General features: G+C 41.9%; 2 protein-coding genes across 5 annotated transcripts; both read left to right on the forward strand.

The window, feature by feature from the left end:
• Window positions 1-52,045: 52,045 nt before the first annotated feature.
• Egfl6 (EGF like domain multiple 6) lies at window positions 52,046-109,749 on the forward strand. Of its 2 annotated transcripts, none has more exons than XM_076918261.1 (12): window positions 52,046-52,349; window positions 67,133-67,245; window positions 73,296-73,388; window positions 79,147-79,266; window positions 83,064-83,183; window positions 87,125-87,259; window positions 89,994-90,116; window positions 97,289-97,609; window positions 100,697-100,777; window positions 103,761-103,865; window positions 106,674-106,939; window positions 108,890-109,749. In XM_076918261.1, exons 1-12 carry the CDS (start codon window positions 52,282-52,284, stop codon window positions 108,998-109,000), a joined length of 1,656 nt encoding a protein of 551 aa, XP_076774376.1. In that variant the 5' UTR covers window positions 52,046-52,281; the 3' UTR covers window positions 109,001-109,749. The 2 variants fall into 2 exon arrangements, with proteins under 2 accessions (XP_076774376.1, XP_034341392.2); XM_034485501.2 differs by having other exon boundaries at window positions 103,764-103,865.
• Window positions 109,750-114,615: 4,866 nt separating this feature from the next.
• On the forward strand, window positions 114,616-131,384 carry Tceanc (transcription elongation factor A N-terminal and central domain containing). Of its 3 annotated transcripts, none has more exons than XM_076918330.1 (5): window positions 114,616-114,786; window positions 124,213-124,313; window positions 124,694-124,735; window positions 125,848-125,983; window positions 127,953-131,384. In XM_076918330.1, the coding sequence occupies exon 5, from the start codon at window positions 127,961-127,963 to the stop codon at window positions 129,038-129,040; it is 1,080 nt and encodes a 359-aa protein (XP_076774445.1). In that variant the 5' UTR covers window positions 114,616-114,786; window positions 124,213-124,313; window positions 124,694-124,735; window positions 125,848-125,983; window positions 127,953-127,960; the 3' UTR covers window positions 129,041-131,384. The 3 variants fall into 3 exon arrangements, with proteins under 3 accessions (XP_076774445.1, XP_034341036.1, XP_076774446.1); XM_034485145.2 differs by lacking the exon at window positions 114,616-114,786 and adding an exon at window positions 122,510-122,737; XM_076918331.1 differs by lacking the exon at window positions 114,616-114,786 and adding an exon at window positions 122,526-122,737 and having other exon boundaries at window positions 124,694-124,740.
• The last annotated feature ends 12,795 nt before the right edge of the window (window positions 131,385-144,179 follow it).

Genomic DNA, 144,179 nt, shown 5'->3' on the forward strand with positions numbered 1-144,179 from the left:
GCTTTATTGAGCAACACTAAGGACAACTGATTGTACCAGGTTTGCAGGGGCTTCTCTTTACTCTTGGTTTTTACTCAGTAAGAAATTACAGATAACCAAGGCATTTCAGTAAATTTTCAGAAGATACACACTCCAGTAGCCCCCATGTCAATCCAGAAGCAGAACTTTGCCAGTCATTCTGGAAGCTTCTGTCTCAGTCACAGCCCTCAAAGCAGTCATGATATTGACTTCTCTAGACATTGGATTCATGCTCATTTGTAAAAACTTGGTAAGTATTTGAAATGTCTTAAATCCATATGGTTTTGTCCATCTTTTTCTTCTCGTATAGTTGATCTGTTGAAAATCAAAACTATATTTCCTGTTCACGTTCAATTCAATCCTGACCTTTGTCCTTTTTCTCTCTCCCAGTGACATCTGGATCCAGAGACCTCAAGTTCAATAGCTTTGGGTGTTTATAGGAGGATTTTTGTTCCTTTCTCAAGAGGCATATTAAGCTTCATCGTCCCTTGAGCTATTTATTCTTTGTGATAAAAGAATGCACGTAGCCTGCTTTCAGGTGAAATATGAACTTTAACATCATATCCTCAACCCCTGAGGAGAGCAGCTGTGATTAGGTAATCCTGTCCACAGGAAAGCCAGAAAACAGAGTTGAGGAAGCCCTCTTGGAGCACAAATATTGGGGAATGTGAACCTGAGACTGATCTAAAGGTCTCCTTTTCTGAACGTTCTGTGAATAGTTTCCCTTCTCTGATATATGTAGAATGGGAAATGCCTATACTCAAAAAAATAAATAAAAACCCTTTAAATAGAGTGTGGTGACATCTGGTACAGATCAGTTCTTTGTGATATGATGGAAAAACACATGGCCTATTATAATGTAAAAATTACACACTGGAACTATTCTGAATAGACAATAGGCTTTTGTGCTGACATCCCATCATCTACACAGTCTTCAATAGCCACTTTGTCACTGATTCAATGAAATAAGCAGGAAACATACAATTCCTGTGATTGAAATGATATTGCACCATTAATAATGGAGATTCCCTCCAAAACCAATATTTCATAACATCTATTTTATGAGATAAAGAGGTCAACTAGAAAAAGAGCATTAATGTTTTCTCCAAGTGAACAACTACTATGACTTTTTGTCCATATCTTACATCACATCCCTACAGTAGTTACTTTTCTTGTTGCTGGGACCAAATGTCTTGACAAGCATCCTAAAGTAAAAGGCATGGTGGTATGTGCCTTTAAGCCCCAAACTCAAGACCAGACTGGTTTACATAGCAAGTTCAAAAACCAACCAGAGCTGCACAGTAAGACCCTCCAAAACAAAAAGCATCTTAAGGGAGGAAGGGTTTATTTTTCGCTCACAGTTTGAGGTGATACAGACCATCATGGCACTGGAGGCATGGCAACAGGAACAGGAAGCAGCTGGTCACATGGTCAGAGGAAGCAGAAATGCTTGATAGTATTCCTCTCTTTTCTTGAGTTGAAGACAAGTTTGTGAAATGGAGCCATCCATATTCAGGGTGGTCTTCCCTCCTCAGTCAAACCTTTCTGGAAACACCTTCATAGACATCCTAGGGGTATGTGTCCAGGCTGATTTAAAGTCCGGTCAAGTTGACAATGAAAATGAACCATCACCCTCCCTGTCTCAGCCAAATCCCATCCAAAAAAACAGGAACCCATGCCAGTTATTTTAAGAGTGAATTTAGTATGAGAATTTGTTAAGTTTGTATTAGCAAACTGAACACAACAGTTAAGGTGAACGAACCCCAAGCTATGTCAGAGATCATAACTGTAGGAAGCAGCCCCTCCACTTAGGGTTTGATGGGAACCTGAGGAAGAAGTTGTGGTTATCTGAATCTAGAACACTAAAGAAGAATCCCCATGGGGCTGATACCCAGACCACTGAGGGAGAAAAATCATCAGAAGGGTACGTATGGTTGAATGGATGGATGAAGATGTGCTGACAATGTATAGTAGAGAAAAGCAGTCCCCCAGAGTTGTTTCTGGGTAGACACTAACAGAAATCTCAATTAATAGAAAGAAACCCATCCTTGTCTTTTCCCCAATCTCTTCACAATTCTGTAGTGCCTTTTTTTTTTTCAAAGATTACTAGAAAGCAACTGGCAAGGCAGGAATAGGAATGCAGAAGGGTGGCTTAGGGCTGAAAGACAATAGTTTAACAATCAGCATCCTTTGTTCTTCTGAACAGACAACTGCGATTCCCCTTATTCCCAATGAAAGTATCAACTCAACCTTTGGGAAGCTTATTTATGAATCCAAATGGGAAGGTCTGACAGATTTATTGGGAAAACTAACTCTGTGATGTGATATCAGGATATGACAGGTGCTATGCAGAAAAATGAAGCAGAAGGAGTAGCAAGTAATGTGGAAAGCATTTTAGTGACAGGCCATCTGAGCAGGTACACAGTGAAAATGGTGGTTCGTGGAGACAGTTCTCCATAGGTCTCTTGTATGCCTGTCATCTTTATCTTTTAGGCACAGCAGATATTGTCAGCTTTTGGTCCAGATTGTCTTTCCAGAAACTTCTGTTTATTGCTTTGAAGTTAGAGATGTGTTTCTTTGAGGGCAGTTTCCTAATAAAATAATGTCTCCCTTGGAGCAAAGGTTGAGCCATGTATTTTTTACTTTTCTGGTTGCTATGACAAAAGAAACTTAAGGAAGTTCATTTTGCCTCACAGTTTGAGACTGCAGTCCATTGTGGTGTGGGGTAATCGTGGTAGCAGGAGCTTGAGGCAGCTAGTTGCATTGCACCCATGATCAGGAAACACACAGAGAGATGAGTACTAGCGTTACACTCCCCTTCTTTGTATTCACCATTATCCCACTTCTACTAACCCAATCAAAAATGACCTCATATACCCAAAGGTTTGTCTCCTAGGTGATTCTAGACCCTGTCAAGTTGATAATCAGTGCTAACTATCACAGGCAGATTTGCTGGCAGTGGTAGGAAATCCTAAGCTCTGGTTTCCTCACATTTGAAACAGTATGGCAGAGTATGATTTGGCCCACATATATAGCATCTACTTAGACCTACTTCTAGGTCATCCTATGCGATGTGGAAACAAAAAAAAAATTGATAACAACTGTCTTAGTCTGCGTTCTATTGCTGTCTTAGTCTGCGTTCTATTGCTGTGAAGAGACACCATGACCATGGCAACTCTTATAAAGAAATGTAGTTAATTGGGTCTGGCTTATTGTTTGAGAGATTTAGTCCATTGTCATCATGGCAAGAAGGATGGTGGCACATGGGCAGATATCCCACATACTAAAGAAATAGCTGAGAGTTCTATGTTCAGATCCACAGGCAGCAGCAAGAAATACTGGGCCTGGCTTGAACATTTGAAATCCCAAAGCCCACTCCAAGTGACACACTTCCTCCAACAAGGCCACACCTAGTCCAACAAGGCCATACCACCCAATCCTTCTCAAGTAGTGACACTCTCTGATGGCTAACTATTCAAATATATGAGCCTATTGTGGCTATTCTTAATTAAAACACCACACCAACCAGCATTTCCCTTAGAAAAACTAACAAGCCTGTTGTGGGTATGTAAATGAGAGCCCCCCCAACCATTCACAGTTTTAAAAGTTGAGTTGATCCCACTGAAAGATACCTCTGATTATCAAGGGCACACAAAGATGAAGATTTTTTTAGCAAGTACTGGAGACTTCTTGCTTAAGGTGGGAAACAAATATGTTTTGAATCCTAGGACAAGTAAGTAAGTAAAAGAAAAAGTCTTGCATCTATTCTTAAATAAGCATTCCAGGTCACCAAATAAAGTTCTAAATAGTTCTGAAATATCTACTGAATTAAATTAAAGTCTGTTAAGATTTCAAAGTGCTGCTGGGCAATAGTGGTGCACGCCTTTAATCCCAGCACTTGGGAGGCAGAAGCAGGCAGATTTCTGAGTTCTAGGCCAGCCTGATCTACAGAGTGAGTTCCAGGACAGCCAGGGCTACACAGAGAAACCCTGTCTCAAAAACAAACAAACAAACAAAAAAGATTTCAAAGTGCTGTCTTTTCCACACTTTTGCTCAGACATGGGTTTCTGATACATTTTCTGTGCTGATGGGTAAGACATTCTAAGTTTTCATCCCTGGTTTCTATGTGTTGTAAAATTATGCACAAAGATAAAAAGACAGATTGTCACTCAAACCCCTGGACAAATCTTGGCAGAGTACAGATGAACAAAGTAGCTCCTGCTGATTGTGTTTAATCTCCAAGTGACAGTGACACATGATTTTTAAACAACAGTCAGGGAGTAATGTAGTGAGATTTTGACATCAAGATTTCTCACGTATCTTTCCAAATTCATAATTAACTCAGTTGCACAAAACTGACAAACCTCCAAAAGGGACTCAAGTTAAAGAAACTGCATATTTGGCCTCTTTACAGTTTTTTTTCTCAGCAAGCAACAACTTTTCTTTCTGGGGATACTTGCCATTTTACAACAGGCTTTGGCTCATAATCCATCCTCATGTGGAGAAGGGCTAAATGTGTGTAGACAATAGTCTCATCAACTGAGAATTCAAGACTCAAAGAGTATCAAACTGGTTCACAGTGTGCAGAAAAAAATGTTCTATTTTGGATGTCTTGGTCCATTTTGTGCTGTGATAAAGGAATACCAGAAACTGGGTTATTTATAAAGAATAGAAGTTTGTTTCTCACAGTTACAGATGCTGGGAAGTCCAAGAACAAATTGCCAGAATCTGGTAGGGCCTTTCTTTAGTGTGTCATCACATGGAAGAAAAGCAAGAACGAGGATTAATGTTGTGCCTTCCCATAGCAGAAACGAAGAAAGCATCCCTGCTTCTCTGAGACCCTTCTATAGTATCACTAATCCATTTATAAAACTGGGGCTTTCATAATCTAAGTATCTCCCACTGGGCTTCATCTCCCACTGGTGCTCTTGCATGGAGCATTAAGTTTCCAACATTCAACTTTAAATAGATACATCCAGCAGCCCCTATCATCTTCCTTCTAGAAGGCCATGCTGTAAACTATATTAGCTGGTACAGAAGTCTTCCACACACTCCTCTTCCTCAAAGCTCAAACCAGCCAGTATTCACTGGGACTAATTTACTAATTAAAGGCAAAAGATATGTAGCTAAAAGGCTGAGGTGAGCAGCCACAATGGTAGTAAACATGAAAGTATCCATCCATCATGTTCCTGATGAGGAGGTGGGGTCTGGCTAAGCTTTACTGGAGTAAAATTTAACAACATAAAATTCTCCAATTCAAGTTAGTAGGAAGAGATGTATTTAGAGAAATGATAAAACATATCCAAGTGTGGGTGTAAGCTTTTCAAGAGAGAGTTAATTGTCTTTACCATAGCCAATATATGATTTTGGTGGGTTCTAAGGTTACATGTTCAAGTGGTTGCTAAGGGGCAGGGAATGTAGCTGTTTGTACAGGGCTTGCTGTGCAAGCCCAGGAGTTCTAGTCCTAGACCCTATAGAAAGGGAGAAAAGCTGGGCCTAGTGGCCCATGCTCATAATTCCTAGTCCCAGTACTGGAAAGATGGAGGCAAGTAGATGGTTCCTTTAGCCTTACTGGCCAGCAAGCCCAGCCTAATCCACAAGACTCAGGAGAGTGACAGGCCCTGCCTTCCAAAAGAAAATGTTGAGTACCCAAGCAAGCATATCTAAAATTAACTCTGATCTGTACACATATTCTCTCTCTCTCTCTCTCTCTCTCTCTCTCTCTCTCTCTCTCTCTCTCTCTCTTCTCTTCTCTTCTCTTCTCTTCTCTTTCTCTTCTCCTTCCCTCCCTTTCTTCTTTTCTTCTTCTTCTCCTTCTCCTTCTCCTCCTTCTCCTTCTCCTTCTCCTTCTCCTCCTCCTTCTCCTCCTCTTCCTCCTCTCTCTCTCTCTCTCTCTCTCTCTCTCTCTCTCTCTCTCAAATACACACACACACTCTCTTACTCTCACATGCTTGCCAAGGAATATTAAAACAGTAATGAGATGACTAGGTAGTTCCTCGTGTGTATTGGATAAAATTACAGCTGTTTATTAGATTCACAGAAAACTGCAGGTTTATAGCTGGGAAAGGGGTAAGGGAGGCCACACTCTAAGGTCCTATAGGCTTTGACTTTAAGCAGATTCATTGCTACTTTCTCAGTCTTATTCAGAAGACCGCTGTATAAAAGGAATACTGTTTTTGTGTGAACAAACTTCCCAGCAGATAGTAACCATGCTGGAATTCTCGACTCTCACATGCAATAGGCTTCACCCATACTTCAGAGTGAGGAGCTCGTTTCTGTTTCCTGTTCTGCTCACTGCCCATTGATTTTCCCTGTCTTTCGAGCCTCCCTCCACTGAGCTAAGGTCAAGCCCATGCCCAGGCTTCTTGGAGGGAATGAGCTTGCCCCAACTGTGATAGAGACAGAAGACTCAGTGGGTCCTCACAGATGCTGCCCTTCTAATGTGTTCACCACTGATGCTGCTTCATACCATACTCTGTAACTGATATGGGACTAGTCTCATGAAAACATTGTTGTTCCTATCATTGAAAATCACTTCTTTTTTCATACAGTGTATTCTGATTGTACTTTCCCCTCCCTCTATTCCTCCCAGGTCCTCCCTACCTCCCCCCTCCCAATCTACTTGCTTTCTGTCTCTCATTAGAAAAGAACAGGCTTCCTAGACATCAACTCACAGTCAGGAGTCCCATAAAAATACCAAGCCAATAGCTGTGAAGAGACACCATGACCAAGGCAACTCTTATAAGGACATTTAATTGGGCTGGCTTACAGGTTCAAAGGTTCTGTCCGTTATCATCAAAACAGAAAGCATGGCAGTATCCAGGTAGACATGGTGCGAAAGAAGAAGCTGAGAGTTCCATCTCTTGTTCCAAAGGCAAACAGAAGACTGACTTCCAGGCAGCTATAATGAGGAAGGATCTTAAAGCCCATGCTCACAGTGACACACTTCCTCCAACAAGGCCGCACCTATCCAACAAGGCCAAACCTACTCCAACAAGGCCATACTTTTCTAAATAATGCCACTCCCTGGGCCAAGAAATATATAAATATATAATATTTATATATAAATACATAGTATAAATATATATTTAATATATGTGGTGGTTTGAAAATAAATATACATACACACAAAGCAGGGGACCTGGTGCAGACCAGTGAAGGCACAGGGCACTTCAGTCTCTGTGAATTTAAATCACCTTTCCTGGGTCAATTCAGAGGGTCTTGCCCTCCTGGTGCTGTCCTCCATCCCCTCTGGCTCTTTCTGCCTCCTCTTCCATGGGATTCCCTGAGCTTTGAGGAGAGGGATTTGATAGAAACCTCCTATTTAGACACTCTCTCCATGTAATGCCTGGCTGTGGGTCTTTTCATTTGTTCCCATCTGCTGTCAGAGGAAGCCTCTCTGATGATGACTGGATAAAGCATTGATCTATGAGTATAGCAGAATATCGTCTGGAGTCACTTTATTGATACTTCTTTTTAAAAACCAGTAGTATTTGGTTTTACTTTAGGTTTCTGGGTTATCCAGTTTCTGGTTCTTGGTTACTCAAGCAGTGTTGGGTATGGGTTCCATCTCGTGGAGTGGGCCTTAAGTCAAATCAGACATTGATTGACATCATATACATGTTATAGAATTCCCAGCTGGAAGGTTCTAAAACAATAACAACCTTTGGCCAGAAAAGTTCTATACCATGTGCCAACAAAAAAAGAGCTCAGATCAGCTGCCAACACTGTTCCTTGGCTTTATAGACATGGGGATGGAGGGGATATCCTGGAGAATGTGAGGAGAATAAGGGAGTAGAATCTGCTCACTATCATTCCATACTCAATGTATTCACACACAGGGAGTCAGTACTTCTTAAGAGCACTTATTAGAGTACTAAATACAAAGTACTACACGATTTTTTTTGTTGTTTATTTGTTGCCTGTTTGTTTGGTTTGGTTTTTCGGACAGGTTCTTACTCTATAGCCTCAGCTGTCCTAGAACACACTGTACACCAGGCTACCTGAGAACCTAAGGCAATCCTCCTGCCTCTGCCTCCTAAGTCCTGACATTCTAGGGCATGTACCACCATTCCTGGTGCTTCTTTCTCTCTCTCTCTCTCTCTCTCTCTCTCTCTCTCTCTCTCTCTCTCTCTCTCCCTCTGTCTCTCTGTCCCTCTGTCTCTCTCTGTGTGTCTCTGTCTCTCTGTCTCTCCTGGGGAGTGCTGTAAGGCTCTGTACAAATCTGTGGCTGTGGCTCTATGTGTCCGTGTGAGTACAAGTGCAAGTGGACGTCAGAGGTCAACCTCAGGTGCCACCCCTCAGTTCTATCCACTCTGCTCTTTGCTTGTTTGCTTTTGGCTTTTTGTTGTCACTATTGTTTTTGAGACAATAGTCTCTGACTTCAGACCTAAGGCTCCATGACTCAGCTAGGCTGGCTGGCCAGTGAGGCAGAGGAATCTACATGCCTCTGCCTCCCCAGTGCTTGGATTCAAAAGATGGGTCACCACAAGTGGCTTTCTTATATGGGTTCTAGGAGTCAAACTGGGGTCCTGGTGCTTGCATGGCAAGCACTTTGCTGGCTGAGCAGCCTTCTCAGTACCAGTATTCCATCTTAAAAGCGACATGTTCAATCTATAATGCTGGGCCAACCTTTTAATAGCAGCTGTCTTTGCATCAAGGCAATTGAGACACATGGGTTTTTCTGGTTCTCTATTTTAAGCATCCTCTGTATGGTTCGGAGTCATTACAATAAGCATATTTCATATACATAGAGTCAGGCTATACCACCTGACTGATCATTGATGTAACCAAGCTCCTCCACTTCTGTACCGTTAGGCAAATCCCAAAGCACAAAGCTTCCTTGCTCACTTGATAAGCATCTCCTCCCCTTTCAAGCCCAGTTTTCAGGCCAACTCCTTCAGGAAGCCTCTCTGGGAGAAGCCCAAGGCTAAATATGGACACTATAACCCTAATATCCCATGCACTCTCTGATGAGTTTTGCCACAATCTATTGTGGTATTTAAGTTTTCCCTATAATTTCTTCAATATGACTTCCAGTGAGCAACTGTGAGGTCTAGCTCCAAAGCCAGGAAAGAAAGGTCTTGGGAGGCCAAGAAGTTGAAGATGCATGGAACCACACAGGCACATATGACATATGTTATTCAATGTAGGGAAAGACCACTAAGCAAGCAGGCATTGGCAGGCACCCAGACATATGCCAATACACACAGGCTGCACAGAGGCACACACAGACTGGCCCATAGGATGCATGGAGATAGACACACAGACCCTATAGAGACACACACACACACACACACAGAGGCTAGCAAAGGTGAGGGCTCAAGGAAAGGTGAAGGTCCCTGACCTCAGGATCATATTTCTACAGAATCACAAAAAAGTGGGACTCCGCCAAGAATAGTTATATTGTAGATTACACTTTTGCTTACTTTGGGGTTCCTCAGATAGCTGATGTCAGTCATTTTGAGCTAACTCACAGCCCTATGTCCACAGTTGGCTATTATTTTAACTGACTCATACTGGAGAGTCATATCAACACCATGCTGTCTAGGCCTTCTGTTCACAACCATAACTTAAAGTAGATTATTATTCCCCCCCACCCCATCTGTGACTTCCAGCTTGGAATGCATTGTATAGTAAGTAACCTCTCAACTCATGCATTCGGTGAATCTTTTTTTTTAACTTAATGTTTTATTATTTGGAAATTTCACATAACAAACACCGATCCCATTCACTTCCCAGTCCTCCCAGGTCTTCCCCCTCTCACCCCAACCTTTATGACTACCCCTAAAACAAGAAAAAAAATTACCAAGTTTAATTTACATCACCCAAATATTCACTGGAGCATGGTCAAACTCCCAGTGGCCAGCCCGTTAAAGAAAACCGGGTCCTTCACCATACACTACACCTGCCAGAAGCCATCATCTGTGAAGAGCTACACTTCAACATGCTTATCACAATTTTTAAGAGTTCTCTCCAATGGCCTCTCGTCTAGACTGTTTCCTTTTGGAGGGGGCTCAGAGAGAGAGGCTGTCACAGAAGCCTTCTATGTCTCTCATTCTCAACTATGAGTCTGTGGTTATCCATACCACTGCAAAAAAAAAAAAAAAAAAAAAAAAAAAAAAAGCTGCCTTGCCCTTTTTTATAGTCAGCAGGAGCACAGAACAAGGATTTCCATATGGTTTCTGGTTACAGCATGGACCACACTGTCGCTATTTGTAGTTTCACCATTCTCTGCATACCCAGCTCTGTTCCACCATCGTTCCGCATGAGTCCACTTTTTTAAACATCTTCCCATGGACCTGCCCTTCTCTAGTTTTTCCAGAATCACTGAGGGCTCTGCAGACTTCTCTGCCATTGCCTTGTCTCCTCTCGGAGCCTCCATGGGTCTCTCGGGCTTCTTAAAGCTACTTCGAAGTGGCAGAAGCTGCAATCACATCCAAATTTCAGATTTTCATCCTTGATGGTGATGGTCTCTGGATCTGGTTCTACAGCACCAGCTCCTCCACCTGCCCCCCGAAGCTCACAGACGGAGTAATGGACCAACTCAAGATGTAGGATCTGGGCCTGGACGGCAACTAAGTTGGTCTTTCCACCTAGCTCAAAAAAAAAGTTGTTGAGGCCAGGTTGGGCTCAAACTCACTATACAGCCATGGATGATCTTAAATTCCTGATCTTCCTGTATCACCTCCAAGTGCAAGGATTATAGCCATGTGTCACCAAGCTCAATTTATGGGGTACTGGAGATGAAAACAGGGCATATAACATACAATGCTAGACAAACACACTACCAACTGAGCTACATCCTCATCCTTTAATGAATCCCTTTTACTGCATAGATAACATACATGTCCTTTCTCAAACATGATAGGCCTGGATTTCAGCTGGTACCATCTGATTTTGTGTTGTGCGGGCCACAATGTAATCCAAATCGGGGCTGCAAAATGTGGTCAGAATGGTTTACCACAGCTTCTATTCTAGGCCAAGTTCCTAATTAGGCTTAAGAGCACCCAAGTTACTACTTGCAAGGCACTACAATGAATTACTGAGCAAACCGAAGCTGAAGTTCCTGTTTCTGTATTTGATTTTCAATGGCCTCACATCCCTGGTTAGATCTGACAGGAGCTGCCTTCAAGCTCACACTGAGGCCTAGACCTCCATTTCCTGCTGACCTAGATTCTCCAGCTGCTGGGTCATTGAAATTCACCTGGTGATTTGGAGAGCCTGGCTCTCTCAGTCTCGTTAATGCAGACAGCTTCCCATCCCCACCCCCAATCCTCTCACCATCACCACCTCTGCTGGAGAGCTCAAGCGCAACAATCCCTCCCTGGAGGGAAAGGCTAGGATGAAAAAAATACACTGCTCTGCCGAGGAAGGACAGAGAGCAAAGTGGCAAGACCTGCAGGCCAGAGCAGAGGTACACTTCCGTTTTGAGATCCTACAAATCCCCAGGGACCAAAACCTAGCTGTGTGGAAAATAAGTAAGAATGAAGGCCCCAAAGCCTACCTAGCTTCTCTGACCCAAACCATAGTCTGTTAGTTAACCTCATAAAATCTCAAGGCAGCAGCTACTATGCTCACGTGACAATGAAGTAAAATGACTTAGTTACACATGGCCAGTGGCTACCATACTGGACAGCACAGAGAACATTTTTTGTCCTTGCAGAAAGTTCTGCTGGACAAAACTAATCCACTAGTCTGGGAACAAGGGAGATTCTGTGCTCTTTGTCCTTCCTTCACTCAGTATGTCCTGAGAACCTTCTTTCTGATTTGTTTCTTTCTGTTTTGTTTCTCAGACGCCGCTGCTGGCCTGGCGGGAGTGGGGTGGGGGAAGGGTTGCCCATGAAGGCCGGGGCTCTGCATAGAATGAAAGGAGATTCACACTAGCTAAATTCGGCGAATTCACCATCTTCAAGTTGTGGTCTTTCCAGCAGAATGCCTTTTCTGCCTTGGCCTCCACTCCCTAGGGCTGAGCAGCCGCTAACCAGCTTCACATGGCCCGTGGCCATCTGGACATATTCCACACAAATGAAAGCAAGATTTCTGGAGTGAAAGAAAAGCATGCACCTCTGACATTTTTTTTTTTAAACAATCTTTCCATATGGGAGGCCTGGGACACTCCTCTGCGTCTCACATGCTGTGGTTTCTGACATTTTGAAAGCAGCTTTGAATATTTCTAGATATTTTATAGGCTGAAGAAATTGTGGCCTCATTTTATAGCATACCGTAAAGAATCTCACCATAGTGCAGAAAAACAATAAGTCCAGATTAAAGGCATATATTCTTAGAATGGCTATTGCCTAATTCTTTTTTTGAAAGTATAATATAAAACTTTTAAAATAAAATACATACAGCACCTTCACCATAGTCAGGATCAAGGAAGGATATAAAAGAATGCTTCTTAAAATACAGCTCATGTGCATATGAGTGTGCATGTGTGTGTGTGTGCAGGCATGTATATACAAAGACTGAATTTCTTTGTTTTCCGAATCCCCATTTATGTCAAGAAGATGACAGAAATAATAATAAGCCCATCCCCAAGAGCTCTGGATCTCAAAAGGGATCATCAGTTTGGATATAGCTTAAATTTAAGAAGCACCAAGATGCTCCAGTGGATAACCTGATATCCAGAAGTATACAGACAGCAAAAACTGGTTTCTATGGGCTAGTGTGTGTGTGCGCGTGCTTTAGTTTTCCCAGTAATCCTTTTTCAGAGACCCTAAATATAAACTATGAAGAAATGCCATTGACTCAAATAAACACATACTACACCCTACAAACTATCAGCCATATTCTTTTTATTTTATTTTTTTAATTTAACTGGCTTACGTAGTTAATGTGTATGGGTATTTCATTTGCATGTATGTCTGTCCACCACACGTGGGCCTGATGCCTATGGAGGCTCAAAGAAGGCATTGGATCCTCTGAGACTGGAGTTACAACTGGCTGTGAGCCACCATGTGGGTACTGGGAATGAAACCAGGATCCTCTGAAAGAGTAGGCAGTGCTTTTTACATGAACCATCTCTCAAGCCCTATATTCTTTTAAAATTAACAATACTTCATGAGTTCTTTTAGAAAATACCAAAGTCTACCATTTTATCTGTTTATAGCAGATTATCTTTCAGTAATGAATTTAAGACAAATACAAATTATATTTTTAAACTTATCAGTTGCTATAAATATGTCATTACAAATAAAGCTATCAGGTGCTTCTTATATATTTTATGAAAATAGATTAATCCTTGTAAAAGATTTGTTTGTTTATTTGTTTTTGGTTTTGTCTTGTGGTTTTGGTTTTTTTTTTTTTTTTTTTTTTTTTTTTTTTTGAGACAGTGTCACTTTGTGTGGCCATGACTATCCTAAAAATTTGCTCTATAGACCAGACTGGCCTCAAATTAACAGAGTGAATTCACCTGCCTCTGCCTCCAGAGTGCTGAGATAAAAAGCATGTGCATCACCACTGCCAGGCTCAAAGGTTCTTTTTAATATATTGGTTGGAAGAATATTTCAACATACAAAATTACATTAAGAATAAGTTTGTTCTCTTCTCTTTCTCTCTCTGTCTCTCTCTGTCTCTCTGTCTCTCTGTCTCTCTGTCTCTCTCTCTCTCTCTCTCTCTCTCTCTCTCTCTCTCTCTGCCATGGTGGACTGTACCCCTTCAAATTGTGAGTCAAAACAAACTCTCTCTTAAAAAGAAAAGAAAGAAGGAAGAAATGAAGAAAAAAGAAAGAGAAAGGGAAAGAAAGAAAGAAAGAAAGAAAGAAAGAAAGAAAGAAAGAAAGGAAGGAAGAAAGAAAGAAAGGAAGGAGAGAGAGATGGCTCAGTGGTTAAGAGCACCGACTGCTCTTCCAGAGGACCTGAGTTCAATTCCCAGCAACCACATGGTGGCTCACAACCATCTGTAATGGGGTCTGATACCCTTTTCTGGTGTGTCTGAAGAGAGCTATAGTGTACTCATATACATAATTAATTAATATTTTAAAAAGAAAGAAAGAAAGAAAGAAAGAAAGAAAGAAAGAAAGAAAGAAAGAAAGAGGACTAAGGGAGAAAACTGGACAAAAAAATAGAAGCAACCACTAGTGAACTGCTTTGTATATATACTGTAGCCACAAATTTGATTTTAGGCTTTCAAGCGACCCACCCAAAGACAGAAACACAGGTAATTTGATGAGTCGGCATCCATAAGAAATACACCAACTCTTAGGAGCTCCTGTTCTCTCCCAGTCCTAGCAAAGAGCACAGTGCGAAAGTGGGAGAGAGCCTCACCAATGGTTAGAATAACAGAGAAGTTTGCTGTTTAATCTTCTAATAAGGTCAATGGAAATGCCCAGTTCTGAAGGTTTCAAGCCACGATTCACAGCAAGGGGCTTAAGGATCGATTTATCTTTGTGCAGTTAGACAGATTTTTGATGGATTGTTTAGTCTGAGGATAAATTGCCAAGCAATTTGTTCGGATGCAGGGAGGAATATGTGGGAGCCTATTTCAACCAACTGGAGAGATGTTTCAAATGAAAGAAGCACATTCCTTCTCCACTGCCACCCCTCCCCCTGAGATTGGACTTTTGTCCTCATATATGTAACAGAAACCTGGAGTTGAAAAGATAGCTCAGGGTTAAGAGTATTTACTGCTTTTGCAGATGACCTGAATTTGGTCTTCAACACCCACATTGGGCAGTTTACAACAGCCAGCAACTCTAGCTCTGGAAATTAGTGCCTCTGGTCTTTACAGACAACTGAAGTCACATATGCATACCAGCACAGACAGACAGACACACTCACACAGAGAAAGAGAGAGAGAGAGAGAGAGAGAGAGAGAGAGAGAGAGAGAGAGAGAGAGTTAGAGTGTTAGAGTTTGTTATCTGGAAAGATGGCTAAACAGTTAAGAGCACTATAGAAGAACCGAGTTCAGTTTCCAGCATGTCAGGTAGCTCACGGGTCCTTTAACTCCAACTCCAGAGGATCGGTGCCCTCTTCTGGCCTCTACAGGTACCTGTATACACACACACACACAACACATCAATAGAAATAAAAATAAATCTTAACAGTAAACCTGTAGTAGAGCCTCAACATAAGTTAGGGTCAAACCTCATGAAGAATAGATGCTTTGGTGAGAAGGTAATAAGGTGCAGGCATAAAGAAACATCTAGGCAGTTTTCTCCAAGGTCACCTTGATCTTACTGTTGACTAAATATGCAATGAGTCTTGCCTAGGGCCATGGCATATACACACTTAACTCCCTCACTCGAGTCTGAAGCAGAAGTCCTTTACAAAATACTGTAGCCTAGAGCTATGGATGGCCCGAGTACTGTTTGGGCAAGCTTTCCTAAATACTCCTCTCAAAAGAATTGTTCAGAAAGAATAAATTCCAATTATGCTCCCCAGCCAGTGAGTCCAGCTGGAGCCCCACTCTGTCTTTCCACTTAACCTCATGCTATAACAGATAGTTCACTTCAACATGACAGATATGACTGCTGATCAAAGTAGGGACAACAACAAAAACCCATTCATAATGTGTAGCCTCCTCTCCTCTGCCTCCCCATGTGTCTTGGAACACAGCTAAAATATGGGCTTGGTCAGAATCCAGGTCCTATCTGTTTCTTTAAGCACTAAGCACTCTGAGACACCCTGTGAATGGAAAACTTGTGTCTATACATCTAAGCCTGGCTTGAAATGCCATTTGGTGGAAATATGATACATCGCTGTTATGGCTTTGATGCCTAGAAATCCTGGCAAATAAGAGAGTCTCTCGGTGCTTACTGGGTTGATTTGGACAAAATTTGTATGGAATAATAATATGATAATAGGAATAAGATGATATTGTATTATTATAATATATAATATATATAAATATATATTATACAATAGAGCTCTTATCCAACCATGCAAATGGAGAAACAGTTATTTGATGGTTAAAGCCTATTCTAACTTCTCATTGGTTGAGAGTCTGGGGGCAGTAAGGCAGAGTTGGGGGTAGGGAGGGAGAAAGAGATACACTGAGAGACATCCAGATAAATATATGAAAGAAAGGACACAGGACACTGGAAACCCTCCAACTGTGAGCTATCTCTGCCAAAACAGAGCATCGCAAAAACAATGCAGAGCCCATAAAGGATTCAGGGAAAAAAAGTCTCCGAACCCCGGGCTCAACCTCTGTCCATGCCTGAGCCTGGCTGCAGCTCATGCTCAAGCCTCTCCTTCAATAAACGGTCTTTTCCTGTCACCAACCACTTGTCTCTGTATTGTCATTGTTTGGAGACACAGGAGCCTGGGAATATCAGCTGAGCTGAACTTATTCCTATAACTTATATCAGGCAGAAGCCCCGGGACCTAGGAGGAGAAAGTATTTGAGCCCAATTGGACAATGGGTGCAAAAAAAAAATGTTGACTTCCTTTTCAAGACAAGCAATGAAGATTCACTGTGACTGGCACTGTCCAAGTCTGTCAAAGTCCTGAGGAAAGGCAGCTCTTTATAAAAGCCAGTACTGTCTCACAGAAGGGTGTGCCATTTCTGACCTCCATGTTGCAAACGCACAAGTTGAAGTACATTTCCACCGTGGCACTCTAGAGGGAAGGGAGGAAACTTTCTACTCGATACCCACTTGCATTTCTTATGGTTTTTTTCTTACCTAAACATAACTTTAAACACTAAAGAGCCCCGAGTCTATTTGAAATGACTAAGCAGAGAATCCCAAATTCCTGAAAGCTTTTCTCTAGTTGTAGTTTTAAATTCTTCCACCCGTGGCTTTGCAGGTAGAAAGAAGATAAAGACTATGTGTGTTGAAACTTCGGTGGACATTCTGAGGGCTAAGAAGCTGGTGGCTCCTGAGTGTCTCTGTTACAGACAGGAGGGAAGCTGTGTGGGGACAAGCGTGACAATCCATAAGCAAGCAACAATTCCATCTCCCAGGGGTTCATTGCACAGGTGGATATTGCCATCCATTCCCTTGAATGCACTTGACTTTCCTAATCCACTTCTCATACAAATGAGAACAAAGCATGAAATAGTAGACAGACTCTAGGCCAAACGTATGCAAATGCAGCAGTCTCATTCAGAAGAACGAGGCCAGATTTTGTGGGAGCAGCACAGCTCTGCCCCAGTTCTCAAGCCTTGAACAGGCTCCAAAGACACTGAACAGAGCTGAGGGATTTCCCGTCCCCACTGGGTCTGCTATCTTCCTCATACACATGTGCAACCTGGGACAGGAACCCAGTCGCAGCACTCCATCATTAGCTTGCTACAGCATCATCTTTGGTTGGTTGGTTGGTTGGTTGTTGGGGTTTTGGTTTTGTTTTGACCCTGGCCTTTTGCCAGACTTAAGTCATATTTATACACCCAAATTTCAAAGGTGAATATGAAAAAGTCTTGGCTAGGAGTTCCAGGCTTTTGTATCTCAGAACAAGAAATTGCATCACAGACAGGAAAAAGGAGAGTGGCCAGGTGGTAGTGGCATTCTCCTTTAATCCCAGCACTCAGGAGGCAGAGATGGGTAGGTCTCTGAGTTCGAGGTCAGCCTGGTCTACAGATCAAGTTCCAAGACAGCCAAGGCCAAACAGAAATCCTGTATCAAAAATAAAATAAAAATAAAAAGGAAAGAATAGAAAAAGAAAAGAAATGAAAGAGAGGAGTTACAGAGTCTGGAGTTCTGTGGGCAAGCATGGGGGTTGTTTGAATTCACTGAGAGGTTGGCTCAAGAAGTGAAGCAAGCTGCTCACCTCCCCTTTCAGACATAAAAGCACATTTGTCTCCAAGTTTATCCAAGGTCTAGGGCTGGGTGGCCTCCCTAACTCTGTGATAGGGAGGGAATGATACAGAATGATACAGAAACAGTAGACCCATTAAGGGAAAAACTAGCTCCTTTTGCTCAAGAAAATGAAATCTCTGGCCTGGGTAGAAAACTAACATCCCAAGCTCCGGAGATAGAAACAAGTTAATTCAGAGAGGCCAATAAATCACCTGATTACGGAAACCCTCCTCAGGAAGGCAGGCTCCTTAAGCCATGAGGAAGAGATAAGTGCGATAATTATGGCTTTAATGAGACAATGAACTTTTACTTCCCAGAATTTCCACCCCCATCACAGTCCCTATGATCCATCTTAATGTACTGCTGGTTCAGTAACTATTTCCTCTCTCTCTCTCTCTCTCTCTCTCTCTCTCTCTCTCTCTCTCTCTCTCTCTTTCTTACTCTCCCCCAGGCTAGCCAGAGCCTAAGTCTGCTTTTTCTCACTCTTTCTCTAAAGCTTCCCTCCCCTCCCTGCCTTTTGGCTGCCCGTCCACCCCGAGGCTAACCTCCATGCAGGCCTAACCCAAAATACACGGCACTTTCCCTTCTCCTCTTTGTTCTCTTCCACCAAGCAACTGCTGAGATTTACAGCTTTCCTGCCCTGGGGTTTTCTTTTAAACTCTAATATAATTGTTCTCTTTGAATAAACTTTGGGTTTGCTTCCCTTGCAAACTTTTCCTGCCTCTTAGTTCTTTAAGTAGCAGAGAAAGTAAACCTGCTCTGAACCCCTAAATGGTTTCAGGAAGAGAACAGCGAAATAGCCCAAGAGTAAAACAGTGCCTTTGAGAACAGCTAAAAGGCTACTGTGTCCAACAGGCATTCCTGTTGCTTATCCCACAGTACAAACGTGCCTGTAGTGGAAAATAAAACTTTGAAGTTCACCCATGGAGCAAAAGCTATACCAGGAACATCTGTGGACTGCCTCAAATTCTCCAGCTGATTTCTGCTCCATGCAGTGAGCGACCCATTTGATAGTGTTATCTCCATCTATTGGCCTGGACTCTCTCAGCTATCTCCTCTATCCGTTTCTGCTGGATATTGTGAATACCTAATTTAATGATGTGTTACACTCTGTCTCTCCATCTCTCTGTCTCTCTTCTTCTCTCCTTCCTTCCCTCTCTCCCTTCCTTTTTCTCTCCCCTGCAAAACTATGACTGTCATAATCATTCTCTGGGCCATAAAATACATCCACCTTATTTTATTTTATTTTATTTTATTTTATTTTATTTTATTTTATTTTATTTTATTTTATTTTATTTTTGAGACAGGGCCTCTCACTGAACCTGACGTTAACCTATGCCATGAGACAGGCTGGGCAGCAGGCTCTAGGAATCATCCTTCCTCCTCCTTAGTGCTGGTATTACAAGCATGCTCAGCTTTTCATATGGGTGCTGGGGATCCAAAATCCAGTCCTCATGCTTGAGAAGCACCTATCTGACCAATTAAGTCATCTCCTCAGTCTTGAGATGGACTGATTTGTACATCCATTCTGAATTTGATCTCAAATGAAATGGGTGATTCCTAAACAGAAAAGCATAAGAAAAATGTCTGTCCTGGCCTATGACCATCATCTGGATGTATCTTAGACACCTCTAACTATAGAAAACATTAGTAACCCAGGGGCCTGATGGCTGCCTCTGCAATCTATATGTGCACCCAAGTCACCTTTCCTGCTGCTGATTTGTTGGGGACCGCACTAGTCCCACGTTGGGGTGGCCAAAATAAATGTTGCAGCCCAGGTAAAATGTTGAGGCCCAGGCCGACCCACGTTTGGGCGGCCACTGTATCCCGGCCCAAGCTGCTGCTCCGGTGTGCAGGTCGGGGTTCAGCAAGAGCGAGGGTGAGGGCAGAGTCTACCTAATGTCTGATGTGTATGAATCTCTCTCTCTCGTCTCCCTAATGTCTTCTCTCTGCTGTGTCTCCCTAATGTCTGAATCCTACTGTCTGCCTCTGCATTTTATATGTCTTACTTCTAAGCCACGCCTCTAAGTTACACCTTTAATCATGCCCTTAGGTCTTGTCACTAACTCTGATCTCTATACTTCTAAATCATACTCTTAAGTTACACACCTTTAATCTCACACACCTTTAATCTCAAGGTATCTAAACCAAGATTATTGGAGTGTTCTCAGCTGTTGTAGGCTATTGTAATTCAAGTCTCATGTCAGGGTATATGGCTCAAGATGGCTGCAAAGCTGATAGCTGCTTTCTGCTAAAAGTCGGCCCCCAACACTGATTGAATTGGGAGGTGATTTAAGAGACACATTGCTAAGAGGAGTGACTTTTCTTCTGATGGTGGACTCTGACACCAAAATACTCAGGCCACTCTGACAACCCTTCTTAGTGGTATTCTAGGATGCTTCAAGCAACCTTTCTCCCTTCTGTCCTTCACACTCTTCCACTCCAGCATTGGCTAGCATTGTCTATATTTTCTCCAAAGGGCATTCTCCTTAATAGAATGCTTGTTCTTTTTGTGATGTTGTAGCAGACCAAGCTTAATCCACACTCCTCTCTAGATCTTGCTTCTGTTTGCTAGCCCAGATATGAATTTTCTCCCATGCTGTTTTGAATTTTGCCAAGGACCAGCCTCATCTTGGAGAAGGGTTCTGAGAGATGGGGTGTTTGAGAGCAGAGAAGCAAATGATTCAAAGTCAAATCATGGGTTACTAGCTGGCAGCCTATGCTCTGCTTGTTGTTCTGCTTTCTCTGGAGATCTCCAGATATCTCTCTCTCTCTCTCTCTCTCTCTCTCTCTCTCTCTCTCTCTCTCTCTCTCTCCTCTTCCTCCTCCTCCTCCTCCTCCTCCTCCTCCTCCTCCTCCTCCAAACAGCTCTCCAAGTAGTTCTCTCTTGCTATTCTAAAAAATTCTCTGGATAGCTCATCTAGTGTAGATCATAAGCCCACTCTTTTATTTTACATATCAACCTAGTTATTTACTGCAGGTTCCCTTTTGATTAGTCTATAAATCAGCACCTCAGGCCCTTGATTCTTAGGGGACAGCAAACACACATTTTTTTAACATTGCAAAAGAATCCAGGAATTTGTTTACCTTTGTTAAGCACAGATGATAAGCTAGCTGGGTGGAACCCCACCCTGAAATTACTATTTCTACCATGCCTGGCCCTGGACCTAAATTCCCTCAGTCTCGGGCTGACTTTGAACTCAGGAATCTGCGTGCCTTTGTAAGCATAAACAAAGAACACGTAGCTGGGTGGATCTCCTACAATCATCAATCCTTAAATCTCTTCATCTCCTTCCTTAGCGTCTTCCTGACCAGCTGGCTCACAGTGCAGCTGCCTTTGTTCCTTTAGATTCATGAAGCCCCGCCCCCCCATGTAATTCATATTGCATCCTTATTTTTACACAGTTTAGAAATTATTTATTTTTGAACTCATGTGGTTAGAAATCTTTCCCATAGCCTTAAGGGCTGTCCTGAGACATTAGCCACACCTTCGCCTCCCAGACTCATGCTGTGTCTGATTATCATGAAGTCGTTAGCGTTAATGAGGAGGAGGATGTTCCTCGAAGGAGGAATGAGGAAATATGCACATTATTATACAAACAAGCCTTATGCCCAGAGCAGCCATCGACACTCATGGAGGCCCATGCCCTGATGGCCCTGTTCCAGGGGCTGGTACCATATCATTCCACCCCTACCAAGGCTATGCTGGACCCAGCAACATTTTGTGCTGGCCTTATTGGGACAGTAAGTTTCTTCCAGCCAGATTCTCTGTTCTGATTACTAAGAAACCTTAGTCTTTTTCCTCAGTTATTTTTCTGTTTGTGGTATACCCTGCCTGTGATGATTGTTGTGCTGGCTAGTTTTATGTCAATTTGGTACAAACTAGAGTCATTAGATAGGAGGGACCAGCAATTGAGAAAATGCCTCCATAAGATAGATCTGTAGGCACACCTATAGGATGTTTTCTTAATTGGTGATCCATGGGGGGAGATATCAGCCAAACGTGGGTGGTGCCATCCCTGGGTTGGTGGTCCTGGGTTCTATCAGAAAGCAAGTTGAGCAAGCCATGAGGAGCAAGGCAGGAAGCAGCACCCCTTCATGGCCCCTGCATCAGTTCCTACCTCCAGGTTCCAGTTCTGAATTTCTGTCCTGACTTCCTTCAGTGAGAAACAGTTATAAGGAGTGTAAGCCAAATAAACCTTTTCTTCCTCAGTTTGCTTTCAGTCATGGTGTTTCATCTGTTTCATCACAGCAACAGTAATCCTAATTAGGATTTTGTTGTTGTTGTTGTTGTTGTTGTTGTTTTGATTTAGATTCTGTCAGGTATGGTGGTGGCACATACCATAATCCCAGAACTCCAGAGGCTGAGGTACAAAGAGTGTTGTGAATTTGAGGCCACTCTGGGTTATATAGAAAGTACCAGTCAGCCAGGGCTACATATTGGAAAGATGGGGGCAAGTATGAGCATGATCAAAAAATATATTGTAAGAAATTCTCAGTGGAACTAATAAAAGATATTTTTTTTAAGATGTAGGTTATAAATTCCCTAATTATTATAGCAGGTTTAATAAATTCTAGAAAATTCCATCTTTCAGTCTTTGGTACACTCTAGAGAATGCTGATGACTCTCTATTCCCTGTTAAGCACGTCTTTTTGAATTTCTTACAACTGCATAACTAGGGTCCATTCTAGGACTTGCCTTTCTGGGATGGACTGGAGTTGTCAGAGACAGCTGTACTTGCAGGCTTTGGAAGGATTAAAGCATTTTAGAAATGAGTCATAAAAGGTTTTCCCTTTGGTACAGGAGTCCCATACTCACTGATTATCGAAATGTCTCCCACTGAAGCATACCTACTGTCCATCTCACCACTGACCTTCTTTAAATGGTTTATTTTATGCATATATGCACACTTGTGTATACATGTTTCTGTGTGTGCAGGTTTACATGTTTGTGTGTCCAAACGCATGTGGAGGCCATAGTGTTAGCATTCTCTCTAAACTCCACCCCTACAGTTATATGGCAATAGCCAGGTAGGTCTAGCCCACTGTAAAAGGGGCTGCTTGCCCCCTCCTCCCTCTCTTGCACTCTTGCTCTCTCTTGATTACCTGCTCTCTTGCCTCTTGCTTCTCCCTTCCCCTCTCCCCTTCCCCATTCCCTTCCCACCCCCATGTGCTCATGGCCAGCCTCTACTTCTCCATTCTCTGCCTCTTTCTGCCTCTACCACTCTCTTAACTCCCCTCTCCATGCCCTGAATAAACTCTATTCTATACTATACTGTCTTGTGGCTGGTATTTCAGCAGGAAGGGATGCCTCGGCATGAGCCCACTGAGACATCCCCTTCTCCCATACTGCACCACACACCCATAGAACATATTTTCTTTCTCTTTATCTTTGCATAAATATATCACATAAAAACAATCTTGGGTGTCATCCTCAAAAGGCTTTCTACCTACTTTGAGACACCATTTCTCATTGGTTGGAAACTCATGAACTAGGCTAGATTGGCTCGCCAGCAAGCCCCAGAGCTCGTCTTGTCTCCACTTCTCCAGCACTGGGATCGCAAGCATGAAAACACTATTCTCAGCACTTCTTCAGGGGTTCTGAAAATCAAATGCAGCTCCTCATACTTTCGTTGCAAGAATTTTAATAGACTAAGCTATTTTATCAGCGCCTCACTCCACACACTTTTCTTTATATTCACAAATGCAGGCCATATGTCACCTCAACTCGCTGAAAATTTATTTTGTAGGATAGACTTTTGTTCCATCACATATTGAATCAGGTTAGTGAGAAATGGTTTGAGTGCAAGTGCCACATTTACTTTTGGAAATGAATCATCTGGAGGTATGGGAGTGGTAACAAAATGTCTAAGAGGAGACAGTGGCTGCCTAAGGAATATTAATAAAAGAAGACTGGCTTTAAAATTTTTTAACTTGATATTGAAGTTTTTTTCAAGTTTTTAAGCAATAAATAATTGAATCAACTCAAGCAATCAATGAAAATATGATTGACAGAGGCTAGAGGGATGACTCAGAGGTTAAGAGCACTTGTTGCTCTTGCAGAGAACCCAGGTTCAGTTCCTAGCACCCACACATCATGCCTCAAAACCATCTAATGCCCACTTTTGACCTCCATGGATACCATACACACATCTGGTACACAGGCACACATGCAGGCAAAGCATTCATACTCATAAAATAAATAAATAAATGTAAAAAGAGAATTTTAAAGAAAATGTGATTATCCTTGGGATTATTTGGACATTTGGATTTAGCTAGTTGATGTAATTAGTGGCCTGCTGTGGTTGAAGCTGCTGGAGGATGCAACGCAGTGGTAGAGTCTTGCCTGGTATGTGTGGGGCCCGATTCTGACAAAAACATCTGGACAGTAAAATCCTAAATATCTCTGCCACTACCTTGACCAGTGCACTGTCCACTACTTCTTTCCAACCATGTAGACATAAAATAAAATCTAGTTCATACTTTCTTCTTCCACTTAGCTCCTACGAAAACTTTTTAAATGACCAGCTTTTGTCTCTAATGATTGACAACCCCCAGTTAAAGGTAGTCTCTTTGAAGAATTCACATCTTGTATAGGCACAAAAATACCTCGAAGAAATCAACCACGATCTGCAACACTACAATGTTTTTTCATTTAACAAAAAAAAAAAAAAAAAAAAAGTCAAATATCCCCAAATGCCTTTCAGACCTGATGGCTTTTTAAGGAGAGAAAGAGGAGAGGTAGACTATTTCTAAGGCAACAGATGGAAAGTATTACGGACCATGGGGTGAAGCAGTACTGAATTACATCCAGGAGATCACCCTGGTTATAATTATGAACACTTAGGACATGAAGAACTAAATTACTAATGTATAAATGCAGCAACATGAAGCCTTCAACTCTTGGCCAGAGGCATGCAGTTCCACTGCACAGTTCTAAAGCCAGTGATTTATATGCGTAATGTTTCCAAGATTGAACTAGCATTCCCATCTCACTTATTCCAGAAAATGATAAATGGTCCATTTCCTGATGAAGGAGAAGTCCTCTTGGCACTTCATGTAAAACAAAGCACAAAAGAGGGGAAATGTCACTCAGTAAGACATACAGGTTTCGTTTTTCCTCCTTTGTGTACTATCTAGCCAAAATGGCATAAAATTGATTGAGTGTCTCATGACTGATTGCCTAAGGTGGACCTCATTTCTAGGCCCCAGAGGAAAGGCTCAGAAACACACAGGGAGGAGCCACTAAGCTGCATCATCGAACTTTCTACACGTGGCAGGGGATGGTCTATGGTGGAGAGAATGGAGGTTGTCTGGAATAATAATTTTAGATCTTGGAGCAGCACAAGGTAGGGAGCTCCTATGCTATTACCAATAAATGGTGTGGAGGGACTGTCTGGACCTGACTGCTGCTGTCTGGACACAAGGATTAGGAAGAGGAGGCAAGAATTCCCTTGGTGTTCCAAACTGAATTTTTAGTAGATCTTAGGAAAAAAAAAGGAGAGGTGGGGGGGTGGGAGCAGGGGGGACTGGGATGAAAGGACAGAAGGAAAACTGCTGTTGAGATGCAATACATGAGAGAAGAATAAATAAAAAAGGAAAAGAATCCATTTTCATCTTTTTAAAATCAATCATGCCCGTGTATGCCTGATATTATCCATAATTCTGTTTCTCTTTCAATTTGCCATTCTTTTCTATAATTTTCTAGTCTCTCTGAAAATTATTAGATTATCTCATAATTCTCTTAATTTCTAGATCAGCTCTACATCATTTCCCACAATCCTTTTACTCTTCCACAACGCCTCTCTCTCCCACAATCCTTTGAAGTTCTCACAGCCCTCTATTGCCTGTCACAACCTCCTTTCTTTCCCACAATTCTCTATCATCTCTCCAACTCCTGTTCTTTTCCAAGACTCCATCTTGCTCCCACAATCTTCCTTTGTCTCCCAGAGTTCCATGCCCTTGCTCTAATTCTCTTTCAAATCAGATCTTCATAATTCCATGTGTCCTACAATGTATGTTCTCTATAATCCTTCTGTAAGTCTCTATAATCCTTCATTGTCTCCTGTAATTTCATGTTTTCCTCATATCTCTTATTTCCAAACAGACATTCCTCTACTAAATTCCTTTACTTTCCCATACTTCCATGTATCTTTCACAATTGTCTTTTTCTGTCACCATGATGCTACCAGAGCCTTCTACTTTGTCCTGTAATCCCATCCCTTCCCCATAGTTCTCATTCTCTACCACAATTCCCTAACTAGCCAACAATACTTTGTCCCCACCACCACATGGTTTTTCTATTATAGCATTTGATGGAAAGTTTTATAACCGTCTTTAAATATGCATTTCTGCAACTCACTATGCATTTTTCAAGGTAGGAAAATCTCATTATGTATGTTCTTTTTTTATATTTGCTTGTTTATTTATTTTTGATTTTTCAGTTTAGGGTCAGTATGTGTAGCCCTGGCTGTCCTGGAATTCACTGTAGACCAGGCTAGGTTCAAACTCACAGAGATGCACCTGCCTCTGCGTCCCACGTGGGATTAAAGATGTGCATCATAACCCCTGGCCTTTCTTTGTGGGTTATTTCTTTTTTTGAGATTGTGTTTTAATTGTAACAGTTCTCCCTTCTCTTCTCCCCTCCTACCCTTCTGTCTTCTATAGTGCTGCTATTCACAATACAGTTTACTTTCGATCGTCAGTTCACACACTGTTATCAGTGTGTGAAGAGATGAGGAGGCTGTGTCAGAAGGAAGGCATTTCTCCCTTCAATCAAAAAAATCTCCTTGTGAAAAGAGACTTGGACTAGCATATAAATCTTGTCACTAAATATGACACTGAACTAGGGTGACAAGATTTATATGCTAGTCCAAGTTTCTTTTTTTGTTGTTTGTAGGGTTTTTTTTTAAAAGACAGGGTTTCTCTGTGTAGCCCTGGCTGTCCTAGAACTCACTCTGTAGACCAGGCTGGCCTCGAACTCAGAAATCCGCCTGCCTCTGCCTCCCAAGTGCCGGGACTAAAGGCGTGCGCCAACACTGTCCGGCTAGTCCAAGTTTCTTATCTCAGTTTTGAGAAATACCTAGCAATTCCTAGACCAGAACTTGAGTCATGCAACCCTGGTATCATGCTCAAGTTCCTGCTAAAGGAGCAGTCACAGAAGCAGTCTGTGAGCAGGGACTGAAGGGAATGAGTCAACAAATATTAAATAAGAACATTAACTCAAGAATATTTGTGGATGCAGATACTATAGCAAGTGCTGGGAATACAAAAGTAAACAAGCTGGCCAGACCCTCCTCTTTTATAGAATTATATTCTGATAAGCCAGATCAACCAAGCAAAGTTACAATTGAATACACAGGGAGATTTTCATGTACTTAACAAATGAAGTCTGTTCTGTGAAATGCTTCATTGGACCATTATGTCATTGTGTGAACATTACAAAAGGGCACTTGGACAAATCTAGATGGTATAAATCCATCGCTTGGTGTGGTCTTTTGATACAGTACCGAGACAAATTAAACAAAAGATGCTGAGCCTACAGCTAGTGTAACACAGGATGCTGCTCTACAGAATACACATTCTTATATAAGTAGAAATAAAATGACGATTTAAAGGTATAGTGTAATAAGTTAGTAACATATTCATTTGTTAGCACATCAGGTACATAATTGTGTCCAGTATGCTTTTATATTCAGGATAGTGCAGAAACCTTATTTGCATTTGTAACCCTATAAACAAGCAAACAATGTGTTGTCCTTCACTGTTACCGTGGCTACAATATCATCAGGTGACACTAAAGGAACATTGCTGTGTTATATATTCTACCACTGACCAAAGCTTCATCATGTGGTACAAATCTGTAATTCCAAATTACGAGAAACATTATGAAGAAAATGAAAATAATATGGCAGGGTTTGAGAAATAATGGTGCTATTTGGTGGTTAGTGCAGAACACCGCATCCATATAACCTGGGAGCCCATCAGAAATGCAACCTCAGAAAGCCAAGCATGCCAGTGTATATTGTGATCCCAACACTTGAGAGGAGACAACAAGCAGATTCTTGGGTCTCATTGGCCAGTCAGCCTGGCCTGCTTTGCAAGCTTCAGGCCAGTGGGAAAACCTATCTCAAAAACAAACAAACAAACAAAAAAATGTAGATAGTGCCTGTGGTGGTTTGAATGAGAATGGCTCCAATAGGCTCCAATATTTAAACGTTTGGTACCTAGTTGGTGGGGACTGCTTAGGAAAGATTAGGAGGTGTGGCCTTGTTGGAGAAGGAATGTCATCAGGAGTGGGCTTTAAGGACTCAAAAGTCCACACCAAGCCCCCCTTCTCTCGCTCTCTCTCACTCTTGCTCTCTCTCATTCCTGCTCTCTCTAGCTTGCTCTCGCTCTCTTCCTCTCTCCTCTCTCTACTTCCTACTTCTGGATCAGATATAAGCTCTCATCTACTCCTCCAGCATCATGCCTGTCTGCTGCTGTCATGCTCCCCACCATAATAGCTATGGATGAACCCTCTGAAACTCTAGGCAAATCTCCCATTAAATGTTTTCTTTTAAATAAATTACCATGGCCAAAGTGTCTTTCACAATAGAACTGTAACCTGAAGAACTACCAGAAGCTGATCTCTAGACTCCACATGCATGTGCATATGAGTATGGACACATATGTGACCATGCACAAACAAATACATATATATGCACACACATAGGCAATCCCAGTGATCATATTAAGTAGAATTAAGTAGATTCAAATCAATATCAGATATTTTCTCTGACTTGTGATACCTAGATTTTTATGGAGATATAAAACCATACATGTGTATATCACATAAAGGTGTCAGTAGAATTGTCTTTTTTTTTTTTTTTTTTTTTTTTTTTTTTTTGGTTTTTCGAGACAGGGTTTCTCTGTATAGCCCTGGCTGTCCTGGAACTCACTCTGTAGACCAGGCTGGCCTGGAACTCAGAAATCCGCCTGCCTCTGCCTCCCAAGTGCTAGGATTAAAGGAGTGCACCACCACCGCCTGGCTAGAATTGTCTAAGGGAACAAAAGGAACTAACAGGAGATGTGAGAACAATAAAAGGGAGAATAGTAAGGTATGGGGAGAAATGTATTGAACATTTAATATATAGTTGTGTGAAAATGTCTTCCATAATCCACATACCAGGCATAATGAATATACACCAAGGAAAAAATTTACATGTGCAATCTGAGGCTCCACCCTAGGACCAGTATAGAATTCAAGTCTGAAAAGTAACACAATCCCCCCACGTGATGAGCATACACAGTACAGTTTGAAAGACTGAATACAACACCAGATATGGTGGCCAGGAAACAGATCTTTATGCAGGTGACAGTTCAGTTTGATCCCTTCCTGATACCATTTTCTGGCCATTTAAAGATTAGGGCAAAGGGTAGCACAAACAAGGCAACAGCAAAGGAAGCCTCCTGGGGACTACAGGGATGGCTCAGCAGGTAACAGCACTTACTATACAAACACGAAGACCTGAGTTCAAATTTCACATAAGAAGTCAAATATGACAATAGGCCCTCTTGTAACTCCAGTTTTGTGTGTGGTGAAAACAGAAGGCTCTCTGGAGCTTTCTGACTGCTGGTCCTGCTCCAAGTTCAGCTAGAGACCTCATCTTAAAGGAATTAAGCAGCCAGTAATAGATCTGGACACCCAGAATCCTCCTCTGACCTCTGCATGCACGTGTGCGCATATGCACTCAGACATTTGTGTTTGTATCCCCCTCACACACACACAGACCCACAGGTACGCGCGCACACACACATGCTCGCGCGCAGAAAACATTATGAGCTCAGAACAAGGGGGGGGGGGGGCAAGCAATAAAGGGTCCTGAATGTGGAGAGAAAGGGCATGTGACAGAAAATGGTATCAGGAAGGGATCAAACTATAGATCATCCTAAGGAGTTTGTGGTTTGTTTTTTGTTGTTTGCTTGCTTATTTGTGTCTCAGTGAAATGTGAAGCTTTAGACAGATTTACACAGAATTATTTTTTTCCTGGCAAGCAAGGGAACTCGCTTTACTGAACTTCATTCTCTCCCCCTCTCCATTATGATCAGAGAGACAACTTGGCTCCTCTCCATCCCCGCCCATGCACATCACAGCCTTCTCTAACAGCCTGGAGGAGTAGAGGCCCATTCCTAAGACATAGCCTAGGAATCCCTTGAAAGCCAGATGATGCACAAGCTCTGCCAGTTTGCCCTGTCTTCTCTCATAGGGCTTTGTACTTGTATCAGGAACTAGAGCTGCCTCTTCCTCTTCAAAATAAATGCCATTTTTCTTCAAAGTGATTTACTATTAGGTCACAGATAGCCAACGTTTATCATTTTGTTTCATATTTCCAAAACCATTCTGGCAACCTCAGACAATGTTAGGCTGGCGCAGTAAGCCTTGGTCTTTCTACTTCTAAATCTTAATCCTGAGTCTCTTCATCTAGACTTTTGTGTTAGAAATGTCAGGCTGGAGAGATGGCTCAGTGGTTACAGAGCACCGACTGCTCTTCCAGAGGCCCTGAGTTCAATTCCCAGCAACCACATGGTGGCTCACAACCATCTGTAATGGGATCTGATGCCCTCTTCTGGTGTGTCTGAAGATAGCTTCAGTGTACTCATATAAATAAATAAATCTTAAAGAAAGACAGACAAAACACATACAAGGAAACTCACACTGGAACATTTTGAACATCATAAAGGGATTCAATATATAAGTCATACTTTTAAGATATTATAATGATTTTTATGTGGTACAAAAGGGTGTCATACATATTAGGCAAACCCTCTGCCACAGAGCTTCATCCCAAGCCCTGAAGAATTTTTTTTTTATTGAAAATTTGATTTGATTATGTAAGTTGAACTCTGACTTCCATACACACACCTGCTTGCATATGTGCAGACATACACACATATACAAAATATGTAATGGGATCTGATGCCCTCTTCTGTTGTGTATCTGAACACAGTTACAGTGTACTCATATAAGTAAAAATAAGTCTTTTTTTAAAAAAAGTGTCTGTGGTTTTGCTTGCTTGCTTGCTTGCTTGCACAGTTGAACCCAGGAACTTGTGTATGCAAAGAGCTGCCCCTGAGCCCCAACTACTATGAATGCCCCTCTCACACAACAGCTGCCTCCTATGTGTTTGTCCCTGTTCCTCATCCCAAGCCCAGCTCCATGCCTCCACACGCACACAGACGGACGCTCTCCATTTCTCTAGTGTCGAGTCAAACCTGTTTAGTTGAACTCTTTCCATTTAAGCAGCCCACGTGCAGCTCTTTCAACCACTTGCTCTCTACCGGTGGGAGGCCACCAACTGAAACTTTAGAATTACCTTTGACAATTTTTGCTTGATCTTGACATCAGTATCAATTTTATTGTCAAATCTCATGGTTAGTTTCTTTATCCCCTTTGACTCTGCCTCCTCACTATCTCCTGCCAGGACTTGAAGGTGCACATTTTCCCAATGACCCCAGGCTCTTCAAACTTATGTAGCACAATGCCTCAACTCTAGTTCCAGGGAGGTGGAGCAGACCCCTGAAGTCTTCCCAGGATCCTTCTTGTCTCTTGGACTCCGTTCCTTAACTGTACAACACTAAACTCAAAATAATACCTTACAGCATATAAAATATGGGCTGCTGTCAAAAGCAATGCTTTATTCAAAACAGCAGCCCAGTCTCAGTCAGTGCCAAACTCCCCCAAAGCCCTCTTAAACTCCCTGGCGTCTAGAAATACAACTTTGCCACTATATTCCTCTACAGGAATATATTCTTTCAGGAAACTTAAACCCTGGTAGCTCCAGTGAACTCCTTCCAGCTCAGCTGCTTAAACAATTAATTTTTGAACATCAGCATTTGTAATAGTGGAGGCTGTTGGTCTGTGTTGGTACATGCCTGTACTTCTCAGCACTTGGAAGGCTGAGGAGGGTCAGGAGTTTGAGGCCAACCCACATAGGCTACATTAAGTTTAAGACCAACCTAAGCTACATAGCCAGCTTCTGTCGATGATGATGATGATGATGATGATGATGATGATGACGACAACGACAACGAGGATGACGACGATGACAGCGGCGACAGCGGCCTCGGTGGTAGAGTTGGTAGTGGTAGTAGTGGTGGCGGAAGAGGAAGAGGAAAAGGAGGAGGAGGAGGAGGAGGAGGAGGAGGAGGAGGAGGAGGAGGAGGAGGAGGAGGAGGAGGAGAAACTAAGAAAAGCAAATTGTAAGTTGTAAAACCTGCAACTGTATTTTGATGTTTTATTTGTAGTTAAAATGACTTCCTTGCTCTACATGTAAAATGTATGACTGACATTTTTTTTAAAAAAAAGTTCTGTATGTTTGCTACATAAGAAAAAGAAAACAAATTGTAAAATGACTCAGTGTTACAACATAACATTGGCCAGGCAGTGGGGGCGCACGCCTTTAATCCCAGCACTTGGGAGGCAGAAGCAGGCAAATTTCTGAGTTCGAGGCCAGCCTGGTCTACAGAGTGAGTTCCAGGACAGCCAGGGTTACACAGAGAAACCCTGTCTCGACAAAACAAAAACAAAAAAACCCATAACATTGTATATCACCCTGAATTCCTAAAACCTGAAATGTTTAATATTCATGTAAATAAAATAACAGTCAATGAAACTTCCATTTCACCTGTCTTCTGTCACTTTCCACAGATACATGTTAAATGGTTTTAATATTGCATGAATCTTTTTTCCAAAAACTACTCTGGCCATCCAATTAGGATTCAATTTCTATGGTATTTTCCCCAGTCATGTTCAAAGAAAACATGGACATTTGAGATAGCATCATTTATGTTTTTAGAACTATCTTCCTTCTGCTTTCAATTTAATTTTTTTATTTAAAATTCTACCAGACAGTAGCCAGTTTGGTCTTTCAATCTAAGCTTCAAGGGGAGATTGGATCTGTCTCAACTCTTCCTCCAAGAAAGAGCATGAAGATTGAGGATGAAATGGCCACTTAGGTAGCACATCAAGACTAGCCTGCTCAGATGTGAGAATGTGTATTACACAGTGCATGGATTCCAGAAGTGGGTGAGAAAACTGCTCTTCTCTGTAGCAGGGATCAGCAAAATATGGTTCATGGACCGACTCCTATATGGATTCTAGTTTTGTTCCATCTGGAAGTTAGGAACGGATTTTTTAAGATTTAAAAACTTATGTTTATGAACATTATATACATGAACATTTGTGATGGCTATACTTGCTTGTTGAAATCTGAAATTACATCTGAAATTACCTAAATCCCCAACAGCTGGGTGTACCTGTAAGGAATTTTTTTTCTTAATGAAATCATTTGAAGTGGGAAGGTATACTTTTATTCTGATCTTTCGTGGCAGGAAGATCCACCTTTATTCTGGGCCACACCTTCTGTGGGCAGCCTAGATAAAGACATGGAAGATGGAAGCCTGCTCTCTCTTAGTCTGCTTCCCTTCAGTCTCACTGTCAAGTTCACTCCTTCAGTGTCATTATAGCCTACTGTGTCAGGATTTCAGCATATACTGAAGAGCAGCTGAGACATCCAGCCTGATGAACAATACAACTTCTAGGTTGGTGGACCTTCTGATTGTTGAACTAGCTGTACCACAGCCTGTAAGTCATTCTAGTAAATCCCCTACAAATATTTACATGTTTATTCTATAAGTTATGTTCCTCTGGAGAACCTTGACTAATAGTTTGTCTGCATGGATGTTCATGCATCCCATGTGTGCCTGATACACAACCAGGATCCTCTGGGACCATAGTTACCGTTGATTATGAGCCACCATGTAGATGCTGGGAATTGTACCAGGGTCCTCTGTAAAAAAAAAAAAAAAAAAAAAAAAAAAAAAAAAAAAAAAAAAAAAAAAAAAAAAAAAAAAAAAAATCACCCAGTGCTCTTAACTGCTGAGCTATTGCTAAAGCTCTATGATAATTAATCTTGATTTTTTTTTCAACTGGGTTGAAATTAGAAATCCCATAGGGGATAAACCTCTGTGCCTGTCTGTGAGAATGTTTCCAGACAGTTTTAACTGAAATTCAAAGACCCACTTGAGTGTAAGTTGCATCATTCCATGGGCTGGGGGGCTGGACTAAACAAAAACCAAAGCAAGTTGAGTACAAGCTTCCTTTCTCTGCTTCCTGACTAGAGATAGAGTGTGACCAGCTGCTCAGTTCTAGTCTTAGGATCTCCCCACCATGATTCTACCTTCAAATTGGTAGCCAAAATATCCCTTCCTTCCTTAAGTTGCTTTTTTGATATTTTTTATCACAATAATGACAAAATAATTAGTATAGCTCTTGAGTCATGACTGGATTTATGTTTGACTTTTCTCTGCAGCTGTTTACAGATTGACATTTCAGACTTTTATGTGGTTTTGGATACAGGATCTTGGTTTTGATTTGGGAGGTGGTCCGTTATTTGGGGGCTTTTGTTGTATTTGTTTGTTTGTTTTTGAGGGTCTTGTGTAGCTCCTGATGCCCTGGAACTTGATATGAAGCTGAGGCTCTCTTTGTTTGAATTTTTGGCCCTTCTATCTCCACCTCCTTGGATTACAGGCATGTAGCACCACCTCAGATATTTTTCATGTTCTATTTTTTTGTTATATATGTATGTGCATAAGAAAGTGAATATGGTGATGTACACATCCGTGTGTACACTTTAGGCCGGAGAAGGAGGTCAGAAGTCCTGTTCTGCCACTGTGCTCTGTTTGGTCTCTCACTGAATCTGGAGCTAAACTATCAGCCATTAAGCACCAGAAATCTTTTTGTCTTTAACCATTCCTAGTGCTTCAGGTATATTCATGTGCTCAAGTGCTGCAATATAAAACCAGCCCTCTATAATTGTAAGTGTCTTATTAATGTGAAGAGACACCAGGACCATGGCAACTTTTATAAAAGAAAACATTTAACTGGGGCTGGCTTACAGTTTCAGAGGTTTAGTCCATTACCATCATGGTGGGGAGCACACTGGCATGCAGGCAGACACGGTGCTGGAGAAGTAACAGAATTCTGTATTCACATCTGCAGCTGTTCTTTTGGTACTTTGTAGGTTCTTCTTTCTTCTACCCTTATTCCACCCTTTCAACCTAACACTACATAGGAGAGAAAGGGATCCCTGAATCTAATTTCTTTATCTTTCTTCTTCAACCACGACTACTATCAAACTACAACTAACACTTCCAAATTACCAACAATGACCAACCCATCATGCTTCTTGGGGCCCTAGCATTTATATACTCTCTGAAGAGTCCCCAGAAATCCAAGTATCACACAATCAGAGAAACCACCTGCACCTGGCAAAATCACACCCCTGCTATAGCATGAGGCAAATCATAGTCAGCTGCTGTGAACAATCTGAAGCAGCCCTGTACCCCAAACCTGGCATTAAAATAAAAACATTTCCATACTTCTATGTTTTTTTTTAAGAAACAAAAATTCTCATTGCACTGATCAGCAGGCAGCAGAAAGGGACATCAGACCTGGATTTAGAATTAGAAACCTCAAAGCCCACCCCCAGTGATACACTTCCCCCCAAAAGGTCATACCTAGTCCACCAACGCCACACTTCCTATTTCCTGTCAATTAGTGCCACTTCCGAATGACCAACCATTCAAATATATAAGCCTATGGTCGCCATTCGTGGTGGCGCATGCCTTTAATCCCAGCACTTGGGAGGCAGAGGCAGGCAGATTTCTGAGTTCTAGGCCAGCCTGGTCTACAGAGTGAGTTCCAGGACAGCCAGGGCTACACAGAGAAACCCTGTCTCGAAAAACCAAAAAAAAAAAAAAAAAAAAAAAAAAAAAAAAAAAAATCAAACCACCAAAATCCCTATCCATGAATTCAAAGAACTGTGGATGAAAAATACTTTAAAAGATGTGTATGTCCTGCAGTTATTGTTATTAGTAGTATTATTATTTATATGACCATTAAATTATATTTGGTATTATAAAAAGCTAGAAATGGCGTAAAGAGGTAGTATATAAGTTTTATGCTAATATACACTATTTTCTATAAGAAACTTGAGCATCAGAGGATTTTGATATCCAACCCTACAGATGTCAAGGGACCAACATACTTCCTACTGCCTCATAACAGGGAACATAGGGTTCTATTTGTTCCATATTCGTTAGTATCCAGATTGAGATGCAGGTTCTAGTGTTATCAGCCTTTTTCCTCCATCATAAAACCCCCATGGATTGCTCCACAGTAGTCTCAGCATCTACTGATGCCCTCTGTCTAAGATCCATTTCATCTCCAGAAGTCACCAAAACATAGCCATGTAAATGCATGGATGAATTCTGCCCTTCTCTATCTATGAGCATGCTTGCAACCACCATTTGGCAGTGCTGCAATATACTCTGTACAGGAAATGCATGTATAGATTAAAAGAAACCTAAGACACATAGCGGCTAAAAGATATATGTGGATCTTATCGAGAGCCAACCACAAAACAGACATTTTTGAGACAACTGGGGAAGATTAAATATAGATTGATAGATGACATTAAAGGTGCTTATTAATTTTGTTGGCTCTGACACTTGAATTATTACTTTAAAGGCTTTATCTGCTAGAAGATGCGTGCTGGAATATTAAGTGGTAAAGTCTGTGAGTCTTAGATTTGCTTTAAAATACTGCAGCAAAGAATAATGATGATTCAGAGACTAATAGTAGAATGACCTAATAATTGATCTAGGATTCAGTATCTGTGCAAATGTTTTAAATTTTCAAAAATATCAATTAAAGGTGTACTATTGTTCCTGTCTTGCACTGCTAAGTTTTCAGGAACACAGTGGTCCTCTTCCAAAGCACTCCAGTTAAATGTCCTTTATATCATCCTTTCTATTTGCTGTGCCTTGGTACAACTGCAAACATATCAGAGACCTGGTGCTAGCCAGCTACTGCAGGCCTTCGTGAAAGAGAACTATTTTGAAGCTTCCCCTGACTCTGCCACAAAGACTATGTGGTTTGGATTATATCACAAGGAGCGATCTAAAGCAATCATTTTAGAACAGGTTCACACCTCCATAATACGCCCAGTCACTGGCCTTTTGTTTTGTTGTTTCACCTTTTGTTTTCATTTCGTTGTTGTCTTGGTCAGGGTTTCTATTGCTGTGATGAAACACCACGGCCAAAGAGCAAGGTAGGGAGGAGAGGGTTTAGTTCAGTTTACACTTTCACAGCACTGTCCATTGTTGAAGGAAGTCGGGACGAGAACTCAAATACGGCTAGAACATGGAGGCAGGAGCTGATGCACAGAGATGAAGGGGTGCTGCTTATTGCTCCTCATAGCTTGCTCAACCCAGGACCACTAGCCCAGCGATGGCACCACCCACAATGGGCTAGGCCCTCCCCCACTGATCACTAATAGAGAAAATGATCTTATAGGCATGCCTGTGGACCAATCTTCTGAAAGAATTTTTTCCATTGATGTTCCCTCCTCTCTAATGAATCAAGCTTGTGTCAAGTTGACATAAGACTAGTCAGCACAGCTGTTTTGTTTTGTTAAGATAAGGTCTCAAATATCCGGGGCTGGCCTGCAACTAGCTACGCAGCTGTATATAACCTTGAACTTCTGATCCAACCTAGTGTATGGATTACAGCTGTGTGCCAGAATGACTGGTTTATGTGGTGCTGGGGATCAAAGCAAAGGTTTTATGCACTTTTGGAAAACACTGTACTAAGTGAACCACAGGCCCACCCCAGCAGCCTTTTTCTTATTGACCCCTTCATCTCTTTGGTCACAATTGCTTTAACCTCCCCTTTGGGGAGGACACAAACAAACATCTATTTATCCCAGAAAGGGAATCAATGACAGACCCAAGAAACAATTATTGTGATTGGAGTTGCCAACAGAAGCATGGACAACTTACTAGAGACAACACCATCAAAGAAGTCTCTGTCCTCGAGCAACTAGTAACTGCTGATAAATGCTCAGAGAGAGGTGGGCTCTTGTGAGCACTAACTCCTGTGCCCTCCCTACCTTCCATGATTGATCAATAACCTATTGTTAACAGGCCGAATCTGTGAGGATCTTATGTGGCTTATCACAGAGCTGCTCGGAGTCCAAAGCGACAATGTTCATATAATGCCTGGAAGAGAGCATTACACAATAGCCATTTTCTTTTATTATTTTTTACATTCTCTTTTCCCTGTTCTTCCCAACTCAGTCTCTCTCACTTCTCCTTTCCCCCTCTGGTCTTCCTAGAAGGGCTCTCTCTGTGAAAATCATCCGTATGTTCTGAACATGATTTATTATTTTTTAATTTATTTTTTGTTATTATTATTGGTTTTCTTTTTGTTTGTTTGTTTGTTTTTCGAGACAGGGTTTCTCTGTGTAGCTCTGGCTGTCCTGGAACTCACTCTGTAGACCAGGCTGGCCTGGAACTCAGAAATCTGCCTGCCTCTGCCTCCCAAGTGCTGGGATTACAGGCGTGCGCCACCACCGCCCGGCTATTATTGGTTTTCTGAGACAGGGTTTCTCTGTGTATCCCCACTGGCTGACTCCTCTTTTTTTAGCAGGTCCATGGAATATATTTCTAACTGTCTGTTAAACCTGGCGACATCACTCCAATTTGACGGAGCCCTGGTTTCCAGATCAGAACCCTGCTCTGACATTTATTAGCAATGACATCCTAGGTCAGTCATTTCACACGTCTATAGGGTTATGCAATGATATCTTACTTCTTAGAGTGGCTAATGAGTTCAGTAAAAAACCCTTGGACCTTACGGTAAGCAAGCCACATTCCTCACAGTATGTGCTGTTTGTTGCTCTTGTTTGGTTGTTAAGTGATTATTGTTATCTATGTTGTTGCTAGGCAACCCATCTGACTTCAGCACTTCCAGCATGATTTGCTCAGCCAGTAGGAATGGAGACAGGGAAGATGTCTCTCTGAAACATTGTATAAAACATGAATATATATGGAGCCCATGAAACAATTTTCACAACTGCCTGGGGTGTCGTAGCTTGTAAGATGCAGGGCCCAGATAAGGATCTTTGGAAACTTAGCATATTGTTTGTATTCAATGTCAGTAGCCTTTTTGGTAACTAGGGGCAACCAACCAATGCAGTTTGCCTCATATTGAGAAGAAAAAATAAATAAATAAAGGAGACTTTGGGTGATAAATCGAAAAGCTCCAAAAACTTGGAGATTTTCACCATATACAATCAAAACTTACCATTCCCTACCAACCTCCAAAAATAAATAACTCCAGTCTCAGTTACCTACAGAGTTGTCTTGATTTTGGTCACATAGACATCAAACAGCAATAAAGACAATCATTTCTGGCCATATAATGCTAGTCATATCCAGCTTCTTTGAAGATAAATCGAACTACCCCTGTCATCGTCGTTTGGCTTTTAATAGTCTTCGCTTGTTAGCACTGGGTGGCCCTACTATTTTCATTTTCATACAAGAATTCATTATTTTTATTTAAACAAAAAAAATAGATGAAGGAAATATTTTGTTTTGGTCAAACTTTAAAACTCCATCACTAATAAGTAGAAATAAATTGTGGTAGTTAAAGTGGTTTGGCTGTAATCCCAGCACTCAGGAGATGAAGGAGGGAAGATCACTGTGAATTGGAGCTATTTCAGTTAGCTCAGAGGAGAAACTGAATACACACATAGATTGGTGAGGAACATGGAAATGAGTGTACAAGTTAGAGATCTATCTGGCCTCTCCCACAGTGGGAGACGGGTCACTTGAATGTCCACAGGACAGGATAGACACTGCTACTAGTCACCTATACCTTGCAAAGTGATAAAGTCATTCAAAGATAACAAGAGGCTAAGAACGGAAAAAAAAAATCCAAAATGGGTAGTATTTAAACAACACACTGCTTGTTATAAAAGTACAAATGTTTCCCTATGGAACCCATGTGTTCAACATTTGCTGAACTAACTTTTCCCACTGGCATTGCTATGTCTCAGATCTTGCATAGCTGTGGAATGAAGCCTCAGAGGAATTATAAAAACCAGGAGGCTCAGCAGAACATGTCATTTTTATAAGCTTTTGTTTTAATGTAAGAAAGCATTAACAGCATTCTTTCGATAAACACTTGTTTTATATGTATTACTGTGCAGAATATTGGGCTCTCCAAAATGCATACTTCGTTAGTAACTTAAGCAACAAATGAAGGATTAACTTCTAGTTGGGACCAACCTTCATTCTAAAACCAATATTAGCTTTGATAGCAAGAGGTGGTGTGGTGTTGTAGAAAGCACACTGTGTCATTTTGATTCTTCCACTCACATAAAAGCAGTTCCATCCCTACTGACAACTAATATGGTGGGGTCTTACCTTATACCGTGTGCCATATTAAGGGCCAGGCCAATATTGTCTCACTTCAAACAACCCTAGCATCTTCTTCCTATGTCGTGGTTGAAGGTGAGATACAGAAACTTAACTCACCATACAGCTAATAAGAGACTAGGCTTGAATCTCAGTAACACCTTTATTAAAATAACCCAAATTATTGCCTGTTATAGGGAGCAGGTTTCTCTCGTTTATTCCCTTCTCAAAAAGAATTGAGCTGGGAGACAGACATTTTAAGCAGAAATGTATTTAGTACAGGAAAACATGCACTCTAAAGGAAGAATGAAATTGGCTATTCTCAAATAGGAGTAGCAGAATGTTGGGTTCTATGCTGTGATTTTTTTAAGTTTTTAATGCATATTTATGAGCTTATGGCATATTAAGAGGGGTAAAATGACCCTTTCCCCCTTCCTAATCACAATGGACCAGATCTCTCTTTCAGGGTATTTCTTCCCACAATCCAAACCACAATATAAATGATACTGTAGTAAAGTCGGGTCTTTTGAGGATGCAGACCTTTCGTCGGTGTGCCCATGTGGGAGCTGGGAAATGTCCCAGGGGCCTGCTTTTCTGGCATAGAGGAAAGCTTCAAGGATGTTTACAGAGGGCATCCTGATTTATAGAAGACGAAGCCATAGGTAATCTGCTGTGATTTCCTTGGTTACCTTAGGCCTAACTTCTTTCGAAATTAGGGAAAAAAAAAAAAAAAAACAGCTAGCAGGATACAGCTGCAGTTTTCCTTGGTTCCTGCCTGGCTGGCTCCTTATCTACCTTATCTCATAGTCACAAGGTCTCTTCTAGCTATGCAAGACCTTGTCAAAAAAACAAAAGCCAAAACAAATGTGAAAAAAATACCAGATAAAGTGGTATCTTCTTTCTCTATGGCTTGTTTTCCAAAACGTATAATGCAGCATCTCTCAACTCTTTAACCTCTGTGATTAAGAACAGAAAACAGAACTCACTTGACCCTGACTGAGTTGGACCAAATGGGAATTATTGTCTAATACAAAGAATGGCAGACTTTGACTCAACCTCCTTTCAAGATGGTATCGAGAATCTATACCTGCTTACACTCAAGTGAAAATAGACTCTGTGGAGACACATGAAGAAAGGTATCATCAGATGATTCACCTCTACCAAATATTCATAGCAGGTTTAGATAAATCACTTGGCTTCTGGGTCTTAAAAGGTCACTCATATTTGTTCTCATAAATGTGTGCTCAGGATTCTCATCCCAGAAAAATAGATTGTGGGACATTTAGGGTGATTATGTGGACGGCACCTCTATTGTGTTGCTGAAATCTTCATGACACTAACTAGCAGGGTTGGGTCACATGTCTGGTTCAATTTAGGAAGAATAATGGGGAATAGAGGACTCTCACTGGCTCCTTAGTTTCATTACAAATAACACTCAATGACCCAGCTGTTATAAAATATCTTTCATGCCAGGTGTAGTGGCCCACACCTTTAATCCCAGAGGCAAAGTCAGGTGGGTCTCTGAGAGGTCTGAGCCATCTACATAGTGAGTTCTAGACCAGCTGGAGCTACATAATGAGGCCCTGACTCAAAAGAAGATATTTTTTTCCTCCCTTCAAGAATAAGATATCTTATGCTGAAGGTCTATGCCTATATTATTTTTCCACACTTGCCAATGTTGAAAGATCCCTTCTCATTCCAGACTTGGTAACATTAGACCTTTTGACAGCCGCTTTTGCATGAGCTCCCAAGTCACACTTGCAAGACACACATATGGTAATTAATACCTCTCCCTATGGAGCCAAAGGGACCAAATGAATATTTCATTATTAAAAAAATTCTTTGTACAATGTTGCTTTGAAAGATGCTTTAGAAAGCAGATGTGGTTGAAATAAATGATTTATGATGCCAGACGTGGGACAGCAACTTCACTACAATCCCCATTTGTTGTATATAAAGACAAAGTCAAATTAGAGAAAAGATCTGTCTGTAACACTAACTCTGACTTACTTTCTAATAGTTTTATAGCTAAATATATATGCTATAGAAGTTTGGAGATATTGCTCAGTTGTTAACAGTATGTAGTACTTTTCCTGAGGACCTGAATTTAGTTTCCAATACTCAATCAGGTGTCTCACAACTGTCTGTAACTCCAGCTCCAGAAGCATCTGACATCTCTGGCTTCTATGGACACCTGCACATACCCACACAGAGATGCACATAGATACATGGACACACACATACACATGGAGTTAAAATAATAACATAAATCTTTAAAAAAGATGCAACCTATATTAAATATATATTAGGTTACTTGCTTACTGTCTGCTTTCTGTTGTTCCTTGCTCTCTCCTCAAGTAGCCACTATAAGAATGGCATTATAAAAATGTATTAAATCAAAGAGCAAACAAAATCAAACTTTAAATTGAAGTCAAAGTCATATATTCCCATTAGGCCTGTGTGGCAGTTAGTTATAATACTGAAGCTGGCACGTTTTCTACCACTAAGTTGCATCCCAACCTTCCTTTTGCCTTTTCCTTTGGATGGAACGAAATTATGTTGCTCAGGCTGACCTCATTGGACTTAGTCTGTACCCCAGACATGACCTGAACTGTCAAGTCTCTTGCCTTTGTCTCCTGAACCTGTACCACAAAACCCAGATTTATGGTGTTTTTTTGGATTTCCAAGAATAAGCAGCCATCTAAAATGTTTTCGTGACGCTAATGGAACATATTGTAAAGGTGGGGATTTAGTTTTAATAAGCAGACCAAAGACTTTAACATCAGCAAAATGCTCTTAATTTTCTTTTCTGTTTGGAAAAGGTGGCATGATTATTATCACACTGTGTTCCTAACAGAAACTCCAAGTTACATAAATTCTTTCCAACACATTTGACAAAGGGAAGAAAATATTGGACTTTACATACATCATAAATCTGTCTTGTGGTGAATTTATGGTGCACTTTGTTGAAATAAGAACGGAATGTAAAAGATATGTGTTTTTCCACTCTCACATCATACAATCAACACCCCAGGTCTACAAGTTCAGTAAAATAAAAAACGTGCACCCAGACAGTGAGAGGTGAAAAAGCATGCATTCCATTTCCTTGATTACTCAGTGTGGGATAGATAAATGGATGTGCCTGAATGAAGTAACTGATGATCCTTCCGAGGAAGAGCAAGGACTTGCCTACGAGGAACTTCAGAGCTCACATAATCAGTAAGATTTATGCTAAATGGACTTTAAAAGGTATCCCCCTTCCAGATCCTGTTATAAGATGGAGTTCAGTGTTTGGATGGAAATGATTTTCCTAGTATACATAAGTGTCTTGGGTTTTTTGGGGGGTGGGGGGGTGTTCCCCCCGAGGCAAGGCAGTCTCTGGAGGGTAATCTTAGGAAATAGAGGTCCAGTATGAAGGCTGGGTAAGTTCTCACACTCTTACAGGTGAAGCCTGGAAGTCAGTCCCACTGGGGAACTCAGGCCACCAGGGCTGAACAAGCTTCTGAGCTCTCCCACAGGAGGGGACTGAACTGTGATGTTTAACACAAAATTTCTGTCCATTATGGGGTTTGGGATGCCATCAAAGATCAACAGTTTCAAGTGTTCAAGGTAAGCTCTTGGATGATCATAGGGAAATGAGATAGAAACATAACATCGTCGAGACTACAAGAGTCTCCAGTGTGAAACAGCCTTTCAATACTACAATGCATTTTATTTTGCTGATTAACATAAACTGGGATGTTCAGGCATAGATGACGTTGTGATTACAGTAATAGCAATATGCACATCAAAATATGGATGGAATGGTAGTGATAAAGGAACATGGATATAATTGCATAGCTACAGATAATTATCCATATAGTGGTGTAGATATATTTTGAGAGGTAGATTTATAGAGCTATAGGTAGTAATGGATCCTGTGGCAGATAAAGAAGTGACATGGGAATATGATTACACATCATAGATATAATGGTGTAGAAATATTGGCATTGATACAAACAGACATGATAGTTATGTAGAGATAACTATAAGTATAGTATATAAGTATAGTCACAGATGTAGATTTTTCTGTACGTATAGGTGTGGTTATAGCTAGATTCATCTACAGACATGGATGTGTAGGTAGAGATGCAGATATTGATATATCCCCAGCCACTCAGTCTCTAAGATTCACCCCTTGCTTACACATTGGCATTGCTCTTACTGATTCCTCATCAAGTTCCTTGCCCTGACTTGAGCTTATGTTCATTTATGCCTTGTACTTCTCCCATCACAACTTTATACCACGACTGAATGACTATTGTCTTTAAGTCCCTCAATTCCACATTCCTGAAGATAAACAGTGGGGCCAGTGTATCCATTTTGGTCTAATCCCTGCAGAGCAGCTACCGATGTGTGCCATTAAACCACTATTTTGGCTGAGACAGGGTTGGGGGTTAGAGGGTCTCACTCTGTAACCTTGGCTGTTTAGAAGTTGCCGTATAGACCAGGCTGGCTTCAAACTTGTGGCAATCCGGAAAACTGGGATTACAAGTGTGCACCGCTATGCCCGGCTGCAAACTACTATTGAAGACATTACTTCAGTGGGATTAGAGAGGCTACTGAACATGGAAGTTCATTCATTCATTCATTCACTAAATAAACATTCCTTCCTTGCTGAAATCAGCCTGATTTTAAATACAATTGAAGGGATCATGATTGATTGTTCTTCCATTTTTAGCTGAAGAGTCACAGAATTTTGGAAGGAGCTGTTTATTGATTCAGAATCCTTAGCAAATATGTATACAAATATGTATATCGTGAGAGAGAGAGAGAGAGAGAGAGAGAGAGAGAGAGAGAGAGAGAGAGAAGGAGAAGTGAACTGGCTTGTTCAAGTCAAGGAAGTTGGCAGAGGCCTTGACTAAATCCTGATTCCCCTAACTGTCTGTTGTGCTCAAGAGCGGCACAAGTTCTATGTGTCAGGACATGTTTGCCACAAGTTACCTGAGAGAAGGCAATTTTCAGGATTTCCTATTTTTCTCCTTTTTTAAATGAAGTCATGCTAGAAAATCGTTTATGAAAGAGAAGGATAAAATGAGGACAAACACTTAAATGTATGAAACACAAAGGATTGAGCCTTTTCCTTCCTCGTTTCCAAGGCACCTTGAAGTACTTCTGTTAACACTTATGCCATGAATTCTAATAATGTGTTTGCATTTCTCTAACCCAGGGCAAGGGATTATATCTTATTCATCTTTATATCCCACCCAAACAGTGTCCAGCACAGGATTAGAGAGGGGACAATTAATGTCAGCTAAAAGAATGAGTGCGCCTATGTGGTATGTATGGGAATTTTAGAAAGTAGAAATATATTTTATGAGATTTTTAATTTTGACAACTTTTGATAGTCTAAATGTTTTTAAAGGGTGAGGATGTTGATCCAATTTGCACAGCACACAGACCATTTCTCAAGCAAATGTTTCCAAACCAAGTTGAAGTAACTCTGGGTTAAGAGTCTTTACTAAGACTTGTCAGAACTAGGTTGCCTGACTCCAGCTGTCATCGATCATCATATAGGATTTCCACAGGAAAACACAGGCAGACAAGCCTTGCAGCAGGAGCCCAAGTTTCTACACTCAATTCTGAGCAGGAAAATAGCAAGGTATCTGCACAGCAAGGAATGGAGTAATTATACAGGACAAACTATGCCTGTAACCCACCAGCTCACATCCCCCAAGACAAAGGCCAAGCAAGCATTGCCCATGGAGGGCCTTCAGTTGAGAACTTACATATTCAGTCCAAAACCAAGACAGCTAACATCCAGGCAGTAATTCATTCATTCACAAACAAGAAAATCTTTCTATTTAATAGTAAAAAAAAGAAAAGGTTGGAGCCAGGCAGTGGTGGTCCATGACTTTGATCTCAGTACTCTGGAGGCAAAGGCAGGTGGATCTCTGAGTTCAAGGCCAGCCTCATCTACAGAGTGAGTTCTAGAACAACCAGGGCTACACAAAGAAACCATGTCTTGGGAAGGTGGTTCAGTGAAGAGCTTCCCCCACACTAACATTTAAGAAAAATATGCACAGTAGCATACAAAAATCCCATCTCTGGAGAGGCAGAGACAGGGGATCCCTGGAGCTTGCTGGAACACTCATCAAGCTGAGTCTTTCAACTCTATGTTCAGTGAGAAAGAGAACTTGTCAAAAAAATATGCTTTGTCCATCCTCGATATGAGGGCTTTTGCCTTTTCTTTTGGTTTCTTGTCTTGTCCTGTTTGGGTGTCTTCTCTTGGAGGCCTGCTCTTTGTTGAAGAGGAAATGGAGGGGGAGTGGCTCTGAGGGAGATGGCAGGAGAGAGCTAGGAGGAGTGGAGGAAGGGGAACTGTGGTTGGGGTTATATTGTGTGTAAAATTTAAAATAAAATAAATATATGTAAATAAATTAAAAGTGGAGAGTAATTGAAAAAAAACCTACCCAGTGTTGACATCTAGCATACACACACATAGACACACACAAATATGTAGACACAGATGTATAATAGCCACATGCACACAAGATTGCAAAATAATTTTAATGTTTTAAAAAACATTTTGACTTTTTATTGGACTCCATTCTTAGCTATCATTATCCGCTTGTATCCTAAGGGCCATGGGTTAGATAAACCCAAAGAGTCATGGGTCCCCTAAAAATACCATATTTTCTTTCACTAGAACATACGTCTCTGTACATAAAATATTATCCTACTCTTTCTTTTTACAGCACATGAGAACAAATATCTACTGTTTCTGACTGAGACAGGAGATTTTCTATGAGTTTGAGGCCAGCCTGGGCTACAAAAGGAATTCAAGGTAGTACTTGGCTACACATTGAGACTCCATCTCCCAAAAAGAGTGAAATTAGGTTGCAAGATTAATCTCCAGTGAGGTCGGAGTTCAAAACTCAAACCTCTTTCTGCTTTTTTATATTTACTTTATTTTATGCATATGAGTATTTTGCCTGTGTGTGCATAAACACATCACATATATGTCTCTTGCCCACAGAGGCCAGAAGAGAGTTCTGTACCCATGGAACTGGAGTTACTGATGGCTATAAGCCATCATGTTGGGCCTGGGACCTAAACCCAGGGGTTCTGCAAAAGCAGTCTGTGCTCTTTTAACAGCTGAGTTCCAAAACTCATCTTTATAACCTTACATTGCTAGGTCATCTTAAGTAAGGTATTGAGATGCCTTAAATTTTACACTTCTCACCTGTAAACTGGGGTGGTAATAGCTGCCTTCTGTAGATGTTGTCAACATCAAATCACTACTCTCAATAAAATAACTATCATGTAGCAATCACTGCATAGGCATCAGTCACCTCTTCCTCATGTACCAAGTAGAGCATTCTAAGAACTAGTGAAATTTGATAGGAAAATTGATTCAAGTGTCATTCTTTTTGTTTTCCGTCTTGCTTTAGATTTTCTTCTGCTCCAAAAGTAATAATCATTGCTTTAAAAAAAGAAGAAGAAGAAGAAGAAGAAGAAGAAGAAGAAGAAGAAGAAGAAGAAGAAGAAGAAGAAGAAGAAGACCAAACATTCTATAAACTACAGGCTAAATGGTTCAGTTCACTTCACTACGGAAATGGAGAAACAGGGATTATCCAGTGGACATTTCCACCAAGTGGTCCCCACTGCCTATCACACAGTCTAACATTTAATGAGAACCCCAAAATACACTTGAGTAAGCAAAGTAGAGAAGATAAGATGGGGGGAGAGAAGAGAAGAAAGGAAGGGAAGGCATGTGAAGTGATTGGTACCTGGTTTCCACCACAGACACGAGAAGGAAAACAATCCAATGCATGTGCAAGGTGTAAATGTTCCAAGACAGAGGTCAGCAGGCTCCCATTGGCATACACTTCTTCATTGACTCCTCCCACTCAACAAGAAGAGATGAAAAGATGGGGAGCATGCCTTTAATCCCAGCACTCAGGAGGCAAAGGGAGGTAGTTCTGAGTTCGAGGCCAGCCTAGCCTACAGAGGGAGTTCCAAAAAAGCCAAGGCTACACAAAGGAACCCTGTCTTGAAAAACCAAAGAGAGGGATATTTTAAGGTTTCTTCAAGGTGAAAGGTGATTTAGAAAGCATCATGAATAGTCCAGGAATCTCTGTAATTCAGACTTATCTCTGTAAGTCCAGCACTTGGAAGGCAAAGGCAAGTTCAAGGCCAGCCTGGTCTACATAAGTTAGTTCCAGGGAAGCACGGGCTATGAAGATGTCTCAGTGAGTAAAGCACTTGCTGCCCAAACAAGGGGACCTGGGTTCAAGTAACCAGAATTCACATAAATCTAGGTATAATAGTGCACAGCTATAATCTCAGGGGTCCTATAGTAAGATGAGAGGCAGAGACAAGATACTCTCTGCATGCTCCCGGACCAGCTGGCATGGCATACATATCAGTATCAGTAAACAACAAACAGACTGTCCTCTAACTTCTACACTCATGCTATAGCACACACATATCTATACACACAAATGTGAACACACACATCACAGACACACACAGAAAGATGGTGATTAAAAGAAAGAAAACCACATGATGTATGAGGGGAAAGACTATGCACTAGAGAGACAAGAGCATTAACGTTGTTTCACCTATAAAATGTGGTCACTGGATCATATCAGTGGGACTCAACATTTGCTGTTCACTAGACTCACTCAAGGATTTTCTGAGTAGTTCTGTACCCAAGCCATAGTCAAGGCATTAGAATCGTTGGAGGTGTGTCCCAGGCATCAGTGGTAGCAAAGCTTTCCATGTGATGCCATTGTGTTTTCTAACTACCAGTCTAGACAATCTGTCACTACCATAAATGTGATCATCTAGTAAATGTCTTTTAGAAGATTTTTATAAAAAGTGTTGGACCTTACCCCCACCTAACAACAGTACCTGTCTTTCAAGGAGATCCCTCAGTCAGTTGCACTAACAATGAAGTTTGAAAACACTGGGCTGGATTCTGTGTGTGTGTGTGTGTGTGTGTGTTCAGGAAACACAAAAATATTCCATCATACTTGTTCCTCAAAGGGGAGATATATGAGAACTAATTAAAAGATACATTCTTATGCAAGGTACATGTGATTTTATGGTACTCTGATCAAAGATCATTTTCTCTTTGTAGAATGGAATACAGCCTCCTAAAGATCAGTTGCCAACTTTCTCTTCAAAGTCAGCAGTGCCAATGAGGTTATTCAGAATACTTGCCTCCAGGTGACAATTTCTATCTGACAACTCACCTGCCAATACTTCATCCCCAAGTGCCTTCTCTGATCCTCATATGGCCTGATAGCTCCTTTGCCCAAGCTTTCCCAGGAAATAATAGTAATAGGTGGGTTGGCTGAGAAGTGTCTTGTGTCCCTGGAAACTATCTGCCCTGATGGCCAGCCACCTCTGCTTAACCTGAAGAAGACAACTTCAATTTGGAAAATAAAATAAAGGAAGGAAGGGAGGAAGGGAGGAAGGGAGGAAGGGAGGAATTAAAAGGAAGGAAGGAGCATTGTCAGAAACTAGAAACTAACAGTTAAATATTAATGCAAGATGCTCCTTTGACCTTTATACTGGACAGTGTAAAAGGACAAATGAGCCCTGCACCTTAGATTACTCATGTAATCAGACTTTCAGAAGAGCTATCTCTGAAGGAGTGGATGCTGAGTGGGGAATCAGTATCTGCATGTTTGGGAGCAAACACTCAAAATTTTCAGCTCGATTGCATTTCTAGGTTAGGTAACAGGTAATGTGGCATCTTGTTCATGCCCCTCCCCACCTTGTTTTTCCAGTCAGACCGTCAATAGCCAGTATCTGCAGTCCTCTGACTGAGTCGCCCCTGCCACACTGTCAGGCCATGGCTGAACAGGGATGGAGTGTAACCACTCCAACTCCCTCACTTTACGATAAGATCCTTGGAGACACATGTTCTCCCAGGAGGAATCTCCAGTGATGTGATGCACACCTCATAGTATTTTCTCCAGTGCCACCAGAACAAAGTATTTCCACTCAAATCCTTGTCCCAGTGTCTGACTGTGGCAAAACCCACACCAAGATAAAATACGTGTTGTATTTCCTTTAAGATATTTTAGGGGTAGAGTTCATAACCTGATACGTAGTTATATTTCCTCTCAGTTGAACCATTCGCTCCTGAACAGAGGAAAAAAACTGGAGAAACAAAATCAATCTTATAAATGTATAGCCTTCGCAAGCTCAGAAGTCGATAAGATTCACAAATACCCCCAGAGCTATAAAAAAAAGAAAAGAAAAGAAGAGAGTACTCAAAGCCTGGTGTGTTGATGTGCACCTTTAATCTCTGCACTCAAGCAGAGGCAGTTAAGATCTCTGAGTTTGAGGACAGTGTGGTCTACATAGTTCCAGGACAGCCAGGATTGCATAGTGAGAGGCTGTCTCAAAACAAAACAAACCAAAACAGGTAAACAATTGCTGGGAAGATGAGGCTCTCTTTGGTGAAGCCTCCTACAAGTTGAACCGGAAGCAGAGATGCAGCTTCTGCGAGTTGTCACCCACGCTAAAGTGGACTTTTCAATGATTGCCTTGGCTCCCCCATTCTTCCCTGAGTAAACTCAGTAAACTCAAAGGTTCACCTACTTAGACTTAGGTGGAAGGTGGAATTCTTTGTTCGTTCTGCACTCATCCTATGGAAGAACAGCAACTGCTCTTAACCAACCCCTGGGCCATCTCTCCAGCCCCTTAAAAATATTTTAAAGCCAAGAAAAGAATCTATTCTGACAAGTCTCTGTAGCTTGTCTGCACTGCTGACCTTAGTTCAGAGGCTTTAGAGCTCCATCAGCAGCTCTTCTTTGAGTTGGAAGTCTACTTTTGGGCCAGATAGGTAGCTGTGTTTGGCCGGTTCCTCATCCTCCTCAGGCCACCAAGCAAACTGGCATGGTCTTCTCATATCCCAAATAGAGGCACCGGTGGGCTGGAGTTAGAATGGGTTTGGAATTGGCACAGTGTGTCTCTGCTCAAACACCGTTAGCCAAAGCAAATCACTGGACCGAGTCCAAAGTCGAGGTGTGGGGTCATGGGCTCTGCCTGCTTGAAGTCAAAGGGTGTGAATGTGGGGATAAGAAGAACCAGTATCCCTTCTGGTACAAGTCAGGATAGATAACTCATCACTACCTGAGGGAATTCTCAGAAAACAGTACGTTTACTGGCTTAGCTTGCCTTCTATGGTTGTGATGAAAACCCCATGACCAAAAGCAACTGAGGGAGGAAACGGTGTTCATTTGGCTTACTCATCCTGACTCATCCAGAAAGAAAGTCAAGGGAAGAACTCAAGGCAGGAACCTGGAGGTAAAGGTAATCAGATACACTGTTTAATGGTGTTCAGGTACCTCTCTCATCCCTTCTAGGATCACCTGTATAGGGGTGGCACCACCCACAGTGGGCAGAACCTTCCCACTTATTAATCAAGAAAATATCCCCCAAGAAGTGTTTATTTGATGGAGGCATTTTCTCAATTAAGGTTCATTCTTCCAGATGACTTCTTTGTGTCAAGTTGCCAATGGCTACTACACTACAATATCACTTGGAGTCACGTTTGAACTGTTGTGAATGACTAGAAGATGACACTTGCCAAATGATGTGGTTTGTTCAGAACCTGGTGACCTTCCACCTCTAACATCCTATGATTTGCCTTGTGTGGAAAAATAACCTAGCCAAGTATGAACTCTTCATGGAAATGAGATTGCTGTGTGATTTTGAACTTGCATCTGTGGTCCTGCGTTGACTTCTCAATTCCCAGTCCCTGGAGTTCAAAGTTCACACCCCTTGTCCCAAGCCTGAAACGCATGGCAATTGGAGGTGCCCCTGAACAGCCTGTAGTGAATTGAAGCTGGGGCCGGGGGGGGGGGGGTGCGTGGAGGAGTTAAGGGTGAGAGAAGAGCGTGGAGAGCTCGTGGGTCGTCCTGGAGGCGGTCCCAGGCAGATGTGCTCAGCCGCCACGCCCTCGCTGGTAAAGCACTGGAGCGCTTTACCCAGCAGAGTAACTCGCCAGGGCGCCCCCAGCCACTCACAGCTCCAAGCGTTTCCCAGCTCTCCAGCCCCGCTGTCCCCTCTGCGCCGGCTGCAACAGAGCCTGCCAGCTGCGCACAAAAACAAGGTCCTAACCAGCGAAGCAGAGACAGAGGCGGTGGCCTCTCTGTGTCCCAGGTCCTGAGGGGCTCAGGACAAGAAAGGATCCCACCCCCCCGGCCAGTATGCAGCCGCCCTGGGGCCTGGCGCTCCCTCTGCTGCTCCCCTGGGTGGCAGGTGGAGTAGGGACCAGGTGAGTGTTTGCGTTGACCCTGGCTCCCTAGCCTGAACTCTCCTTTGAAGCCGATTTTCGTTGACCTGCATATGTAAGGGGTACCTAGGTGCTGGGGTTGAGGTGTCTGTGTTCCTTGAGATGCATTTAACCAGGATACCAGACCCGGTGCCCAACAACTTTCTTCCCTGCGTCCCTTGAGTAAGGTTTAGTCTCGGGTGGTCTGTGGATTCTGTTCCCCTCTTGGCTAAGTTTGTCTGGAGGATAAGGAGGAGAGGGGAGCTGGGCGCACAGACAGTGGGTGTGTTTGGGATTTGGTGTTCTGCAGCCACCTCCGGTGCAGACAGATGTGTGAGTTTAGTGTCTTCCACTGTCCCTGAAGGACGCCCACTGATCATTAGTTTTGCTAGGGAGGAGTGAAGAAAACCAGGAGGATGCAGAGCGCGCATGTTCGCATTTCTTGTTGAGCACTGAAGCAGCTCCTCGCTGGGCTCCTGTTCTAGCTGCCTTTGGATTCGGGGTGATGAACCAGAAAGTTCGTGTTGGTAAAAAGATAGCTGAACCCATCCTTGTTTTTTTGCCACTTCCTTCTATTCGTGAGCTTTTCTGAGCCCTGAAACATCTCCCTGTGAGAGCTACAAAGCAACACAGTAAAAGCACATAGGCATAGTGTGTCTTGTAGACCAAACACTTTCAGCCCATTAATCCACCAGAAGTCCCTAGTCCCTGTGTATTCAAGGTATTGTCATCGTTGCGATCCCTGTTTTGAAGGGGTGAAAAGATTAGGCTGAGTAACTTGCCCAAAGAGACAAAAACAGTTAAGTCAATGTGGCCCAGCATCCTCCACGGTGCAGCAGGGCAACTTTTTCTGGAAGACTCCCTAGAACACACACACACACACACACACACACACACACACACCTTCTCTACCATGATGCCTTGCTTCTTCCTTGCATGTCTGTATAGGGTCTCTGTGCTGCAGAATCAAGAACCTTTGGGATGAGTTAATCATTTGTTGGTGTGGCAGGCTCTCCTGTGTTCTGTGGGAAGTATAACAGCAACTCTGACTTCTATAGGATGCCAGTAACAACTTGGACCCTACCATCTATACAAGTTGGGACAGTTTATGAAAAAAAGAAAGAAAGAAAGAAAGAAAGAAAGAAAGAAAGAAAGAAAGAAAGAAAGCAAGCTCCAGGTATTTCTCAAAGTCACCTGAGAAGCAGGCTCCTTCTCAGCTGAGTGAGGTTTTTTAGTGCTGATTCTAGGGAGAGGAGGAAGGGGCAGAGGAGAAACCCTTGGTTTGGCTCCAGCTTCTTAGAGGTGACTTTGTTTAACTTATTTAAAAGTCTTTCATCAGGATCCAGCACATTATTAAGGGATTTTGAAGTTCAAACAGAACAACCCTCAAACCAGGTTCTTAGGATGTATGGTTGCAAGTTTCAATTTCCTTCCCATGATAAAAATGTAAGCAGACGCAATTTGCTCCAATCACAGTTTCCTTGAACACTGGAGAGAGTTTTGTCAGAAAGGCCACTTAAGAAAGACCAAGTGCTATGTGGAGATTAGATTAACAGTTCTTTAGCAGCAGGGAAACCGACCTCCAGAAGATCCACTTTCAAAGTGCCACCAAATTAAATTAAAAGCTGAAGAGACCCCCCCTTCAAACCTCCCCCCAAAATTAACCTGAAGAATCTGTGTGAAGATTCTGCAGTACGGAACTTTTCAAGATGTGAAGTGTGATTGCTTTACAGTGTCAGGGTCGGTGGCTGCTGTGCTGATGATCTGCTCCATATGTTTGCAAATGTCAAGTGGTAGGCATGTTGGGAACGTCGGCAGGTCCATGTTTAATTAGCTCCAGACTCCACCTTCAGCGGGCTCATTTGCAGAAAATCAAGGTACACATGGAGTGGGGGGTAAGTGTGCCTATGGGCTAGTCATTTCCTAATGTTTCATTGAAGTGTATATTAAAAAAAAAAAAAAACTATAGCTAGTACACAAATGGATTTTTTTTTCTTTAATAAAAAGCAAAGGAAAAAAAGGGGGCTAGGTGGTGGTGGTGCACACCTTTAAGCCCAGCACTTGGGAGGCAGAGACAGGTGGATCTCTGTGAGTTTGAGGGTAGCCTGGTCTGCAAAGCAATTTCCAGGGCAGCCAGGTCTTTTATACAGAGAAAACTTGTCTCAAACACACACACACACACACACACACACACACACACACACACACACACACACACAAACACACAAAAGAAAAGGAGGAGGAGGAAGAAGAAGAGGAGGAAGTGGAGGAGGAGAGAGAGCACAAAGAGGGAGGTAAGGATGTAGGTAGGTCAGTTGAGAAAGTGCCTGCTTAGCTGCTTAGCATGCATGAAGTTCTGGGTTCGATCCCCAGCATGGAATAAACCAGGCATGGTGGTGCATGACTATAATCCCAGTGCTGGGGGAGGGTTAGATGCAGGAGGATCAAGCATTAGTAGTCATTCTTAGTAGCCACATAATGAGTTTTTGAGAACCTATCTCAAAAAAAAATAAGAAAGTACCAATTCTTTTTCATTGGAACACTGTTATGATAGTGTGACCTGGAAAACTCTATGCCTCTCAAATGATGTTTAGTCTACAGGTGATGATAACCACTCATCTACTAAATAATTCATTGGCTGTGGATGAACCTCCTTAGATGCATCAGAATTCGGCTTGCCTTGCACATTTTTATGCCCTTTGGGTATTGGGTATTTAGATGCCCTGGACTCATTGTGTCCATGACATCAAATATGACGGTGACTGTGTACCTGAAATGTAGCCAGTCCAAGGTGAGAAGTGGTGCAAATGAAAACTATTTATTGGAATCTGGGGATTCAGTATAGAGGAAAAATAATAGAAACTAGCTCCCTAATGAATTTTAATTGACTGCATGCCGAGATGATAACCCAGAGCACTGGATAAAACCTGCTACTGAAATTAGTTTCACTCATTTATTTCTTATTTTAAAAACTACCAGAAAATCAGACACGCCCTATTTGGCTATCATATTTCCAATAAGCAACACTGGTCAAGAAGATTAGCTTAGAACTCTAGTTCCAACACTCCAGTCCTGACACACCGATCTTTATTCTTTGGGTATGTAAGAGAAATCTATTATTAACTTTGCTATTCTTGGAAGTAAATTTGAAGCAAATTTCTAGTTGGAATATACTTCTGTTACACATCTTTTCTCTATTTAGTTCAAGTAAAATGTAATGTGTGAGAGACGAAGGGACATCTGGGTTCACACCAAGGGGGCTGCTGCCTGCTAACCACAGGCTACATGAAGAGTTGAAACTACCCCACAAACTTCAGTATTTCAAACAACCTAGATGTATTGTCTTACACTTCTGGAAGTCAGAAGTCGACAGGGAATCTTATGGGGCTAAAATTGAGCTATTGGTAAGTGCTTTTGGAGCCTTTGGATTCTCCAAAGGAGAATCTGCCCCTTGTTCTTTGAGCTCCTAGAGGTTACCAGCCAGTCTTGGCTTGTGGAAAGAACTCCCATCTCTTCCCCCTGTATCACCTTGCCTTCTCTCTTCTTTGTCTTCCTCCCATTATGAAAAACTCTTGCAATTATATGAAGCCCACATGGATTAGCCAGGAAAAATCTCAAAATACTTTGACTAGACTTATAAAGTCCCCTGAATCGTGATCTAGAGACTTGTGTAGGACAAATGTTTCGTCCTCCTAATATTTCACCATCTTATCTCAAAAGCAGTCTCAGTTCAGAAAGACTGGGAGGTGCCCCTTGGATACTCTGGAAAGAAAAGTATAATAGAAAGGTATACAACAGGAAGGGGAGGGACAGTGACAAAAATAAGTGACCATTATGGCTTAGTCCCGTATAGGAACAATTGGACATGAGTCTCAAAACTGTACTTCCAAAGGCAAGTGAGCAATGGTTATACAGATGAGGGGCTTGGAGTAGAAGAGTCCTGTACTTTCTGCCTCCCCTGTCCACAGGAAAAACTGGTTCCTGACAACAGAAAGGGTTCTTTCGTGTCAAGAAATGAAGCTAGAGACCACCGAGACGGCTCAGTGGGTAAAGGCACTTGCTGGGCAAGCCTATGGACCTGAGTTCAATCCCCAGAACCCAACATAAATATGGAAGGCAAAAGACAGCAGAAGCAGAGCAGACAGGTGTTCTAAGGTGACATGGGTTTTATGGTAAACTGAATTTTAAAAAGATCAGTAATTGACTTGTTCAGAATCTCACAGTAAACACGTGGTAGCTTCCTAAATTCATGGTGTCTCCCATAAATATTTAAATCTTTCTGTCTACCATGTACAGAATTTTTTTTTCCAAAAAGATCAGTAGTATTGATTAGTTCTGTCAGATAACTTATCAAATCCCAGTGTACCGGTTTCAATAACTAAAATGTTTTAGGGCTAGTGACATGACTTGCGAGGGTAAAGTGCTTACTGCACAAACATTAGGACCCAAGTTCCATCCCCAGCATCCACATAGAAGCAGGGTACAGTGATGCATGTTTGTTCTCCCAGCTCTGGGAAAGCTGACACAGAAAGATCTGTGGGACTTGCTAGCCCGTCAGCCTTTCTGAATCAGTGAGTTCCAGGTTTAGAGAGAGATTGTCTTTTTAAAAATTGTTGTACAGTGGCATGTGATTGAAGAAGATATCCACCATCAACTTCTGGCTTCCACACATGTAAAACATGCATACACATATATGCCACACAGAGACTGTAACTGTTTTAAATGTCCAGATTTTAATTATGAAGACAAATTCTAGAAGGAGTTAAAATTAATTCAATCTAATTCAGTAACATTAACTGGACACTGGCATGGTCAAACAATCTCCAGAATGCAAGAGATACATATCTATCTACTGCTCCAACTAAAACACTTGGTAGAACCAGAAGAAAAGTTTTTCTTTGTCAGCTGAAGAAACCAAAGAAATCTAAAAAGTAAAAAAAAAAAAAAAAAAAAAAAAATTTAATTTTCTTAAAAAGACCATGGATTGGAAAAGAGATGAAATGTTACATGTGCATAAACAATAAATAGATGATTTCAGAGGAACAGATATGTACATATTATACCATGTATTTATATTATGTATATACAATATACAAGACTATATTTAGGAATGGATGTATATACATACATACTTGTAAGAACAATTAATGAAAAGAGAGGTCATAAATTTGAAAGAGAGCAAGTAGCAGTATATGGGAGGGAAGAAGAGGAAAGGAGAAATGATAAAATTTTCAAACAATAAAAAAATTAAAAAATAAATTTTAGGGTTTGGGGAAACACCTTAGTTCGTAGAGTGCTTGCCTAGCATGCACAAAACCCTGGGTTGGAGCCCCAGTACCATGTGAACTGGGTGTGGTATTGCAAGCCTATAATCCCAGCACTCAAATGATGAAGGCTGGATGATCAGAAGATCAAGGTCATTCTCAGTTGCATAGCAAGTTCAAGGCCAGCCTGGGATACAGGAGACCTGTTTTTGAGAGGGGAGAGAGGGAGAGTAAGGAGGAAGAAAAGGAGAGGGGAAGGAAGGGAAGGGAGGAAAGGAGAGGAGGGGAGGGAGGGGAGAGGAAAGCAGAGGAGAGGAGAGGATTCCATAGAATGTGAGAGAAAAATTGAAAGAGCCAAGGAAAACTGAAGACAGGGCATGGCATTTGAAGTGTCCTTATGAATCAGTGTGTGAGTCCATCAGCTATAAAATGTAGGAGAAAGCAAGTCAGCCAGTACTTAATTGATAGTTGCTTTGCATTGGGATAAGGGAATAAATAGATATGTATCTGTAAAAAAATAATAATAATAAGGTAGAAGTCAGCCCCAGGTACAGAGGGCAGACTGGTCATCAAGAACCCATAGTACCTGCCAAGAACCAAAGAAGGGAAGCTGGAGCCAGGTTTCAAAGAGACTGGGATACCAAGCTACGGAGCTTAGACTTCATTCCAAGAGTAACAGAGAGTAAAACAGGCCATCACAGGCTCTGTCATCTTTAAATCGAACCCGGTCATGACTAATTCATGTATGAGACCATGAGAATGCTGCTCAGGATTATCATTATGCTAATGAGCCATAGTTGAATCTGAGACATTTTCCCTTTCCTAATGTATGCAACTACAGTGTACTCATAATCCTTGTCGTCTTGGATCTGACAAGTACATGATCAGAACCCAATATGCCAAAAGCAGCCAACTTCTTTGCAAATATGATCAGCTTGCTCTTTAGTATTCATTTTTGCTTGGTTGCTGGCCATATTTCCTTGCTATCTGTTCCTGAACTACAGAATACCAATACTTCAAAACTTCTTAGGAAAGCAACATTTCTTGTCTCACGCAATTTCTGTAGATGGGGAAATCTAAGCAGTTTAGCTGCCTGGAGATTGGGGCTGTTGTGTTTTTTTTATGGACTTAATTTTATAGAGAGCAATTTTAGGCTCGCAGTAGAAAGGCAGGCTTGTCACACGTGTGTAGTCAAGCTTTAGCCAATGCCACTGTCATCTGCAAGTTTGTCACTGGCTAGAGAATCTGCCTCCAAGAGGCAAACTATCATGGTTGTCAGCAGGAAACCTATCTTTTCCATGTGAACATTTCTCCATTAAGGTGGCTTGACTATCCTCACAGTATGTCAGCTGACACCCCCCCCCCCCACAAGAGTTTCTGATACAATGGAAGGAACTAGAAAGAAACCATGGTGCCTTTGGAGCCCTCATCTAGGAAGTTACCATCTATCACTGCTTTAGCACACTGCTCATTAGAAGCCAGCCATGGCAGCCGGGAAAGGCAAGCTTCATCTTTTTTTGACACTGAAGAGTATCAAAGACTGCAGACACGGTTGGCAACCTCCTACCCATGCATTCTCATCAGCCTTCTTTGACAGTCTCTTTCTTATGAGAAGCAAAGTTCTGGATTTCCTGAGCTACACTCTCCCTAGGTGATTGTTCCATTTCTGGCATTTTCAATCTGCATGTACCTGACTTCAAAGTGACTTCAAAGCCAACAAGATAGCTCAAACGTACTTAGTGCCAAGACTGACCACCCTGGTCCGATCTCCAGGACCAGCATGGTGGGCTCTTGCTCTTAAACCTCTATGTATCTGGAGAATGGGATGGTTTGGATTAACCTGGACTTTTATTTTGTCTGTTAAGGATGGGTGGGAACTCACGACTAGGGAGATGACTGAGTGGGCAAATTGGTTGCCTTGCTGAAGGCATGAAGACCTGTGATTAATCTCAAGAAGCCACATTTTAAAAGCTAGACTTACTGGTGCTTCCTTGTAATCCCAGCACAGGGAAGGCAGAGAGACAGGTGGACTCCTGGGCTTCACCAGCCAGCGAGCTAGTAATTGGAAAACTCCAGGCCAATGGGATACCCTGTCTCAAACAAATAAAATAGACAGATCCTGACACCTAAGATTGCCCTCTAGCCTCCACATGCATACACAAACATGTGCACACACACACACACACACACACATGTTCACATGTGAATGTATGCACACAAACACAAAGATGGGTGATAACTCAAAATTAATTTAACTAATTAAATACAATAAATGACCTTGCCATACTACATGAATGATTTTTTTTAAACAAAAAAATTTAGTAACAAAAGACTCTTGTGTGGACTAGGTAAATGGCCTAGCAGTTAAAAACATGTACCACTGTTAGAGAACCCCAGTTTGGATCCTAGCACCCACATTGTATAGGTGACAACTGACTGTAACTCCAGTGCCAGGTGATCCAACACACTCTTCTGGCCTCTACAGATACTACACTTATGTATACATGTACACACAAACACATACACATGTATTAAAAATAAAATATATCTGGAAAAAACAATTGGTCACCCTCATTATGCCTATTCAGAAAACCTTTTATTGATAGGACAATATTTAAATGTATATAAACAACAGCAAAAGAAATTTAACTTCTCAATTTCTCTTGTAAGGATTTTGTGAAGTTTTCTAATCATCAGCAAACATACTAGAGATTCTGGCACCTTCTATTTTTGTAGCAAATAAGGAATCCTGTGCAGAAATACTATACTACTTACACAGTCCTTGGAATGTTTCTAAATTGGCTTCAGATGTGGAGACAGCGATTTTCTGATTAATTTGATCAATGTAGACAGCAAGCTGTATAATGCATTAAAGGAATTCTGGGCAATTCAACATTTAGCTCAAAACTCTCTCTGCTTGGGGCCTGTTATCCACCAAGACTTAACATTCCACTGCCTCAAGACTGGATTCCCTGAGTCCCCTGGGTCTTACAGCTACTAAATATGGTTTAGGAAGAGAGAGAAATGGAGAGGTACAGAAAGGGAGAAGGGGGGATGGAGAGACAGAGGTTGGAGACAGCATGCCCATCCAGGTTTCCTAAGGTAGAAACATCTGATGTCACAGATAGTTGGACATTTTAAATGTACAGAAGCAGCAATTTTCTGGGTAAAATGCTTTCTGTACAAGTACAAGGGCCTGAATTCAGATCTCAGAGGAGCCTGAGTTCAGATACCTGGCACCTACATACAAAAGGCTGGGCATAGTGACACATGGCTATAACCCCAGTGCTGGGAACAAGATGGGAAAGATAGGTGGATCCCTGGGGGCTTACTGACTAGGCAGTTTGGCCAAAATGGGAAACACTAGGTTCAGTGAAAGACTCTGTCTCAAAAAATGAGACAGGAAAACAAGTGAGGAAGACATCTCAATGTGAAACTCTTAAACAGGCACCTGCACAGAAAAGCACACAGACACACAGACACACACAGACACACACACACACACACACACACACACAGAGAGAGAGAGAGAGAGAGAGAGAGAGAGAGAGAGAGAGAGATACATATATACACACACATACACACACAGAAAGAGAAACACACACTCATATATACACATACCTACACAGAGAGAAAGAGAGGAGATTTGGTTTACAAATAGAAGAATTATTGAATTGGTGATGGATATGTTAGTGTGGTCATGGATTTAAAGCAAAGGGAAAAAAAGAAAGAAAGAAAGAGAGAGAGAGAGAGAGAGAGAGAGAGAGAGAGAGAGAGAGAGAGAGAGAGAGAGAGAGAAAAAGAAAGAAAGAAAGAAAGAAAGAAAGAAAGAAAGAAAGAAAGAAAGAAAGAAAGAAAGAAAGAAAGGAGGGGTGGGTACTGGGAAAATAGTTCAAGTCCCCTGGTAATATTGGAATACCACTCGACACCAGGAAGAAGTAAGTTAAAGCTTTTTCTTCTGAACACTCTGTGTTTCATTTTTCCAAGCTATGCACTGTGCTGTCGACAAGCACGCCATGCTCGCTTATCCTGGATCCCTTCCTTCCCTCAGACCATATTGTTTTCACTTAAATATAAAGAGTTGAATAATTAATTTTCTTTTTTCTGTAATTTTAAATAGCTTCACGTGCTCAATTGCAGAACTGGCAACACAAAACTGGATTCTTGGTGTAATAAATCAATTTCCTCTGGCATCTATAAATCAGCAAGTTAATTATTAGCAATTCTATCTACTAATGCTTTTCCTTCTTTAAGTGATTTCCTTCCCATTTTCATGGCCAGATGTAGAATCTCATGATTAAACCAGTAAAAATCCCAGTTGCAGCTGGCCCTTTGAAGCATGTTCTCCAAATTCAGTGAATGCATGGACCTCACACTTACTAATTACAAGGCATGTTGCTGTTTATTGACTCGTGTTCCTCTGATGGTTTTTCCTAGAGTACTCGCTCAAGACATCAGATCTCCTTTAGGACATGTGCAGAGGTCATGGTGCTATTCATGGAGCAGCCACAGGCCAAACTGTTGTGCTTTGATTTGTGTTACCATCTGAATATCAGGGTCTATTATGTAGTTCTCGCTCATGAGTTAATTCTTACACAACCGTCATTTGCAATTTTTCCATTTGTATGTATGTGGTGTGCATGCATGTGTATACACATGGTTTCATGTGTGGGGGCACATGGCTGGGTATGAGAGTGGGTACATCTATTGAGGCATGGTTTCTTGCTAAACTTGCCAAGCTAGAGCTTGCCAAGTCTAACTAGTCTGGCTGGTGAGCCTGTCCTGAAAATGTACCCTCTTTGTCTCAAGTGCTAGGATTCCAGGCAGCCATCATACCTGTCTGTCTTTCTACTTAAGCTCTAGGGATCAAAACTGCTGATTCTCAAATATCTACTGAGCCATATTCCCAGCCCCTTGCCTGTATTTTTAAACAAATGAAAGTAAAGCAAGATTCTTTTAAAGATTTTTTTTTTGTATGAGTGTTTTGTCTGAATGTATGTGTGCTTACCTGGTACCTGCAGTTATCAGAAGAGGGTGTCAGATCCTATGGCACTGCAATTATAGTTGGTGTGCTAGGCCATATGGTGGCTGGCAACTGAACCTGGGTTCTCACAAGAGCAGCAAGTGATCTTAACCACTGAGCCATCTCTCCATCTCTACATTTCTTCTTTCTGCTTTTGAGACAATGTCTCCCTGCCTAGTCCAGGCTGTCCCAGAGCTCACTATATAGACCAAGCTATCTTCAAACTCATGCTTGTTCTGCTTTAGCTTCCAGAGGTTTCCAGCCACTGTGCCTGGATCTATGGTTACAATCTTCCAACAGAGCTGAACTATGAAGCTGTGTTTGTGATGTGGGAAGGAATCTTTTGTAGCAGGGAAAGAGTCTTGATTTGTTCACGTGATTTTGATGGCCCAAGTGTTAGCCATTACCACTTTGAAGCATTTCAATGGTGACACTTAATCATCAAAATGATGATATAGACAAATTAATATACCTCAGATTTTTTCTGGACTCCCCACTGTACCAGAAGTCAGGCATATGAAAGCAATAAAGTTTGAGAAAGCATGTTTTTTGGTTTTTCTTTAAAAAAAAAAAAAAAAAAAAAAAAAAAAACCTCTGGGGAGCTCTAGAAATGTGCAAACAGCATGTGAATTCCATCTTCTGGTAACTTTTTTTTCCTGCTCATTAACCCCAGGCAGTATTACTTACAATCCAAACTAATTGACTTTGACATATAGATTGAAGTCTTGGCCACCTATACCAGAGACCCTGTACTGGTTTCTAATTAGGTGTTTAAAATATAAGATCTTTAAACAAATTTCTATCTGTTTTTGTTTTACTTATCTAACCATTGCAGAAATGGCTGGGGTTGACTGAAATGTAACAAGAGACAGAAAGGGAACCGATCCAGAGGGAAGAGGAATGGAGGGGAGGAGAAGGGAGAAGAAGCAGGAAGGACTAGAAGGAGAAGAAACTATAATAATCAGGATACACTGTAGGAGAAAAGATTCTATTTTTAATGAAAGGGAAAGATGGGGTTGGGGGGAATTACCATAAAAAGTTAGGCCAAATGAATTTATCATAACTTATTTATTTATTTATTTGATTTTTCGAGACAGGGTTTCTCTGTGTAGTCCTGGGCTATCCTAGAACTCACTCTGTAGACCAGGCTGGCCTCGAACTCAGAAATCCGCCTGTCTCTGCCTCCCAAGTGCTGGGATAAAAGGCGTGCGCCACCACACCCAGCAGATCATAACTTATTTAACCAAGGATCTATCAACATACAAAACCTAGAGATGTTCAAAGAACTGTCTGCACACATGGGAAGATGCTGTTCATAGCTGCAGTGGTGAGCAGTCCAGGATCTGCCTTAGTTGAGGCCTGCAGCATGAAGCAGGTGTGGTCAAGGGTAGGTAGTCAGTTTCCTGAAGTTCTGCTGCTGTGAACGGTTTGGACTCAACTCACTGTGAGAATAAATGTCGTGTGGGTAAAAGTTTGTTTTTCTACTGATGGTAGGTACAGTTGTCTGTGTAAAATTTCAAACAACTTGTCAGGGACATGAACAGTTTTCTCTTTGTTACAGAGTTGGAGAAATGTGGGGAAAGCAAGCCCGGCTAGTGGGGAAATGTGAAAAGAGGCTCGCCTGGAAATTGTGAATTGCTACACATAAAAGTTGTTGGGGGCTACAGTTATTTACTCTTTCGTTATACTTTGTCTGTGCCCACAAGCTTCTATTTAGCTCTGATCCTTTGGCTGACTTGGAACAAACATAATTCTTCTGCAGTCTTCCCATCCAGTTGTTGACTCCTGTCTTCTAAATTCCAAAGATTCTTTGGAAACAGGGTGACCTAGGAGGTAGAAACTTACTGGAGGAAGTGTACAACGAGAAGGGGGGATGGGGCTTTCAGAGTCTACAGCCTCCCCTTGCCTCTAGCTAACTCTCTTTTCATCCTTTTGGTTGGAGATGTGATCATTCATATTCCTGATCCATTGCCGGTATGTACTCACACACCACAACTGTAAGCCCAAATAAACTTTCTTTCCTTATTAAAAAAAACAAAAAACAAAAAACAAAATCAAAGCTCTTTTCGGACTTGGGATGTAGTTCAGTAGTGGAGCAATAGTTTAGCATGCTCTAACAAGACAGTTGTTCAATACCAAACACTAAAAACATCCCATTCTCAAAGCATTTTAATGGTACCTACCAGAATGTTCTAGACTATGGTGCATTTGCTTGCCATAGACTATGAACTAAGAAGCAAAAGCGGGCTCTTTCTCATCTCTGTGCTCCACCCACATACCCAAGTAAGAGTTTGGAACACAGAAAAAGCTCAAGAAATGTTTCACTTTAAAGTAATGGTACTTAAAGACAGTTTTGCCTTGTAGGGAATATTTGGCAAACGTTGCTTTTTGTTTTCAAGACAGTTTCTTGCAATATAACCCTAGCCAGCTTGGAACTTGCTGTGTATATCTTCCAGCCTAAAACAATGATCATCCTGTCTCTCACTCCAGAGCACTAGGATTATAAGTGTGCACTATCAGATTCAGACAACCTGAGAAGTTTTTTGTTGTCACAAGTTGGGGGGGGGTACATGCTATTGACAACCATGGATGCTACTAAATATCTTAAGAGTGCCCAAGACAACCCCCATCACAAAAAAGAATTATACAGCCTAAAATATCAGTCATATAGAGATTGAGAAACCTGTTCTAAGTAGATGAATTAATAGCTTATGAAGGGATGCTGAACAGGTGGCTCAGCAATGAAGAGTGTTGGCTGCTCTTCCAGAGGACCCAGGTTCAGTTCCCAGCACCCACATGGCAGCTCACAACTGTCTACAACTCCAGTTCCAGGGGATTCAACACCCGCACATACACACATGCAAGCAAAACACCAATGCACATAAAATAAAAAATAAACAACTTTTTTTTAAAAAACTGAAAAAATTGTTCTCTTCCAGAACTTTTTCTCTCATTCTATGCTCTTGGTGAATAAGATGTCCCAAACTCCATTCTTTTATCTCTGAGAAATGAAGTGTGTAGAAAGGGCATATCACGAGAGGAACAGACAAGGTTGTTTAACTGTCTGGCTTGGAGTAAGATACTAGCATATATTCAATCCTGTACCTGACAAAAATATACATCCCTTATCTATTAAAGAACTCAGGAAATCATTTAACAGTATATTTCATACACAAAAGGAATCAAATGTAACCCTCCATAAAATCTGTCTTTTAGTCCGGTAGCACTTCTGTTCAACCCAAAAATATCAAGTAGGTAAGCAGGCAAGGAGCTTTCTACCTATGAGTGTTATTTAGGGTTCTTCCTGGGAGGCGGGGGCTCACTCTTAAGATCACCAAGCTACAGCCCACAGATCAAGGTGACCCCATTTTTATACAATGTATGAGCCACAGCCAGTTTTAATATTTCAAAGGGTTGATGATGGAATAAAAGGGCTCCATCTCCAAGGATGCGGGTGTGGTTCCATTGAAGGAGTGCTCACTTGACACCCAGGAAGCCCAGGGTTTGATCCTCAGCAACACATAAATCAGAAGGAGTAGGAAGAAAATAGCAGGAAGTTGAGAAGTTCAAGGTCATCCTTGATTTGGCACGTTCAAGGGCAGCCTGGGATACATGAGCTACTTTGCTGACTGAGCTAGCTTCCCAGCCTCAGAAGTCAAGTGCTATTGGAAGAATCACACCCATCTGTTTGCTTCCCCTACAGCTGCTTTTGCACACAGACATAAACCTATGGCCTTCTTGCAAAGCCTGAAATATCCCCGCCCCCCTCCCCAGTCCCTTTGAAAAAATGTTTGCTGACTGTTGCTCAATAGTTTAGCAAATTGTATTTGCAGGAGGCTGGTTGGAAACACAGCAAGTTTAAATCCCCGGCACCTGGCTCTTGGAAACATCTGCTGGGGGATGTAGCTCCTCTTTATGGCATTGCTGTTTCCTCTTCTGTAACCTGAGATGACTTGGCAGAATAGTCTCCCACTCTTAACTGTCCACAGTGTATGGTGATTCCAAGCTGTCCAGTGACTCCCAGGTGGCCATGAAGTAAAGGTGCAGAGCGTTCGTGGAAGCCAAAACCATTTAGCCAGTGAATCACAGAAGCAAAGCCAAAACTGGAAAGCCAATGTACCTATTCAGGACACATTGAAGAAGTGGCACACAACTGGTCTCAAAAAAAATGTTCTTTTTTTTTTTTTTTTTTGTCATTTTCTCTCTCTAACTTTAGGTTAACAGGGGATGGACAAAACTAGAGCAGAGTTGGCAAAGGCTGGAAGGCAGAGGCTGCCGACCTCCAAATTCAGGGGTTTTAATCTGGTTTGGTTTTTGGTTTTTGATTTGTTTGTTTTTTGGTTTGTTGTGGTGGCTGTTGTGCTACGGAGTCTAGCACTTACCTCAGGTCTGTGGAAAACACTCAGATTCTTGACATCTTTCCACTTGCTCCAACGGCAAGAAAGAGTCTCCGTGGCCTTCTGTTTTCTCAATACTAACCCACAGTTCTTTATTCACAGTCCACGGGATTATGGGTTGCCAGCACTGGCACACCAACCTGGGGTCTGTCACTACGGAGCTAAGATGGCCTGCTGCTATGGTTGGAAAAGGAACAGCCAGGGAGTATGTGAAGGTGAGTTTTGTAAAAGTTTAGACCACCCTGCTGTTGGATCACGATGGCCTCGAACTCAGAAATCTGCCTGCCTCTGCCTCCCAAGTGCTGGGATTAAAGGTGTGTGCAATCACTGCCCATGGATAGGATTTATTTTAGGAGACTTTCTTGTTCATTCTTATTTCTGACACTATTTGAGCAAGTATAACTGGAGTTTGGTTGTTTTTTTTTAATTTGTAGAAACTGAGATGGGCAAAACTAGGCCAATTAACTTCTTCTAATTATAGTTTTTCCAGCTGATTTCTAGCAAAATACACATTTTAATTATCAGTCATAGGCTAATAGCCAAGTAGTCTCTGTCTACAAAGTAGAATAGCGGCCTTTATACATTATAGATATGCGACTCCCATCTTTAAATTCCTTAAGAGTAGTTTCTAGTGGCAAGAAACACATGCATGTAATGCAAAGGTGGGTTTTTTTTCAGTATTTTGTGCAGATTACAGACTAAGAAAACAGAGTTTTCCTTGGACACTGTTTCTCAGATTCTGTGTTAGGAGCTTACCTCAGATATCTTGTAATTTCCAGAGGATTTGGGGGAGCTGAGATGTATTAATCTCTATGTGGTTTTCCAAAGTGATCCATATTCGAGATAGAGAGCCATGACACCTGCATTTCTCCAAGGCAGCTGGCCATGTCCTGAATAAAATTCATTACCTCGGGGTAGAAATCTGCTTTCACTGGCCCCAGCAGGTATAGATGCCTAATCCTGATTGTGAGTTCCTTGTTGGATAAGTGGGCTAATGACATGCCCAAATGTTCCAGAAATACATTACAATGCTAACTATTTTGGAAGTAACTAGCAGGGCTGTGGTGGTGCACGCCTTTAATCCCAGCACTTGGGAGGCAGAGGCAGGCGGATTTCTGAGTTTGAGGCCAGCCTGGTCTACAGAGTGAGTTCCAGGACAGCCAGGGCTACACAGAGAAACCCTGTCTCAAAAAAAAAAAAAAAAAAAAAAAAAAAAAAAAAAAAAGTAACTATAGTATCTCTTCATAAGCCTTTCCCTGACCCAACCCCTCCATTCTAGCCAGCCGCCCAAATAGCTAGATTAATAGCTGCTTGGGTGGTGGAAGTCATTATTTTTCAGTAAGGTAGCCACTGGTAATTTCCCCATGCCCCAGTTAGTATCCCCGTAACTACCCACATCTAGGCAAACACCTTAGTGAAACTCACTGGGTCTGTCATAGTCACTTTTCTATTGCTGTGAAGAGACACCATGACCAAGGCAACTCTTATAAAAGAAAGCATTTAATTGGGGCTGGCTTACAGTTTCAAAGGTTTAGTCCATTATCATTATGGTAGAGAGCTTAGCAGCACAATCCATAGACAGATATGGTGCTGGAGAAGTAAGTGAGAGTTCTGTATCCAGGTCCACAGGCAGTGGGAAGTGAGAGACATTGGTCCAAGCTTGGGCTTTTGAAATCTCACGGCCTAACCCCAGTGACAAACTTCCTCCAACATGGCCACACTTCCCACTTCCTCTCAAGTAATGCCTTTATGACTAAGCATCCTAATTTATGAGCCAATGGGGGCCATATTTACTCAAATCACCACAGGGTCTAAAAAGGCAGAAGATATGAAAATAGGAGGAGGGCTTGTTGGGAAGAAAAGGGGTTTCAGAAGGCCTGGGAGGAAGATAAGATAGTGGGAGCTGAATATGATCAAAACACATTGTACACGTGCATAAATTTGTCAAAAAAATACAAGATTTTAGAAGATCTAGATTGACCATAAGGGAGGACAAAATTTGATGTCAGAAGTTCATGAAACAACAGAAGACATGGATAGTGTTTCCACACATTCCCTGTTATTCAGAGCTTTCAGCCATCAGAGTTTCTTTGTAATGGTATGACAAGGATATTGGATGTTTTTTAAAAAATGAAGATCATCATTGTCTATCCAGTCACAGGAAGATAGAGCATCACTTTGAGACCTGTGCCAATTAAAAGAGCATCTAGATGTACCGCAGTGGGTAGAACACTTCCTAAGCGTGCTGTTGTCCTCCTAATTGGATGTTTATGATCAAAGACATCGGATTTTAGACTGATGTGGGTGACCTTGGAGAAGGTAGTGAAGTTCACTATGCTCTGTTTCCTTTTCTGAGACATGGAGAAGACACTAACCCTCAAAAGGTCCAGAGTGGAGGCACTAAAGTGTGTTCTTACTGCCTGTCACACAGAAAAACATGCTTCATAAATTACCATTGATTCAGAAAGGACCAATGACTCTTGTCACAATTCTGTCCTTCAAAGTACCAGGTGACGGGAGCAATAAGTGTAGCTTTGTTCTTTACCTAGACACAGCATAAAACCTTTGTAGGCAGTCAGGTGGAAAGGGGTAAAAGTCACCGGAGACATGTGACTTACAATTTCTTACAGCCTCACGACCCTCAACACTTACTGCCATAAAACTTGGTCAGACCTGGCATGCCACTGGGGAGTAAATGAGAGTGAGCTTTGGCTTTCTGCAAGGGCTGTTCTTCAACTAGATCAGAGTAGTTTGGCCACAGTCTGTACAGCCAATCACAGTTTCAGTAACTTCTCAGAATATTTATCACAGGCACGAAGGAATGTAAAGCCAAAGGTTAAAAGACCCAGTGGGAGAGTGTAAGAAAAATTTTCAATGTGCACATGCTGCGCGCTAAAGATGTTTAGCAACTCTGTTGCTTGTGTTGAATATCTGAGTTTTAATTTGCAATATTTGCAATATATTGACCAGGCTGGCCTCGAACCCAGAAATCCGCCTGCCTCTACCTCCCAAGTGCTGGGATTAAAGGCGTGCACCACCACCGCCCGGTGCAATATAACTTTTTATTTGCAATAAATAAAATAAATGATTTTATTTATTTGCAATAAATAAAAATATTTGCAAAATAACTTTTAGATCTAAAAATACATATCTTATTTTTTTGAATTTGGTGGTTTTTTTCCCCAGAGTTTCATGTAGCCCAGACTGGCCTTTAATTCTCTATATAACTGAAAACGATCTTGAACTCCTGATCATTCTGCTTAAATGCTAGAATTTCAGCCACTTGCCACCATGCCCAGTTTATGTAGTCCTAGGGACCAAACCCAAGGCTTTCTGCATTCTAGGTAAGCACTATCCTTACAAAGCTACATCCCTAGCCCCTGCATATTCCTTCTTGTCAGTAAGGTCAAAGGTTCTTAGAAGCACAAAATAACAAGGATAGCCACTCCCCTCCAGCTGGGTTTCTTAGTCCTAAACTAGAGTTCAGCCTGTTCAGTAAGAAAAACACACCTCCACCTGCCCCAACAAGCAATACCAAACCCTGGCTGGGATGTCCCAGTCCACACATGCCTTTTGTTTAATCTACTCTTCAGTCTTTGTTTCTCTCAGCGACCTGAACCCATGCACACTGGACCCCTGCCCCCAGCCCTTCCCTCTGCTCCTGTCTAGATCTTTCCTCAGCAGTGAAGTCTGATCAAGTCTGTATCATTAACCTCAAAATATATGTCACTCTAATGACAAGGAATGAAGTGTTGTCCAAGGACAAATCCCTAATGAAAAACAGCAGACAATGGAGACTGGGGGGGAGGGGGAACGGGGGGGGGTCAAGGAGGAATGTGTGAGCTTAACTTGGTGCAAAGTGTGCCTCAGCCTCTGTCTCTCTTAGACAAAAACTGAATTTCCCTTTGCTGGATTGGCTGCTCTGGTCACAGATCCAAAGTCACTGTAAATTAAAAACATCTTTCTAAAGCTTCGACCTTAGAGCAAGAATATTAGTCACTATTTCTCCCATGTTCTCTCTGGCATTCATCCTGGGCTTTCCTGTCTGGATCACACTGGAAATTAGCTTCCAGGGAGCAATCACGGGTCTTTGGGATTTTAAAAAAAATATATCAAAGATTTATTTTTCCAACATCTGAACTTAAAGCTGCATCACCAAGCCCATGTTCATAACAAAGGAGACACTGAAAATTAAATTCCATCTCTATAGTCTTTGAAAGTGGAAAGTTTTTTTTTTTTTTGCTGGACAAGCTTTTTCCCCTCCTCTCCTTACTGTCTTAGTTATGACTTGTTCAGAACCAAAATGTTTCCCTGCGACAATTTCTATGCCTATTGCTTTACTCACTATTGAAAAAAAAAAAAAAAAACTATGTTCCAGACATGGTGACACACACCTCTAATCCCAGCATTAGAGAAGCAGAAGTAAAAAAAAAAGACCATGATCCTGTAGCCTGAGCTACATAAAGATCAGCCTGGGATACATAAAGAGGGCCTGTCCCAAAACAAAAACAAAACCAAGGGCTAGGGATATAGCTCAGTGCTAGACCATTTGACTAACATGCACAAGGTCCTGGGCTCCAGGTCCATCCTTAGCACTGCAGTATATTTGCACACATAGTGTGTATTTTTGTGTGACATATACTTGCATGTGATGCATCTATTTTCTCATCAGTGGCATATTCACAACCTTATATGCAGGAGAAAACGTGAATTTTGAGTGATGGTCTGAGGACACCAAAAACATTGTAGCAGACAGGAGCTGTCTCACTCGTTTCGTTCATCTCCTTCCCCACGAGTCTGCATTAAACCTGCCGTGATCCTCCATCATTTTTTCCCTCATCCCCAATTCAAGTGCAACATCCAAGCTCCCTTGCTTTAGCCTACCCTTATGTTCACTGAAGAAAGATTTACTGAATGCCTACTCCACACCATGCTTCAGGATCTGAAGGCCAATAACAGAACAAACCCCATCTATGGTATGCTTCTGTGACCACTGTCAGCAGCATGCTTCTGGTGCCCATCAGAGTGAGCTCTTCAAATTTAATGGTAGCAAACCACACTAAAAAGATCTTGATGATTCCAAAGAAAAATAATTAGTGCTTAGGGTGATTACTCAGTAAAGTGCTTGCCACAAAGGCATGAGGAGCTAAATTTGATCCACAGAACCCATGTAAATACATACGCCAGCTAGACAGACAGACAGACAGACAGGTGGGCTTGAGCATGTTTCTAATCCTGGCCCTGGAGAGGCAGAGTCAGGTGGATCCCTGAGACTCACTGACCAGCCAGCCTAACTTAATCTGTTATCTTTACAAGCCAGTGAGAGAGACTGTCTCAGAAAACAAGACTGGGGGAAGAGGGACAGCAAGATGACTCATCGGGTAAAGGTCCTTGCAGCCAAGTCTGATGACCTGAGTTTGTTCCCCAGCAGCCACAGAGTAGAAGAGAGCCAACTGCTGCAAGTTATCTTCAGACCTCCACATGTATGTCATAGCACATGCATTCCCTGCCCCTGAATACAAATCAGTACATTTTTTTCTTAACAAATAGATGTCACCTGAAAGAATGACACAAAAGGTTGCCCCCTGGCTTTCACATTAAAGTACATACATGTGCATTCACTCCCACACACATATAAACACACACATATACACACCAAAAAGAAAGAAAAATAGAGAAATACTTAGGAGATAAGAAGAGACAAGTGGCCAGGCAGTGGTGGCCCACACCTTTAATCCCAGTACTTGGGAGGCAGAGGCAGGCGGATTTCTGAGTTCGAGGCCAGCCTGGTCTACAGAGTGAGTTCCAGGACAGCCAGGGCTACACAGAGAAACCCTGTCTCAAAAAGACTAGAGAGAGAGAGAGAGAGAGAGAGAGAGAGAGAGAGAGAGAGAGAAAGGGAGGGACCTTGAACTTGACCATGTTACTCTGATACGTCTTCCTCTTGAATGCTCTTTAGTAATGCTTTAGGTTGACATGCAGAAGTAGTAGGCTGTGTGGTCCAAGGGCTTTATGACACTGCAGGCATGGCCATGCTAAGCAAGTGAGTCCAATGCACTGTCATTCATTGCTTTGTGGGTGTGAGGGTTGGCTTTGTTCACAAGGCAATCCCTGCCCAGTGTTGAAAAAGATGAACCCAGATTAAGGAGGATATCAAGTCTCAGTCCATTTCCAGAGAGTTCTCTGCCATACAGAAGGGCAATTGGCCTATGTACCTTGTCAGCGTGTCAACTATATATCATTAGGATCTCTTTCCCTTTTACAGCTGTGTGTGAGCCCAGATGCAAGTTCGGTGAGTGTGTGGGACCGAATAAATGTAGATGCTTTCCAGGATACACCGGGAAGACCTGCAGTCAAGGTCAGTATAGCACCAAGACCCTGGGATGAACTCCATTTCAATGGGCTCAGGGAGGAAAGACAGCACTAAAGATTTCTTAGAAGTTGATAGTTAAATCTTGAACATGGTTTCAAGATGAGAGTTTTTAGCTAATCTGTATTTGGTAAATGTGAAACCTCTGATTTTTTTTCAAATTATACAATAAGGGTACTCGCTTAAAATAACTATTGTTTTTGAGATTATCTAAATAATATACATTCTTTATTTAAAAAAAACAGCAGTGAATGAGGATATAAAAGTAAAGAGGCATGGGCTAGTGATGTAACTCACTTTGTAGAGTGTTTGTCCAGCATGCACAAAGTTGTGGGTTCAATCCCCAGCACAGCATAAACCAGGCATGATACCACACCTGTAACCCTAGTACTTAAAAGACAGGAGGATCAAAAAAGTTCAAGGTCATTCTTGGCTACATGACAATTTGTAAACCAGTCTGGGATACATGAAACCTAGCCTTAAATAGGGGAAGGGCCTCAAGGAGAGACTCTGCCCTTAACCCTTATTAGAAGCACAGTTAACAATTTACTGTAGATTAGTGAGTGGTCTCAACCTGTGAGCAGAGACCCCTTTAGGGTGTTGAATGACCTTTCACAGGGGTTGCACACTGGATACCTGTATATATCACATATTTACATAATGATTCATAACTGTATCAAAATTACAGTTATTAAGTAGAAACAAAACTTTCTAGTTGGAGGTCGACATAACATGAGCTTAAGGGTTACAGTATTAGGAAGGTTGAGAACCACTGCTCTAGACATTCAGAAACCTTTTTATCACCCTACAAGCATCAGTATTTCTCATGAGGATGCTTACCTGTAAGTATGCGCAGGGCTCAGACTCTTTAAGGCCATGTCCTAGTACTTAGTATGGCATTTATCTCTTATGAAACTGATGCTTTCCCACCATTACCATTCTCTCCAATCCCTCACCACTGCAAACAATGCTAAATCAAACATCCTTCTCATATCCACTCAATAGCCATCTCTTCTGTATTTGGCTGAGATAAATATCTAAAAATGGAATCATTGGATAATGTGCAGTCTTTTTCCCCAACATATACATTTCTGAGATGTTTTGACTTTGTTTTTGACATGGGGTCTTACTATGTAGCTCTAGCTGTCCTAGATGTAACTCTATAAAACAGGATGGCCTTGAACTCGAACATATCTGCCTGCTTCTGCCTCCTGGGTGTCAGGATTTAATGGGTGTAACACCACACTGGTCTGTTTTGTTTTGAGACAATCTCATATGTCCTGGGTTTGCTGTGTAGCCCAAGATAAACCTTGAAATTCTGATTCTCCTGCCACCACCTTCTAAGTGTTTAGATTATATGTATATGGTGTTGGGAGCGGAATACAGGACATGCCAGGCAAGCACTTTACCAACTGGGCTACATCTCCAGCTCAACAACAAATATACTTCTAAGGACAATTTATGGTATTTGTCTTAGGCTTGTTATCTGATCACAATTAAGGATTTATTTAATATATAGAACATTGGCCAAGATGGTGGCACATGACTATAATCCCAGCATATGAGAGGTAGGGGCTGGAAGATCAGGATTTGAGGCCTGGCTCCACTGTGTGCTAAAGAACAGCCTAGGCTATCTAAGACTCTGTCTCGAACAAAAACTCTGTCCTCCAGAGAGAGAGAGAGAGAGAGAGAGAGAGAGAGAGAGAGAGAGAGAGAGAGTTGTTAGCTAATATATACTGCCCATTTGCATTTACCTTTCAGATGAGTGATAAATGTTTAATGTATTTATATAGCAATTCTGTTTCGGATGTGTACATGCTAAAACATACTAGTTACATTCCTAAAATTCAAACTTAACTAGCAATCTTTTATTTTTAGTTGCCAAACTTGGGAACCATCTCCTGGGTCATCTGGCACTATTGCAAGACATTTGGAGGATGTGATACTGGCATCTACTGGCTAAATATCTGCCTTAGGGTTTCAATTGCAATGAAGAAACACCTTGACCACAGAAACTCTTATAAAGGAAAACATTTAAGTGGTTCTGGCTTACAGTTCAGAGATTTAGTCCATTATCATCAAGGCGGGAAACAAGCCAGCATGCAGGCAGACATGGCACTAGTGAGGTAGCTGAGAGTTCTACATCCAGATCAGTGAGCAGCAGGAAGAGACAAAGATAGTGGGCCTGGCTTGAGCATTTGAAACCCCAAAGCCCACCCCCAGTGATACACTTCCTCCAACAAGGTCACTATTCCAGCAAAGACTACACCTCCTAATCTCTGTCAAGTAATGCTATACCCTAACTGATCAAGCATTCAAACATATGAACCCTATAGGGGCCATTCCTATTTAAGCCACTACAACCACCTTCCAGTGCCCAGAAGTGCCCTGTACCAACAAAAATAGCTCAATCCAAATGGCAATAGACGTTGATGCTGAGAGACTGTGGAAATTATAGTAAGAAAAAAAAAAAAAGCCTTGAATGCTGGAGCTGGAGATCAGTTGATATAGTATTTACCTAGCATGCACAATACCCTGGGTTCGATCCATAATCAAACATGATGGCAATAGGAGCAGGAAGACTGAAGATTCATCCTTGGCTATATAGCAGGTTCCTGGGATATAAGAAATCCTGTCTCAAAACTAACAAACACAGAAGAAAAAAAAAAAAAAACCTAAAGCACTTTGGGAGCAAAGGGGGCCACCTTGGTCTTGGCTGTAGAGTAGATGTTTCAACTTAGGTGATTTTGTCATTCAGGGGACGTCTGGCAATGTCTAGACAGTTTGAGTTGCCACAGCTAGATGAGGGGTTGCTACTGGTAACTGTTGAGTGAATCCCATCCCTTCTCCTAAACACTCCACAATCCAGACAGCCCCTACATAGAGGAATGATGTGGACTCAAATGTCAAGAGAGATTGAGCAACCCTTGCATGCAGAAAGCCACACTAATTAAGTAAGTGCCCCCAGCCCTACAATAAGGTTGCATACTATCAGCCAATCACATTTAACTTCTCTCATGAGAAATTTCCCAGGAGACAGGGTGGTGGTTCAGCAGTTAAAAGGTTCGATCCTAGCACCCACACACAAAACTAGCAGGGCATGGTAATAAAGGACTGTGATGTGGGACTCACTGGCCACCGAGCCTAGCCTAATAGCTGAGTCCTCACTTCCTGTTTCCAAAAACCTAGGAAAGACACCTGGCCTCCTTATTCAAGCACGTGTGCACACACACAAGCCCACACAAACATGCACACCAAGCAAACACTGAGAACCACACGTTCATCAGTGAGACCTCTAGTTAGAACTTTCAGGCCAGGTGCTTCTTTTTCCTCAGCTCCTTTTCTGGAGCTCTTCTGACTAAGGGAGCTAGTTCTCAAATTCCAGTAAAATATTAACATTAAGAGAGTAGTCCGGTTGGCTCAGGTTTAGAGGTTGTCTCTCTTTCCCCTTCAGCCTGCCTGCCCCATGGCAGCCTGATCAAAGACGACTCGTGGCTGGCAATGGGTCTGAACTAATGTGTTTTTCCAAAAACCCTCTTAAGACACGAGTGAGTCACCTCTGGCTTAAAGCCAAGTGATAGAGTACCCTGGATTTTCTATTATGTCCAGTCACCATATTTCAGCTCCTCCTTTAAAAGAGCATGGGGATTGAGGCCAGTGAGATGGTGTATACAAGGCACACACACACACACACGTTCCTGCAAAATATAGTAAATTAGTGTATGTTTAAAAAACAGAAGGTGGCTGAAGTGTATGAGGGAAATGACAGGGTTGAGGGAACAGGCAACAGAGAAGGAAGTTTCAGGTTTTCCAAACAATCTGCATATACACAGAAACTTCCAAAGGCAGAAACAGCTACTGTTTTACCTTTCAAGGGCACACTCTGCCTCTGCCATTCAGAATATCTTCTCTTCTGTGGAATTTGGTGCCCTTTCTCCTTTCTATATCTTCCCTGGGGGACTTAAACCATGAGTCCTCCTCCACAATCATATTTCCAAAGACAAATCAGATCCTTTTATCACACTACCTTTTAACAATTTTTTTCTCCTTTATCTTTTTCTCCATTTTGAGACAGGGTTTCGTGCATTTCAGGCTAAGGATGACCTTGAATTCCTTATTCACTCCTGTATCCACCTCCTGAGTGCTAAGATTGCAGCCTTGTACCACCAAGCCTGGTTTTTGTGGCACTAGGTATTGAACTCAGGGCTTTGTGCATGTGAGGTGAGCATATGTCCAGCTGATCCATACTCTGGAGCTCACCTACTTTATTATTTTCTTGTTTTAAAAGAAACATTATTTATTCTTAATGTTTAAATTTTTTACCAAAATATACTACAAAGCACAGAAACAAAGAAGAAAAGACACCCTTGAACATGCCAATTAACTACTACCATGGCTAGCACTGAGAACTTTTCACCCTAGGTTTTTATTCCTTACACATTCCTGTTTTGTTGCTTATTCATTTAGGATTGATCTATACACATAGCCTTCTAGTCACCTGTGAACACCTGCACGTGGAATTAAATATGCTGCAACCAACTGCCTGTTGAGGTTCTTTCTAGAATGGTATGGCTAAGATAATGGGCTTTGGCCTGGAGCCACCCCAAATCACAACCATGCTGCCATCGTGAGCTGTTTGGGAAGCAGTAAAGATAGAAATACTCAAATTGTATGTTTTTGACTCTTCAATAAAGTAGCAACATATATAAGTGTATGCATATTAAAAATGTATAACTTAGGCCAGTGAGATAACTCAGCAGCCAAAAGTACTTGATGAGTTTGAACCCTGGGACTTGAAAGTTGTCTTCTGACCTCCACACACACACCATGACACTTATATTCTTACACATGTCACACACACACACACACACACACACACACACACACACACACACTAGTAGTAATAATGAAATAGTTTAATAAAATTATACAACTTGATAAATTGCCACAACACTTTTCTAATTGGAGACCAGATAAAAAAAGCAGAATCTTAACCATCCCCACCTTCCACCTATTTAAGCATTTCTTCCCTCAACAAGAAAAGCAAAGCCATGAATGGTGAGTAGTATATGCCTGTGATCCTTAGCACTAGAAAGGATGAAGCATAAGGGATGACTCAAGTTCAAAGCCAGACTGGGCTACAATGTGAGGATGGATGGATGGATAGATGGATAGATAGATAGATAGATAGATAGATAGATAGATAGACAGACAGACAAACAGACAGACAGATATAAAGGAGAGAAATGTGTATCTTGACTTCATTTCACCTATCACAGTATGTATGCAATGGATATATCCATTTTATTTTACTCAATATCTGTTTGTGAGAATCATCCTTTGTTGCCTAATAGTTGTACTTTCCTCTATTTAACCGTACAACATACTCATCACATACCCATCCTGCTGGGGTGTGTTTGAATCATTCCAACTAATATATGTACTATTATGATCCCTTTAGTAGATGGGTATGTGTGTGTGTTTGTATGTCTGTGTGTGTGTTTGTGTATGTGTGTGCATGCGTGCTTAAGCGTGCAAAGTACCTGTAGTAACATCCATTCCCTCCATTGCTCCTATGTGCTTCCACATCCTCACCAATCTCTCCAAGTGGGAAGACTGAAGGAAAGGGAGTGGTTCCGCAAAGGTGACTCTGTGTCCTTCCCCAAATTGGCATCTAGTCTCTCCCGCCGCATGGGTATTTTCCGACTCAGTTAACATTTCTCTCTTTCCTGTCTGGCCCCTGCAGATGTGAATGAGTGTGGAGTCAAACCCCGGCCATGCCAGCACAGATGTGTGAATACACACGGTAGCTACAAATGCTTTTGCCTCAGCGGCCATATGCTTCTACCAGATGCGACATGTTCAAGTAAGTTTCACCACTCAATGCTGAAGGCTTGCCTTTTGATATTTGATGCATGGGGAAAGACTTGGGTAACTTTTAAAAACATATCAAGCTGGGCGATAGTGGTGTGTGCCTTTCATTCCAGTACTCAGGAAGCAGAGGCAGGAGGATCTCTGTGAATTCAAGGCCAGCCTGGTCTGCAGAGCTAGTTCTAGGATAACCAGGGATACACACACAAAAAAAAACCCCTGTCTCTAAAAAAGTAAATAATAAACAAAAACAAACAAACAATATAAAGAGTAAAGATAATATTTAAAAACTATGCCTGTGTTATCCTAGTGTGGTAATGCATGCCTTTAATCCTAGCATTCAGGAGGTAGAAACAAGTGGATCTCTATGAGTTTGAGGCCAGTCTCATCTACATAGTGAGTTCTAGGCCAAACAGGACTACATAGTGAAACCCTTTCTCCAAAAAAAAGCAAACAAAAAAAACACCCATCCACCCCCAACCGTTGGTCATGGTGATCCTCCTCTCTCTTTTCCCCTCAGTCCCTTGCCTGCTTATTCCAAAAGTCCCGCCTCTGTCTTCCTGCCCAGCCATTGGCTGTACAGCAATTCTTTATTACCAAAGCCAGCTGGGGGCAGGGACCATCAGCGTCTGGAAGCATTAGAATCAATTCACAACATCTAGGGTTGAGGATATGGCTCAGCTGGTAGGGTGCTTCCCTAGCATGAAAAAAATCTCTGAGTTTGAGCCCCAGAACCACATAAACATGGCATAATAATACATGCCTGTAATGCCAGCATTCAGGACGTGGAGGCAGGAGGTTAAGTTATTTCAAAGTCAAACTGAGTTACAAATCAAATCAACATGGAGATACATGAGACTCTGTCTCAGAAAAAGTCTTTAATATCAACATAAGCTAAAACATCTTTGGGCACTTTTTAAAATTATGGTTAAGATGTACATAACATAAAATTTACCATTTTAGCCATTTGAAAGTGAGCAAACCAGTTAACTGCTACCTTCGTAATGTTCAGCAACCACCACCATCATCAAGCCTGATGACCTGAGATTGATGCCTGGACCCCACAAAATTCCTGGCTCTCACTTGTAATTTCCAGCACTCTTCCTCCAAGGTGGGAGGTGGAGACAAGTGAATGAGCATGGAGTCCATGGCTTACACAGTGTAGCAGCAGATAACAAGAGAGACCATGGCTCAATACAGCAGAAGGCAAGAATCAACTTCTGAAAGTTGTCCTCCAACCTCCACATGTATGCTGTGGCACCCATGTAACTGTACACTCATGTGCTCATAGGCTCTCTCTCTCTCACTACACACACACACACACACACACACACACAACACACACACACTTTAAAACATACTAAAAGGAAGAAATCTTAACCAATAACAGTAACTCCCTGTTGCCCTAAATAGCTACAAATCTGCTTTCTGTCTCTATGGATTCATTTTTTCTAGACATTCACTTTATAAATGGTGAGGGGGGTGAACTCACTGGGGAGAATCAATTACATATCTCTACTTATGTATGTGGAGATGAGTTGGATTTTAGCATGAAACTAGGCATGGCGATTAAAGGGAGGTGATAAATTTCTACACCATCCAGGGACATCTATCCTTCCCACCAGCTACCTTTCTCACGCCCCTTGCCCCACTCCCAGAGATTAGTGTCTCGTTAGAAATGCATTCTGACTCACATTCCTGAAAAGAAAAGCCCGTCTGTGATAATGAACCCCATGTCCTGGGGGGGGGGGGGGATGGGAATCTCTATCCATTCATTTCTTGAGAGAAAAGGCTTTTTAAGTTTTATATTTCAGCTTAAAGGCAAACCCACCTTCCCTGCCTGCCTTCCCCTTCCCCTCCTCTCTTGCCATCTCATCTTCTTCTGCCCCTGGGCTCTCAGAAAGCACAAGCCTGCTGCCTTCTGCCAGCTTCCCAGGGTTGCAATCATGCAGACAGACTCCCAGTCCATCCCAGTCTTTAGAAGGTAATGTGTAGTACCCCCCAGTGCCTTTTTGTCTTAGCCCTAAATCATCATTTACTCAGATCTTCCCTTAGCAGAAAAAAAAAAAACTAAGACACATACATTTGCAGTGTCTTTTTTCAAATATCCTATTTGTATAAATTGAGGAGAAACCCACATGAAACAATCTGATAGCTTATTGAATTCTTGTACAGCACCCTTGCAATTAGCACCAACTAGAACTTGGCCAGAACCTCCGTGTCTTGTGCCTCCCCAACGAGGACCATTATCTAGGCTTTTTACAGTGATCACTTCAAACTTTTTAAAAACATGGATGCTAATGGGGATTCTGAAAACATTACAGGGGAGCTCATTCCATGCCAAAAGAGATATTGTTCCCCAAGTGGAAAGATAGCTAATTTTGATGATTAAGTTTGAAAGAAGGTAGCCAAAGAGAAAAGAAGAGAATAATATAACCATCAGTAGGTGTTTGTTTCCTTGCCTTAGGTCTCCATCCTTGCACCCTCTTTCTTTAGGGATTATCTGTACCATCACATATAAAGCTTTCCTAGGTGCTGATTTTTTTTCCCTCCTGGCCCACTTCATTGTCTTTGGTCCCTCTGGGTGACTAGCATTTTATTGAGGTGTGTGAATGTTGTTATTTACCAAAATCACTTTTTGCTTTTGATCGCTGATCTTGGAATATAAGAGGTATTAAGAGAGCTGAGAGATGGCTCAGTAGGAAAAAAAAAAAAAAAGCACCTGTCCTGCCAGCATAAGGACCTGAGTTCAAATCCCCAGAACCCTTGTAAAAACAAAAGACGTAGCACAAGGGTCTGTAATCCCAACAACACTGTAGGAAGGTGTGGGGCAGAAATAGAAGCATCCCTAGGTTTCCAGGCCAGCCAGGCTGAAGTACACAGACCTGCAGGTAAGCAATAGGGATCAAACCCAGTGCCTCATGCATGCTAGACAAACACTCTAACGCCTGAACCTGAGCTCCAGCTGCTGTCCCTCCGGTAGACTTAGCTTTATTTTTTTTTTATTCTGGTCACTTGGAGACATGTAGCCAGTCTTTGCTGCAACAGAAGCCAGACAAGTATCTGGATTGTCAGATACACATTTTCACAATGGTGAAAATGGGGGCCAGAAGCACTCTTGTGGAACTGAGTGCCTACCTGCATTTACCACATCACTACCGGTTACTGAAACACCATGTTTGATATCTTGAGTGACTCTCAATGAGTCTCCACATTTGTGCGAAGATCTCTAGAGTTCTTTTACTCTAACTGCCCACATTGATAATCTACATCAGCAGTTACTTTCCATCCTCTAGAGACTGGCCAAGTGACATATTAATCCAAGTGCATAGAAAAGGGCTAAGGAAGGAGGTCAGTTGGTGTCATGCTCACCCAGCTCATACAGACCCTGGATTCGAGCCTTGGTGGTTCGTAAACCAGGTGTGGTGGCACATGACTGTTATCTCAGAATTTTGGAAATGGAGAATCAGAAGTTTCTAGGCCATATAGTAAATTCAAGGCCAGGCTGAGATACATGAGATAATGTCTCAATTAAAAAGACAGAGGGGAGTATGGGGTTCAGTCAGAGCTATATGTTTTGCCTAGAGATAGTCAAATGCGGTGTGTTGGTCAACAAAACAGAGCATGAGTAAGTGGGATGATTCCTAGAAACCACTAGGACAATGATCCTGCCAGATTCCTTGTGGGTTTTCATTTGGGACTCAGACCGTGAAGCCAGTCCTGAGACACATTACATTTCACATCACAGAATTGGAAGAGACTTTCTTAGTTAATCTTTGACTACTTTTGCAGACTCCAGGACGTGTGCCAGAATAAACTGCCAGTATGGCTGTGAAGATACCGAGGAAGGGCCACGGTGTGTGTGTCCATCCTCTGGCCTCCGCCTGGGCCCAAATGGAAGAGTGTGCCTAGGTAAAACAGAAAGGATTACCTCCATTCCTCTCCACCCCCTCCCATTGCCCCTCTATTCCCCTCCATCCTTTCTCCACTGAACTCCACTTTCATTCATCACAAGAACTGCGTTGACTAGATACAGTGAATTCAAAGTACTGATCTCTGTCTATGAAATATCCTCAGTCATTTGTGCTCTCTAAACACTTTGGGATATAAAGGAAAACCAGTCTTCTAGTAGTCTATACTGCTGAGTGCCAGAATGAATAAGGCATAAAGGTTCTTTTTATTTACCATGTATTGCCATTGCATATCTGACTTCAATTACCATGTGACTGACAGTACACCATCCAGTCAATCATATGAACCGTTGGGATTTATTTGTTTCAAGTCCTGGCTATCATTTTCCTGGAAAACATGTGTTTACTTTTTTGTTCTCAGTATTAATTTAGTGAAAAAGGTATATGTTTCCCATGACATCTAGGCGGTGCTTTAAATGCTTTTTCACATTCTCTTTAAAACCTGCTGTAAGGGCTGGGGCTCGAGCATAGTCAGAGAGTGCTTGCCCAGCATTTGCAAACCACTGGGCTCAATCCCCACCACTGTATAAAGCAGGTGTGGTAGAGTGTACCTGTAACCATGGTACTCAGCAGATGACGGCAGGGAAAGCAGAGGTCATCAGGGAGATCAGAGGTCATCCTCAGCAAGTTCAAAGCTAATCTGGATTATTTTAGACTCTGTCTCAAAAAAATGTCTTTATCCAAACTATTCAGCACAAAGTAGGGTCAAGCAGTGAGTTCAAGGCCAGCCTGGTGCTTGGTCTACATAGTGAGTTCCAAGTCAGCCAGAAATACGCAGTAACACCCTGTCTCAAGAAAGTAAAATTATAATTTCATTGCTATTTCTGGGTAGACAAAATGGGCAGATTAAGTCAGACTCAAACACATAAACCGTTCATTTGTTCATTTACAGCTGCAAATTTAGTAAAAGCTGCGGCCTAAAGTTTTAACTTCCTTGCTTTCTCTTGTTTTACTGCACATCTTAATTTGTAAGTCCACAGAAGCAGAGCACATAGCTGCTTCAGTAAATGATCCCAGGAAACACTGGTTGAGACTTAGGAAGTATCTCAGGGAAAGGCAGGTACCAGCACTGAGTGAATTCAGTGAGCAGGTTTGATGAGCTCTGGGGACCTCTGGGAGACCAACTGTACTTGTTACTTTTCTCATTGGTTTGACCCAAATACTTGACAAGAAAGAACTTAATTAAGGGAGGAAGGGTTTATTTTGACTCATAATTTGAGAGGATGTAAAGGATACCATAGTGGAGGATGCATTACAGCAGGAGTGGAAGGCAAGGCAGATGGCCACGTTGCATCCACATTCAGAAAGCAGAGAACTACCTAGAAGTGAGAGTTCAAGTCCCGCCCTCAGTCATTCCCTTCTTCCAGTAAGCCTCCTCCTAAAAGATCCACAGTCTTTTCAAATATCCCCAGAGACCAAGTGTTCAAATGCCTATAGAGAACATTTCACATTCAAACCACAACTCTGAGGAAAGCTGCCTCTTGGTTTTCTCAAGCCAAGAATTTTGGGTCAGGTCTCCACCAACCCCTGCTGTTCCCTCATGGGATGCTGCTCCAAGGTGAGACTGCCTAGTCCTCACAGTAAGACCCAGAAACAGGTCTAGCAGGCAGCCAAAGGCAGCAATGGTGCCTTTGAGGGCTGAGTGGCACAGCGCCTTGGTGGCTGGAACACCATTTTATTCATTTTTACATTTTGGTTACTTTTGTGAGTTTGAATTAATTTCGTTCAATCACCTAAATGTATGAATTTCTAACAATCATATTGCACCAAATACATACAACATTTAGATTGGGTGAATACATAGTCTCAATAAGGGAGAACCAATGAGACCAGAATCTTGAACAAAAAAAAGTTCATCTTCTTTAATTTGAAATATAAGCATTATGTAGCAACCTCTTCAGTGTAATATAAATATTTTTCAGTCAGGATACTGGGTGTTCATTTATCCTAAATGGATGTAGTTTGATGAATTTTGTATATAAAGTAAGCTCAGCCGTATAGGCCACGGAAGTACTTTTTAAAAATATGTATGTATATTAAACTCTGTCTTCTTTTTTTGTTTTTTGTTTTGTTTTGTTTTGCTTTACTTTGTTGTTGTTGATGATGATGATGTTTAGTTTGGTTCTCAAGACAGGGTTTCTCTGTGTAACAGCCCTGGCTGGCTGTCCTAGAACTCTCTCTCTGTAAACCAGGCTGACCCTGAAGTCACAGATACTGTCCTGGTTCTGCCTCCTGAGTGCTAGGGTTAACTTTGCTCAATTTAATAGTTACTTGGTATTTTAAGAGTGCTGCAGGACAGCTAAGTCAGTGAAGTACTCACCAGACATACATGTGTCTCCAATGTGTCCCCAGATTGACCCCTAGCATTCAGTCGTGGGGTGGGGGAGGGAATGGGGGCCTGTGGAATGAAAACAATAAGCAATCATCAACTTGCATGCTTAACCCAAGGTCCAATATACTTGATATCTGGAAGTTAGTTAGAACAACACTGAGTGTTAGCAAATTGCTCAGCCTAGCTGTCAGCCCCCACCATGTGACAACACTCACTCAGAAGAAATGTAACATGCCTATATAATTGGTTTATATGTCATTGTTATACAATTATACTTGACCCACAACTTAAACAACAGTACATTCTTCCACAACTACATTTTTTGGTGATTTGAGTCAGTCTTACCCGAGCATAGCAGGAGCTGTTTAATGCTTTTACAAAACGCAAATCTTTTTTTTCTTTTTTCTTTTTTTTTTTTTTTCAAGACATGATTTCTCTGTATAGCCCTGGCTGTCCTGGAACTCACTCTGTAGACCAGGCTGGCCTCGAACTCAGAAATCTGCCTGCCTCTGCCTCCCAAGCTCTGGGATTAAAGGTGTGCGCCACCACTGCCCGGCACAAAATGCAAATCTTAAATGTTCACGTCTTTTGAGTTGCTCAGAGTGTGGCTGACCTCACTTTCAAAAGTTGTATGTTATACAATATAATTAGTTACTTGGGAAAATAGTCACTCATCACACACATAAAGCATAGGTACCACATACTAGACACACGCTTGGCCCTAGAAGAGCTGGAGCCTGACACATGAGCAGATATAAGGAGTGGGGATGTAATTCAGTTGATAGGGTGCACGCCTAACAAGCAAGCAGCCCTGTGTTCCATCCCTAGCACCACATAAAAAAGGCATGGTAGCCTTACCTATAATCCCAGCACTAGGAAGATGGAGGCAAGAGAATGAGGAGTTAAAGGTCATCCTTGGCTACATAGTGAGTCTGAGGCCAACCTATGATATGAGAGAGAGAAAGGGAGGGGCGGTGGAGGGGGAGAGGAAAGAGGGGAGGAGAGGGGGGAGAGGGGAGAAGAGGGGAGGGGGGGAGAGGGGAGAAGAGGGAAGAGGAGGGAAGAGGAGGGGAGAGGGGAGAAGAGGGGAGAGGAGAGAAGAGGGGAGAGGAGGGGAGAGGAGGGAAGAGGAGGGGAGAGGAGGGGAGGAGAGAGGAGGGGAGAGGAGAGAAGAGGGGAGAGGAGGGGAGAGGAGGGGAGAGGGGAGAGGAGAGAAGAGGGGAGAGGAGGGGAGAGGGGAGGGGAGAGGAGGGGAGAGGGGAGAAGGGAGAGAAGGAACAAATGATGACATTGTAAGCCAGGTAACACCTCAGGGAAAGTTGGACATAACTGATATGAACCTGCAAGCTAAATAAAGAGCTGAGCATGTGCCTGGTAAAGGTCTAGAATACTTCTTGAAGACTTGACCTTGACAGCAGTCACTCGGTTTGTTAAGCAAGAAGACTAAGCATGTGCTTGAGTGTTGTGTGCTGGGAGTTGAGGTGGGCACCTGTGCATGTGCTGGAGTACTCTTCCTGCAACCTCTGACGGGATCTACTCCTCTATTCTAGATATTGATGAATGTGCTTCTAGCAAAGCAGTCTGCCCTTCCAATCGAAGATGTGTGAACACATTTGGAAGCTACTACTGCAAATGTCACATTGGTTTTGAACTGAAATATATCAGTCGCCGATATGATTGTGTAGGTAAGATCCAGTGGCTTTTTTTCTCCTTTCCCCCAAGCCTGAATGAAGGCTTTCTCTACAGGCATTTTTTATATTCATTCAATCTACTACACTGACCAACTAGACAACACATACACATGCACAAAGAAAAACAAAAAAACCACTGATATTATTTTTCTGGCATTAGGTAACTCCAGTGAGATTAATTATGAAGCCAGGTCTATAGTGATGGAAACAAATTAATGTAAGGCTATCATGGAGCAAATATCTTGAGATTTCTGTAAGGGTTTTTTAATGTGATAAGTTTTTATCTAGTTTATATGTCTGGTTCTATCTCCAACTACACACCTATGAATGGAAGTAATAAAGAAGTATTTATATTTACTACAAGAGCTGATTTTACTATAAAATCTCAGTGATCTGTTCCTATTATCTTTCATTGGATTGGCTTGAGACTGGAGAGGTGGCTCAGTACTTACCAATCACAATCACCTGAATTTGGATCCAAGCATCCAAGTAACAAGCAAAGTATCCCAGAAAAACACCTGAACCCCCAGCTCTAGAGAGGAGGAACAGGAGGATCACTAGGGGTCTGCTGGCTTCCAGCATACCTAAGAACACAGGAGCCCCCAGGAGAGATGTAGGAGGAGCTAAGGTGGGAGGAGTAAAGGAGAGGAAGAGAAGAAGGAAGAGGAGGAGCTAGGGGAGACAGAGAAGGAGAGAAGTGGACACGGAGGCTGATGTTCACTTGTCTGTAGCAGTCAAAGGTAGTTGGTATATCTAGCTTGGGTATTGGGTTACACCTCTGATTGTAAGGGTATCTTGTTATTGATCATTACTAAATATATAAGCCTTTGGATAATCTAAGCATTAGAGTCTCATCTGTACCAAGCCTGTGTGATTGGCAGGATGGTCCAGGCACTGCCCAGCCTTGCAGGGACAGCGTGGAAGACTGGCAGAGCCATCTCCCACGCTGGCATCTCATGAGTGGCAGGGCTGGTATTTCTAGCTGGCCATTTCTAGCTACGGCGCACACGTGGTCTCTGGCCACGTGGCTGAGCTAGGCAGAGACACCTGCAGCTTAGATAGTTGGCTTGTCTGGCAGCCACCTTTTAAATAATTACTACAACAGAGAGACTTTGCTTCCAAAGGAATAGGCAGAGAGTCATAGGAGAGGATATTCTTCTTGCCTCTGCTGTAGACATAAGCACACACATCTGTGCACATGTGCATGTAAATGCACACACATATCTTTTTTTTTTTTTTTTTTTTTTGGTTTTTCAAGACAGGGTTTCTCTGTGTAGCCCTGGCTGTCCTGGAACTCACTCTGTAGACCAGGCTGGCCTCGAACTCAGAAATCCGCCTGCCTCTGCCTCCCAAGTGCTGGGATTAAAGGCATGTGCCACCACCACTCGGCACATATCAGTTTTTTAAAGAAAAATTATATGAAGGGGCACATGTTCTTTCCTCTTTCTTCTTTTAGCCCTTTTGTAGTTCAAGCATCATATAACATGACTCTGTGATAATACTGTCATTAGGAATATTTTTATCCCTTGAAGGGATTCCAGACCTCGAAGAGCTTGTCAGGTCAGATGTACATACTCACTGCCTTTGATATACTGTCCGACAGTGAAGAGAAATTTGGGTTTCATCTAGCTCTCAATTCATTCCCACATGGCATGGAAAGTTAACTGTTGGAGGAAATACCATTGTTTCAATCCTGTACTTAGGGCTTCTTAGGACATGTCTTGTATCATCATGTTGGGACAACAACCCATTGCTGATGTTTGAACCATCCTGGGAGACTTCCACAGCTATTCCCTCGAATCTTCTTAGATATGAGGACTACCTTAAACAGACACATACAATTCATGTTCAGCATAAGCTTAGAGCCCAACCAGTCCTGTCAATCCAGCCAGCTGTGCAATCAAATGACAGTGATGCAGTGTTGCCCAGATCCCTGACACTATAAGGACGTTCCCCTCCACAACAGATTGGGAATGCACACAGCTTCCCAAGAAAGCAAATCTCTGACATACTAACAGCAGTTAATATTAGCATCAGAGCAGTTTTGTGACTGAGTTCAAAACAATACGTACTTACATCTACAAAAGCATAGACAGGGCATAGGGTGGAGAGTAGAGCACTTGAAGCTCCCACCTGAGTGGAATCTGGCCAATTTTCCACCTCTAAATCCAGCAGACGAGCTCAAACCAGCCTGACCCTTTCCCCTGACAGGTTCTGAACAAAATGCCCATCATGCCTATGAATTCAGACAATGGCAGCAGTTCCTGCCTCATTCTGTCTTTTGTTTGTGAGGAATTTCAAGCCAAAATTAGAATTTATTTTCTGATATTGTTCCTTAGTTTCGGGTTACGTGGATGAAAATCAAACCAACACAAAGTTTAGCATTTATTTTCTGATGTTGTTATTTAGTTCCCGATTATGTGGATGAAAGGCAAAAGGAGAAACTCCAAACATCGTAGCTGATTTCAATCATATTAATAATGAGCAAACAGGGGAGTTCCTTTGGGGGAGGTGAGTTGCGGGCACCCTCCCTACATACCAGGCAGGCGCCAGGCAAAGCCAGGGCTCTTGGCCAAAGGGCCTCAGGTTTTGAACACCTCTCCACTCTCAGGCAGCACTTAGTTTGCTGAAGTGTTGAGTGGTTGGCCTCGTTGCTCAGGTGAAAAGGCTACTCCTTCAGCAAGCTCTTTTATCATAAAGTTGTTCACTGGAATGTTCCCCTTTTCAGATATAAATGAGTGTGCTCTGAATACCCATACGTGCAGCCCCCATGCCAATTGCCTCAATACCCAAGGCTCCTTCAAGTGCAAATGCAAGCAGGGATATAGGGGCAATGGACTGCAGTGTTCTGGTAAGTAGCATTTGGTCATGACAGTTTTGCTATCTGCCCCCCACAAAGCACACCTTCCAGATAGCATGTGGGTTTGTGAGAGGGTGGGTGTGTTGGTGTGTGTGTGTGTGTTTATGCATGCGTGTGGGTGCATACCTCAGCCTTGTATCTTTTCCTAGCTGTGCTGTATTGTATTTCTGGTACTCATGAAAGTCGCAGGCAGGCACAAAAGTGAAAGATCAAAGGTCAGAATGTAATTCAGTTAGTAGAGTGCCTAACATATTCAAAGCCTGGCCCCTAGTAGCAAATAAAGTAGGTATGGTAATCCCAGTACTAAGAGATGAGAGAAGGAGGCTCAAACATTCAAGGTCATCCTCCAATACACAGTGACTTTGAACCCAGCCTGTGACATATGAGACCCTGTCTCAAAATAAACAAGCAGAAAACCTAGGTTGGGAGGACAAACAAACAAGGGCATCTTTCTTATTTTTCTGGTCACAACACTTTCATCAGGACTTTTTCCAGAACAGCAACAAAGACAAAGCAGGATGTGTTAGATATCACTTCTTGTCATCCTAAAGTCCACATTCTCTCTGTGTGTCTGTGTCTCTCTCTGTCTCTCTGTCCCTCCCTCCCTCCTCCCCCTACCCCCTCTGTGTGTGTGTGTGTGTTGGACTCTTTAATCTTTAATGATAATGATTTAAAATTGTAAATGTAGAAGCCAGACAAACAATTAGAAAATCTACTGTGGTTAACTTAGAACAACAGGACAAGTGATTTTCCATGAGTCCTATGTCTGAGGCAATGTTTTCTTACTTCGAGAAGGACTCAAACTGACAGAGGCTTTACCATCTTATGGTACTTGGTTATTAATCCAAGCACTTGGGATTTTTTCACACCCTGGAAAGAAACATGGGCAATTAGATAGCAGCTCTTACTACTTCAGTTTGGGAGTGGCAGATTTCAAGAACCAAAATAATAATGATGGCGGTAGTGGTAGTAATGGTGGTGGTGTTTGGGAGTGGCATAAATGAACACTGGAAAACCAAGTCAAGTTGTCTATGCTTACCGTGCAGGCTATCCCCTGGTAAACAGAATCCTACAGTGTTTAAAATCAAGCAGTCAACATCATGAACTATACCTGTGCTCCCAACACTTAGAGAATTAGGAGGATAACGACTTCAAGATCATCTCTGTGAGTTTAGCCTGGGCTAAATTATGAGACACTGTCTCTTGTCTCAAAAGACCAAGAATAGTAGTAATAATGACAATGATCGCTAGGTTTATCCTTCTGTTAACCCTGACTCATTGTGACTAGACTTGTCTTTGTTGTGTTCTGTTCTGTTTTTGGTTGTTTGGTTTTGATTATTATTATTATGATTATGATTATGATTATTACTATTACTTTGTTGGCGGGGAGGAGTGCTGTAGGTATGCATGATGTTTGTGGGCGTAAATACCACAGCGTGTATGTGGAGGTCAGAGGAAACTTTTTGGAGTCAGTCACCAGGGTGATGCAGCAAGCACTTCTAATGAGCTGAGCAATCGCCAGGCCCTGTTTGTTTGTTTGTTGTTTGTTTGTTGTTTGGTTGATTGAAGCAACATCATGCAATGTAGTCCTGGCTGCCTGATAGTAGTCCTCTGTAGTCCTCTGTAGCCCAGAATAGCCTTGATCTGACTACTATCCTATCTCAGCTTTTTGAGTGCTGGGATCACGGGGATGTACTGTCCTACTGGCTCTAGAACGGTTCACTGCCCTGTCTCAAGTAATGTCTATGCCCTTCGGCACAAGTCTCATAAGTATGACTGTAAATCATAGGCTGACTTGCCTCATACCCTATGACCCCATCCAGTCAAGTGTCCTGATGACACACAGACTATCTCCTGGCTTTTACAAAACTAAACACTATGCACCACGACAGACATTCAACAGCATACACATAAAAGGTTCACAGAATCCAAGTAGCCTGTGGCTGAGTCTAGAAATCAGATGCCATAAAGAACTGACAAGCGAACTGGCAGCATTTATTTTGAAAAAAAAAAAAAAAAAAAAAAGACGATGAGACACATAAATCATGCCTGGATTGTTTTTTAAGAAATGTGAAACAAAAAGTAGCCCCTCTAAAGAAGATTAACACCAGTGGGTAGAAGTTATTGTCTCCTGCAAAGCTAAATAGGCAGTTTCTAGGAGTGGAGCAGAGACCCTTCCAGAGGTAATGGCATAGGCATGAATCAGTATCCAGAGGGCATTTGAGATACCTAGGTGCTGGGTCCCAGAACAAAGTATTAGATACCATGCAGGTAGGGAAATGACTTACTGGGTAAAGTACTTTCCTCTCAATCATAAAGAGTTGTATGTAGATCCCCAACATCCATGAAAAGATTGAAGAGGCATGCTTGGTTGCCTGCCTACAATCCCAGTGCTTTGGAAGTGGCAACAGAAGATCCCTAGATCAAGCTGGCTAGCCAGACAAGCTGAATTAGTGAGCTCTAGGTTCCGGTGAGAGACTCTACTTCAATACATGAGATGGACAGCAATTGAAGAAAGCACCTGATGTTAACCTCTAGCCTCCATGTGTACCCACACCTGTACCCACCTACACATAATAACATGAATATACACATTCATAGATGCTTCATGCACACACTCATGAAAAAAACAAACAAACGAAAACAGAATTGGATCCCAAACAGGACTCATGATAGTCCTGTGGTTGGCACTTATAATAGGTCAGTTCAGAGTACCTAAAAGTCCCCCAATTGCAAGAAGGCAAACTGGAGCATGCCATGCAAATTCCTAGGTCCTAGCTAGATACAGATACAGGGCAGTAGACTCCCCGTGCCTTGTGACCTTAGGGTACTGTCTACAATGCTGCCCAGACCCCACAGGTGCAGCTAGAGATGGGAAATTAGTACCTCTAGGAAACACCCTCAGCCAATGGAGGTCTTGGAGTCTATAAATAAATACCTTTCCTTCCCCTTCATAGTGTGGGGCAATCCTGAACAGTAGTGCTTCACAGGCTTCCAGTTTTCTCCAGACTGAGTTTGTTGCCCAAAGTAATGACCTGCCCAATGTGACACCATCTTTTGTCTCCTCTCACCTCCTTTGACTCATTGTCCCCCTCCCCTACATTCTAACTTCTGGAATCCTGCCCCAAATCCTTCTTCGGGGATTTTCCCACGATAACTCAAACTAAGACAGACACATCTCTGAGTAGCATGTCATGGTGGTGAAATGAAGTCGAAAACTTCAGTCAGTTGGTCACACCATAGATGCCCAGTAAAGTTTGCTGTGGTTAGTATTGTTCTAAATGTCATCTCAACCCTCTGTTGAGGGCCAGAAACTGTAGTGTGGAATACTATGAACATAAATTTAAAATGTGCGTGAAAAGTAGAAGCACCCCCCCAAAAAAAATGTATTTCTTTCTTTTTTTTTTTTTTTTTTTTTTAGGTTTATTTGTTTATTTTATGTATGTGAACACACTGTAGCTGTCTTCAGACACACCAGAAGAGGGCATCAGATCCCATTACAGATGGTTGTGAGCCACCATGTGGTTGCTGGGAATTGAACTCAGGACCTCTGGAAGAGCAGTCAGTGCTCTAAACCACTGAGCCATCTCTCCAGCCCATGTATTTCTTTAAAAGGGCAACTCATCTCTACATGACTACACTCCTAGCCTCCAGGGCGAAGAATTGAAGAAACTAGAAATAATAACTGCCTAGAGGGGCCATGGATGTAGCTCAGCTAGTAGAGTCCTTGGCTAGCATGCATAAGGTCCTGGGCTCTAAAAACTCAGGAAACAGAAGCAGAATTTTAAAGAGAATGCTTAACTGGAAAAAAAAAAAAAAAACATTGTTTGCAGCCCATTTTCTGTATTGTAGCCCAGTGTTTTAAAATTATAAATCTCACATCAAAACAAACATTTCTTGTGCCAAAGAAACTTCTATGGTTTTGTTGTTATTGTTGTTTTGTTTTGTCTTTTTGGGTTTTTGCTTGCTTGCTTGCTTGCTTGTTTGTTTGTTTTTTCATCTAGGAGCACAGCTTCTAGAATACGATTACCTTAACTTGGCTAAGTACTTGTGGACTAAGAACAAGTATTGACTTTCCAATGCCTCAGTTTCCACATGTGCAAAAATGGGTATTGTAGCACCTATCCCTTAATATTGTTTAATACTAAATGAAATAATGCTTGCAGAATAAACAGATGTATACATATAGGGCTTACTACCTGCCCAGAATATACTAAAAATATGTTTATTCCTCATGGTATTTTTTGAGTTTTTTTTTTTAATTTCATTTTGTGGTTTTGGGGACAGGATCTCATAGATCCCCAGTTGGCCTTGAACTTCCTGTGTAGCTGATGATCATACTGAACTTCTGAACCTCTTGTTTCTTACCTCCTGGTTGCTTAGATTACAGGTATTGCCACAATTTAGTCAGTGCTGGGGATCAAACACAAGTCTCTGTGGATCCTAGGCAAGCACACTACCAAGTGAGCTACACTCCCCACCCTGGTTTTAAAGATTAGTATTTTTAATTTTTAAATTTATATTTGTTGCTCGTATGTGCATGATGTGTTGTGGACTGTGTACCTGCCCTGGTGCAAGCGTGGCAGTCAGAGAACACTTTGTGGGGTCAGCTCTCTCCGTTTGCACTTTGGTGGGTTCTGGGGATCAAAGTCAGGTTGCCAAGCTTGTGAGGCAAGAGCCTTTATCCACTGAGCCACCTTGCTGGCCCTAATATGTTTATTTTTAAAGCATTTATGGGCTCAAGAGACAACTCAATGGGTAAAGTGCTTGCCATACAAGCATAAGGACCCAAGTTTGGATCCCTGGAACTCTCACTAAAGCTGGAAATGGTAGCATGTATCAGTCCTATGGTCAGATAGGAAATGGGGACAAGAGAATCCTCAGAAACTCTCAGGCCAGCTAGCTTTGCAAATGTAGTGGCAAACAGGAGACTCTGTCTCAAACAGGGTAGAAGGAAAGGACCAGTGTCTGAGATTCCACTCGGACCTCCACACACATTATAGCATGCCTGTGCCAACACTCACCAGTGAACAGGCGTATGCACACACACACACACACAGAGAGAGAGAGAGAGAGAGAGAGAGAGAGAGAGAGAGAGAGAGAGAGAGAGTTTTAAAAACCAAAAATTTTAAAAACAGTAATAACTTATTTTGTTTAACATCAGTTTGATTTCCTCGTAGAACAGCAACATAGCTGAATCATAGCTCTCAATAAATTTGTGTCAGTCTAGAGAAAATCAACTGGTAACCTTAAAGCAGGAATAAGTCCATTACAAAAATGGTAGAAAATAGAAGCTATTCCTGGGTGTGGCTTTCAAGTCCTGACTCTGCTGCTAGCTAGCTAAGTGACTTTAAGCAAATTCTTTTACACTAGCATTTCCCTACTACCAAAATCTAACTCTGGCTTTCCCTTGGCTCTCTGGTCCTTATAATGTCCATTGGAAGTATTCAGGTAAGATACACAGACTGTAGCACAGAAGACAGCAGGTGTTTATCTCAGAATAACAGGAAGAACTATTGGGGACATAACTGGGGCAGTGACCAAAAGGATAGAGGAAAAGAAAAATGCTCTCACAGGATCAGAGTGAATAATGTGCAATGGGACCAAGTAGGTTGGCCAGTATGTCAAGGTAAAAGATGTGATTTTTCAAAAGTCTCTGGGACAGTAAAGAAAATGCCATAATGAAAATCCATTATTGTGTATGTTCACTTAAAAAGAAATAATCAAGCCTCTGGAATAGACTGTTTCTCTGAGGTGTGTTCTCCTCACCAGCTGACTGAGAGGCCTGTTTTGAATTAGCTTTTTTTTTCTTTTTGAGATAAGGTTTCTCTGTATCCCTGGCTATCCTAGAACTCTGTAGATGAGACTAGCCTCAAACTCAGTGAACTGCCCGCCTCTGCCTCCCAGCGTGCTCAGACTGAAGGCACTCAGACTATAGGCGCCAGCACCTCCGGCTGAATTAACTCTTGAAAAGGGACCAGAATGTTTATCTTTGTTTTTTATCAGAAAGCCTCTGGGTAGGTGAGAAGCCTGGAATCTTTCTGCTGATTTAGAAAGCCGTGGTTCCACCCAGAACCAGTCAGACCCCATTCTTGTAGCCAAAAATCATGTAACAGAGTAGATACAAAAGAATTAAAGAAACAAAAAAATAAAGATATAAAAGACACACACACAAATATAAAAGTTGTGCTTTACTAGGAGAGAAACACCATAGGCTTCTATGGATGGGCCTCAAAAACCCTGCTATATCCACCTTCCTTCATTTTATATGCTATTTTCAATCTGAACAAGGGGAGTGACTTTATTAAAGTCTCTCTATTTTCACATGATGTTCCAAATTTTAAACACAGGCAGTTCTGATACTCCCCACTTCTTTTATCCATTGCTGTTCTTCACTTGCAACAATAAGTGGCCAGGGACACAGGAAGTAGAGCCAGAAGTGGCCAGGCCGTGAAGAGTATCTGGCCTGCCTGATAATTTTTAAAGTTATTTTCTTTCTTCTTTAACAATTTCATACACGTATCTAACTTATTTTGGTCATTTTGACACCCATACCCCATTAGCCTCTCATCCCACTCCTGCTGGATCTTTTTCTAAAGTCTTCCTGCTAGTTTCATGTCTTTGTGGTTGTGATTCTGTGTTTTTCTTGGGGGTGGGGAGGACAGTAACCTACAGAGTTTAATTAATTTGAGTTGTTTACATGATCGTGAGATGGGGGAAGGTTATCTATTGAATCTGGGCAGTTTCCTAATATCTACACCATTGACAAAAGTGACTCCCCTCTATCAGTAACCATCAATTGCCAACAGCTCCTCCAAGAAGGTGGGGCCTCATAAGCCTTTTCTCCATCCATAATGGAATGTTGATAGGCTCCATCTTGTGCAGGTTACCATAGCTACCGTCAGTTCTTATGTGCAATGCTCAGGTAACATCCAGAAGACAGTTCTCCCCAGTACAATTCCTCATCCTCTGGCACTCATATTTTTCCACCCTGTCTTCAATGACATTCCCTGAGACTTGAAGAGGGTTGTTCTAAAGGTCTTCCTTGGGGCTGATTCTGGAAGCATTGACTTCCTGAACTTGAACATTTCCAAAATGGTCTATTGTTCACAAATAATGACCTCCACTAAAGGGGAATTCTCCTGTGTTACTTTTTGGCTCAGTGATCCCTGAACATTCTGTGAAGGAAATACTCACAGCACCTGGGACCATCAAAGACCGAATCAAGAAGTTACTAGCTCACAAGCGCACCATGAAGAAAAAGGTGAAGCTTAAAATCATCACCCCAAGACCCACCAGTACACGTACTCCTAAGGTCAACTTGCCTTACAGCTCTGAGGAGGGCGTTTCCAGGGGCAGAAACTCTGATGGAGAACAAAAAGGGGAGATGGAGAGAAAGAGAGAGGGGCTTGAAGAAGAGAACAGAAAGAAAGCCCTGAGGAATGAGGTGGAACAGGAGCGACCCCTCCGAGGGGATGTGTTCTGTAAGTATTACTTTTGTTGTTCTTGCATTTTATAAAAAGTGAATGTGATTCCTCATGGCAAATCAACAAACAAGACTAAACAGTTCCTACCTTAAGGAAGATGACTTAGGGGCTGGAGAGATGGCTCAGTGGTTAAGAGCACTGACTGCTCTCCCAGAAGTCCTGAGTTCAATTCCCAGCATCCACATGGTGGCTCACAACCATCTGTAATGGGATCTGATGCTCTCTTCTGGTTTGTGTAGAGATAGTGACAGTGTATTCACATATACAAAATAAATAAATCTCTAAAAGGAAGGAAGGAAGCAAACAAGCAAGCAAGCAAGCTTAGCTCCTTTTCTATATACCGTGAGTCTGAAACGTACAGACTTTTTCTTAAGGAAAAAATAAACATTTTAACACAACCACTTTTTAAACCACAAATAATAATATTACACAGTGAATTTAAGAATGCCACTTAAAGAGTTGTGCAGTCCCAAACTCTATACATTGAAGAGAGATTCTCTCCAGTTATCATAGCCATTCTGAAGCTGTAGCGCTGCCCTCTGGGCTTCACGTTTTCATTACCCATTACATTTTTATGAACTTATCCACCACAAAAAAAGGAGAGAGGAAAAAACCGTGCCACAGTTGAAACTTGGAAAAATAACATTATATTCTCTTTTTTGTGACTCATGTGTCCTCTTGCCTATGTCCTGTCCTTCCTCACCACGTGTCCTTTTACCTGTATTCTGTTTTTTTTTTTCTTATCACCTGTCCTTTGGCCTGTACTCTGTCCTTTGTCATCACCTAAGATCACCATCTCTTGCTCTTCCGTCTAAATGCTGTACTATCCCCACACTCAGACTGCTGACAGAAACCCATTAGGGGCTAGGATTAGAGTATGAAGAGCACGCGGTGAGATGGTTTTAAAGTAAGAAAAAAGAAAAAGGACTTTGGCACTCAGATCCTCAGAAGCAAGTTGCTTCTGTAAGGTCTAGAGAATATCTTCCAGAGGTGCTAAGTCGGATCTGCCACTCTGGGAAACCCGAGGGTAAGTCCTGTCATGATGCTTCCTGTTTGACACAGCCCCTCCCTGACAATACCCAGCAAGCATGGTTGTGTGGCTGCCAGACTCTCTGCGCAGGACACCGGCCAAATCAGAGACTGCCATCAACAGGTCTCCCAAGCACTCCCTTTTTACTTCTTTTGAAAAAAGATTTTATTGTTTTGGGTTTTTTTTTTTTTTTCTTTGAGACACAGTAGTCCTGGCTGGCCTGGAATTCACTATGTAACCTAGGCTGGACTAGAACTCAGAGATCTGACTACTTGTGCTTCTCAAGTACTGGGATTAAAGAAAGCGTTTTTTAAAAGTTGTCATGATGCTGGGTGGTGGTGGCTGTCCTGGAACTTACTCTGTAGACCAGGCTATCCTCGAACTCAGAACTCTACCTGGCTCTGCCTCCGAAGTCCTAGAATTCAAGGCCTGTGCCCCCACCACTAGGCTACCACCAGTCTCCTTTCTACTTTCATGTCTTTTTATTCTTGTAACTTGTTGTGCATGGGAATTCCTCCCCTGGGGAGACATAATCAGCTTCCCTATGAGGCCCCAGCAATAGCACCAAGGATGATTTTTACCAGAGTCTAGCTTGGGTAACCAATGAGTTTATTAGACTTGCTCACTGCACATGAGTGATGGATTGTTTATAGGAGTGTGAGTGATCCCAAAGCAGCCACACCACCATTAAGTCTCACCTCTGCATGGATGGCAACTTTCCCACAGTGAATAGATGGAGTCCCTCGTCAGTTAACCATCCACGACTTGTATGCTCTATCACCTCCCAAAACCATGAGAAAGCAGTTAGGGCAGAATTATATACAAATGTCTAGGAGGTACAGAAGGGAGCAGCCAGAAACTCGGGTGAGGGTCCAATGACCCAGCCCACCCAATTCTATGGGGAAATATCAACAGTCACCAGATGAGTGATTAAGGGATTCTTTACAGTCTCCCTCTCTCAGTGACTATGAACTGCCACTCAGGGAGTAATGAGGCCTTAAGAGTCCCTCTCGCCTCCCTTTGTTCTTTTAATGGAAGGCACTTTTCAAGAACTTACTCTATGAAATGAGAATATCAGAGTTGTATGTTGATGATTATAATAAGCTGAAAATAGCTAGACCTGTTGACATACACCTTTGATCCCAGCATGTCGGAGGCAAAGGTAGGCATATCTGTCTACATCTGAGGCCACCCTGGTCCGCATAGCAAGTTCCAGGCCAGTGAGGGCTACATAGTGAGACTCTATGTCAAAAGACTGTTTAAGCCCAAATAGGAAATGACAGAAGCAAAACATTACAGCAGAGCTTAAGTTTTCTGCATGAGCCAGGTGGCTGCTAGATCCCTCTTTGCAAAAGATGGTGTAGAGAGCCCACCATAGGTCTGAGGCCCTCCAAGACAGTTTGTGTGTTAACCCCAAGTCCTCATCCTGAGACCCTATCTCCTTCTTTCTGGGTGCTCTGTTTTATTTATTTATTTATTTATTTATTTATTTATTTATTTAGGTTTTTTGAGACAGGGTTTCTCTGTGTAGCCCTGGCTGTCCTGGAACTCACTCTATAGACCAGGCTGGCCTCGAACTCAGAAATTCACCTGCCTCTGCCTCCCCAGCACTGGGATTAAAGGCCTGTGCCACCACTGCCCAGCGGGTGCTCTGTTTTATATTGTATTCTTGCCTGTAAATGACTTGGAGATCATGTTGACAAATACCAGGGGGAGTTAACCAAGAGATAAACAGATACAGACTCATCCAGGTCAGAAATAGTATAGCAGTCACATAATAGCCCTTACTAATGAAAACATCAAGGAAATGGGTTTCCAATACCTGGTGAGAAGGGGTGTATTCAGAGTGTGTATACTGAGCTGACTTGAGGGAACATCAAAAACACTATTCTGGGTGAGGAAACTGAGTAGGAAATGGAAGGAAGGTGCTACTCTAATGTGTTCTGCCCTTAGACTGCATGGCAAACCTATGTTCTGACACTAAGTTGATTCCCTTGGTGCATGTGGGGGTTTTGGGGTTTTTTTTTTCCTAACTGATCGAGGTTCTTTATCAGCCCCTAAGGTAATTGAAGCAGAGGATTTGGATCTGGTCTACATCCAAAGAAAAGAGCTAAATTCCAAACTGGAGCACAAAGGTAATGATATAAACATTTTAGAGAAAAAATAAAACAGTCCTCATCTCAAAGGGAATAAATGGAGTGACTATGTCCTAGGAAGACAGATTTCAGGCACCTCAAATATCATGTTCCAATGTAGAAGCAGTTTCCTAGAGTTTCATGGCAAAGAACAAAGAGCATCATAAATCAAATCATTTTTCAAATGCATTGATGAAAATACCAGGTTAATAGGTTCCAGAAGGGTGGGAGAGCCTCTGCTATAGCCCCCAGATGCTATCTGATAGCATTTTTAACTTTGGAAGCTAGGAGTCTGCTAAGTTAAATACACCCTAGAAAGATTTACCCAATAGTCACAAAGATTTTAGGTCAGACACGGAGGTAGGCAATGAATGGCTATTAATAAAATTAGCTCGAAATAATTTGGTTCTCAATCTGCAGCATTCCAACCCCTTCTGCAATCACTGAAGTCCAAGTAGCCTTTGTAGAATGTTCTGTGTAGGTTCGGCTCCTTTCTGGGAAACTCTCAGTTCCAGTAACTACTGCTTTTTTTCTAAGCATTTTATAATTTAAAACAGGGAGCTCATGGGAAGGAACTGAAATGAGATCACACTTCAGGAAGACCTTTCTTAGGAGATGAGACCCCGAGGCAGGAATAAGATGGTTCAGTTCAGGAGAGAAACAGCACCATGGCCATCAGGAGCCCTAACAGGACCTTGAAGGAAGAGAGACAGCCTTCTCTTTAAACCTGGAGAACAAAAGGGATTTCTGACTCTTATAGGTTTGGGGCATCAGGGGGGTTAGGCTTCATACCATGTCATCTAGCTTGGGCTGGCCTACATGCCAGCATGGAGACAGGCACTAGATAGTACTGTATAAACTCACCTTGTAGATATGAGGGGGACGGACTTCAAGAAGCAGAGCATACTTTCTTATCAATCCCTGGAGAGAGAGAAACGCCTCTGGAGAGTCTGCGCTCGCTCACTCACTCCTGTATCATCTTTCATTTGTTGAAATTATTGCTTCAATCATAAGCAACCAAGAGAAAACGCACTACGTCATAACACACAGAGCTAGTGCTGTGTTCCTTTTCCTGGGGAGACATGAATAAACAAACATTTGTTCACTCTAGATGTGGCACTAATAACAGGCCAAAGTAACCATTCTATGCAAGTTGGTGGAACAATGGGTTTATGGGGCTTACCTTAAGGAGTATGAACGAATGAAAAATAGCTTTCTCACTGAGAGGTCTCAGTTCCTGAGTGATGATGTAAAAAAAAAAGCCCTATAATGGAGTCCTGCCTGGTTTTTTAGGGCTTGTCTTAGTGCCTCCCAAGGGAGGGGCTCAAGAGGGAGTAGATGTCTGGAATCCTAGGTGAGAGTTCTATGACCTTCTCCCAGTACTAAGGACTGTCAATGATTCTGTTACCACTACCGTAGACCTGGCCATCACTGTATTGTTCTGATCATTGATCCTTTGGCCTGAACAGCTGAATCCCTCACATCGAAGTAAGAGACCAGCCATAGTTTTAGATCAGAAGCCCCGCAGCCTTTGTCCCTTTTCACAGTGCTTTCTTGCCCTTATCTTACTTCATGAGTCAGCACACTCTTCTGTGGAAAGGGCCAGAGAGCAAACAGGTGAGGCCTTGGGAGCCATCTGGTCTCTGTAGCTCAAGGGTCCCTTTGTCCCCGTAGCTTAAGGGAATAAGATAGCATATAAGTAAGTGGAAAGGTATGCTACCATACGACTTTACAAAAATAGACAGTAGGCCAAGGTGCTAGCTTACAGACCTCTGCTATACGTAAAGGTAACCTGAGACACTGGTTCAAGTCCTGCACTGGCTGAGTCCACACATAGTCCTCTGATACATCTGAACTACACAGCCATTCTGCTGTAACAAATAACAACAACAAAGTGAAACATGTTTGAAACCATCTGTAGGTCAGCCTATTTGATACAATGTGTCCCTGGCACATTTCTAACAAGAGTGTTGGTTGGAATTATGAAATGCCCACTAGATTTTTACTATTGGAGGTGCCTAGGTGACAACGTGAGGCCAAAGCTATTGAAACAGTGAGTTAGCCTTTAGGCAGTGGTGGCGCACGCCTTTAATCCCAGCACTTGGGAGGCAGAGGCAGGTGGATTTCTGAGTTCGAGGCCAGCCTGGTCTTCAGAGTGAGTTCCAGGACAGCCAGGGCTACACAGAGAAACCCTGTCTCGAAAAACCAAAAAAAAAAAAAAAAAAGAAGGTTGAGAGCCACTACCTTAGGGGCACAGGGGCTATGTATAACTATTTGGTTTGGAGGTGGTGTAGGGCAGGGGAAATACTAGTTTGATATGTATGTGTTGGTCTGTTTTTGCTCACTATTATGGAATACCTGAGCCTTGGAGAGAGATGTGACTTAGATGTCCTATGTATGGCTGAGCATCCCATAGACACTTGTTTTCCAAGCTTTGTTTTCTGTCTCTGGCTTGAGTTTTGTAAACAGCCTGTTTCATTCCCTGCATTATGTCACTAGTGAGGGGCACTGTGCTCTTAACCACAGAGCCATCTTTCTAGCCCCTTCGGTTCTGTGCTCCAAGATTACAACAGAATTTGCTGAGAATGCCTTTATAAGTGTAACTCAAAAGTAGGATATGTAGAGAGATGATTCGGTGGGTTAAGCACAAGTGCTGTTCTTGCAGAGGACCCAGCTTCTGTTCCCATCCACGTGGTAGCTCACAATCATCTGTAACTCCAATTCCAGGAGATATAGTGCCCTCTCCTTACCTCCATGGGCACCAGGCACACACATGGTGCACAAATGTACCTGCAGGCAAAACATACATACAAATAAAAATTTTAAAGTCTAAAAATAGTGTATCTGGTTTAATCTACCCCTACAATAATTCCAGTTAATGTGATCTATATTCTACTTGCCAACCCACAAAGTCTTCCAGTGCTCCAAATTAGCTACTTTTGTAATGTTCTTAATGGTTCTAAATGTGTTTTTTTTTTTAAAGCAGATTTAAACATCTCAGTTGACTGCAGCTTTGATCTTGGGGTCTGTGATTGGAAACAGGATAGAGAAGATGATTTTGACTGGAATCCTGCTGATCGAGACAATGGTATTTAAATTTCACTACTGCTTGTTCTGGGAGTAGTGAAGGCTGTTACTGATGCTAAATTCCTGTCCCTGCTTAGATCCTGGTTTTTCTCCATCTTTGGGAACCTTTGACCTTCCAGGGTGACCTCTGATGGATGGGTAACTTGGTGTAGCATTGACTTCCTCCTCATCCTTCTCTTTCCCACACAACCCAGGAAATGTGTCCAAGTGTGCCTCTTTTATATTTACTCTCTTCCTTCTGAGAGAGGGAGATGGGAAGGAGAGGATGGGGTGGGGTGGGGAGGTCTCCAAGATCTCCCCTTTTGCTAGCTTGCCAGCCACAGTCCTCTGCAGTTTTCATTTTTCATTTTGATAGAAAATAAATCTTTTAAAGATAATAAGACCTCTGTCTACACTGGAGTTACATACAGTAGAGTCATCTCTACAGTGAGTACCAAAACCACTAGAAGTGTCGAGTTAATGACCTAAACTCAAGACTTGGCTTTTCTTTCTGTTATCTAAGGAATTCATTCTGACCACCTGGCCTTGGATTGTTCTCAACCTTAGCTCTGAGCCATAAACGTCCTGGCTTTTGTAGTGGCTGCTTCAGTGCTGTTGATGGGCCCTGGCTCCCCCTTGGGTGGAGGACTTGGCTTGCAGACAGTATTTGGAACACATATTGAATACTGCTCTCCTGAACGCCAGACATGTAACGGAACAACTGCTATAACATCTCCAGACTCCAGTTCCTCACTAGGAGAATTGTATTTCTTTTGGGAGGTACAAGCTCAGCCTTGAGTCAAAATATCCTTCCTTAGGACAAACTCCTTCCCAAGATATTTCCTTGCAAGCCTGCACCTGCAGTCAGAAAGCTTTGATCACCTCTACCAAGAACCCCTATTAGAGCTAGCAACTGGGGTGGAAGAAATATATCCCACACAGCAGTTGATCTAGTGAGCCCATCACTAAAGATTCAAGGGCAGTGGACCAAGTTTAACAAGAGGTAATACCTCCAGGACAGCCAGGGCTACACAGAGAAACCCTGTCTCGAAAAAACAAACAAACAAACAAACAAAACAAAACAAAACCAAAAAAAAAAAAAAAAAAAACCCCAAGAGGTAATACATCTTTGGAGAAACTGTCTTGAAAACTAACACAAGTACCTACTTTTTTCCATCATGGGATTGTAGATATTGGGGCTGAGGTATAGCACTCAGGGACTCCAGATTGAGAGCTCACCTGGTCAGCATTATCTTACATTGAACTTTCCACCAATGAGAAGTCTTTTATTTGCAAACATCCAATATGCAAATGACCCCTAGGTTCTCAGCTTCTGAGGCACTCACAGCATAACTTCTTCCAACAACTCCACCAGGTCTCAACATAGTCTTGTCTTCCCCTACAAAGCTAAATGTAGATGAGAAACGGGATACATTAATATTGTTGGAGGGATAAACCCTCAAGGAAAGCTGAAAGTAGGCCTTAGCTGAGATTGAAGAGGTCACAGAAGAGAGGTTTGCTGGATAAAGTACAGAATGCCTTCATTTGAGATAAATAGACTTCTTAGTATGAATTAAACATGTTGTTTATTTGACATTCAAACTTCACCAGGCATCCTGGAGCTTTGCTTGATGAATGGTCATGTTCATCCTCCGTTCTCTTTTTTTATCCAGTCCTGGACCCCAGCCCAAGGAATGGTGCTGCCCCCATTCTGAGTGGATTTCCCCACCCAATTGAAACTTAGATAATCCCACAGACATTCCAAGGGCTAATCCACTCTAGGCAATCTCTTACAGGCATGCCCAGAGGCTTGTCTCATAGGCGATTCTAAACTGACAATCAATATTAACCAGAACAGGTATGATGGTTACAAACTTTGGTGATGCTGTTATAAAAACAATATACCATCCCACTGAGAAATAACTCCTCGAACTTATAGATTAATAAGGGATAAGGCTCTTTAATAATAGCACATGTCTAGCTCTGGCTAATGCCCAAAGACTAGCTGGCCTTGAATAGAATATTTTGCTAATTTATATCCACCTTAGGCTTAGCATTCCACATGTGCTGTCATCCTTAAATCTCGTTCAGGTCCTAGCCTCAGATTACACTTTAAACAATGTAAATGAAGGAATGGAGACAAGAGTGTGCAAGTCTGTCTGGTCACTTAGGCACATGGGAGATTTACACAGCAAAGATACTGCGTATTGCCAAAAATGATTTTAAGTATACCAGTGTTGTTCTTTTTCAAATGATTGTTACTGAGAATCATCTTGCCCACCTAGAAGAATTATGCTTTTTCTGGGGAAGAGGACCCACCAGTGTCTAGATCCAGTGAAGACTAAGGCAGCATCAGCCAGGGTCACAAAAGTGTCTCCAGGAATTGTACCAGGAGAATACTACACGCTATCCCCAGTGTTTTCCTCTCAGCTTCTATGGGAATACTTTCTTGTCAACTTCTTCAGACCATGCTGTATAAGAATTCTTTGATTAGGGCTGGAGAAATATCTCAGTGGTTAAGAGCAATGGCTGTTTGATTTCCAGCACCTAAATGGCATCTAACAACCATCTGTAATTCTAGTTCCAGATGACCCAATACCCTCTTCTGGCCCCTAAGAGCACCAGGTATGCCCATGTACAATATATATATATATATATATATATATATATATATATATATATATATATATATCTTCTCTATATAGGAAAAGATGTCAACTCTCCAATCCACATGGCACCTTCCTATGGGAGATTGTTGTTGATTTTTCTAGCTAGTTTATGTATTATATATAGTCAGACCCTTTATCACTTGACTTTTGTTCTCCTACAGATGTTGGTTACTATATGGCAGTCCCTGCACTGGCAGGGCACAAGAAGAATATTGGCCGATTGAAACTTCTGCTTCCCAACTTGACACCCCAAAGCCACTTCTGTTTGCTCTTTGATTACCGGCTGGCTGGGGACAAAGTAGGAAAACTTCGAGTGTTCGTGAAAAACAGCAACAATGCCCTGGCATGGGAAGAGACTAAAAATGAGGATGGAAGGTGGAAGACAGGAAAAATCCAGTTGTACCAAGGGATGGATACTACCAAAAGTGTAAGTGGGGAAGGAATTCCTTATCTACATTTTGCTTTTTCAGTGATTCAACAGACTATTTACTGATGTCTATAGGTCTCAGGAATAGAAAGACAGCAAGACTTGCCTGATCAGCATGACTAATGAGGGTTGTCTGGTTCTACAGAAATGGCCTGTTGGTGTGTCTGGCTCCTCTTACTAACTTCCATGAAAACCAGGCTATGCCTTCTTTAATATGTTTGCAAAAAAAAAAAAGTTTCTCATCCATTCTATGTGTGGAACTTAGTTCAATAAATGGCAGTCAGGCTATGATTATTTTAAGGTTGACCACTCTGGGGTAGGGTGGAGTGACCCTTCAGAAGATCACATAGAAGTGGTAAGAACTGTTATATTTATAGTTGCTGTCTATATACATTAAAATCAACAAGGAGAAAATGGGATATAAGCATAGAGACCCAGAAGGACAAGACAGAAGCTTATAGTTTTCCTTCCCCAGTAGACCCCCCAAGCAGATCTTAATTTTCCCAACAACCACATGGCAAGACTCACAAACTATTGTACACCAGAGAAGCTTACCCAGACCTTGGTATCCAAAGGTGTGTGTGTGTGTGTGTGTGTGTGTGTGTGTGTGTGTGTGTGTGTGAGTGATAGGTGTGTACGAGTCTGTTTGTTAATGTAAAGGCCATAGTATAGCCACCTCTGGTATTGTTCCTCAGACCTGTCCACTTATTTCTTCAGACAAGCTTTGAACTTGCCAAGTATGGCAGAGCAGCTGACAAGCAAGCTTGGGGGGATCCACCTGCCTGCCTCTGTTTCCTCAGCACTGGCATTACAAGTGCACATCACTATGCAGGGCTTTAAGAACATACATTCTGGGGATTGAAGTCAGGTCCATCTGCTTACAAGGCGAGCATTTTATCACTGAGCTATCTCTCCAAGCCCTCAGAACTATTCATATGGGTCCATCTGATTGCCGCAAGGCTGACCTTAGCTATTTAGTCTCCAGCATTCCCAGAGGCTATACTGATATCATACAACCCAAGGCCCCTATTGTAAATAACATTCTGAACATAAACCATCTGGCTTGGCTAAAGGTTACAGGTAAACAAAAACACTCTTGAGTAAGTAGTTTCAAGGGCTTGGAGGCTGACTCTCAGTAAGCACTCAAGGGTAAAACCTTCTTTCAAATGTTGAGGTTTTGGACAACTCAGACCTGCCTAATCTTTTACTGTAGAAATGGGTTTGATAAAGGAAAAGGAAACTCTTTTAAGAGGAAGTTGGTTAATGAATTTGGTAAAGAACAAATAGGATAAAATGATGAAGAGTTTACTGAGTTTGGAGCACCTTGACAAGAACTGTTTCTTGAAAGAAAAAGGTCAATAATCACATAATAAAAGAACAAAGAGGGGACCTGAGTTGTTCAGTTGATAGAGGGATTGGCTCATGTACACAAAACCCTGGGTTCAGTCCCCAGAACTGTATAAACCATGCGTGGTGGAGCATGCCTCTAATTACAATACTCAGAGATAGATACGGGAGGATAGGCAAGAGCATCCTTGGATGTATAATGGACATCTGTTCTCATGCACACACACACGTGTGTACACACACACAGAAGCATACACACAGACAAGCGTGCACAAGTGCGCTTAAAGGAAATAAATTTTAAAAGTAAACAATAAAAGATCTTGCATTATTTTTACTTCACTTCTTTACATGGTAATTCCAAAAGTTCCCAACTCAGAATTGCAGAACTATTGAGAACCCTTCAGAGTTTGCTGCGAGCCTATCTTCACTGAACAAAATCCTCACTGTGAACACTTGGTATATAATCAAGACATTGCTATGTAGTCGATATGAAAGGCAATTTCTATACAGTAGAGAGACGAGTTTAGTCCTTGCTAACAGCTGTTCGATAGTTTCCTAACATTATTGTTTTTAAGTAACCTTCTATTCTCTCTCTATTATTAGGTCATTTTTGAAGCAGAGCGTGGCAAAGGCAAAACTGGAGAAATTGCAGTGGATGGCGTCTTACTGGTGTCAGGCTTGTGTCCAGATGACTTTTTATCTGTAGAGGGTTAAATGTCACTGTCCTCCTTTATAGCTTCATGTGTGGCATTTTAAATGTCATTTCTCTGGGGTGTCTTTTTATATCATATCTTAGGACTCTTCCATTTTATAAATACAAGCTGCAGTGTATAATGTTCCAACAGAAATATTATCTTAAGATGCCTTTTTTGTATCAAATGTACTAAGACTTGCCTTATATATAGTACCACTGTGCCTTCTCATTTTTTTCTGAATTTTCCACATTATATCACAGAATATGAAAATGCCAGCCAGCCCATCTCCCCCTGCCCAGTATGTCTGTTCTTCCTACATAAGTTGGTGAACTTTCCTATGTAACACTTCTAGAATAACGGCAACAAAAAATGCTAAGTATGGATAAATGGTTAACTGTTAGCCCAGTGGTTAAGTGTTCATTTCTTCAGCGGACCCAGGATCAATTTCCAGCATCCACATGGTGGCTTGTAACCATCTGTAACTCCAGTTCCAGAGAATCCAATGCCCTTCTGGATTCTAGGGACACTTCATGTGCATAGTACACATGCATATACTCCATACACACAGACACACACACACAAATGAAATAAATCATTTTTTAAAATTGTTTAACTTTTAAGGTACTTCTTGGAAACAATGACATTAAACATAGATTTGTGCCTATGTGGCTCAGCCTGCTCTTCCACAGTCAAGCTTGCATATTTAATTTTTTTTATAATCATATCTAATAAAGCGCCTTGTGTCATAGTACAAGGCTATCTTACTGATTCAGTTTACTTATGTGTATAATTCTGGAAAATGAAATTTTTTATTCTTTTCACTGTAGAAATACTTTGTAATCTTAAAAGTTCTTAAAAATTGACTAAAATGGGCTTGGGTGGTTCATGTGGTGGGATGCTTGCTTGGTATGCATGAAATCCTGGGTCATGAACCTCATAAATTGGGAATGGTGGTGCCTGCATGTAATCCCAGCAGATTTGAGGTTTAAGGTCATCCTTGTATACACAGTATGTTTGAGTCTAACCTGAGCTACATTAAATTTTGTCCAACTAGAGAGGGAGAGGGGGGGCATCAGATCTCTTCCAGAAGGAAAATAATAATGTATCTTCACCAAGGCTGCTCACTATACACATATCCCTGAAAGAATAGTACAGGCAAATCCTGTCAATGCTTTTGTGCACAAGGCACTCATACAGATTCACCAACTACCATCAGACTCATGGCTTTCTGAAATCTAGATGAGTGTGACAGCTAGAAAGGCCAGCTAAGAACACTGGCTTCTTACCAGCCTATAGTACTACGAAAGATACTTTCCCCTTGATACGGGGCTCACGGTCTCCGAGTGAAGATGAATCGTCCTTCCTGGAACTCATTTTTTTTTTCTAGGACTGCTGTTTAAATTCTGTTGCAATCCGACTGTAAGATAGGACATAGGTGATCAAATGTCTTCAAAATAAGTGCACATGGAGTGAAGGCATCCCACATTTGGAGGGAGAACTGTCAGTTCGGCAACATATTATAATTTGTCACCCTGCTTCAAAAACCGGTTTTATTTTGATTGGTTGGTTTTGATTTTTGTTGTTTTTGTCAAATGGTCCTACATTTTGGAATACTTAAAGGGTCTGGAGGGAAATTTACAAGCTGACTTGGATCATAACTACTTAGGATCATTGTATAATTCTACCCCAAGACAGACAGTGAATAGGGAAAAATATTTCTGTTTTAAAAACTGGCTTTTATTGAACCTTCATGAATTCTTCTCAATTCATTGGTTGAAGGTTGAGGACTGTTTGTTTGTGGCCATTCTAGGGATTGAACCTGGGGCCTTGTATCTGTTAGGTAAGTGCTCTACCACTGAGCTACCTCCTGAGACCCACTATAAAGGTTTCACAAGAAAGTAAGTTCTTTGACAAACTTGAGGCTCTCTCGAGCTATATAATATCTAAAAGGTGCCAGCAGAGGCTGGAGATGTGGCTTAGCTGGTAGAGTTCTGCCTAGCATGCATAAAGTTCTTGGTTCAACCACCAGCAATCCATAAAATCAGACATAGCTGCACAGACCTATGCAGGAACCATTAAAGTATACTGTGCAATATTTTTCATATAGTGAACATGCCCATTCAGAAGCAGAAACCGCAGACAAATGCACATATATAGAGATGCCAGCATACACACATCCCGCACACCTCTCAAAACATCAGAATTATTGATTTTCTGTAACCCCAGTGTTTGGGAATTAGAGACAGGAAGATCAAAAAGTTCAAGGGTGGGGATGGGTGGGAGCACATCCTCATAGAAGCAGGAGGAGGGGGGATGTGATAGGAGGTTCCTGGATGGGGGGGGGAATGGGGTAAGGGGATAACATCTGAAATGTAAATAAAATATCCAATGAAAATTTTTTAAAAAAAGTTCAAGGGTACATAGCATGTTTGAAACCAATAGTCAGATGGCAAAGGCAGGTGGATCTCTGGGTACAAGGCCAGCCAGGTAGAATACATAACATATTCTAGGCTAGCCATGGCTACATAGTGAGACCCTGCCTCAAAAATAGTAATAAAGTAAAAATAAATAAAAATGAAGCACTCAACAACATCCAGCAAATATGCACTATATGCTATAAGTTGTCAAAGGGTCAAAACAAAAAAAAAAAAAAAAAAAAAAAGTCAATGGAAGAGGAATTAGGGTGTGTTTACCCTTGTGAGAAGGTTCTAGAAGGGAAAGCCAGAAGAAACTTGTAGAAAATCAATAATTCGGGTGCTTTGAGAGGTGTGCAGGATGTATTTCTATATATATGCATGTGTCTGCGGTTTCTGCTTCTGAATGGGCATGTTCACTATATGAAAAATATTGCACAGTATACTTTAATGGTTCCTGCATTAAATTTTCTATGTATGGAATACTTCAATAGAAATTGCTTTGAAAGACTGAAAGTATTCTTTTTTTTTTTTTTGGTTTTTCGAGACAGGGTTTCTCTGTGTAGTCCTGGCTGTCCTGGAACTCACTCTGTAGACCAGGCTGGCCTCGAATTCAGAAATCCGCCTGTCTCTGCCTCCCAAGTGCTGGGATTAAAGGCGTGCGCCACCACCGCCCGGCGACTGAAAGTATTCTTTCTCCAACCCCACCTCACCTCTGTCAAAGCTGAATGTCATTTATGTGAAATTTTGCTACATGATTTGAAATATCTGGAGTATTTCACCAATCCACATTTCAACACCAGGCAAGTTGTGACTATAGTTACACATAGACTCATATAATCCAGCAACCAACAGTTTACATCGGGAATGTCTCCCAGCCCCTCCCCACCCACGCCCAGCAGTATATCCTGGACATTAGCTGGCTTCTGGTTGTGAATGCCAATGAGGGACTGAGGCAGAGGGAAATAGTCCTACTGACCGGAATCTGGAACTCTTTTTTTTTTTTTTTTTTTTTTTTGGCTTTTCAAGACAGGGTTTCTCTGTGTAGCCTTGGCTGTCCTGGAACTCACTCTGTAGACCAGGCTGGCCTCAAACTCAGAAATCCGCCTGTCTCTGCCTCCCAAGTGCTGGGATTAAAGGCATGCGCCACCACTGCCCGGCATCTGGAACTCTTTATTAGTCTTCCTGAGTAGTGTTAAAAGTTCTTATTGTATCCTGTTAGTCCTTCTAAAAGTCTTTTTCCTAGGCTGAGTATGATGGCACACTCCTGTAAACTCAGGAGATTGAGGCAGGAGGATCAGAAGTTCAAAGTTCATCTCAGCTACATAACAAATTCAAGGCCAGCCTGAGCTACATAAAACTCCCTCAAAATACCAAAATGGGGCGTAGGAATGGTGGCACATGCCTTTAATCCCAGCAAAGGCATGCAGAGCTCTGTAAATTCAAAGCCATCCTGGTCTAGTGAATTCCAAGACAGTCCAGGCTACACAGAGAGACTGTCTGAAAATAAACCAAGCCAAGGGAGGGTGTAAAATGAGAGAGGGGGTGGAGAGAGAAAAGAAAGAGAAAAAAAGTCTTTCCTCCAGGACATCCAGGGCTACACAAAGAAACCGTGAAGAAACCTTGTCTCGGGGTAGGAAGGTGTGGGTCGGGAGGAGCGGGGTCTCTTCAAAGATGAGTCTCAACTACAGCCACTCAGCTCTCCTGCTGAGCACAGAAAACTTCATCCCAAAGTATTTGAAATCTCTCAGAAACCCAGGCGTATCCCCTAGAGGCAACATCTGTCTTAGAGAGTGATTTACCAGGCAGATACCACCCTCAGGCATCTGCTGCTCCTTCTTCCCAGGTCTCCTTCCTGATCTTTTTAGAACCTACATGTCTCTCTGAGTAGGAAAACCTTTCCAATTCAGCCATGCTTGTGACATTGAATGCATCCAGCCTCACAGACAGATGATGGGAAGAGTATTCTTATATCACAAAGCACAGGGAAGGAACCAGAAGGTGTTTCAAGAGTAACCTTTCTTGAGTAATATTTCATACAAACAGCACACGCTACCTTAATCCAAAGGGAAATTTCAGCACTGAGGTAATGTCAGCCTCTACCTGTCCTATAATCACAAAGCCACACTTAAAAAAAAAAAGTTCTATCAGTATGGGCTGGTAACAAGCAACAGAAACAGACCCCAGTCACTTACAGCAAGGACAGGTAGTGTCCATGTAGACAGGAGCGGTGGAAGTGAGCTGCATGATCTTTATTAGTCTTTATGAGTCTTGGCCTGCGTGATCTCTCACAATAACATCGATCCCACAGCACTCTACTCCAAAGTCAAATGCCAGGAGCCAGGGATGGCTGGTGCTCAATCATGGAATCCTTAACTGGCATACAAGAAGCTCTTTGTTCAAGCTCCAGCACCAAATAAATAGAACATGGCAGTGCATGCCTGTAGTCACAGCACTTGGGGAGTGGAGAAAAGAGAATACGAAATTCAAGATCATCTTGACTATATTTGGAGTTAAAGGCCAGCCTGGGCTACATGAGACCCAGTTTCAAAAAGAAAAGGAAAAGTCACAGAGGGTGCTGAAGTCAGGGAGTTCCCCTGCCTAAGGCAAACAGGCACCTAACTGGGCATTTGGGAACTGAGTAAAGCTGGCTCTGCTCTGTCAAAGAGCACCACATAGATTACCATCACGCAAAAGCTGGAATTGAGGGCTTACCCATTCCAGCCAGTATACCAGACTCTTCACAGCAAGAGATGACCCCTTCCATTCCCTTCAGCAACCAGAAACCAGGTGGCCTTTGAGCCTGCTTTCAAATGAAGAGCAACTTCCACAAATACTATCACAAAAGCCAAACAGTGCGACTACTGTGCATTGGTTTACTGTGAGGAAAATGAGGGAGATATGAGACATGCCTTCCTCAGACACCGCAAATCAGAACAGTAACACTTCTGGCCAAATGTGTCCCACAAGAAACTGTACAGAACACAACCATTCTTTAAAATGTTTTCTGGCTCCAGGCATGCAGAGTGAAGCATGCAGTTATCTGTAAGAAAGTGCCGTGAAGCTACGCTTTTTTTTTTTTTTTTTTTTTTTTTTTTTTTAAGAAGATGACAGATAAGGAAGCACAGCCCCTTGCCCTGTGGGTGAACGCTTATGACTCGCTGTTCGAATGAACTGTTACAAAACAACCTCCCTTTAAAAGGAGAGCCCAAAGACCAAAGTAGAGTGAGCCATTTCACGAAGCAGACCACATGTCCCACATGTCGGGATCGCTGGCCGCCGCCTGTCTGGAGTCCTGGAAACCAGCCACAATGACTGAATCAAATCCCAGATGCTAGGCCTCAGCTCAGATTTCGGCAACGGGACAGACAACCGGAACAGACAAGAGGAGGTATTTAAGTGAAATAGCATCTCCTTGTCTCATTTCTTCTTGTACGTTTTCCTATACCTTTCTGATGAAGCCGAATTTTGATTAATTTTCTTGACAATTTCGGGGACTTTGAATAATGTCTACCAACAAAATCGTTTAAAAAAAATGCGCTTTTGAATTTCATCTCGTGATTGTGATTGAAGCCAGACTTCTGGGTCTTTTGTTATTCCTCTGCTTATTCCATTTCCATCAATCTATGGAAGCTTAAGTATATGGTTTTCCCAAATAAGGTCGCACACACAGGTTCCGGGGTTAGGAAGTAGACACAGATATGCTTAGCAGGCAGCAATCTCATTCAACCAGGCGCACTAATCAAATCAGAACATTTCCCCTATCCCCCCTCCTCAATGCCGGCACTGCTACTGGAGAGAACAAAAGTAGTGGAGGGCCTGGGTAAGATGGGGCAGTGAAGAAACCGACTTATCCGTCTTTTAACTTTGCTGGCAGCTGGAAGGGCCGATCTTTGAACTAAATGAGTGATGAGTGCTAATGTTAGATTGGACAAGACATGCTTTTAAAATGTATATATTACGCGTGTGCGCGCTCCTATGTGTATAGTGGTGGTACGCGTCTGTAATCCCAGCACGTAGGAAGCAGAGGAAGAAGGTTCAGAAATTCAAGGACACCCTCAGCTACATGTGAACTTAAAGGCCAGCCTGGGCTACATAAAAATCTCATTTCTGAGAGAAAAATCAAAGAGCGGGCTGGGATCAGGAAGCGGCCCTGCCTGGGGGGGGGGGGGGAAGTAAACAGGTACTCCTCCGACTAGCCCTTTACAAGGTAAACTTAAAGCTGGTTCTGAGCCGGGGCGGTGGGTGGTGGTGCACGCCTTTAATCCCAGCCCTTGCGAGGCAGAGGCAGGCGGATTTCTGAGTTCGAGGCCAGCCTGGTCTACAGAGTGAGTTCCTGGACAGCCAGGACTACACAGAGAAACCCTGTCTCGAAAAAACAAAACAAAACAAAAAAAAACAAAAAAAAACAAAAAAAAAAAAAAAAAAGCTGGTTCCAATTTCATTGGCTTAAGGTTTAGCCTGACCTCCAAGAGTTCTCAAAGTTTATCTGTTACTTTTCTGTTGCTGTGATAAAAAAAAAAAAAAAAAAAAAAAAACAGAAAAATCAAAAACAAACAAACAAAAAACACCGTGACCACAGTAATTTATTTGGGCTTTGGATTGTAGTAGGGGTAGGTGGCCATACTCACCTGGAAGGCATGGCGGCAGGAACAAGAAGCTGAGAGATTACATCTAGACCACTCGTGGAAAGTACAGTGCCCACTGGAATTAGAATGGTGCTATAAAGTCTCAAAACCCTCTCCCAGAGGAAGAGGAAGTGATGTACTTCCTCTGGCAAGGTTCACATCCTGTGAGTTCCGACCTCCCCAAACAGCATCCACCAACTGCGCACCAAGTAGTGAAATACAAGAGCCCATGAGCAACATTTCTCATGCAACCCACAACACCAGGTGATCCCAAAGTGGGGTTGAGGACCACTCACCTAAGTAGATCATCCTAAAAAATCTCTAAAATTACAGGAGTTGATAATCTAAATGTCAGCGAGCATATGAGAACTCCCACACTTTGCTGATAGAAGTGTCAATTATAACAAGCATTTTGGAAAATATTTGACAGTGTTGCCTAAAACAAATGCTTGCCCTATTTCCTAATAATTCCACTCCTGAGTATGAACTCAAGAACAGAGCATATATTCACCAAAAGAAATGGATGAAAATACCCATAGTAGTTTTTTTTGTTGTTGTTTTGTTTTGTTTTTGAGACAGGGTTTCTCTGTGCAGCCCTGGCTGTCCTGGAACTCACTCTATAGACCAGGCTGGCCTCGAACTCAGAAATCCACCTGCCTCTGTCTCCCAAGTGCTGGGATTAAAGGTGTGCACATGCCACCACTGCCCAGCAGCAGTTTATTTCATGATTGTCCCAAACCAAAAACAAGACCAGGTGTGATAGCTCATGCCTTTAATCCCAGCACTTGGGAGGCAGACATCAAGTTCAAGGCCAGTCATCAATACATAGTGAGTTTCAGGACAGTCGGGGCTATAAAGAGAGACCCTGAGTCAAAAGCAAAGACAAAAACAACTCAAATGACCACCAATATCAAAATACATTATGTTAGCTGTATACAAATCAAGACTGCACAAAATGAAAGCCTGACAGAGGCAAATTCCATAGAGATAAAATTGAGTGAACCAAACTTATATAAACCAGCACTATGAATCTGTGGCGTGTGTACGCTCGTGTGTTGGAGGAGGTCAGAAAATTGAGTCAAATCCCCTGTAACTGTAATTATAGACAGTTGGGAACCACCATGTGGATGCTGAGAACTAAATTTGGGTTCTATGAAAGAACAAGCGGTCTTCATCACTAAACCCATCTGTCCAGCCCCTCCATCTTACTTCTTGAACCAGGGTCTCTCCCTGATCCTGGAGCTCACTGATTCAGCTAGGCTGTCTCAGTGCATCCAGCACGGAGGTTACAGATGTATATAGCACTATGCCTAGGTATTCTGTAGATCCTGGGGATTGGAACGAAGGTCTTCACATTTGTACCAGAAGCACTTTACCTATTGACTCATCTTCCAGCCCAGTAAGTCTGCTTTTAATAAAGTTCAGGCAGGTAATACTAAGCTCTGGCGATGGAAGTCAGAGCTTACCCTGTGGTCGTAGGATGGACAAACAGGAAGCACTTGAGAGCAAATCTTCCTCCAGAAGACATTTTTTTTTCCACCAAGATATAACTTGAAGCAACACCACCTTAGTGCATTCACTTGTCAACAAAAGACAACTAACTAAAATCACAACTCTATGATAATTAAATGTCAAAGGCTATACTAAACCAGGACTGTTGGTGCACACCTAAAACTACAGCACTCAGCAGCTTGAGGCAGGGGATTCACTGTGTCTAGGCCAGCCTAGGTTACAGAGGGAGATCTTGTCTCCAAAATTAAGGGCTTGCAACAATGAGGCTGGTAAAGGTGTTTACCACCAACCCTGACCATCTGAGTTGGATCCCTGGAACCCACATAGTAAAAAGAGAAATGACTCTCACAAGTTGTCCTCTGACCTACACACACACACACACACACACACACACACACACACACAAATACAAAATAATAAATAAATGTGACTTTTATACTTTAAATTATATATATATTTAAAATGCAGCCAAAGATCCAGTTGTCCTGAGCTTGGAGAAAGGCTCCACCTCCCCACTCCCAGTTGAAAACCACTATTTTTCAGTCCCTGGCCCACCAGCCAGTCATGCTGTGCAGAAAATATCTTTTCTGGTGAGGGTCCTTTTCCTAGAATATTCATTGCTTCTGTGTCCTTTTACCTGTGTATGTCTGAGATATCTGTTGCAGAAGTTAAACATAGCGTTTGTTCTTCTACAATCTTTGTGTTTTTATGTTTCCTGCTGTTCTGTAACTCTTGAAACTTGAAGGGAACAACTCTCTTTAAAAAAAAAAAAAATCCCATCCATTATGTTCTCCAAGCTTTATGAACATCCCCAGCTAAGCCCAAAGTCTGGTCCTGATGTTTTAACAGGAAATGAATGTCAGTCAGCACCTTATAACCCCAGAAGAGATGCAATTGCTCTGACTTCATTCCACGCACAACATCTGCAGCTTTTTCCTAAGGAAGCCTCTGGAGAGGCCCTCGGAAGGATTTTTGCCTCTGTTTCTTGGGAATTTACAGGAAAGGGCTGTCTATCTGAGCTCAGGAAATCCATGATGCCACTCAGAGGCCTAATTAGGATTGAAAAGTAGTTTCTACTGCACTAAATGAAATTGATCCAAGAGTATCTCAGAATACTCCAACAGCTGAAAGGTGCTTTTTAAAAACAAAGACCCCAGGGCTGGAGAGATGGCTTGCTGCTTCAGAGCACTTGCTGCTCTTGCACAGGATCCAGTTTCAATTCCCAGCCATCTGTAACTCCAGCTTCAGAGCATCTATCTGATGCTCGCTCTCTCTCTCTCTGAGTACCAGGTACTCACGTGATATACAGATAAACAGTCAGGCAAAATACTGATACACATCAAATAGGAAAGTAAACAAATCTTCCAAAGCCTATGTTTAACTGATCATAGAACTGAGTACTTTGACAGTCAACTTAAAATTGCCCCAAACAATAAAATTCTCAGCAGTTTTCTTGGTGTCTATTTCCAGTTCTGTTATGGAGTCATTCCAAATGAGCTGGACCAGGACTGTTGCATAGAACTTTCTGCAGTAATGGACATGTTGTCTACCTGTGCCATAAAATGTAGTACCCATTAGCCACAGTGGTTGAGAATTTGGCATCGAGGTAGTGTAACTGAGGAACTGACTTTTAAAAATTACCTAACATAAATAGCGGTAGATGCCAATTGCTGTGGCCAAGGTGGGTCTACACGGTAACTATAGCTTGCCTCTTAGGTGATATACTGTGTTTTAGAGATTTTTGGATTTTTTTTCCTTCACACCCTCTGGTGTCTGGGTCATATCTGTTTTGTTTTGGTTTTGTTTTTTTTCAGAATTTTGACTAATGTTTTTGGGTTTTTTTTTTTTTTCCTCCTCTGTACAGCAGGGTCATAAAAAACAACAACATTAACAAACAAACAAACAAAAAAACCAACTGGGTTATAATGTCCCTGAAGGCTCTACTGGCAGCTTTGGAAATAACTTCGAATATTTAGACTAATTCATTCAGGGAAGTTTTTAATAGTTTTGGTAGGACTGGTTGGGTTGGGGTTTTAATGCGCCACTGGGGATTTGAACCTAGGACATGCTCGTACAACCAGTCTAGAGTTCAGCTCCTCCTTCATTCCAGTACAGTTATTTGCTTTTATAAACTTTTTTGTTTATTTATTTTATGCATGAGTATTTTGCCTGCATGTATATATGTATGTATGTGTACCTTGTACATGCCTAGTGCCAACCAAGAGTAGAAGGGGACACCAGTCCTCAGACATCAATTCCTGAGTTTCACACAGTTGTGAGCCGCCATGTGGGTGTTCACAGTCAAGCCCAAATCTTCTGAAAGAGCAACAAGTGCTCTTAACCACTGAGCCATCTCTCCAATCCCTTGCTACAACTCTCCAATCCCTTGCTACAATCGTTGTGGAAAACATTATATATTTCAAGAATTGTACACTACAAATCCCTCCAGGGATTTAGTCCCACTAGGTTACTGCTTAAGGACAATGATGTTTCAAAGGCCTTCGTGTATTCCCCACCATGATCCTCCACGCCCCCAGTGGTCAGGACTGGACTCAAGCCCTAGCACACCGTAAGCGAGCACTCACCACCCAGCTGAGTGCTTTTTATTTGCATGTTCCCAAAGGTGGCTGGAGTAACTCAGAAAATGAACCTAAAACTAACAGAGGATTAAAAAAAAAAGAAAGAAATACCATTAAGGCATATGACATTAAATTGGAGACTACTGACTATCAGTATACTTGAATTTCCTGTACATCGAACTGCAGCCTAATCTCAGATGAAAAAAACCCTGCAATTCTAATAGGCAAGCATAATAGCTAAGTCTCAACCAATTGCAGTATTCCAAGTGAGCAGATTGTATACCTAGAGTCCCAATGGGAACAGCATCAAGCCAAGCCATAGCTCCACGATTGTGCTTCCTTCCCCCGCGACCAGTATCGCCCTGTGAATGCTCTGGATTTTTCTTCTCTGGTTCTGGGTAGCACTGCCTAATTCATGAGTATCAGTCTTTGCTCAAATGAATTCCACTAAAATTAAGCTATCAAAAGTTATTGGTTTTTATAACCAGCAAAAGAGTGACAAAGTTTCTTTGTAGGCCAAACGCAAGCCAGGATCCTGAAATGTAAGGAAAGGTCTTCTAGACCTTACGTGTGCACATCTTTATAAGCAACCCAGCTTTAGCAAAGTCTTGATACCTTCTTCAATTTACTCAGAGCTTCTGATCCTCGCTATCCAATCACAGTCAGAATCTGTTCCTGTTCTTCATTCTGCACCACCCACTTCTGTCTACAACCCCATACTGTGAGATCTTCAGCAAAAATCCTATTGGGTTATATCCTTGTTTGGTTTCTGTTGCTGGGAAACACAATGGCCAAATACAACTCAGGGAAGAAAGGATTTATTTCATCTTACAGGTTACAGTCCTTAGTTGAAGGAAGTCAGGGCAGGAACTTGAAACAGGAACCATGGAGGAATGCTGCTTACTGGTTTGCTCCCAAGTACACATCAGCTACCTTTTGTATATAGCCTAGGCCTAAGTACTAAAGGATAGTACTGCCTTCCCACAGTGGGCTGAGCTCTCCTAAATCAATTAGAAATAGAGAAAATGCCACCCAGATGTGTCCAATTCTTCAGTTGAGGCTCCTTCTTCTCAGGTGTGTCAAGTTGACAATCAAGACCTTAAAGTTTTGTAAAACAGTTTCAGAGAACTTCAACATCATATGGGGCTACTTTCAGAGAGTGATAAACCATAGCAAAAACAAGACTCCTAGACTGGGCCTAGTGATACACACCCATAATATCAGCACTTGGAGAGCAAGAATATTATCCTAGTTTGAGGACAGCCTGGGCTACATAGTTAGTTGTAGGCCAGGCTAGACTATACTGTGAGACTCTGTGTTTAAACCAAGCCAAACCCAAACCAAGATTGCTTTGTGATTATACCCTAATACTCACCGTCCAAAATTTAAAAATGATCAGATATCCCTTATCCTGATCACCTCCCTCTACTGAGGTAAAATCTCTTACATTCATGACAGAATCACCCTGCTGTATCCTTGCTGTGATTATCATATCCAGTACACATCACTGGAGAGCTTCCTTCTTTAAATTTATTCTCAATTGGCTTGGCATTAGAGGTCAAAGGAGACTGCCACATATTCTAGTTCAATTATCATTGTGGTTTTAATCCCTGAAGGCGAGCAATGTTCACAGGTACGTTCAGGTTGCTGAGGACTAATTAATGAATGTTTACTACTTTCTTTCATTCTTGTGATGCATATTACATGCTTGTTGGACTAATCACTGTAGTAATTATGGCTTGTCTTTTTGCCACCTGGTTAATTAGTTGAGATAGTCTCACTATGTAACCCTAGCTGGCCCGGAACTTATGGACAGTCGTCCATCTCTGCCTCTGGAGCACTAGTATTATATGCCACCAGGTTCAGCGATTTTTATATTCGTTTAAAAAAAAAAAAACAACCACTTATTATTCCAGGCCATCACGGTCAGCCATTTATATTTTATTTGATTGTTCTGATGGAGGGTTTTACATTTATTTATTTTTATTTACTTAGGAAGGCAAGTTATCACGTCCAGCCTTTTTAAAGGCTCGAACTCGTCGGGATCCTCCTGTCTCTTTTCTTTAGGCTTCAGCATTTGCCTACTGGGGCAAATTTTGCCCCATGGCCGGCCCATTTTTATTTTGTTCCATCTGTCTTACTGTTTTGACTGAAAATATAAAGAGTAAGCACATCAAGAAACTTCGCCACTGAAAAGCTACAGCCAGGTTAGTTTCACTTTGGGCCTTAGCTCCTCCCTCAGGGGGGGGACGCCTAGGCGACTCCGGGCCTCACGCGCTTGGGGGTCGCTCTGCGCAGGCGCCACTTCCGGAGCACGTCAGCGTCAAATGCCACGCCCACCTTTACTAGCCCGAACGTTAGGCCTGGTGCAGGCTAACGTCATTCGCCCCAAGAAACGGAAGTGCCCGCAGGAGGCGGCCGCGCAGAGCACTGTAGGGAGGCGCCTGCGCTTCCGGCGGGCGGTCCTGCGGCCTTTTGGGCGGTGACCGAGCCGCATGGAAGGCGGCGTTCCGCCATTTCCGTTAGCTCGTCCCCCGCTGAAGGGCTAACTCCCGTTTCCAGTGGAAGTCCATCCCGGCTCGCAGGGACGCTCTGGCTCTCCCTGTGCCCGGGCGGCTCTAAGGTTCAATTCTTCCCTCCCCTTTAGCTGGTGTCGTTTGGGCAGGCCAGAAAGCGCGCCGCCATTGCTGTACATAGGCCTTAGGGCCGTCCCCCGGGGGTGGATTTATTCTGGCTTTGTTTAGTATTCAACCCCACCCACCGGAGTCTCTCTGGGCGGGCGGGTTCCTCTCGCCGTCCCTTCCCCCCGGGATCCTAACGTGGCCGTGGCTGCACAAAAACAGCAACGCCCCTGCCGGCGTTTTGTGTCCTCCCCCAACCCCTCCCCTCCTCCCCTGGCGCCGCGTCCTAACCTTTGTGAACTAGGGCCTTGAAGCCCGACCGTTAAGTATACCCTGGAGCTAGAAGATTTCATTTTTTTCCTTCCTCGATGTTGAGAGAGATTTAAAGACTTTAGCCGATGGGTTATTGCTGGTCTGTTCCCTAAGCTTCTGGAAAATTTCGCAGTTAACTTTCCTGTCCCTTTTCACGTTTAGGCTATTTTAGTGCAGATCTGTGTGTGCCCTTCCCATAATTCCATATTTCCAGACATCTGCGTGCATTCAGACAACACATTGTAGGGCCTATTGCTGTCACTGTAAAAAGGTTTTATATGTGTACACAATTATATGTATACATATATATATATACACACACGTATGCACACACTGGTAAATGGTAAAATGTATAAGCATTATATTAGCATATGTGAACCACAGCTGCTGAGAAGTGTGTGTGATCTGAATTGGAGTATGTTACAAATGTAAAGCACAACAGATATTTTTGAGAATTAGCACGAAAAGGAATTAAAATACCTGCTTATCAGATTTTGAAAGGACAGTGTAGCTCAGTAGTAGAGCACATACGCTAATGTGCATAAGGCCCTGGGTGTGATCCCTACCACCTCATTTTTAAAGAAAAAAAATATTTTGGCTGAGTAAAATTAGAATTCATCAGTTTTTAACATACTCTTAACACATTTAAAAAATATATTTGTAGCTTGAAATCTTTATGTGAGATAGCATTGTTTTACAAAAGGCACTTACAAGCAATCCCCTGTGGCCAAACACAGACAGCCGGCTTTCTTGTTTGAAATAAGGTCTCTTGTAGCCCTGGCTGACCTCTATCTGACCACACTGGCTTTATGAGGTGTTTGTGTGGGGAATGGGGTTGAAGGAGGTGCAAGCTCAGTGCCCTGTGCATCCTCGAACTGAGCCTCATCTTCAGACCCCCTCCCCCAACACACACACACACACACACACACACACACACTTTTTTTGAGACAAGGTTTCTCTGTGTAGCCCTGGCTGTCCTGGAACTCACTCTGTAGACCAGGCTGGCCTCGAACTCAGAGATCTGCCTGCCTCTGCCTCCCAAGTGCTGGGATTAAAGGTGTGAGCCACCACTGCCAGGCCACACACACACTTTAAAAAATGATTTGTGCGAATCAACTTAGATGTCTTCCTTAATTACTATCCATCTCTTTTGTTTTTGAGACAGGGTCTGTCACTGAACCTGAAGCTCACCAGTTCAGCTAGACTGCCTGGCCAGTGAACTCCAAAGATTGACCTGTCTCTCTCTTCCCGTTGCTGAAATTTCAGGTGTGCATCATAAGCCTAGCTTTGTGTGTCGCTGCTAGGGATCCATACTCAGGTCCTCATTGCACAGTAAGCAATTTACCAACTGGACCATCTCCCCAGTCCCAGCCCACCTGCCTTACTAAGTTTTACTGTATATAGATGTGTGATATTCGCATGTGAATGCCAGTTCCATTGGAAGCGAAAAGCATCAGATTTTCCTAAAGCTGCATTATATAAGCACTTGTGAGCCATCCAATGTAGGTACTGGAAACTGCAATAGCAGTACACACCTGCTTAACCATCACTCCAGCCCCATTCAGTATTTGCCCACTACAAAAGTAGTAGAGTTGAATAGTCCCTGCACCAGGAGTCTAAAGAATTTTCTATCTGTCCTTTTGCAGAAAGAAAGTATTTGCTGGCCTCCTGTCCTGGAACAACAGCTGGTATGGTAGATATTAAATATTTTTTAATGTTTTATAAGACAAAGTCTCACTATAAAGCTCATGTTGTCTACAATTGACAACCATCCTGTCTTAACCTCCTGAATGTTAGGATATGTGTGTCAGTACACCTGGCAGACTTTATTTTTAATTTATAATTAATATATTTATGGTATGTGAATACACATGTAGAAGTCAGAGGAGAACTTGTCAGTTGTCTTACTCTGTTACATCCTAGGGATTGATCTCATGGTGTCAGTCTTGATGGCAACAACCTTTACCCACTGAGCCATTTTTTGCCAGCCCCTGGCATTCTTTTTTAACTTTCTATTGTAGATTTACATAATTGTCAGTCACTTTATAAAGACTAAGTGATTCATTAAAACTGCCTCATTTGATTCACATATTAATCTAGGATAGCAGAGTCACAGTCACCCATGTTGATGATGAGGAAGTAGAGGCACAGGATGATCAGTAAACTTAGCCAACTTGTCTAGCACCTCCTCACTTCTAGGAACTAGAGATTCTTGAGCATCCATATCCAAAAGACTGCTCAGACCTACTTGATTAGCCCACAGTGGACACCATGGGGTTTTTTGATCTCAGATTTTAAAAATTATTGTTAGCATACAGAATACTAAATTTTTTTTTTTTTTTTTTTTTTTGGTTTTGGTTTTGGTTTTGTTTTTTTTGAGACAAGGTTTCTCTGTATAGCCCTGGCTATCCTGGAACTCGATCTGTAGACCAGGCTGCCCTTAAATTCACAGAGATCCACCTACCTCTGCCTCTCAAGTGCTGGAATTAAAAGTGTGGGCCACTGGTTCACCATGGGGTCATCCCTACCCGCTCAGAATAGCAGGGTTTGTTACGGCATTTTATTTGTAGAAATCATTATGCTTTATTCTAATTTATCTCCCTTACCCAGTGTCCTCTCCATGCTTCCTTACCCCACTGATGGATGCCTTTCCTTGCCCCAGATAATGCTCTCTTCTGCTTTCATGTTACATGTAATCCTCTCCCTCCCTCTTCTCATTATCATCATTCTATTTTTATGGTAGAGGCGTTCTGAATCACTAAAAAATAAAACTAGAATTAAGGTGGACTTTGTTTTCCAGGACTTTCGGGGATACAGTAAGTGAGTACAAGCAGGTTGCTGTAGAGAGACAAGAAAAGGAACTCAGGAGCTGAAAGAAAAGAAAGCATCTTGGACATTTTGTAACAGAAGAGAATATCTCGGAAGGTGCTTGTCAGGTGTGTTCAAGGGAACAAAATAAGTATTACTATCATGTGGGAAATGTAGACAAAGATGTTTTAAAATATGGTAAACAGGAAAACACTGTAGTTATTTGATGTTTTTCCCAGAGCTTCTCAGTTGTTAGATGAAATTCATATCCCAGGCTTATTGTGCAGCTTGAGGTAACCTGAGCATAAATAGCACCATACACTTGCTCAGGAAGTGGCCATTGCCTCCCACTTTTAAGAGAGAAGTATTACAGACTATCAGGAATTGTATATATCACAACATTTACTACATTACAATCACAGTTGTAATGTAGAGGTTCTCATTGAATTGTATACAGCAGTATTTTTAATAGTTTCTTATGTAATAGGACTTATCTAACAAAGTTTGAAGTTAGGGAGGTTCTGTGTATTTAGTCCAAGAGCAGGACTGCAGCTCTTTTTGATAGTACTGGCAACCTACTGGTTGGGTTGGTGGAGGAATCAGTGTCAGAGTGTGGCTTAAATCAGAATTGGCTGGAGAACTGAACTAATGTTTAAGTCCTACCCCCAAAGACTCCAGTTCACTCTAGCTGGGATGAGGCCCTAGCATTGCTTGATTTAGCCTTTGTTGATTTCCCTGAATGATTCTACACAGCCACGGGTAAGAACCACATGTGGTGATAGCATGAATCCAGGTTTAGGGAGCTGTTGGAGCAAAGGCACAGCTGTGAAATGGAACCATGCCTGTATGTGGTTGAGAGTGGTTAAGTCAAAGAGCCAGCATGAGGTGCTATTCATCACATCCACTCACAGGCTCCATCCTGTGGGTGAAGGAAACTGTCAGAAGGACTTTAAGCAGGAGAAAACACACACACATGAGTGTTAATGAAGCCAAATTCTGCAAGGAAAACCATCTGTAACTCTAGTTTCAGGAGTATCGGATACTTTCTTCTGGCTTCCACAGGTACTGGGCATGTATGTGGTGCACACACATACATACAATACATACAAGCAGGCAAAACATCCATACACATAAAATTACAAAAAAGAAAAGAATTTTCTTCAAATTTAAAAAAAGACCCTACAGTAGGAGAAATTAAAAAAAAATACATATATGCGGTTATGCGGCACATGAACTTGTATAAAAGGAATACTGGTATTATTTTTTCATAACTTTTCTGTAAATCTAAAAGTATTTCCAAATAAAGAATAAGTGAGTGGAGCATCTGGGTGTGATCAACTGTTTTTTCCAACAGCTCAAATGTCAGCACATTGAATCTTGTAGAATTTCAGGGTTCATTAGACCTGCTTCCCAACCTGTAATGCCTCTTTTTTTTACATTGGTTCAGACATTATTATCCCTCTTTTGTTTTGTTTCCTTTTTTATATTCAAAAAGTACCACTACAAAGATTATAAAGGTATTATATCTTAGTCTCATAGCTGATTATGAGGAGAAAATAGCCCAATATTTGCTCAGCATTGTCTTATGGATGCTTATGTGAGCATGATTTTATACCCAAGATGATCATCAAATTCCACTCAAGACGAGGCAGTATCTCATGCATTCCAGACTAGCCTCAACTTTTCTGTGTATCTCAAGATGGCAGTAAACCCATGTTCCTTCTGTCCCCATCCCCCAAGTGCTGGGATTGCAGGCAGGCATGCACCACCATGCTAGGTTTCTGAAAGATCTTAATCTAGAAAGGTACTGATTTGTACAGTTGGAGGTGGGAAAATTATAGCTGATATTCTAGAAAGTCTTTGAATATTCTGCTTACACTTTGTAGAGCTATTTTCTTTCTGTCATTGAGAATAAAAGTCTTGAAAGTTGAGTAGTTCACATTACTGCAGTATCTAATTTGCCACACCCATTTATATTACTCCTTCAGAAAATATCACATGGACAACTGGCAGAAGTTCTAGTTTACTATCAGGAGCTGCAACTAGTAAAGGCTGGCTTAAAAGATTGAACCATCTTTTTCTTTTTTTTTTTTACAGCTGTGAAAATGTCTGACAAGAACCAGATCATTGCCAGGGCTTCCTTGATTGAGCAACTGGTGTCAAAAAGGTATTTTGAGGATATTGGTAAACAGCTTACTGAGCTAGAAATGATTTATGTGTCTAAGGAACATCTGCAAGAGACAGATGTAGTCAGAGCTGTTTACAGAGTCCTCAAAAACTGCCCATCAGTGGCTTTGAAAAGGAAGGCCAAGTGTCTTTTGGCAAAATGGAGAGGTTTCTATAAGACTACACACTTTAAAACAAAGGAAAGCCTTAAAGTACTCCATACAGAAGTTAATACAGAAGAAAGTGTAGCAGTTTCTGAGGATGTAAGCCAGGATGAAACATCAGGCTCTAGCCATAATGAGATACTGGGTCTCTGCAGTTCTCTTTCTAGGCTGTCACCCCAAGATGCTACAAAGCCTGCTGAAGCAGTTGGGTCTGAAAGTAACACTGCTCAAATGGAAATTAATGAAGGCTGTTCGGAGGGTGATGACTCTAGATCCACCAGCAAGGACTCTGGTGTGTTACAAGATCCCTTAGTGTCCATGAGATCTAAGTGTGTAGAACTTCTTTACACAGCATTAGCTAGTTCTTGCACAGATGACACAAAAGTTTACATATGGCAGAACTTAGCAAGAGAAATTGAAGAGCACATTTTTGCCCTTCATTCAAACAATATCAAAAAATATAAAACTAGTATTCGAAGCAAAGTTGCCAATTTGAACAACCCCCAAAATTCTCATTTACAACAAAACTTGCTGTCTGAAGCCATGTCTGCAGCGGAATTTGCTGAAATGACTGTCCTGGACATGGCAAACCAGGACCTGAAGCAGTTGAGAGCTTCCTACACAGAATCCAGTATTCAGGAACATCAGCTTCCCCAAACACTTGATGGCACACAGACAGATAAAATTAAGTGTAGGCGCTGTGATAAATACAACTGCAAGGTTACTGTAATTGCCAGAGGAACACTTTTTCTTCCAAGTTGGGTGCAGAATTCAAACCCAGATGAACAAATGACCTATGTCATTTGTAATGAATGTGGGGAGCAGTGGTACCATAACAACTGGGTGTGCTTTTGATGTGTAAATAGTCTTTTTAAGAGCATGTGTTCACCTTTTTGTTCCCACCCCACCCCACTTTTTTTTTTTTTTTTTTTTTTTTTACAAAATCCTAATCTTATTTTTGTCTTCAGAATTTTGGTTTGTGAAAGATGTCAGTATGTAGCCAGAGCTGGCCCAGTCTTATGAGTGCTTGCATTACAGGAGCAAACACCACCACACCTGGCTTTCTGTACTGTTCGTACTAAAGACTAAGAAAAGAGAGTTGTTTGCCAAAGTGTAGGCTATAGAAGGCTATCACATTGTACTTTGTGACCACTTAGTACTTTACTTAGAGTGGTACTGTAACTCCATGCAGCTTGAGAGCATGTTAGAGATGAAGACTTTTGCCTGATGCTCCTTGAGTCCTGATATGCATTTTGACAGAGTCCCCAGGTGATCCTTGGGATGCTTTGAGAATCACTGACATAGCAGCAGGCCTGTGGTTCTCAGGAGTGATTATATATTTGAATTTTCTGGAAAGCATTGAAATGTACTGGTGCCAAGGGCCAAGCCCAGTACAGTTCAGTATGAACAATGGTACTTGACCCAGTAATCAACATTGCTTTGGTCACATCTTGGTTTATTTTAAGTTGCAGTTAAGAGTTAGAAACTACCTGTAAATGGTCTCTCATTTGAACCTTTCCATAGTTCTGAAGAAATTAATGTTATTCTGGAGACTTTACAGATGAGGAAAGAGGCCCACTTGCCCAGGTTACACACCTGTAGTAGTCTGCCTCACACTGATGTCAGATATTCCAGCTTACTTCTGAAGAAGCAGGTGTGATGATGGCACATGCCTGTAATCCAAATGCTAGGGAGAATGAGGCAGGCAAATGAGGCAGGAGGATTTATGTGAGTTCAGGGCCAGTTTGACTTGCAAAGTCCCTGTCTCAAAACTGTGAAAAGGGCATCGTGTTTCAAGCCTGTAATCCTAGCATTTGGAGTGCTAAGGCAGAATCTCATGATTGAGGGCAGCCTGGGTTTTATAGAAAAACATTGCCAAATCCAAAAAGATTCAGTCTGAGAATGACTTAATATTGACTTTGTAAGAAGTATACTCTTGGAAGTGGGTACTAAGCAAATAGTATATGGGAACTCTAAGGTTAGGTGACTGGAGTTTTATTCTTTCATCCTTAATTTTCTCATTTTTCAAGTCTCTTTTGACTGGTGAAAAGTTGCACTGTAAGTTAGAGTTTGGCTTGGAGCCTGTTTCCTTAGTTGAATGACCTGTATATTTTTTGAGCACTTCATAAAGTATGATCTATAGTTTCTTGATGTTAGGAATCTGTATGCCTTCAAAGTGCCTGTGTGTTGGGTTTGAAATTCAAATTATGCTCATGTAAAAATGGCACTGGTTGTTAGAGGAAGTTCACTCTTTCAATCTCAACATTTATTTACATACTAACTGAAGAGGAAATCACTTCTCTTAGGACTTTGCAAACAGTGTTTACTGATTTGTATGTTTATACACAATCCTTTTTTATGTTATTATGACTAATTTTTTTCTTAAAAGTGATACAATGTTTGTCATTTGGGGTTTTGATTTTTTTTACCATGTAAAACAATTTTATACATAATCAACACAAAACCTTGCATATCTGTACTCCTTTTACAGTTGACCAGGTGATTAGATACACATTTTTTCTTTTGTTGTTTGGCAATACTTGAAGAGTTTCTATTTTTATAAGACTAGCTTCACTCTAGCCTAAGCTGGGCTCAAACTCACACTGGCCAGCCTTAACCTCCAGGGTGCTATGATTGGCAGTGTAAGACACCATTTTGATATGATTTTATCATATCAAAGAGTTTTTCTTAGTTCCATATAAACTCACATTTTCACTAGGTATTATCCTCTAACTCGGCAGTATTCCTTCGATGGGATCTGCAGGCTTTTCTTTATATCTATCTTTACCTCCATATGACAGTTCCCCAATGGATGCACAAAACTAGCAAACATTTCTGTTTTAGATTTTTTTGAAGAAACCAACTTGAAGCTGTCAAGTCTGAATTATATTTTGTTGTATTTTCTCCATATAGCATTCCAGGGCTGTTCACCATGATGCAATGTCTTAGTCCTTTAAAGAGTAACATACAAAGTCATCAAAAACTTAAAAGTTTCACAAAATGTGGTTTCATGTGACTTGGAATGATCTTTAAACCTAGACAGTGGTTGTGCAAGAGCACACACAGCATATAAAAACCTTGTTTAATTTGTTCAAGTCAGTTTGGTGCTTGGATTTTCTGTGTATCTATGTATGGTTCTTTATATTGAGATTTTGTAAGCTATGTTTACCAAAAATAAAAGCATTTGAAATGGAAAATCCCTTATTCTCCAAGATTCTTTTTTTAAATGTAAGGTCTTCCTCATTTCCCATAAGCTCTGTCAGTTAGTTTTGCAACAAGAGATAGGGAAATGGTGATGTGGGTTTTATTCTTTTGGTCAGTGAGACAGTTACATTTTCTAAATATAGACAATTGTTTTATACTGTGTCTTATCCCCTAAAAAGAGAGAGAAGAGTGTTCTCTCTCTCTTTCCCTCTCTCTCTCTCTTTTATCCCCTAAAAGAGAGACTTCCTTCCTTCCTTCCTTTTTGTTGTTGTTGTTGTGTTGTTGTTGTTATTGTTGTTGCAGGATTCCTCTGCGTAGTCCTGGCTTCCTGGAACTCACTCTGAAAACCAGGCAGGCTACCCTCAAACTCAAGAGATCTATCTGGCTTTTGCCCAGCCAAAAGAGTTTCTATACAATTGCTGGTGGGGTAGATTCTAATTTAAAAGTGCCCTTATAGGAACAAAGAGCAATTCTGAAAACTCCAAGATGGGAAGGTGCCTGATTATAAGGAACAACTGATATGAATGAGACACAATGTAAAAGACTCCACAAAGTTCCTGAGGTCCATTGTAGGTCATGATAACAATAAAGACTTGGAGGCTTTGTGTTTAAAAAAATTACTGAAGCTAGGCAATTTGTAGTCATGGTATTTGAGTGCCTTTTAGGAAGACCATTGTAGCTGCTTTGTTGAGTGAAGAGAGAAACAAGGATGGATGTAGGAAAACCAGATAAGTGACCATTAACAATGGTCAAATGAAAGTATAGAAAGAATATACTTTTAGCTGCAGCCTGATAGTTAATGGACCCCTTTGCAATTTTGCAAGTGGCTTTTTCATAGAATATGCCCAATCCAAAATTTCCTCCCTGTGGCCAATAATCAAATAACAGTGCAGAATGTCAGTGCTAAACACATAGAGCCTGTACCCCAGTCTCCATGGTAACTGCATAGGGTGGAAAATCCATTTTAATACCTGAATGTGGGAAGGTTTTCTCCTTTGTTCATACAACTTTTTAAAATGAAGGATTGAGTACAATTGTGGCTCTGTCTCTTCCCTGGTTATTTCCTGTGATGAGAGGCTTCTTTCATTCCCTGATACCATTTCTAAGTGCCAGGCAGGAAGCTTGTGGCTGGCAGTACTCCATTGCCTTTGCTGGGGCTGGGCCTTTCTCTTTTAGGCCAGATTGCTTTTTTGTTGTTGTTGTTGTTTCAGTTTTTGTTTTTTATAACACCGGATAAATGCAAAATATTTTGCCAAAATATTTTTATCTCTTTCAAAGGTAATTATTGTAAGCACCTAGATTGTAAAAAGTAACTTCTTAGTTTCAGAAGAGTACCACAGTCAGATGTGTGAACGAGTGACAACCTCATGGAATCCTATTCATATTTAAAGTTAGGTTGCCAAAGATGTTATTACATGCTGTTGCAAGGTAGCTGAGGCTGGCCTCAAAGTTCTGATATCATTCTTTTGTGGGTGTATATTCTTGCTTTCTTTAAAATTCAAAATGAGCTGAGCTAGGCAATAGTGGCACATGCCTTTAATCCTAGTACTTGGAACAGAGGCAGGCAGATCTCTTGAATTGGAGGCCAGCTTGGACAACAGAGCAAGTTCTAGGACAAGCCAGGGCTACACAGAGAAACCCTATCTTGGGAAAAAATGGAAATGAAACATGAATATGAAACTCAGTTCTAGGTAGTTACCAGTCATTGATGTCATCATTATCATCACTACCATCATCATCATTTCAGATAGCATCTCCTGTAGATCAGGCTGGGTTTGAACTGACCACTCACTAGGTAGCCATAACCCAAGATGACCTTGAGCTTCTAATCCTCCTGTTTTCACCTCCTCAGTGCTAGCATTATAGGCATGTACCATCATGCTTGATTTTATGGGGTACTGGAGATTGAACCCAGGGTTTTGTACCTTCTGGACAAATGCTCTACTGACTAAATCACATCCCTAGCCATACTCACTTATGACACATTTCTAAAAATCTAAACTAGGCATAGAAACGTTACAGAACAAGAAGCCAATTAAAATACTATTCATTTAGAAACCTGGTTTTTTTCGGAATATAATCACTTCTGAAATGATGTAAACACAGTTGCAGCTGCTTATAAAAGATGCCAAATAACATCATAATTCACCAAATTTACCCTTGTAGATTGAAAAAGAATTTGAGAAATTTCCAAGAGCACCTATGAGGCCCCGAGTCATCTGACGACTCCACCTACTTGTGCTTCTCCTTAACTTAGTGGTTTTCAAGCTTCCTAATGCTGAGACTCTTTAATATAGTTTCTCATTTTCTGGTGACCCCCAACTATAACATTATTTTCGTTGCTACTTCATAACTGTAATTTTGTTACTATTATGAGTCATAACTGTGCTTTCTGATGGTCTTAGGCCACCCTTGTGAAAGGGTCGTTCTATCCACAATGGGTTCACAGGTTGAGAACCACTCCCTTAAATACTAGAAGACTCAAAGCTACAAAAAAGTTTCAATTTTCCTTCCTTGGCCACAAAATGAGCACAACATGGCACTTAGCCAATCTGCATTGCACATAACTTATCTGACAGCTCAGTTCAGTGGAAGAAAGCTGGAGTGTCTGTCACCAATGTCTAACAGCAAAGGGCCCCACAATTTAAGTAGACTCTGGCTTAGTATTTATGAAGTTAGTGGATTGTGATCTTTTCTTAGCTTTAGTGTCTTTTCAGGCAGAAGGTTTCTATTTCTACAGTTTTATTTCCATTCAGTAGATGGGCTTTTTGCTTAGCTGTGAAATCTCTCTGAACACGCCTGATCTCATCTGATCTCAGAAGCTAAGCAGGGTCAGGCCTGGTTAGTACTTGGATGGGAGAGTTGTGAAATCTCACAAACAGTTGAGCAGGAAGTTTCTATATAACTTTACTGAACATGTTTTAAAATGGGTAGTCAAAGGACACAGGACTTTTCAGAAGTAATGAAACTGCTATAGTCTGGTGTGCATGCATGTGCCTTTAATCCCAGCATTCAGGAGGCAAAGGCAGGTGGATCTCTGTGCATTCCAGGCCAGCCTGGTCTATATAGTGAATTGCAGGATAGACAAGGCTACATAGAGACCCTGTCTCAAAACAACAACAAAACCCCACAAAAACAGAATAAATGCCCTAAAGTTGTTTGGTCAGTGGGTAGTGAATTGTAGACAAGAGAAAGAACTCTAGTTTCATATATTGCCTGGTGGGTGAATACAGATAGCAAGTGTGTACTGTATATCTTAAAAAGGTCACAGTAGGTGGTCACACATATACCTTTAATTCCAGCAGAGGCAGATGGATCTCTGTGAGTTCAAGACTAGCCTGGTCTACAAAGCAAGTTCCAGGATTGCCAGGGTTGTTACAGAGAGAAACCCTGTCTTGGGGGGGAGGGAACCCGAAAACAAACAGTCACAAGAAGGCTGGGGGATGGGATTCTGTTGGTAGTGTGCTATTAGCATACAGGAGGCCTTGGGTTCAAACCTCATTACCACATCAACCTGGCATGGCGCCACCCACCTGTAATCCCTTCATTTAGAAGGTAAAAGAAAAGGGATCAGAAGTTCAAGGTCATCCTCAGCCACACAGCAAATTCAAGCCACAAGGTCTTTCTCAAACAAACAAAAAGAAAGTTATAACTGAGGATGCATCTGAGTGAAAGAGCTATTATCATGGGTGACATCCTAGGTTCAATCCTCAATATGGGGGGGGGGGGAGGGGACACTTTCAACAACAATCAAGTTGTTGCATTGACAGTAGGTTAAGTGCAAGTGAAATGGTTCAGCAGGTCAAAGTGCTTGATGTCAAGCCCCTTAACATGGGTTCGATCCCTGAAGCCAGTAGAAAGAAAACTGATCCAGCAAGCTGTCCTCTGACATCTGCTGTAGAGCACATGCATGCATACAACAAATACAGTAATAAGCTTTTTAAAACTTTCAGTTACAAGGCAGGGTTTAGAATGCTTTTGCTTACAAAAAGTGATGTTTAAGAAAAGACACACTTTTAGGCTGAGTACATCATATAATACATGTATGGAAACATCACACAGTACATCATTAATTTATACAATTTTGTGGTTTTAGGCATTGGTGATTTGCACATTCATGAGTCAATCGCCAGCACTAAAGATAAATAAATTTAATTAGTTCAAAAACTGGGCTGGAGAGATGGCTTAGTGGCTAAGAGCACTGACTGCTCTTCCAGAGGTCCTGAGTTCAATTCTCCGCAACCACATGGTGGCTCACAACCATCTGTAATGGGGTCTTTTGCCCTCTTCTGGTGTGTCTGAAGATGTACTAATGATGATGTACTAATATAAATAAATCTTTTTTAAAAAAATTAACTTAAAAACAGAAAAAACAAAATAGATTGTGGTTATGGACAAACACTTGTATGAATAGGGTTAGTTAGTCACCGTTGACTTATAGACTTTAAATTACTAAACTGTATTTCAGTAAAGGTGTTAACAAAAACATCCGATTAACTGAGAGAGGGAACTGGAGGGAATTGGAAATTGGGTATCTCTGAGCCTTTAGTGCCCCAATTATCCATACATAGAGTGGAGAAATAATTGCAGTCTTCCTCCAAGGGGGCATTGAGGGGCCACCACAGCCAGCCAGACCCCTTCCAGGTAAACAGCAAGTTTCCCAGTACCTCTGAAGCTGCCAGAGCAGTTTCCTGGGCCCTGGCATTTAGTTTCTGCACAGATGACTTACTTGCTTGCCCAGAGTTTCACAGGCCTAGCACAGGATTCAATAACCCCACCACCTCATTTGAGATAGGGTATCTCTATTACATAGCTCTAGCTGTACTAGAACTCACTATGTAGACCAGGCTGGCCTTGAACTCACAGAGATCCACTTGCCTCTCCCCTCTTCCCAAATGCTGGGATTAAAGGCATGCTATGTTCCTGGTTAGATCTATATTTTGTGAAGAACCTTGACACCTAACACTGCAGATGTGCAGCCAGGCACAATGAGGCCTGGGAACCCTGGAGTCACCTGGAAAGAAGTACAGAGAGACCCAGGCTCCATCCCAGACCTATTGAGTGCTCAGCCATGCCTGTGTGTGTACTCACTTGGTGAGAGGCTTCCTGTTCACAGCAACAGACAAGGAAGTCGTCCACCCTTCTCAATGGGGGTTCTTAGCTGACAACATACTTTCCACATGTGTAAGTCACCAACAGCCCTTACCCTCCACAATCTTATATTTAAGGGATAATTCTTAGCCTTGAAACAAATCAGCAGCATTTGATATTTTGCATGTGGGTATATGAGTGGTGTGTGTGTGTTGGTACAGGATCTCTGATTCAGCAGCCCAGGCTAACGTGGAACTTCCTGTGCAGCCTCAAACTCACGTGAATACCCCTGCCTCAGCCTCCTGAGTGGAGGGATATCACTTCCTTTTGTGGAACAGGTTTTCTCATGGCTGGAGCAAGTTGCACTTGGCCTGTTCTTCCCTTCCAGGAGTCACTCTATCTCAGCCAATATGTCTTTGCTTGCCTGACTTTTTAACAGTGGAATAGCTCACATTTCATGCTTCTGATCTCTTCTGTGTTTAACCATCCTTGATGATCTTATCTAATTCCATGGCTTCTAGAACTTAGGACTTAACCTCCCTTTCCCAGGCCTACATCCCTGCTCTGAATCCCAGGCCAATAACTCTAAAAGCCCACTTGACAGCTCTACACTGGTATCTGCTAAGCATCTTACTATGTTTAAAATCAAGCTTCTAGTCTTCTCTCCTGGTTTGTATTAACTTGAACTGAAAACACCAGAAAGGCATTCACATTGCCTCCTTGCTTTCTTTCACATCAGTTTGCTATCAGTAAGCAAATTCTATTTATTGGTTATACTCCAAATATATATCACAAAGCCTAAGAGATGGCTTAGCCTGAAGCCAGCCACAGTGGTGCATGCCTTTAATTTCCGCAGGTGGATCTCTCTGAGTTCTAGGCCAGCTTGGTATACAGCATGAGTTCTAGGCCAGCCAAAGCTACACAATGAGACCCTGTCTTGAAACAAAACAAACAAATAAACAACAACAAAACCACTTGCTGCTCTTCTACAAGGCCCAGTTTGGTTGGTTGGCTTACAACCATCTATACTTCTAGCTCCAGGGCATCAGGTACCTGTAACCTCCAAGGGCATGCTCACTCATGTTCATATAGTCACACACACACACACACACACACACACACACACACACACACACACACACGCCACTACATAGAATTTAAAATAATACAAATAAATCTTGGAGTTTTGTTTTGTTTTAAAGGAGCTGGATGTAGTGGTACATGCCAAGAATTGCAGCACTTTGGAGGTGGAGGGCCAGGAGGTCATCCTTGGTTACATAGTGAGTTTGAGGCTAGGCTAGGTGTCTTAGGGTTTTACTGCTGTGAACAGACACCATGACCAAGGCAAGTCTTATAAAGGACAACATTTAATTAGGGCTGGCTTACAGGTTTCAGAGGTTCCGTCCATTATCATCAAGGCAGGAACATAGCAGTATTGAGACAGGCATCGTGCAGGAGGAGCTGAGAGTTCTACATCTTCATCTGAAGGCTGCTAGCAGAATACTGGCTTCCAGCCCTTAAAGCCCATGCCCACAGTGACACAGGCACTCCAACAAGGCCACGCCTCCAAATAGTGCCACTCCCTAGGCCAAGCATGTTTAAACCACAATGCTAGGCTATATGAGATGGTGTCTCAAGCAAACAAAGACACATATGTTTGTTTTTATATGGAAGTGTGTGTGTGTATGTGTGTGTGAAGAATAGTAAAGCTCACTGATACAGTACATATTTAATATCTACCAGGCCCTTGATTTTCAACACCAAAAATATCTAGACTCTGACTTCCCCACCACCATCCTCATATAGGTAATTGTCACCTAGATAACTAGTCATCGTATACAAGTGGCCTGCTAAGAGACTGTCAGACACATGCTCTATTGTCCCCTAAGTATGTTTTTTTTTTTTTTTTTTTTTTGGTTTTTTTGAGACAGGGTTTCTCTGTATCCTAAGTATGTTTTGAACATAATTGTTGTGGGGTATCCACCAGAAATGGCTACTTGGACTGGGTTTAAGCCAATAGACTGTCTTCATTAGCAAGCTGGCAACTACACTGGATGTTCAGGATTCCAGCTGAAGCCCGAGCCTTTCTCAGGGCAAGCCTTTAAGCACAAAACCCATGTCCTGGGTTGACACACTTGAGTTAGCCAGAACAGCCTGAAGTAGAACTGCAGAAGCCAAAAAAAAAAAAAAAAAAAAAAAAAAAAAAAAAGGTTAGTACATTTTGAAACTTTACCAGAACTAGGTCTTTCTTTTTCATTTTTGGCAGGTGGTGCTACGTATATGCTATTTTACCCCCTGAATGGTACTTCCATCAGGGAGTCAGATATGCTAAGGTCTGGGACCATGTTATAACAACAGCCAAAATGACCATGTGACATATGTAAATGAGATCATGTCACTCCTCTGCTCAAATTCTATATTGGCTTCTGGCTGCAAGAGAAAGTCAAATTCTTACACTGGCCTTCAAAGCTTCACTGATCTGTCCCTGACCCATTACCCTCTCTTAGCTACTTGCTAATTCTTTTAGCACTAGCATCCCCATAAACCTTGCAAAGGACTAGAACCAGTTCAACTGGCTTCCTTGCTTTTCTTTGACTGTGCCAGGCACAATCCTACCACTAGATGTTGCTTTGGCTAGGAATGCTCTTACCCCACCCTCAACCCCACCTCCACCAGAGAGCTCTAATGAGTTGACTTATTTCTCACAATCCCTGATTTAATTGTCACCTTTCGCCTTCCCTGGCCATGTCCTATGTCATATACTACCCTTTCAGATTTGTTTCAAAGAGCTTATTCACCATTTAAATATAATGCCTTCATCATTTTTATTGGATATTTTATTTATTTACATTTCAAATGTTACCCCCTTCCAGGTTTCCCTTCTAGAAACCCCTATCCCATCCTCCCTCCCCCCTGCTTCTATGAGGGTGCTCACCCACCCACCTACCCACTCCTGCCTCCCCGCCCTGGCATTCCCCTACATTGGGGCATCGAGCCTTCCCAGGACCAAGGGCCTCTCCTCCCATTGATGTCTGACAATGCCATCCTCTGCTACATACGTAACTGGAGCCCTGGGACCCACCACGTGTACTCTTTGGTTGGTGGTTTAGTCCCTGGGAGCTCTGGGGGGTCTGATTGGTTGATATTATTGTTCTCCCTATGGGATTGCAAACCCTTTCAGCTCCTTCAGTCCTTTCCCTAACTCCTCCATTGGGGACCCTGTGCTGTTCAATGGTTGGCTGTAAGCATCTGCCCAGGCTCTGACAGAGCCTTCTTCATCATTTATACTGATGATTCCCTGTCTCTTTCACTAAATTGGAATTTGTCTCTTTGGCTCCCCAGTCTATTCCCAGATCCTTGGCAAGTTCCTCATTTACAGAAAACCATCTAGAAGTAGGGGTTGAACGTACCCGAGAAAACATGAAGTAACAGGAGCATATTAGTACATACATGAGTGTCTGTAAGGGACTAAGACCACATTAGAGGGAGTCATTGTACAGGTAAAACAATTTGAAAGAATGGAGAATTGGAAAACAGAGGGCACTCTGCTTTTCTTCTCCACATAGAAACTTTAAGTACACATATATGGGTCATATATGTCCAAAGCAATATCAAACTAATTTGCAACTGTTTTCTAATCATTCCCCCTTCTTTTAAAAAGACTTAATTTATATATTTTATTTATATAAGTACACTGGAGCTGTCTTCAGACACACCAGAAGAGGGCAACAGATCTCATTACTGATGGTTGTGAGCCACCATATGGTTGCTGGAAATTGAACTGAGGGCCTCTGGAAAAGCAGTTGGTGCTCTTAACCACTGAGCCATCTCTCCGGCCCAGTCTTTCTCCTTCTAATACAGTTAGTTACCTTCTAAGTATTCAATAGCATTTTTGCAGAAATAAATGAAGAACAGCAAAAACTAAAATTCTAGAGCCAGGCATGGTTGTACAGGCCTGTGATACCAGCTTTTAGCAGAAGTTCAGAAGTTAATGGTCAGTCTTATTTACATAGCAAATTCAAGGCCTGCCTGGTATACTGAGACCCTGTCTCAGGAGGCAGGTGGATCTCTGTGAATTTGAGGCCAGTCTGGTCTATAGAGTTCCAGGACAGTCAGGGTTGCACAGAGAAACCCTGTCTCCATAAACAAATGAACAAACAAAACCAAAACACTGAAAAACCAAAACCAACCAAAAAATCCATTTGTTCCTTGTTTTGCTTGCCAAAAGCCCCTGCAAAATATTTAGTGAGGAGTGTTGTTGAAAGAAGTTATCAGACTAAAATTGGTGATTTTTTTTTTGAGTGTGTAGGAAGGCCTTGTGGCTTAGTTATCTGTTAGTATTCATGACAGACTTGACTTGGTTATAAGTCAACAAATTTAGAAGCAGTTCTTTAAAAAATATTTCTCCTTAAATCACATATATAAACACTAGTTTTCCTTTTTTTCTTTTTAGTTTTCTGAGCCAGTGTCTTATGTTGCCCAGATTAGTCTAATCCACTATGTAGCCAAGATGACCTTGAACTTCTGATCCTCCTGCCACCGACTCCCGAGTGCTGGGATGACAGGCTTGTAATCTGCCTGCTCTGTGTGGTGGTGAGGATGGAACCCAAGGTCCATGTGCACACCACTAAAGCACTCTAGCATCCGAGCTACTTCCCCAGCCCTAGAAACGCCACTCGTAAGAAACGAGACCAAAGTAAAACCCCTGACTCTTAAAACTTCTACTCAGAGGTGACATTTATCATTTCCACCCACATGTCACCAAAGCAAGTCACACAATAGTATAATCTCCTAAACCAAGGGGCTCTACAAATCACAAGGTAAAGCATTACCTGAGTGCTGGGTTGTTGTGGAAATGTTCTGATGGGACAGTCATCAAAGGTTTGAGCAATAATATAACCTAACACAGATTGTGATTCACCTTCACTTCATTCATTCCCTAACAAAATGAAATTAATGTACCTCGGATAAATTATTTTCCTGAAGATTAGGTTTGAAACCACCAACAGCAGAAACATTCAATCCTGTTCATTAAAGTTACATAGAGTGAACATCAGGTGTGTAAGTGCATACATACCTTGACCCAACACTTGGGAGGCAGAGGCAGTCAGATTTCTGTGAGTTTGAGACCAGCCTGGTTGACACAATGAGTTCCAGGCCATCCAGAGCTATGTATTAAGATCATATCTCAAAAACAAAACACAGAAACAAAACCCCCAAAAGGCTCATATGAAGGGCTTCTAAAATGTGGTCTGGGCTAGGTAGAATCCAAAGGCATATGAATTTATATTAAAATTCTACTGTAGAGCCAGGCATAGTGGTGGACTCCTTTAATCCCAGCACTGGGGTTTGCAGGATACAGGCAGGTAGATCTGTGAGTTCAAAGGCAGTGTGGTCTCTGCAGCAAGTTCCTGCATAGCCAGAGCAACAAAGTGAGACCCTGTCTTAAGAAAAAAAAGTTAACTACCTGCCATGCTCAGAGTTAAACCTCAGAGCACTGAAGCATACAAACCTAAGACCTGCTCAGGCATCTTGATAGGTAATTAAAAAAAAAAAATCAAGCCTACAAATAATGTAAAGTGCTGATAAAATAAATGATAAAATGAAGTGCAGGCAATGGGCTAAATGTGAAAATCCCCTAATTTTATGAACTTGTGTGAGAAACATATATTAGAGTACATTTTGTCATATATGAAAATAACCGGGGCTGGAGGGATGGCTCAGAGGTTAAGAGCACTGACTGCTCTTCCAGAGGTCCTGAGTTCAATTCCCAGCAACCACATGGTGGCTCACAACCATCTGTAATGGGATCTGATACCCTCTTCTGGTATGTCCAAAGATAGCTACAGTGTATTCATATGCATAAATAAATATAAATAAATAAATATTTTAAAAAAAAGAAAGAAAATAACCTTACTTCCATTTTCTTAAAAATAAGACTATCTTGCTTTTAAAATGTCAACTTCTGCATGTGGCTAGTCAAAAATCATAAAGGTTTATCATTTGGTCTTGGCTTTTTATTTTTAGACAGGGCCTCATTATATAACCCTGGCTGGCCTGGAACTCACTATGTAGACCAGGCTGGCCTCAAACTCACAGAGTTTGAGTGTGTCCAACTGTGTGTGAGTCCCCACTACATCCTTCCAAAAGTCATTTTGACACAAAAATTTGAAAGGGTGTAATTGTAACAAGCAAAAGTTAAAGTATGCAAATTGCAAATTCACCTAAGGTGCACTTGAACATAAAGGATCATGTATCTTATGACTCCATTTGTGTGTGTGTGTGTGTGTGTGTGTGTGTGTGTGTGTGTGTGTGTGTGTGTGAAATGTTTAGGTTAGGCAAATTAGAGCCAATGTAAACAATCAAGATTTATAGTAAGCCAAGTAGTGGTGGCATAAGCTTTTAGTCTCTGCTCTCAGACTTCTTGGAAAATTAGAAGATTCCATAGTCTTTTCTGGTAACTGATAAACAACTCTATGCACACACTAAAACCCACTGAATTATAATTTAAAAAATTGTCCGTGAACATTAAAAAATCCCATAACTTGACTAGTGGCATTTCTAGGGCTGGGGAAGTAGCTCGGGTGCTGGAGTACTTTAGTGGTGTGCACATGGACCCTGGGTTCCATCCTCAGCACCACACAAAGCAGGCACAACATTACAAGCCTAGGGGGGCTGGAGAGATGGCTCAGTGGTTAAGAGCACTGACTGCTCTTCCAGAGGTCCTGAGTTCAAATCTCAGCAACCACATGGTGGCTCACAACCATCCATAATGAGATTGGATGCCCTCTTCTGGTGTGTCTGAAGACAGCTACAGTGTACTCATAAATAAGATAAAAAAAAAAAAAACAAGAAAAAAAAAACAGTTGTTGCTTAAAAAAAAAAAAAAAAAAAAAAAAAAACCACACATTACAAGCCTGTCATCCCAGCACTCACGAGTCAGTGGCAGGAAGCTCAGAAGTTCAAGGTAGGAGGATCAGAAGTTTAAGGTCATCTTAGCTACATAGTAGAATAAAGTCTAATCTGAGCAACACAAGACACTAGCTCAGAAAACTAAAAAGAAAAAAGGAAAACTAGTGTTTATATATGTGATTTAGGGAGAAATATCTTTCAAAGAACTGCTTCTAAATTTGTTGACTTACAGCCAAATAAAGTCTGTCATGAAAAGGGTCCCCAAAGTAGGCAGACCAGTCAGATGCATGCCCCCCTTCACTGTAGTGGTCCCACAAGAACAGGAAGCTACACAACCATAACAAATACGCAGAGGAGCTAGATCAGACCTACACAAGCTCCTCCTTGATTGTTAGTTCTGTCTCTGTGAGCTCCTATGAGCTGTGGTTAATAGATTCTGTGGGCTATTTTCTTTTGGTGGCCTTGACCTCTCTGGCTCCTACAATCCTTCCTACCCATCTTCCACAGGATTTCCTGGGCTCTGCCTAATGTTTCACTGTAGATGTCTGCATGAAGCCTCTCTGATGATGATTATTATGCAACTGTCAATGACTATCGCAGGGCATAATTAGGAATCGTCTTGTTTGGGTCTGTCCAAGGTCTCTGGGCTCTCCAGACTTTGTTTCCTGGGGCCTCCAGGCAGTTGGTCTTATGATTTTATAATCATATCATTGAAACTGGTGTCTTTACAAATTTTTACATTTTCTGAGTTTGTTAGTTGTCCATGTGGAATGGAGTTTTCCTAACC

This window comes from Arvicanthis niloticus, chromosome X (assembly GCF_011762505.2).
Source record: "Arvicanthis niloticus isolate mArvNil1 chromosome X, mArvNil1.pat.X, whole genome shotgun sequence".
Classification (NCBI taxonomy): Eukaryota; Metazoa; Chordata; class Mammalia; order Rodentia; family Muridae; genus Arvicanthis; species Arvicanthis niloticus.

Bases quoted from the DNA above. Each gene is read 5' to 3' on its own strand.
- Egfl6 (XM_076918261.1), top strand. From the start codon at position 52,282: ATGCAGCCGCCCTGGGGCCTGGCGCTCCCTCTGCTGCTCCCCTGGGTG. The intron at 79,267-83,063 runs GTAAGTTTCACC...CTACTTTTGCAG, and splicing joins ACCAGATGCGACATGTTCAA to ACTCCAGGACGTGTGCCAGA. The intron at 90,117-97,288 runs GTAAGTAGCATT...TTTTTGGCTCAG, and splicing joins CAATGGACTGCAGTGTTCTG to TGATCCCTGAACATTCTGTG.
- Tceanc (XM_076918330.1), top strand. From the start codon at position 127,961: ATGTCTGACAAGAACCAGATCATTGCCAGGGCTTCCTTGATTGAGCAA.